Consider the following 144,179-nt stretch of genomic DNA (forward strand, 5'->3'; position numbering starts at 1 on the left):
CCTCTGACAGGCCACGAACCGGGACTAAAGAAAATTTTTATAACCGGGACTAAAAACAATTTTTAGTCCCGGTTCTTTTTGGATCCTTGACTATTGTGGAATTTGTCAGACCGACCAGAATGATGCATGCTCCCATCGACGGTGGTGATGTTGTTGTTCCGGTTGGAGGGGCGCGGTTCCGGATGTCTGTGAACAGAGGCGCGACCCACGGGATCGGAAGCGATGATGCGGGAGGGGGGCTGGTGGTTCGGTGCGAGTTGCTCTGAGGCGACCAGAGTGAGGCGGCGGCGACGACTGGTTGAGTACTGAGCAAGGACGTCTTTGACTGGGGATCGGCAGTGCCTGCACTGATACTTGGAACGACGATGATTCAGAACGCTTGAGGCGAGGCCACACGGCTAGTGTTAGGGAGGGTCAGATGGGGCGTGTGAATGCAGGGAGGGGGAGGGCGCGATTGTGCAGGAAGGAGAAGGGAGGTGGGGTGAGTCTGGTGCGTTGGATCGGAGTGGGATGATCCTAACCATTCCATGCTTAATGAGGTATATGTAAAGCATTGGCACTTAATGTAGTTATTGTCTAAAAATATATGTCATTATATTTTTCCCATGTTAAATTAAACAATCTGGTAAGCAGATCAGACCTTTAAAACGTAATCAAGGTTAGCAGTCACCTGATATAAAATAAAAATGAGCAAAACCTTGCTATGTCATTGTTACAGTTAGAAATCCTTCATTGATCTGGCAGCGGAGGATCACACGTATATGTCACTATATTTATCTATACACCTATCGGAATCATCTATCAACAGTAGACACCAGACCAATTGCAACGCTGTGATCATCATCGTGTCATTAGCAGAAAAGTGTCAACAGAGCAATCCACAATAGTCACCAAAGAAAAGATTAAAAAAAACCTCTCTGATTGGTCTAAAAAATGTACCAACAGTCTATGTGATGAGTGTTTTGAAGCTACCAAATAGAAAAAAAAACCAATCCAATCACATCACATGGTTGTCTACTGCGACCCGAACGGGGATGCTGCTCCTGTAGACGGTGGTGATGTTGCTGTTCTGGTAAGAGGGGTGCGGTCCGCGATGGCCGTGAACAGAGACGTGATCCGTGGGATTGGAAGCGACGATGGGGGAGGGTGCTACGAGTGACAGTGGTCCGGTGTAAGATGCTCTGAGGCGACCAGGGTGAGGAGGCAGGGTGTCGTGCCGTCAGTCTAGCGAGGGCAGACCGATGGTGGGCGAGGTGGCAGCGGAGACTGGTCGAGGACAGGGCGAGAACAGCTTTAACTGGGGATCGGCATCGCCTGCACTGACGCTTGCAACAACGACAATTCACGACGCTTTGAGGCGAGGCTGCGGGGTTAGGGTTAGGGAGGGCCAGATGAGGCGCGTGGATGTGGGGAGGGTGAGGGTGCAACTGTGCAGGATGGAGAAGGGAGGTAGGCTGAATCCGGAGCGGGATGATCAGGACCGTTTTATGAGGAATGAGCTATGTAAACATTAGCACTGAATGTAGTTATTGTGTAAATTATCTATCATGATATTCTCCCATGTTAAACTAAACAATCTGGTAGGCAAGATGAGACCTTTAAGACGTAACCAAAGTTAGCAGTCACCTGATAGAAAATAAAACTGAGCATAATCTGGCATAATTATTATTCTAAGCATATCTATGCTATATCATACATTCATATTTTAAATTACATTAATGTAATGCTAATTTCACCTTTATTGGAACAAAACATAAAATAAACTAATTGTCAAAGTATGATATTGAAAACCATGTAAAAAATATAAGTCTTAAAATTTAAAATTTAAGACATAAGGAGTAAATTGCATGGCTCGTGCACACGAATATTAGGGAGGCACTATTAGGGCAGTAGCAGTACAAGCACCTCATCTGAGTTACCTTGTACACCACGTAGGACAAATGCACATCAAATCCACTACTCCCACAGTGCAAAATACTTTCGCGGGAACCCCAACCCAACCACCCTGAACTTTCACTGGCCTTCTCTCTCCCACTTTCCCCTTTCTCCCGATTATCCCCTTTCCTGGCCACAGAAAGAGAATAGGCGGCCCAATCCAATCGACGACGACAAGGTCAATCGGCGGCCATCAATCGGCAGAGCCAACAGGGGGACACAGTGGTGGTCGAGGAGGCGGTGGACCCACCGACCGAGCTCCTTGGCACGCGAGCGGGGGACGACGACGACGAGGGACGACAGCGACGGTGATACGCGCGAGTGGGCGACGACTTGACGATGGCGGCATGGATCTGGAGGGTGACGAGCTGACGACTCGACGAGGGGAGCGCAAATCCGGAGGGCGACGAGCCGATGATGGCGGCGCCGATCTGGAGGGCGACGACGACGATTCGACGACGGTGGCGGCACGGCAGCGACCCCGGCTCTCCTCTCCCACTCCCATAGTAGCGGTGGCATCCTTGGGGCCGAGCGGCGCTGGCATCCTCGAGGCCTCGCGAAGAAGTGCCGGCGAGAGGACGTGGGCGGCGGCGCTGATCAGGAGCCGCTCGTGGTCGTCGTCCTCCTCGCTTCGTCTCCAATTCCCGCCGGCGACGAGGTTTTGGAGGGCGGCGGCACGAAGCGGAGCGCGTGGATGACGACGAGGTCGGCGACGCAGAGCGGAAGGGTGCGAGGGAACCGCGAGTCGGAGGCACACCCTCCACAGCGCAGGCTCCAGCCGTTCTCTCCGCCTCGCATGGTCTCGCGCGGGCGAGCGGCTCTTGAAGGACGTGGAAGGACGCGGTCGTGCTCGCCACGTCCGCAATTTTCCTAGCTAGCACAAGTTTTTAATTGTCGAAACAATATTTTGGCAGTATAAATGGGGTAGCGCACGAGACTTATAAGTGGATGGATGCGGAGACAAAAGATTTGAACAGGTTCAGGCCCTCTCAATGAGATGCAATATTCTACTTCTGATTGGGGATTTGAATACGCCAGGTGTTGTATTAATCTGATGATCTAGTTGTGAATCTCTTGCCCTATAGGGCCTCCTGCCGGCCTTATATAGGATGGGGGCAGAATTACAAGATAGAAACATTAACCAATACGGTATCGGTTTCCTAAATCTACTTTACAATATTATCAATCTAGAACTTTATGTCGTTCTGTAATATACAATGAAACATTATACCCAAGTCATGATGTGTACATATTTCATAGATACTTCCTCCGTTTCATACTATAAGACTTTCTAGTATTACTCACATTCATATATATGTTAACGAATCTAGACATATATGTGTAACTAGATTCACTAACATCTATATGAATGTGGACAATCCTAGAAAGTCTTATAACCTAAAACGGAGTTAATATAAGTTATCCTCTATAACTAGTCGGATAACCATATCATGTGGGTATCGGGTACCCATAATCCTCACTGTAACGCTCGATGGAGCACTGTGAAAGGCCTTACCCAGCAAGAACCAATGACACATGAGGTTCTTTTTTTTTCTTTTGTACTCTTCTCAATTGTTTATTACGACTGTTGTGACTGTGCTTTACACCCCGAGTAGTACGTGCCTTACTCGTGCATCACATACTCCCTCCGTCCCAAAAAAAGGTAAACCCTGAGTTTTCGTGTCCAACTTTTTGACTGTCCGTCTTATATGAAATTTTTTTATAATTTGCATTTTTATTGTTGTTAGATGATAAAACATGATTAATATTTTATGCGTGACTTGTCTTTTTAATTTTTTTTATAATTTTTTTAAATAAGACGGACGGTCAAATATTGGACACGAAAGCCAGAGTGTCTTTTTTTTTTTTTACGGAAGGAGTATACTGCACTATTGCATCCATCACTCCTATCAATAATTTACTATGGGTCCCGAGTATTAGCAACGAGACACACACAAGTTGTACTGTGTAACCTGCTACACTGCCCACTAGTGACGCTGTGACTTGTCCATTAGCCTGCCACCTCAGATCCATGGCCTTCTTGTCGGTCTCGGTGTTTTTTTTTTTTACTTTTTACACATATAAATTTAATGGCGGTTTGGTTGTCGTCACTTGCCAGGGCCACACCATGTAATCTATAAAAACGTATCCAAAGCTAAGCCCAACGAATGAAGAGAAAAAATAATAATGGCAGCTCCCACCTCCATGGCGAACGCGGATGGCGAGAGCACGCGCACCGGCTACTGCGCCGCGACCAAGTCGTTCCGCAGCCTCCGGCCGCCGGTGCCGCTGCCTCCGCCGGACGTCCCGCTCTCCTTCCCGGAGTTCGCGTTCTCGCTGCTGCCGCGGTCGTCGTCGTCGTCGTCGTCGTCTCTTCTCCCGGCGAACCCGGCGCTCGTCGACGCGGCCACTGGCGAGGCCGTCTCGTTCCAGGCGTTCCTGTCGCGGGTGCGCGCGCTCGCCGGAGCCCTCCGCTCGCGCGTCGGGCTGCGCGGCGGCGACGTCGCGTTCGTGCTCGCGCCCGCAGGGCTCGACGTGCCCGTGCTGTACTTCGCGCTCCTCTCCATCGGCGCCGTCGTGTCCCCCGCCAACCCGGCCCTCACCCCCGCCGAGGTTTCCCGCCTCGTCTCCCTCTCCGGCGCATCCGTCGCCTTCGCCGTCTCGTCCACAGCCACCAAGCTCCCCGCTGGCCTCACCACCGTCGTCCTCCTCGACTCGCCACACTTCCGCTCCCTCTTGATGGATTGCGGCCAAGCCCAAGGACAGGAGCCGCTGCCGGTGGTGGTGGTGCGGCAGTCGGAGACGGCGGCGATCCAGTACTCCTCGGGGACGACGGGGCGGGTGAAGGCGGCGGCGCTGCCTCACCGGAGCTTCATCGCCATGGTGGCAGGGTTCCACGCGCTGCGGGCCAAGGCTCGGGAGGTCAGGACGCTGCTCGGTGCCCCGATGTTCCACTCCATGGGGTTCTTGTTCGTGCTGCAGGGCGTCGCGCTGGGGGCGACGACGGTGGTGGTGACGGACGCGGTGGCGCGGGCCGGGATACGGGGGCTCGTGGAGGCGGCGGAGCGTTGGGCGGTCATGGACATGACGGCCTCGCCGCCGGTGGTGCTGGGGATGACCAAGCAGAGGTGCCGGCTGCCGGCGCTGGAGCGGATAACCTGCGGCGGCGCCCCGCTGCCGGCGCCGGCGATCGAACGGTTCCGCCGGCGATTCCCCCACGTCGATTTGTGCATGGTGAGTCACCGTCACGTACAGTCTGAAAACTTCTTTTCTGGTAAGCTGCCTGTTTCTACCTTCTTTTCTTGCTGCTGAAACTACGCTACCACCGAAACACCAAACACTAATGCAAACATGTAGGAGTAGTAATATTACGGCAAAAGTTGATGTATTTCAGTTAAATTAAATTTTTACTGTTAATTGGATAAAAAAATACTCGAAATTTATACTACCTTCATATTTTAATGTATACTTTTTTTTTAACATTTGACCATTCGTCTTTATCAAAAAATTTATGTAATTATCATTTATTTTACTGTGACTTGATTCATCATCAAATATCCTTTAAACATGACATAAATATTTTTATATTTGCACAAACATTTTGAATAAAATGAATGGTTAAACGTCAGTTGAAAAGTCAACGGCGTCATAAATTAAAATACGAAAGGAGTATGTCACCATGCTGACACGTTTTCAGCCCTTCTCCCCGCTCCCCTGTTTTTTATCTACTGGTCCAACCAGCACGTTGATGTAAATAATTAGGCGCGACAAGTTGTTTGTACGCTTGTAGAGCATCAGCGCGTTACATATTCTGTATATAATACCAGGTGAAACGCCGCACGTTGCTGTGAAAATTTACTATAATAATCATGAGTAAAAATAATATGTAAGATAATTTAAACAACATGAGCTTACATAAAACTAAGTTTACATAAGTTGATGTGATTAAATCTAAATAGTATGTAGAATGATTATTTAAATGTAAAAGTAAGATGACGTGGCTTTATGAAAGAATAAAAGATAAAAGATAATTTAGACCATATAATCTAAGGGCTAAAAAATTTGACATGATATGACTTAATAAGAGAAGAAAAAGAGAGATAATTTGATTCATAGATTGATCATCTAAGGACAAAAAAAAAATAGATGTGATATGACTTAACGAGAGAAAAGAAGAATAACATGAACTAAGTGAGGATGAACTATGTAGGATATTATAGAAAAAGATGAAGAGATATATTGAAATATTATGTGAATTATGTGGGGTGATTTAACATGCTTACATTTTAAATCTCTAAAAATTAATAAATTATTAAATTATAGATAATATAGTACGCTTGGATGATACTTAAATGTAATAATTGTTAGTGGATAATGATGTGACATCTTTGTATGCTAAGTTTTTAGAGAGAATAAGTAAACAACATGGTTATATCATATATGATTGAGGCAATTTAGTTGATACTAAATGGGAACATATCTTATGCACCTAAGTTTTTCGTACACACTCCATACACACAAAATAACAAATATCGCGAAAAATTCTTGAAAAAAATAATCGGAATTGAGTTCCTTATTAAATATATGACGTTGATCTTTTGATAATCTGAAGATCGGACTTGAGTCCCTCGTAAAAGGATTTAAATTGCAATAGTAGTTTTTTTATTCTAAACATGTGAAGTGTGATCTGTGTAAAATAATTAAGAGCCAATTAAAGATCGATGAGGTGTTAGAAAATCTTCCCTCTGATCTCAAGACGGACCAATAACCGATATTTAAAGGCCAGGGAGATTACAAAGCGAGCCGCTCTGAAGTCGCTTTTCTTGTTTGTCTGAAGTCGCTTTTATTTTTTGTCAATTCACGATGTCTTTGTACTTTGTAGTTCGTACTCACCTATTAAATCTGTACGACATGTAGCTTTAACAAAAGACAAAAACTACAAATGAGTAGTATGACCCTAAGTCTATATTTGATACTAGTTTGACCAGCATGCATCTGCACGTGAGATATATTTTAAATAGAACCCGGATTTTAAAATTATTAAATCATGGTAATATTATAATTCAGATTAATAACTCAGTATTTATTATTTTTGAATTTTTAGTTATCAGATTATAAAAAATTGATACTCCAGACCAAGCACAACTCAATGTTTATTAATTGATTATAGAAAAAACAGTATACTAAGCTCAACATAATCATGGAGATTACATTTCCACAAACCGTACAACATGGTATTTATTAACTTTTGAATTTATAAATTGTTAAATTTCAAAATCTATAATTCAGACTCCGTATGTACTTAAGTACAACTTAATATTCACAATTCCTTTGGAGGATCCAGTTCACACAACAAAGGGGGTGGTTGTGATGCTGCTACGTATATGCATCTCAACCGGCATGACTGACTAATACCGGGGAAGTATCCGGTGCAACCACCTAATTCGGTGCAATAATGCAACTTTCATCCTACACCGTTCGATCGAGAAATGGACGTCCAAGATTCGTCCACGTCACCATGAGTTAAAATTTAACTCTCGGTAAATTTTAACTCACGAGTGAATCTGCGAGTTAAATTTTAACTCAGGGTGACGTGGATGAATCTCGGACGTCCATTTCTTGATCCAACCGTGTAGCATAAGAGTTGTATTATTGCACCGAATTAGGTGATTGCACCCGATACTTCCCCGACTAATACCATCCCATTATATTATTCGTAACCCACTATAATATTATGAATCTAGATAGACACATGTCTAGATTCGTAATACTAGTATGTGCCATATCCCATACTAGCTAGGTTTTTTTTAAGGGACGGAGGGAGTAACACCCACCATCGTGCACCATGTTCTTCCTTACATATACCCCTCCATCCCAAAAAAAACCCAATCCAACCTACAAACTTGGACATATGCGTGTCCAGGTTCGTAGCTAGCTAGGGTTTGTTTTTTTTTTTAATGACGGAGTAGTAGAGCATAAGCAGGGTGCTCCTTTTGCTGCTATCAAGAAGTGATAAAGAGTTGATAGGCTCTGTTTGAATCTCCTAAAAATGAATATGAAGATGAAGATTAAGTTTTTATGTAAAACGAGGTGGTAATAACTTGTGATTAATTGAGTTTTAATTATTACAAACCTGAAAAATGGATTAATATGATATTTTAGAACAACTTTCATATAGAAAATTTTCGCACGAAACGCGCCGTTTAGTAATTTGAAAAGCGTGCCATGAAAATCCAAAACTTTTATCTCCCCTCAATTGGGTTCTCAAACAGGGCCATAGGCCTGGTGGTCTGGCACCAAAGCTGATGATAAAGTTTGGCCCACGAAATATTTGACGTACGATAATATCCCACCTGACAATGTCAAAAAAAAATAAATTCGTAGCTACGAGCTTGGACACATTTGTGTCCAGGTTTGTAGGTAGGATTGATTTTTTTGACGGAGGGGTATACCCGTAAATGATTGGTCCCGCGTGTCAAAGGACATATTTGTGTCCAGGTTTGTAGGTAGGATTGATTTTTTTGACGGAGGGGTATACCCGTAAATGATTGGTCCCGCGTGTCAAAGGACTGCGTTCCTCTGACGATCTCACCCCACTTAGCTCTCAGTAGTGATACTAGAAAAAAACATGTGGCGTCCAGATCCTCGTTGGTATATGGGGCACTCAATTTGTAACATTTTGGATTTGGAAGCGCAAGGTTTAATTAGAAAATCTACGGATTTTAATAGAAAGTTCGAGATTTTAAAGTACAAAAGTTCCTTGTTGATTAAATATAAAGTGATTTGGTGTCCTTTTTTTTCTCTAGCAGAATCGTCAAACAGGACATCAAAAGTGGGAAGTTGATAGGATTTCTATTCCTCACTGTCGTATAGGAGCGAGAAAATGGATGCGCGGAAACTTTGCTAGAAGAGGAAATTCAATAATTCCTCCTGCACGGAAAACGGAATAATTCATTAGCGTGTGATTAATTAAGTATTAGCTAATTCTTTTTTAAAAATGGATCAATATGATTTTTTTAACAATATTCGTATAGAAAATTCTTATAAAAAACATACCGTTTAGCAGTTTGAAAATCGTGCGTTGAAAAATGAGTGGAGTTGGGAACTCACTCAAACGAACTTAGCCTTAGATTCATTATGAAGGGGCTCAAGATTATTTTCTGTCCTCCTTGACTAAACTATTTTGGTCGATGTTAATTCAATCCAGGGTTATGGATCAACCGAGGCAGGTGGCATATCAAGGATGATCAGCCAGGAAGAGTGCAACCACATAGGCTCTGCTGGCCGTGTCACTGAGAATGTCGAGGTAAAGATTGTTGACCATGTAACAGGCAAGCCATTGCCTGCCGGGCAGCAAGGGGAGCTTTGGGTGAGAGGGCCTGCCGTCATGACAGGTGATCATAATACACAACACGAACCTCAGGACTACTACTATTATTGTGCAATAGGAATTTAACATTGAGAATGATGTGTCAGAGGAGACTTATATATATGGGATCCGGTGGGCGGTGGCTAGCAGTTTCGAATCCTCCCTTATACAAAAATATTTGGGGGACTGTCTATTCCTTCCAAATCTCGTATTTTTAGATTGATATGTCAACTGCCCCAATCTTTCAATGAGTATGAAAATATCAATTTGGTGGAGGTAGACTTTTCATTGATCAAGCTACCAACTAAGCGTGACTAGAAAGCCCCGGGTAATCGTCAGGTCGTCATAACCCTTCATGCACAGCGAGTAACCACGGCTGTTTGTAGCTGGATCTTCGAAGTTATCTGAACCAAATCAACGCTATCATAGACTTATATTGAGAGCTTGAGAATGCCTCGCTAGAGTTGACTTACACTTTTGTTTTCGCAGGTTACGTGGGTGACAACGAGGCCAATGCAACCACCTTTAATTCTGAAGGATGGCTGAAAACTGGTGACCTTTGCTATATTGATCAGGACGGGTTTCTTTTTGTAGTTGACAGGCTAAAGGAACTGATTAAATACAAGGCCTACCAGGTTTACTCGACATCCCTGAAAGAAGTGTCAAGTAGTACTACATTTGCAGTTATTCGTATTAATCATTTACTTGTAAATAAATGTTTCTCAGGTACCACCTGCAGAGCTGGAGCTTGTCCTGCATTCTTTGCCACAAATTGTTGATGCTGCAGTTATGCCGTGAGTGCACTAATCACTGGTCATCCTACCTGATCATTTCGAAACTAATTTACACATTGTCCAAATCAAACCAGTGGTTCTATTCTGTACATTCTGCAATAGAAAAACTAATAGATACAATGCATTTTTTCTTTCCTAGTAGTACATTACATGCGTAATTATATAGAAAAATATCAATGACCGAAAGATGGCTGGTGCGAAGAATTGGGTAACCATTATGATGGTGTTCAGGTATCCTCACGAAGAAGCAGGGCAGATACCAGTAGCACTTGTCGTAAAGCAACCAGGAAGCAAGCTTACTGAAGCAGAAGTCATGTACAATGTCGCCAAGCAGGTAGCTCCATACAAGAAGATCCGGAAAGTGCTGTTTGTTGACTCCATACCCAAATCGCCATCTGGGAAGATCTTGAGAAGGGAATTGGTAAATCATCTGCGGTTGTGTGAATTGTCGAGATTGTGACTGTGCGAGTGTTGTACCCTATAGTTCAATTCTTGTGTCAAAAAGGAAAAAGTAAAAAAGAAAATGTGCTGCAATTGTACCGGAAGAAGAATATTGGATAAACGGAAGGCTCATAACATATGTTTATGAGGGGCTGCACTATACTGTCGAACATGATGCTGGTGTACAAAGAAAAGTAAGTTTGTTGAGATTGTTTAGTGGGATTAGCTACTTGTATAAGAAGCAATAAACAAGTCTGTCTCAGTTTCTCTCCCTTCTGCGCCATTGCTTCATGTCACACCTGACGGTGTATCACTCGAAGGAAAAGCAGGGACGCATATGAAGGAGAAGCAGAGGTGACAACTGACAAGCTATGGGGCTTCGAAATTTCACGGAATTCGACCGGTTTTTGTCGGAATTGTGAACACTGCCAGTAGCCTCGTAAGGTCTGGTTTAGTTCCTAACTTTTTCTTCAAACTTCTAACTTTTCCATCATATAAAAACTGTACCACACACGTAAACTTCCAACTTTTCTGTCACATCGTTCCAATTTCAATCAAACTTATAACTTTAGCATGAACTAAACACACCCTAAATGTGAGAGGCCACCGATCACGTGGGACCATGTGTGTGTGAGAGAGACAAAGGGGTTAAAAGGAGCAGTGAGCGATGTAATCAGACATACAGGAATGAAATTAATAAACTATCTCTGTTCCTCCCCAAATTTCTTACTGCCATTTCCTCTGCCTGGTGGAGTGCGGCACGAGATATCATAGTTGGCAACTGGGACACTAGTAGGGATGGCAATGGGTATTCGTTCCCCGATTCCCCACGGTGAATCCTCCTATTAGGAGGCCAGGATGGTATGAATTGTGTCTCTATGGAGGATTAAATGGAGGGAAAAGAGCCTCCATCGGGTCTAACGGGGGCGGGTATGGTGCACCGTCCCCCGTCCCCGTTCTCCGTGGAGGCCTGATACAACTATGTATGTGCTCGATTTTATGTATATTTGGCCCAGCAGCCCATAGCAACCCAGCCCAAAACAAAGAGTATATAAATCATCTGAAAAGAAAAACCTAGCTTCAGATCCATCCCCACACAGATCCATCCCCGTCTTCTCTTCCCAAGCTCCTGGCGGCGACGGCGCCATCCCAGGCCACGCGCCCGCGCCCGTCGTGCCCGCGGCGCTTGCCGCGTCCGCGTCCGTCGCGCCTGCCGCATCCACGCCTGTGCAGGCTTGACGCACACCGCGCCGCCCAGCTCCCGGCTCCCGCGTCGTCCCATCGCCGGACCACCCAGGTCGCAGTGCCGCCGCCTCTCCTCGCCTCCTCCCTCAGACCGTCAGTGCGTCGGCACCGGGCGTCGGCCTCCTCTTCTACCCTCCGTCCATCACTCCATCCATTCGAATTTGTTATCCGTGCTTACTTGTTTGACTTGGGCAGTTTTGTTGCATCTGACTATGTGATGATATGCATCTGTGAACTTTGTGATCTGGTATTATTATTATGTTGTTGATGAAGTGCTGAAACTACATGGCTATTTTGAGTGATAATCTTTTGATTGAAAATTATTTTTTGATATGTGAAATATACATGCTGAGAACCTAAGAGCGGGGATGGAGGCTCCACGGGGATAAATTACCCGGACGGAGGCGGTGATGGTAAACAATTTTGCCCCATTGCATTTCACGGGGACGGGGATGGGTGAAATTCTCCTCCGCGGGGGCGGGTCTGGTTGTGTATCCTCCGACGGGGAATTCCCCGTTGCCATCCCTAGACACTACGGGTTGGTAGCAGAGTTTTCCGGCCCTTGAAAAGTAGCAAGTCCCTCGCACTGTCTCGATCCAGTTGGTAAAATTCCTACAGCTGAGTTGGAGATCCTCTTTTGGGTTGAATGTAGTAAATTCCGTGCTCGGTTCGACTAGGTTTGGAGGAGCTGTGGGCCCCTGGTTTTGTAGACTGAAAACCTCATGTGTTTTCTCGTACCAATGTCTATATCAACAGTTGCTGCACACATACAAAGTTGAGATATTATATAGTTCGTACTGAATAAAGGTTAAAAACTAATTAATATCTTTATTGGAGCCATTATGGCTATAAATTATCAAGAAAACAACAACGGAAAACCGAAATACCAAGGTATTAGCAACCGTTCAACATGCCCACAAGCAAGTTGAGTGTGTGTCATGACCTTAGTTGTAACCGGCACTCTGTTCATCATCCTTAGGACCCAAAGAAGGTCTTCCTCTTCCACCATACTAAAGCTGAAAAAAAATGGAGAGGCGTGAGTACAAACATTCTCAGCAAGGCACCGCAAGCCACTGAGAACAAGTGCATCATGTATAGGGGATTAGTCAAATTGTTGGGTATGCGGTATCCGGGTACCTCATAGTGGGCCTTCGAGTTGTAAGTGTAGGGTGGGCCGAATGACCTAGGCTCATCCGTTTAACTTTTAATCTAAGAAAGGGATTAAAGATAAGGCTATAAATCTTATCTCGTGTAAATAGATGGTGGGTACCCGGATAATAAGGGAAACTGTACCATCCTTAGTCGGTCTCCCGACATCTATATAAGGGGACCTAGATCCTTGAAACGAGTGATCGCTACGTGCTATTGCTTACGCCATATTGCAAAACCATCTACACAGATTTACACAACTGGACTAGGGTATTAGATCTTGCTGAGGGCCTAAACTAGTATAATCCCCATGTTACCATCTCTCCTTGATCTTGTGCACCCCATAAGTATTATTGCCGATCCATAGAACTGATAGTTGGCGTGCCAAGTAAGGGACGCTAGATTGTGTTCTCTAAGGAGGAGATGACATCCACCGTAATCAAGATCATGAACTGTGCTTGGCTCCCCATCGGAAGCAACATCACCTTCGGCTCTCTTCGGATCTTCATCGACAATTCTAGCTTCCTCACAGGTGCACCGACACCGTATGCTTCGCCTCGAAGCAGAATTCTGCTTTGGCCTCCTCAACTTCATCACCACCCTGGGTGGCCTCCTGAAGCCAATTACATCGCACGAGGAGACGACTCCATCATCCTCACCCGGTCTATTCCAAGAGCTCGATCATGGTTATCCTACTCCACTCGGCATGAAAAATGTTGTTGTCGTCACCACCGAGTACCTCACCGACATTGCTAAACTAGTCTCATCTTATTCGAGGACCACTTAGGCTCGCTGAGCTTCACGCCGTCAAATCCGAGTGCCTCGAGAACTTGGCCCTTGTTGGGTTGGCTTCCTCGATGAGGCCATTAGGCTCTCAGATTCCAACCTGGATAGTTCGGGGAGCATCTCCGAGGAAACCTCCCCTCCTCGTTGCACTATCTTCATCGTGTGAACGACAAAGGGAATTGAAGCCGAGACCCGAGAACGAGAGGCCGAGGAGCAACTCCTGAACTAACAGTAAGAAGAGCTCGACAAACATTGGGTAGACCTCTGCCTGAGAGGCGGAAAGGCAAATGACACCATCCTCTAGACCGAAATGGGGATCATGAAGTATCCAAGACACCCTAGCATAACATTGTGGCGGCCAAGCCGCTTTTGGAGACCGTCCAAGACAAGTTACGCGAAGACCACGCTATCAACTCACCTGTCGCCCAGGTGATGGCCATGGTGGAGGCACCTACCACAACCAACTCGGCAGCTCAGTCTTCCGAATGGCCCATGCATCACCCTAGCCCTAGGGCCTGACCTCCACATCATTGTCAACATTCTCAAGCTAGGAGCTCACGTTCGATTGTCCCGACTAGCGACCTATGCGAGAAGATTGAAACAATAAGAGGATGAACGCGGACCTCCGCAACATCATGAACGAATGATGACACAGGCGCGACACGGACCGTCTGTTGGTATTTCTTAACGTCATTACTAGAAACATTATTCCCAGCAATGGCACAGAAATACTTCTGGTATATTATGGTTACAGAATTCATCCGCAAGCGCACGGATATACCATTGTAGCATTTCACCCGAGAGTATTCCAAGGGTATCGTATTTATTTTATCCCATGGGAAGATCATGTGTATGAACGATCCTTCGGCGGTTATGTCTAGATAGAATGCAGACTCCTTATCCAAACCCGTATGGAAATGTTGCAGTAGCACATACTCGCGTAAGGACAGGGTTGGTCCGGACTGCACTAAATTAGTGAATCTAGACCAGGTTGCACCAATTGATTCGTTTTTTATCTGCTTAAAACTGAGAATTTCTACCCGAAGGGCAGTAATACGAGTAAATGGGAAGAAGGCAAGACAGAATCCGTCTCGCAACTTTTCCCAACTACCGCTTACACATCCAACGTCAGAGATGTACCATTGCTTTGCTCTCTCTTAAACAATTTCCACCACACAGTTTCTTGTCTCATGCCATGAATCTTAAGGCACGAGCAGACTTGTTCAAAGTCTCGCAGATGATGGTAGGGATTTTCTAGATCAAAGCCAGGAAAGGGATTTTTCCTAACCATACTGATTAGTTCAGGACGAATTTCATAGCCAGTTGTATAAATGGGCTTCGATGAAGGAGGTGGCTCATAAAATTCGCCCCGAGGAGTAGACAGCTCAAAAAGAGGTTGCTCCATGGTCGAGAAGAGTTTGACAGGAATACTTCTCTAGGATAGCGGGGGGAACGGTAGAAAAAAAAGTAAAAAGGATACGAGGATGAACTGGGTTCGGAACTGATCAGCAATCGTTCCCCAGCAACGGCGCCAGAAATGCTTGTTGGTATTTCTTACAATCACACATAAAATCTGCAAGCGCACGGATATACCGATGTAGCACTTCCCCTACAGAGTATTCCGAGGGTATCGAATCCAAGGGAACGTGTGTGGTCAGATCTTCCTCCGGTTTATCTAAGGACACCAAGCAAAAGATAGGCCAGGATAGAGAGGATTTTCTAGTGTGAAACAATGTCTAGGGAAAGCTTAACTTTAATCCTAATGCAATACTTCAGGCGCTGGCAACCCGCTATTCCCAGATGTCGTCCTATTACGTACCCGGACAAGGAGGATTTAAGTGATCTTGAGGGCTATCACCACCTCTACACCTACCTCAAACGTACTGTGGGATATGCAGCAATTACTGGATAACAATTGCCTAAACACCACATCTAAGCAATTAATATCTACTTTAGTATTTATAACCCACCAAAGCAATCACTATATTTTAATTGATTATAGTGTACAATAATCCCGTATGCTAATTAGGAACTAACCAAGAGATAATTCTCAAAAGATAAATCTAAATTACTCAGGAAGAATATTATATTGAATTCAGAGTAATAAATAGAATAAAAGAAATAAGAGAAGATTACTGACAACTCTAGAATTCTTCCGACTTCTTCTACTCTACTCTCTTCCTATTCTATATAGTATACAATATAGTACAATAGAGCGTCTTATAATTCAGCTCAAGCTTGGAAGTGTGTGTGTGAAGTGAGGGAGTGATGTCCTTTTATAGGGTAGTTATGACGGTTGTGAGAAGGGGAAATGTCCGAACTGCCTCGCAACCGTCATGAGGGAGTGATCTGGAGCGTCCATGCCAAACCCCAGGATCAACGGTGATCAGGGGGGTTCAGCCTCCTGGCTGGGCCCTCCTGGCCTGGCCTTCGGCTGGTAGACTCGCTGGACTCTCCTCTATCCATTTCTCAGAATTTTGGGCTGATCCACTGATGTTTTGATGAAATTCACAACCCATCCTTGTATGGATGCAGAATTCTCCTCACTTTAGTCTAGATTTCCTCCCAACATTGGGGTTTATCCTCTACATACAAATATATACAACACTTGTGGAATATGTGAGATTAAGCACCTATCACTATGTTGGATGTTTTATTATCTGAACTTTATGCAGATGTTGGCGGTATAGAATTGACATTTAACAGCCGCCAACAGTGGGGGGGGGGAAGAGATGTGCCCCCCCCGAAGCTTGGCTTTCGCTCAAGGTCCTTGATAAGGATTGAACCCCTGGAAGCGGAAGTACGCTTGAAGGTCATCGTGCTGTGCTGCATCATGTTGTTGATGTTGGCGAACTAAGCATTAGCAGATTGTTGCCATTCTTGCGTTTGTGCTATGTGTTCCGTGAAGTTGTACTGGATTTCTCCCGTCTGCACATCAAGGGTGTCCATTCTCCTAGTTATTTCACCCAAGTCCCAACGAGAGGAACTTGAGCACCATTCACTTGGAGATGGAGGCACACCACTTGATCTAAGAGGTTGGTTGTCTCCCCATTGTATGTCATGAGGTGCACGCCACCGGTCCTCATTGGCACTTGCCTAGCTTGAGACTCCGATGCTGTGGCGTGGAGCTTGGGTCCATCCGGGTGCATCCCGAGTTGGTTCCCAACCTGCCTCATACATCTGTACGGGTGTTGAGGATGATGAACTTTCTCGTTCATTTCTTGTCATGTTGCGCGTCTCCTGTATGCTCCACTTGCATGAGATTCTTCTATGGTCTGCAGCGGAATGGTTAGTTCATGGCAGTTGTACAAATGATACCCCACATTCGGCAACGGGATTTCATTTATACAACGGGGAAAAGGTATATCAAAGATCCATCTACTCTATGTTTCAGAATATGCCCTTGTACTAGATAATTCTGATCAATACACGGACGAGTGGCTGAGATAAAAGCAATTTGGTCACTAACGACCCCTAGCCCTTTTGCTCCGAATAATTAGAGAAGTGCACTCAACAGGAGCAGAGAATTTTATACTTTCTAACTATTGCATTATCATACATTTCACAGGAGAAATTTTGATCTTTCTAACAATGGCAAACATGATAATCAATTCACCCCCCCTAAGGGCAGTCCCAACCCTCCACCTAGGATGGTGTCTATGGCATTAACTACATTGCCATGTAGGACTTTTAGCTTATGTGGCACTATATTAATTAAGAGAGAGAGTGAAGAGAGGAAGAAACTGGGTCTCATGCAAGACACAGCTTCAACACGAGAACCTATACACTAGACACTATCAAGTTTTGCATTGGGAGAGAATAGTGTCTTCATAATAGATGAAGAATAAATATGATTGGTAGAGAAGAGAGATGATGTATTTATTAATGGCTCACTTTAAGAAACCATGGGTTGTAGAGTGTAGTTTCTATTGTGATGTATTATTGACATGGCACCATAGACACTGTTTATGGACACTATGAGTTGGGACTGCTCTAATGGGTCTAAGATCACCTCTAGGAAACAAAGTCATAGAAATCCATTATGCATGAGCCTAAGTGTAGGATTATGGATATCATTCGTCCTAGGTTTCTTGCAAATTGGAGCACCAGAAATATCTTCCCAAAACCAATTTTTCTTGAACCCAAAAATTCCTTTCTGCAGATTAATTTTACAGGAATCGTGAAAACCAAGAGATTTGCTCATCTACCACAGCAAATCTTTGCCAACCAACAGCTTTCCAAATAGCACGAAATTCAACATCAATACCTATCTTTTTTAGCAGCTCTGGAGAGTATTCTTGAGTGTGAGCATACTCCCGATCACTCAGCATGCAGTAGGCTTGTCTTTCCCGATCACCGACAAGGTCGAGGTCGGTGTCGTTCAGGAGTCGTCGCGGAACTTCGGCGTCTTCCATCGAGACATCGGCAGATGAACGAGCGCTAAACTCATCATGATGAAGAGCCAGACACCTTGAACAGACGAGACAATCGCCTCCTCATTCTGCACAATGGAGCAAGAACGGACTAACTCGGCGAGGGTTAGAAATGACAAAATTTTCACCCGCCGGCTTGTCTCACCAAAGCAACTTGTATGTATGCAACTAAGTATTTGAATTTGAGGGAAACTGTCAAAGCTTGAATGAACTTGAGAGAAAACTTTGGAGAGGGAATGAAAATGTGTTGAAATTTGGTGGATTTCCCACTCCCGGCCGGTTTGCTTAAGTAGTGCACCCACAACAGTCAAAACTGACCTGTGGGGCCCACTAGCCATTGCCTCAAAAAGGAGGCAGCCGACCGTTGGCCTGGCTGGTTCGGCTGTGACGGAGCGTGGGGCTCCTCACCGGGAGACCGCGCGGGCCCCCCTTTGCCGGTTCGGCCGGGGGCGCTAGGTGAGGTTCTAAGCCCTCGATTTGTGGAATGTTTCGCGAGAGAGCAAATGCGCAAGACACGGGCGATGTAGACAGGTTCGGGCCGCTGAGAAGCGTAATACCCTACTCCTGTGTTCTGGTGGATCTGTGTATGAAGGAGTTACAAAGAGCTGGAGAGCAAGAGAGTTCAAACTCTAGAGACCCTCTCACTCTTTCTCTCCTCTACGAGCTCCGCTCTTCCTTTTACGAGCTCCGCTCTTCCTTTTTCAAGCTCCCCCTCTTAAGTGGGCAAGGTCCTCCTTTTATATCTCAAGGGGATACCACATGCACCACTTCTACCTACTCTTCTTTTGGGTGGGGACTCACCCTATCTTCCAAAAAAGACTGGCTTGCGCCTTCGCCTGGAAGCTAAATCACAGCTTGTCTTTGAGTGAGGCCCAGCGTCATCACTCGCCTGACACCGGGGATCTCCCTGTTATTCTCTCATTTATGGGCGGAGATTTGCCATGACTGCTGTCCGAATGACCCTCCGATGGGATGGGCCATACCTACCTCCACTCCGCCGGAAGCAGGCGCAACGTGGGAGCACGGTTGTCTGCCGATGACGTGACCGGCGTCAGACCAGTCACAAACCGGTCATTCTTGTCTACCACGTGTCAGTTTAGCATGCCACACGTTAGCCCTTCTTCATAAAATGACTTCCTTGTAATGGTTGCGATGAAGCCTGGTATGAATCTAGCCGGGACTGACGTGCTAACTCCAGGAGTTCCCACGCCGGCTCCGGCTAGGGACGAGTGCCTAGAGGCTCTCATCATTCCGACGGGACGGGGCGAGGCGTGTGACAGGCCGCCTGTTGCCACCTAACCCACGATCTGACCGGTCTGTGACCGGTCACACACCGCGACTGGTCACGGGCCGGATAAGCGAGCGCTGCGCCGCATTGAATGCGGCGTGGTGCGCTTGTCCAACCCGCTATAAATGCGGTTAGGTGAGCCCCGCTGTGCTCACCTAACCCACACACGTGGCGCCAAAACCACAGGTGGTCGGGGCGCCCCAGCCCTCGGGGTCGAAACGGGAGCAGCCCGACCCCTCGGGGAGACAGAGGGAGGGGTGGCCACGTCACCCTCGGGCCCGACCCCCCCCCCCCCCCCCCCGAGGGGGACAGGCCACGTGGGTGACCGCGGCTACCCAAGCCTCTAGTCGCGATACCCCCGGCCCCATGTCACCGACAGGCTGAACCAGTGGGTTCGGCCGAACCCCTAGTGGGCCCAACCGGCCCCACTTTCGGCCGTTGGGTTTCAACGGTTAGTGCGGTCGTGGCACATTGAATTTTTGTTGAAAATTTGTTTTGGTTTGCTCTGAAATGTTTATTTGAAGAATTTCTTCAAAATTCAAAAAACCTAAATGCAATTTTGAAATTCAAACATGTGATGATGCAAAAATTCAAATGTTTGGAAATAAACATGCGGATACATACCAATTTACCTGTTGGCGAAGGTCGCGTCATTTAAAGTCCGATGTGCAAGACTGTACCTCCTTCCAGTTTAGTGCGCGGATTTTCCACCTATCTCCGGAGGTGATGGAGCGGGCGTCTTGGGCTTCTCCTTCCATACCTTCTTTGGCTTTGGTGCGGAAGGCGGCTTCCTCTGAGCTGTCTGCTCTGGCCTCTTGGCCGGTTACTTGATTTTACCGGCTTCTTCCAATAACGGTTCCTGGGCATCGTTGTTTCCTTCTCAAGGAAATTCTGCATGAACCTTACCAGGCTATCCGTCTTGGGTGGTTCCACTTCGACCACTTGAATATTCTGCGGGTTTGGCCCGTACTTTATTCTGACCATGGAGCATTGTTCCGTCCTCAGCTGGAACTCAAACTTTTCCTCCTTCCCGTTGATATGGAAATGGATACTCCCCGTTCCCACGTCAATATTGGCTCCCGCGGTGCTAAGGAACGGACGCCCCAAGATGAGCGGTGTCTCTTTTCCTGTGTCCATCTCCAACACCACGAAGTGAACCGGGATGAAGAAATCCCGTATCTTGAGTCGCACATCCTCCGCTATCCCTGCCAGGTAACGGACTGACGAGTCAGCTAGTTGTAGGCGCATCGGTGTTGGTGCCAACACCGTGAAGTTGAGCTTGTCAAAGACGTCCTTTGGCATGACGCTGACACTTGCTCCAAGATCACATAAAGCTTGGTCGAATTGCTGTGCCCCGATCGAGCAGGTGATCGTAGGACACCCCGGATCCTTCTTCTTTTCCAGGAGCTTGTGGAGTATTACTTTGCTGCACTGCTTCGTCAGCTTAACCACCTCTGTTGTTGGGAGCGGTCTCTTGTTGTTGAGGATATATTTAAGATAATGGACATATGTTCGTACTTGCATAGCATCCAACAACGGCACGTTGATGTGGATCTTCTGGATTACTTCAACAAAACGAGCAAATTGCTCATCCACTGACGGTTTCCTACCCCGTTGAGGAAACGACAGCAATTGTGTGTCGCAGTACTCCTGCAGTACGGTCTTTTCTGGCCGAACCTCTTTGTCAGCCGAGTTACTAGATGGCACTTCTCTTGCTATCCCGTTAGTTTCTGCAGGGTTAGGATATGGCGGATCACGAGTGGACTTATCTCCCCTCGTCGTGATCGCCTTAACATTTTCAACGGAGGAGTCAGGTTGCCCCGGAATCCTCCCGGTTTCATTTGCAGGGACATAGGATGTCAACTGAGCTAGTTGGGTTTCTATCATTTTATTAAAGCTCAGCTAGTTTTGGAAAGCAGAAGCGAAGCCATCTAGCTTAACATTAATGTTTTCGAGGATCTTGTCATTGGCAGCGAGCTTTTTGCTTAACGCATCAGTGGTTTTAGCTTGCGCAAAGACGAGATCCTTCAAGGAGGGCTTGTTAGAGAAGTTACCGTTGTTGTTACCTCCTTGATAGTATGGGCGTGGTTGGTTCCACCCCTGACCTCCTTGTGGATGGTACCCGTTGTTGTTGTTGCCCACGTTCATCGCCTCTTCACGGGTTTCTGGGCAGTCATTCCCAGAGTGACCCGTGTTGCCGTAGACCTCACACGTAACGTGTGAATCCAAGGCCATGACGGTGCCTTGAGGCCGTTTGTCGTGGTCGTCCAATCGCTTCATGAGGAGGTCTAGCTTGGCAACAAGTAATTCCATCTCCTTGACGGTGTGCATGCCTGGCTGACGGGTCTAGAGTTGTTCCTCGCTCCAACCCATATTGGAGACCATCTTCTCTATTAGATCAACGGCTTCTCGAACCGTTTTAGAGAAGAAAGCTCCTCCAGCTGCCGCGTTCAGGTGATCACGGGACATGGGCGTAAGTCCGTTGTAGAAGTTCTGCAGGATCAGCCAGTCGTCCATCCCATGATGAGGACAGGCGGCCACATACTCCTGCAGACGTTCCCATGCTTCAGGAATGTACTCATCCCTTTTCTGGTGGAAACTGGAAATTCTTCCACGAAGGGCATTGGTTTTGCCCTAGAGCATTTGTCCTAGGTGTTGACAGTAGCACGGTTGGCATAGAACCACTGCTTCGCTCTCCTAAGGAGGGAAAACGGGAACAGCTGTAGCCTGACAGCGTTTGGACTGACGCCCTTTATGGTGTACGTGCTACAGATCTCTAGGAACTGTTGCAAATGAGCATTGGCATCCTCGTTAGGCTTGCTGTAGAACGGGCTAGCCTGCGCCATTGTGACGAGGCTGGACTTCAAGTCGAAATCCACATCTCCCATGTTGCTCTGTGGCCCAATGGCCACATTGTAAGCGGAGGGAGCAGCGAACCCACGAAGGGTCTTGTCAGCCATAGTCTTGAAAGTCGGTTGCGCGGGTACGGCTGGTTTCTCTGTCGGTAGAGTTTTTCACGGAGCAACGACTCACGGCCTGACGCTCCGGAAGAAAGCTTCTGGATTTCCTTTCAAGTTTTCTGGCAAATTAAAACCAGTCATGCACTACCCTGTTTTCACAACAAAAGTAAAAACAACCAAGGTTAGCCTGCAAAGGAAAATGATTACACAGAGGTAAATATAAAGTATTAGTTCAGGTAATCTCTATTATGAATCTTTCCCGGCAACGGCGCCAGAAATGCTTGTTGGTATTTCTTAACGTCATTACTAGAAATATAATCCCCGGCAACGGTGCCAGAAATGCTTGTTGGTATTTCTTAATGTCATTACTAGAAAAATAATTCCCAGCAATGGCGCAGAAATACTTCTGGTATATTATGGTTACAGAATTCATCCGCAAGCGCACGAATATACCATTGTAGCATTTCACCCGAGAGTATTCCAAGGGTATCGTATTTATTTTATCCCGTGGGAAGATCATGTAGAGAGAACTTGAGTAATAATTTATATGTTACTTGTGATAATCATATCCTGAGCAGGGGTTAAGGTAATCCAAGAGTAGAGTGACACACAAGCATCAGCTACTCATCCTCATAATAATTTATCTAAGCTAAATGGAAAGAAAAGAGACAGAAAATATATTCCTATATAAAGTATACATACATTCTAGTCATCTGATATACTAGCTAATACCCTCTATCCAATGCCTTCCTGGTACTTCGAGAAGCCACCCCTGACTGCCGAGTTCCTTACGACAGCCCATCATGACCATACAACCGGGGCTAAATACGGAGGAGTACCCTACCCAGGGAATTAACTTAGGATTATATACACGCGCGGAGGAATACCCGTACTGAGTTGTCACCATTAGCGGCCCACCTCTCATCCACAACATATAACCCCAAATAATGATATCCCGTAATCTAGACACCACGTCTAAACTACCAGATACTACTCTAATATGATCGTCACGACATAGAGTAATTGCATAAGCAAACATTATACCCGCACCAAAGCATCTCCCAGATAACCTAGTAGTATATTCAGTATAACATGAACATAATGTAAAGTAGACATTCGTATACTCGAAAAGTATTTCAGTACCATACATGTATATAGAAGAGTATTCTAATAATATTAGAAAGCTTACAAAAGAGGAAAGGAAAGCTACTAGAGCCATACCCAAACTCTTCCGAAGGCTTCCAGACTCCCGATTTCTACTCTATTCCTATTCCACTAGCTTGATACTACTAAACTAACTTGAGAGAATATGAGAGAGCTCTTGCTTGTGGTGTGTGAGTGAAGTGAGAATGGCAACTCCTTTTATAGCCTCCCAATGACAGTTGTGACGGTTGGAATGGTCGGAAATACCCTCCAACCGTCATTGGGGGCTAATCCACACCATCCAGGCGAAGCCCTAGATCAGATGGCGCGGAGGAGGGTTCGGCCAAACCCCCTGGTTCGGCCGAACTTGGGGTCGGCCCAATCCAGCCCAATTTCGGCTGGCGGCCTCCTCCGTTGTTATTCTCTGCAGATTTGTGAATTTTGGCCCAGTTTGTCATTTCAGTTATGAGTTTTTGGCCCATTCATACATAAGTCTGGTTCTCGACATAGTCCGATTGATTTATCGTCTGTGTTGATGTCGATTCTCCTCCACTTTATGGTTATTCTCTGCAAAAGGTTAGTATACCTAATACTAGTGGAATATTATTATTCTAACATATATATGCGTTGCAAACATCACTAGTTCTCCTCAATTTCGGTAATATTGACGGTCGAAACTGATCGATAACGACCGTCAACATTGTTATGCCAAATACCTTCCCAATGGGCGTTTAGTGGTGCAACTACCCGTTCAAGATCATTCGGGTGGGGCTCTAGATTATCGACATCCCCATGTAGACCACACCAATGGGGTCCTAGCCTTCACCAACTCTTTCTGCGAATTGACTTGGCCCTCTAACTTCAAGCCAACAGGGATTGAGAAATATGATGGTAAATCGGATCAGCCTCTTGGCTGTCGGTATACTTGATCTCTGTGAGAGCCGCAAGAGGAGATCAGTCGGTTATGGAAAATTACTTGCCGATTATGTAGACATCAGTTACTCGGGCCTAGCTAACTACCCTCCCTGAGCGCACCGTCGGTTCTTAGGCTCATCCCAAAGCCCAGTTCATCACCAACTTTCAGGGTACCTTTCCTCGCTCTGAACGCCTTGGGACCTATAGTGGATAGTCCAACGCAAAAACAAATGCTTCATGGACTACATCAGGAGGTATACAGAGAAGCGCAACACCATCCCACACGTTAAGGATTCGGAAGTCATCGCAGTGTTTCATCAGGGCGCCAAGAATGAAGACTTCATCAAATGGTGGGCCCGAAAGACCCCGACAAGTGTGCGTGATATGTTTAATCGGGCCAACAAGGATGCTAACTCTGAGGCAGCGGTTACGGCCCACCTTGGCAAGCATGCTGCTCCTAACTCCTCCAGAAGAGACTACCCCAAGTCCTCCAAGAACAATGGAGTAAAACGGAAGGGTGAAGAAACTGTCAACATCGTCAAGCGCGGCAATTACAACAACCACCAGCCTCGACCGCCCAAGGCTGATGACTTCAATAGAATCATGGACGACCCATGCCTCTATCACCTGAGGTCGAATCACTTGGCGAAAGACGACTACCTCCTTGACGCCTACTCAGGATATCATCAAATTGCTCTAAATCCAAATGACTGCTTAAGACCTTGTTCATCACTCCGTTTGACGCTTACTGTTACATAACAATGCCCTTCAGACCCAAGAATATTGGTGCTAACTATCAGTGCACCTTGCAAAACTGCCTCCACACACAACTTGGCCGGAACATTGAGACCCACGTGGACAATGTCGTCATCAAGTCCCAAGTAAAAGAAGACCAATCGCTGATGTAAAGGACATTTTCGACAACCTATGTACATTAAAGATGAAACTCAATACAGAGAAATGTACCTTTGGCGTCCCCTCCGACAAGTTACTCGACTTCATGGTGTCTCATCGCGACATCGAGGCAAACCTAGGCAAAATAGCTCCATTATATGGAGCCTCCGGTGGTGAACTAGCAGTCAACCTCGAATTCCCTCACCTCAAGCAGTAGAATCAACACCTCAAGTTCACAAGAGCCAGATGTGGCGTCTACGGGCTTGTAGGCGCTAGATCTGGAGTCGGTGTTGATGAGTAGCTCGGCAGAGCTCAGCCAACCACTGTGGAGACCTCGCCTCATCGACTCCGCCACCCTTCCTAGCCATTGCCAGCGTTGCATCCCTTCTCTATGAGTGGCTAGGAGCAGCAAGTGCTGGTGAAGCAAACCGATGACGATATCTATGGGGGGATTTTTTTTTCTCTTTTTTCTTTTCTTTTGAGAGAAGAGTGGAGGAGGGCACATGGCAGGGCCGGATAGAGGCGAGTGGTGGAGGAGCGTGGTAGTGGCCAGCGGCAGACGTGCTGGGAACGGCCGGCAATGATGAGGAAAGGACAACTCCTCTCCTTGACGACAACGAGGAGGCGAAGCGCTCCTCTCCTTTTTTTTTCTTTATCTTTTGCTTTTCTTTTTGTTCATCGCTTTGCTATGAAAATGTGATGTGGGGGGATTTCAGTGTTTCTTTAGAATTCAAGAATTTTTGGTTCTGGTACTTGTTTGTGTAAAGAATGTTGGGTGATTTTTAACACTAATATTATTTATAGTATGTGATAAATTGTTCAAAGCTATTGCCTAGTTAAATATGATATTTTCATATTTGATATTATAGAGGTAATCTTACCTAACTAGATGAAGAGGTAACCATACTCAAATCGATCCAGCCAACCAAATAAAATCTCATCCAAACCGTATCTCTAATAAAAGGAACCAAACAAAATCTCATCTCAATGGAGCTAAACTGATGCAAACAACCAAACTGTTTAACGTGTATCTCCTCATCCAGGTTAAGTTTAGCCTAGATGAGGGAGATGAGCCTGGCTAAAGGAATGCAAGCAACCAAACTCACCCTAAAAGTACCCCAATAATTGAGGGGGAGCCAGTTGAGACCGGGTAAATGGTATGGAATCTCAGAACAGGTATGCCTCACCTTCCCATCAAGGAAGAAAACGAGCAGATGGAGTGCACACCAACGCCGGTACACTAAAAGGATCATACCCATGTCAAAGAATCAAACAACAAGAAGAAGCATACGAGAATTGCACACCCCCTTATATCTATGGATTCTTGCAAAGTGTTTCATGCAATCAATAGGAATTGGCAATGAGACCCATTATGGGCAATGTTCTTTTCATATAGCAAAACCTCATTGTAGTCAACCGGAAGTTGAAAAAACAATTAAAAAGATCAACCCGCAAGTTGAGTCGTAGTTGACAATAGATGGCTTAAGAAATTTTCGATTGGGCATTCGCATACTAGTATTAAAAGTCTCAAACCAAGATATGATCCGAATATCATCGCATAAAGAAAGAAAGCTCACTCTTTTGGAATGACTTTGTGATAATTTTGGTAGAAACCAATGCTGCTTAGGCCTGTAAGCCTACAAGTGAAGAATGAACCATAGTATATAATAATGTGAAAATACATAGGTTCCTCGCACATGGTTCCCCATTTTTAGTAACATGGTTCGAATATTGTCCAAACCCCAAAATCATTATCATGAAGATAATGATATGTACGTCGCACCAGTACTAACGGATTATACGAACTCTATAAGTCATGGAAAAATCGTGCAAGATTGGACCATTGGAACATCACTCGTATTATCTTTTGAAAAGATATAAGTAATGAGTTCAAATTTAAAGAATATGAAAAATTTAGGGGGAAAATTTTGCTAGCCTATTAACAAAACTTGATCCGAAGAATCAAGTATCCAAAATTGATTAAGAAAATCAAAGCAAAAATTTGGGTAGATTTTACTCATTTTCCCTTGGATAAGTATTCCTGCAGTTTCTTATCAAAGTTTTTAATGAGACAATCCGTGCGAGGTGCGACATACATGCATGTCAGCGTGTGCTATGTACTCTTTCTCCAATTTTTCCCACTGGGTTTTTATAGAGTTTTAGCGAGGCATAGACATCACACCGTGAGTGCCAAGGGAGAGTGTCAATGCAATTATTGGGCCCATCACCGAACTTTCCATATATGAGATTACATTGTATAAAGAGGGAAGGGGATGATCATTTGTACACTTGGATGAAGGAATTGGAATAAGAAAGGGAGTCCCACCCTAAACATTGTGTCTCCACTTTTATTCTTAGATTATACAACCCCGTTGTACTACTCTGCAGCGAGGCTATATAATATAAAGCATATGCGAATGCCTTGTCACAGTGGTAATTAAACCTAACCAAAATGTAATTAACTTTTTTATAAAACGGACTAAGGTTAAAGTTACTTTATTAAAATTTTCACCGGCCTTACTTTTTTTTAGCATACCATGTTAAATCAGTCGAAATTTCTATTTTTTGTATGAACATATGGTATGCATGTTTCAACATAAATAATTAATTAATGCATGCATGTATGTATCATGCCGTAATGAGCCTCCACGATTTGTATACTGGAAATAAAGTTATTGTTCATTTTTAGCCTCCCTGATTTGTTACGGAAATGATGTTAACTTTTTTCATATGATTTTCTATTTATAATATCTATGTATAGAAAGTTTATATGCATAAAGTTTATACGTAGAAAGTTTACATGTGCATTAAGTTTGTATATAGAAAGTTTATTTGTAGACTTTTTAAAAATATCGAAGGATTTTTAATCAAAATTTGTTATAATTATCTTGAAGAATTATTTTTTTATAATTTTTTTGTCTTATTTAGGATGAATTTATCTAGTGAAATTTATAGGGACAAATATTTTCTAGTAGATAGAGTTATTAGAAATAATAATAACGAAAAAAATATGCATAAAAATCGCACACATGGCGGCTTGGCCTATTCGACCACTTGCTTGCGACCGCTGCGACCACTCGCCGACTAGATTCACCCGACAAACAGCCTTAGTAGAATCTAGAAAAAAATTTAGAAATATAGTTTTTTTTAATAATTTGTGTTTATACACCTGTATGGGAGGGTTTATATACGATAGTTGCTTCGGTTCCGCGGAGCAAAAACGCGGAATAGGCCCGGTTCCACGGAGCAGAGGAGCAGGACCACCTTGCTCCCGCGGCCCTGCTCTGTGGCAGCATGGTGGAAAGCAGGATCTCCTCGCTCCCGCAAAACTGTGGCACACCACCAAAGCGGTTCCGCGTCCCAGATGCACGGCACCGATCCGGTCCCGCTGCTCGCGCACCTGTTGATGTAAAAACACGAGGCCTGGGAGATCTGCTTAACTCCAGTACAGGTCCAAAAGCTTGCCTTTAGGTTCGTGAGCGTGCCAGTTGATTTGATCCTGCAATCAACAAGAAATAAAGACAAAGAAACCACGGTTAAATCTATAAACGATAGTCGATCGGCTAGTGGCTGATGACATATCATTTATCTTTAAGCCGACGTCATATGTGAATCGATCGACAAACATGGATAAGTAAGAAAGAAATAAATCTACTCGATCGGCTGTAGATACTAACAATATATAATCCTTATGTCAGTATATACTTAAATCAAGTGATTGGGATAGATCGGTCGCCATGCCGAGACAGTATAAATCACTTAAATCGAAATATATATTAACAACAAGACTATATATGTTCATAGCATAGCCGATCAGATAGATCTAGCATGTATCGGCTAATACTCCGATACCACTCTATATTAAGATATTAAAGCAAGTGGAATATACCTAACAGAAGCCTAATATACTTAAATGCAACGAGATCTTAATATAAAGGATAGATTTAACATGTCAATCGAGCATATAAGATAAAAGTAGTTAAATCAGGTAAGATTGGCTGAAACCCCGATACTACCCTAATTGGCAACTAAAAAGCAGGCTAGAGATTATGATTCTAATCACGACTTATAAGGTCAAACCTAATTGATGCAGCTATAAGTATGAAAAGAAGGACAATATCTAGACAATCAAGCCGTTAGATATCTAGACAATATCTAGACAATCAAGATTTACCATAAAGATGGAAGCACAAATCCCGAGAACGCAAGCCGCCATAACAAGTTTTACCTCTAGTTGAAGATCGAAACCGGTGCAGCTCAACCCGAAAGCAAGAACTCGTTGAAACAAAACGAAAGTAAAAGGGTGGCGATGTGCCGAGATTGTATTGAACGTGTGTTGTTTGATTATATAGGGCTCGGGGTTTATTTATACCCGAGATTACAAAATATGTCCATATCGGACACGACTCTTATCTCTAACAAACTCTAAGATACTATAAGTCTTTGCGGCAGACTTTTACCCAAACATATCTCTAAGGAAATTACATGAAATATCCTAATTAATAGATACAATTGCCTTCTCAGGACTCTATCCATACATGGCAACCCTCATGAAGCACATCAACCCAACACAACAACGTATGCCATATCATATTGTCGGATTCGGCTCAATCGGCGAACCTTGTCCAACTCAGACTCTGCCGATCTTGGCCGCAGCCGATTCAGATTTCAGCCGATCCCTACTCTGTTTCCGGAGCGATCTCCATCTAGAACTCCGCTTCGATTCTATCTTCATCTTTGATACTTAGATTACCAAATTTGGTCGCTAACACATGCCCCCCAAGTACGGAATATTTGGTAATGTTTCGGATTTGCTTTATCTGAGACTCCGAGAGAATATCGCACTTGCCGTTCTTCCGACCGTTACCGCCTCGCTTTAAATACTAACCGTTGTCCCCGATGTTGTCCCTCAAGTACATCTTTACTTTATCAATTTTCCTTGAATACTTATTTAGTAGCCGACTTGAATCTTAACTAATCTCTCCCTTTACTTTGCAGACAACAGAATCTTCTACTCCACGCAAAAGCAATAGTGGCAGAGATATTGAGTATGCTCCAGGCCTCTTGCCAAATGGTGGTGGATTAACTCCTCCAGTCATCGGCTATCATGCCCCCAAGACCTCATGTCTGCTTCAAGGGTAGATAAGAGAACCAGCCGATGTTGGCAGGAAAAAAGATCAAGGCACCAGCAATCAATCCATCTGCTCTGGCTCCCAAGAAGAAAGCCAAGAAGCAAAAGCCCAAGCCAGCAGATGATTTGCCAGCCTTAGATCCATCCATCGAGCAAGCTCTGGATGAAGAAGATATTGAAGAGGATGTTGATCAAGCTGCAGCTGAAGTAAGTGACACAGAGAAAACTCCATCGGCTTCACCCAAGCAAACTCCTCCAACTCCTTCTGCCCCAGCTCATTTTTTAAGGGTAAACATCTCTCCCTGACCTCCTTTCGCAACTATTTACTCATAGCCAATTTCTTATAAATCTTGTACTTGCAGAAAAAGAAGACTGGTGTGAGGAAGAAATTGGCAGCAACAACCCTTAAACCAGCTCCTCCAGTAAGATTGTCGTATAAGTTCTCTCACTTATTTGATCATAGCCGATCTTTCATAACACTTTGTCTTTTGCAGCCCCCTCATCCTCCTTCACCTCCTGTGCAGCTCGAATCAAGTGATCATACTCCATCAGCCGCAGGCAGTCATAATGTTGAGGAAGAAGAACAACCCACTGCTCCTACCATCCCAGTAAGTTTTGTCTTCAAAGAATCTCAAATTGGCTATATAATTTGTCTTGATGCTTAACTATCCTCAACTTTCTTTCTTGCAGGTCTTAGCCGATCTGTTCTCGTTTGATATCAAAGACTATCTTGATGAAGAGACAGAAGATGATACCACCAGCAAGGCTCTAGCTCCCTTGTCCGATGACGTGAAGAAAACACTTGAAGACATTTCCCATCGGCTAGAGCAGTCATCACTAGACAGCTTGGTGGTAGGCTGTGGGTCGAATAGGACTCGGCTCCATGAAGTTCAAGCTCTGATCCCTGATGAACTAGCCAACGCCCTTACTCCAGCCGTTTATCTTGAGCAACATCAATTTAAGCTGGGGAAGGCCAAGCAAAGATTAGCCAATCACCGAGAGCGCAGGGATATTGAAGCTACAATCCAGGTCAATCGGCAGCTTGTGCATGAAGAAAAGCCCAAGCTTGATCGGCTGTCTGAGGGTCTGATCAAGTCCAACATTGATCGGCTTTGTCAGGGTTACGGGTAAGGTATACCCTCTACCCTTCGATATACGTCACATATCAATATGGTATACTTGCGCGTATACGGATGTTTTCGGCATAAGTTAAGGAAATCCATTATGGAGTTCACAGATGTAAGGAGTCCTACTCGGATAGAACTGGGTCGTCATTCTATCGTGTCGGGTCCGATGTCTCCGAGTCCTACTGGGAGACTAGTTGACCTGCGGTATAAAAGGGACCCCCCCGGGAGGACCTAAGGCATCGAATCTTACTGCCAACACATCCACCACAGCCTACAAAGCCGGAGCTTACAGGAGCCAAGTCGCCGGGAGATCTAGTCGAATCAACTCGACTACGATCTTGTCGGTATCGTCAAGTTCCACTAGTCCCTTTGTAATCTGTGGTTTCCATCATATAATCCCATATCAACTGGATTAGGGCTATTACCTATCAAGGGGCCTGAACCAGTATAATCTTTGTTTTCTGCCTGCTTGATGTCGTATTACATAGATCCTCGTACCAGCGTACCCCAATACCCTCTATATCCGGTCTACGGGTATCCACCGTCGACAGTGGCGCGCCAGGTAGGGACACTTGGTGCTCAAGGTTCTACTGCTATGACATCCAGCTTTGTCGACAACTGTCACGTCCCAAAACGACCCTAAAATATATCCTTTAAATTATGCCTAGAATAATTAAAATCCGTGTGAAAGCCTCCAAAAATTAAAATGTGCAAAGTAAAAGTCAAATAAGGCTTAGAGGATTTTTGTATATTTCCTAAAAGCCTAAAATGTGTAAATAAATTTTAGTGGAATTTTCAGGGCACAAATAATAATTGTGAAAAAATAAACAAAGTTAAAAAGGTTTTATAAAAAGAAAAACCCTAAAAAGTCCCCTTCCCTCTAATGGGCCGGCTCGGCCCATCTCCCTCCCACTCTCCCTTCTCTCCCTGCAGCCCACTCGGCCTCTCCCCGCGCGCGCGCCGCTGACGGGCGGGCCCGCCCGCCACCCTCGCTGACGGGTGGGGCCCACCTGTCATCCCCGTCCTCCCGCCGCTCCCTCCGCCCCGCCCGCGCCAAGCTCCGCCGCCGCCGCCGAATCTGCCGCATCCCGCCGTCCCCGCGTGCAATAAAGTGGGGGGAAATATTCCCCGTGATCCCCTCCCCCTTTCCCCCAATTTTTCCCTCTCTCTCTCGCATTCAAACGGGTGGATTTGCTCCCGCAAATCTCGCCGGCGCCATTGATGGCGGCCGGACCTCCCGGCCGTTTTCCTTCCTCTCCCGGCCGCCCTCTCCCCCTTCCAACCCTATTTAAACCCTCCACGCGCCTCCCTCGCCCGTTTCCGCCCCTTGCCGCACCGTCTCCCTGCCGGAATCGAGCTCGCGCCGTCGCCCTCTCTCTCCTCCGTCGCCGACGACCTCTGGCCGGCCTTCTCCGCTCGCCGGGACTGTTTCCCGCCCCGGCGTCGCCTCCTTCGGCTTCGCCGCACCGCCGTCGACCCCGTCCACCCCCTCGCCGAGCTCGCCGACCGCCGGAACGCCGCCGACCCCGTCGACCCGAGCCGCGCCGCCGCCTTCCTCCGCTCCAGCCGCCTTTTTCGTCGTCGCCGTCGACCTAGGGTGAGCCGTGGACCGCCGCGTCTTTTCCCCCTTCCCTTCCCCTCTCTCGGCCGCCGCTCCGCCGTGCCTATGGCCGCCGCCGGCGACCATAGGGGCGCGGATGCCGCCTCCCGCCGGCTGCCGCGTTGTCGCGTCCCAAAACGACTCTAAAATACATCCTCGAAATTGTGCATAGAATAATTAAAATCCATGTGAAAGCCTTCAACAATTAAAATGTGCAAATTTAAAAGTCAAATAAGGCTTGGAGGATTTTTGTATATTTCCTAAAAGCCTAAAATGCGTAAATAAATTTTAGTGGAATTTTCAGAGCACAAATAATAATTGAGAAGAAATAAACAAAGTTGAAAAGGTTTTATAAAAAGAAAATCCCTAAAAGTCTTCTTTCCCCCCCCTCCTCTCTTGGGCCGGCTCGGCCCAACTCTCCCTCCCTCTCTCTCCTCTCCCCCGCGGCCCATCGGCCTCCTCCCCCACGCGCGCGCCGCTGACAGGCGGGCCCGCCCGCCACCCTCGCTGACGGGTGGGGCCCACCTGTCATCCCCTACCTCGCGCCGCGCCCGCCGCCCGCCCGTGCCCTAGCGCCGTCGCCGCCGCCGAATCCGCCGCATCCCGCCGTCCCCGCGCGCCATAAAGAGGGGGAAATCACTCCCCGCGATTCCCTCTCCCTTTCCCCCCGTTTTTCCCTCTCTCTCTCCCTCGGATTCGTTCGGATTTACTCCCGCAATCCTCGCCGGCGCAATCAATGGAGCCGAGATCGCCGCGCCGGTTTCCCTCTCATCCGGCCGCCCTCTCTCACTCCCGACGCTATATAATCGCTCCTCGTGCTTCGCTCCTCCGTTTCCGCCACTCGCCGCTCACTCTCCCCGTCGGATTCGAGCTCGCGCCGTTGTCCTCTCTCTCCGCCGTCGCCGCCGAGCTCCGGTTCGCCGCCGTCGTCGCTCCGGACCTCCTCCCGACTCGGCGTCACCTCCTTCGGCTTCGCCGCGTCCTCGTCGACCTCGTCCGCTCCTCCGTTTCGCCCGCCGACTGTCGGAGCGCCGCCGTCCTCGTCGATCCGAACCGCGCCGCCGCCTTCCTCCGCTCCGGTTGTCGTTTCCGCCGTCCTCGTCGTCCCGGGGTGAGCCGTGGACCGCCTCCTTCGCTTCCCCCTTCCCTCCCCTCTCTCGGCCGCCGCTCCGCCGCGCCGTTTGAACTCGGAATTGGACCGTTCAAGTCTCTAATTTTTTCTTAAGAAGTCAAGAACCCATTTTTGTGCTTTGTTTCTGCTTGTTATATGGAGTTTAGTAGAGTAAAAGCCCTTTTCTTTTCCGTTGGTCGTGTAGACGCTGCAGCTTCGGAAGATCCGCTCTTCGTGGAAGTTGAAGCCGACGTTTGGGAAAGCGAGCAAGGCAAGTCACATCATCCTTGAACATATTGAATCCCAGTTTATAAAATTATGTTGATTTAAATTATTGCATTATCGCTTTATTTAAATTCCCGCGTTATCACTGTTTTATTTAGCCATGCCTATTTACCTTTGTTATGACCATATTATTATTGTTATTGTTATTATTACCTTGTTCACCCTAGAATAAACAAAACCCCAACTAGTGGACACTCTACTCATGGTATCACTAGTATGATTTTAGGTAGATGCTTCGCTGTTTAATTAGGTAACATTAGGTGGTTTTTCAACTCTAGACTTTGGGATATTCATATCACCTGGACACTTTGGAATTGTTGGTCTATTGTGGAATTGGCTTCACACCTCCCCCTCTATTCAAAATCCCCAAAAATGGTTTTAGGCTGGGCTCGGGGTGCATGGTTTTGATGGTAGCACCTCGGCCATATAAGGACCGGTCTTCGGGCCTCTGTTGCAAAGCACTACCGTACTTCCACATGTCTAGTGGGTAAGGCTTAGTTTGTGGCTCAGTCTAGTCATAAACAAAAGTACACGGATTGGAGATGGATGAAGTCGGGGGTCGATGGACATTCTCCAGAGCAAATGAAGGCTACACGAGCTGCGGCCCGGTAGTCGAGATGTCATGGCACAGGGCCGGTGTCCTGCTGCTAGGGGCTCAGTTCTGCCTGCCTGTCCCGGGTGTTCCGGCCGTAGGTGGGATTGGGTCGGTACTCTTGTCTATGGCTAGGATGGGTTGGAAACTATGTCACGTCTTCCGTCTGTATACCGTGGTGGTATGTGGCACATGGTTGCACGTGAGGAAGATGTGTCTTGTGGGTAAAGATGTACACCTCTGATCAGAGTATAATCTATTCGAATAGCCGCGCCCTCGGTTATGGGCAAGCCGAGCAATGTACCCAAGTTAGTGTTTTAATTCTTAAAACCTGCTTAACAACTAAAATGTGGAATGGTTGGCCTGGGTTGGCTTAGGACGAGCTGGGACCCAGGGTCGGGTTGCCAGTTCGGTCTGAATCATCATAGGCCTTGGGTTAAGGCAGGTTCGTGTGGGTTCACGGCCTTGATTAATAATATTGTATAGTTCTAGGATCGCGTTTACAAAATAGCTTTGAGCTACTAAATGTCTTTAAATGTTGTTTACTGCAACCCTAACCCTTTATATTATAATTCCCTTGTACACCCTTGCATTTACTCTGCACTTGTGGGTGTGTCTTGTTGAGTACGGTGGTTGTACTCAGTCTTGCTCAATTTTTCCCAAGCCCAGAAGAGGAGCTCCTTGAAGATGAAGGCTTTGGTGTCTAGCTCGTGCCTGCCGTCAAGCGCCTGTGGTCGTCGCCCTAGTCTTCCGCTGTTTCTCGTTTGTCTTTGTGTGTGCTGGGCCTTCGCTGCCCATGTAATAAGTTAACTATTTACGCTTCCGCTTGTTAAACTCTGAATTGTATCAACTTTTGGTGTACCTTGCCTCCTGGGACAAGGATTAATGCACGCACGTAAGGAACGCCCGTTGGGTTATTTCCGGTCGTGACACGCGTGGGGCCCGGCCGTCAGCCGCCCGCGCCCTCGGGTGTGGCTGACACGTGGGGCCCACGGCGCCGGCCGGTGCGAGCCGGGTGCGCCCGGTTCACCGTGGACCGTGAGGCTGCCGCGTGGGCCCCACACCCGTGGACCCGGTCCGCGCGCCCTCTCCCCTCGGCTGACGCAATAAATCCTTTTTAAATTAAAATTTAAATGAAGAAATTCGCAAATATTCACTTAAAGAGCATATAAACTTCAAAGGGCCATAACTTGGCCATTTGAAGTCGGAATTGGACCGCTCAAGTCTCTAATTTTTCCTTAAGAAGTCAAGAACCCATTTTTGTGCTTTGTTCCTACTTGTTATATGGAGTTTATTAGAGTAAAAGCCGTTTTCCTTTCCGTTGGTCGTGTAGACGCTGCAGCTTCGAAAGATCCGCTCTACGTGGAGGTTGAAGCCGACGTTTGGGAAAGCGAGCAAGGCAAGTCACATCATCCTTGAAATATTGAATCCCATTTTATAAAATTATTTTGATTTAAATTATTGCATTATCATTTTATTTAAATTCCCGCGTTATCACTGTTTTATTTAGCCATGCCTATTTACCTTTTTTATGGCCTTATTATTATTGCTATTGTTATTATTACCTTGTTCACCCTAGGAAAATAAAACCCCAACTAGTGGGTACTCTATTTATGGTTCCACTAGTATGAACTTAGGTAGATGCTTCGCTGGTTAATTAGGCAACATTAGGTGGTTTTAGAACTCTAGACTTTGGGAATATTCATATCACCTGGACAGTATGGAATGGTTGGATTATTGTGGAATTGGATTCACACCTCCCCCTCTATTCAAAATCCTCAAAATGGTTTTAGGCTGGGCTCGGGGTGCATGGTTTTGATAGTAGCACCTCGGCCACATAAGGACCGGTCTTCGGGCCTCTGTTGCAAAGCACTACCGTACTTCCACATGTCTAGTGAGTAAGGCTTAGTTTGTGGCTCAGTCTGGTTATAAACAAAAGTACACGGATGAAGATGGACGAAGTCGGGGGTCGATGGACATCTCTAGGGCAAATGAAGGCTACACGAGCTGCGGCCCGGTAGTCGAGATGTCATGGCACAGGGCTGGTGTCCTGCTGCTAGGGGCTCAGTCCTGCCTACCTGTCCTGGAGGTTCCGGCCGTAGGTGGGGTTGGGTCGGTACTCTTGTCTATGGCTGGGATGGGTTGGAAACTATGTCATGTCTTCCGTCCGTATGCCGTGGTGGTATGTGGCACTTGGTTACACGTGAGGAAGACATGTCTTGTGGGTAAAGATGTACACCTCTGATCAGAGTATAACCTATTCGAATAGCCGCGCCATCGGTTGTGGGCAAGCCTAGCAATGTACCCAAGTTAGTGTTTTAAATTCTTAAAACCTGCTTAACAACTAAAATGTGAAATGGTTGGCCTGGGTTGGCTTGGGACGAGCTGGGACCTAGGGTCGGGTTACCAGTTCGGTCTGAATCATCGTAGGCCTTGGGTTAAGGCAGGTTCGTGTGGGTTCACGGCCTTGATTAATAATCTTGTATAGCTCTAGGATCGTGTTTACCAAATAGCTTGAGCAACTAAGTGTCTTTTAATGCTGTTTACTGCAAACCCTAACCCCCTATATTATAACTTCCTTGTACTCCCTTGCATTTATTCTGCACTTGTGGGTGTGTCTTGTTGAGTACGGTGGTTGTACTCAGTCTTGCTCAATTTTTCCCAAACCCAGAAGAGGAGTTCCTGGAAGATGAAGGCTTTGGTGTCTAGCTCGTGCCTGCCGTCAAGCGCCTGTGGTCATCGCCCTAGTCTTTCGTTGTTTTTCGTTTGTCTTCGTGTGTGCTGGGCCTTCGCCGCCCATGTAATAAATTATCTATTTATTCTTCCGCTTGTTAAACTCTGTATTGTATCAACTTTTGGTGTACCTTGCCTCCTGGGACAAGGAATAATACATGCACGTAAGGAACGCCCGTTGGGTTATTTCCGGTCGTGACAATATGCAAACACTATACCCGCACCAAAGCATCTCCCAGATAAGCTAGTGGTATATTTAGTATAACATGAACATAATGTAAAGTAGACATTCATATACTCGGAAAGTATTTCAATACCACAAATGTATAAAGAAGAGTATTCTAAATAGAGTACAAAGCTTACAAAAGAGGAAAGGAAAGCTACTAGAGCCATACCCAAACTCTTCCGAAGACTCCTGATTTCTACTCTATTCCTATTCCACTAGCTTGATACTACTAAACTAAAATTAAGAGAATATGGGAGAACTCTTGCTTGAGGTGTGTGAGTGAAGTGAGAAGGTGAAGTCCTTATATAGAGGTAGTTATGACGGTTGTGGAAGGGGAATTGTCCGAAGTGCCCTCCAATCGTCATTGGGATGCAATCCTGGACGTCCACGCCGAACCCTTCATCCGACGACGCCAGGATGGGTTCGGCCGAACCACCAGGTTTGGCCGAACCATGGGCTGGGCCATCCCGGCCCATCTTCGGCTGGCGGCCTCCTCTACAGCTCCTTTATGCAGACTTGTGAATTTTGGCCCAATTCATCATGACAATTCTGAGTTCTTGGCCCATTCATGCATAAGTCTGATTCTCGACATTATCCGATTAATTTATCATCCGATTCAATGTCAATTCTCCTCCACTTTATAGTTATCCTCCGCAAAAGGTTAGTGAACCAAATACTAGTGGAATATTATTATTCTAACATGAATATGCATTGCAAGCATAACTAATTCTCCTCCATTTTGGTAATATTGACGGTCGAAACCGATTGATGGCGTGGGCAGCGGCCAGCTGGGCGAGGCGGTAGAGGGGGAGGTCCGGCGGCGGTTGTCCTCGTTGGCAGTGGTGGTGGCCGTAGGCTAGACCTACTGGCGCCATCACAGAGCACGACGCGAAGCCCATCGGCCCGGCGGTGGACAGGAGCCCGCCGAGCAGCGCCTGGACTTGGTCTCAGTGAAGACCATACGGAAGCTGTCATCGGCGAGCGCGCGATGAGGGAGGAGATGGGGAGGCCGGTGGCGAGCGCGCATGGAGAGCGAGGAGGCGGGGTCGACAGAGGGGGCGGGGAGGCCGATGTTGACGGTCGTTACCGATCAGTATATTATTATTCTAACATGTATATGCATTACAAGCATAACTAGTTCTCCTCTATTTTGGTAATATTGACGGTCGAAACTGATCGCCGAACCCACCGTGCCGCCGTTGGATCCAGGTTTTGGCCGGACGGTTGAGATGAAGCCCCAATGACGGTTGGAGGGTATTACTGACCATTTCAACCGTCACAACCATCATTACCTGCCTATAAAAGGAGCTTCTCTTCTCACTTCACTCACACACCTCAAGCAAGAGCTCTCTCATATTCTCCCAAGTTAGTTTAGTGTTTTTAAGCTAGTGGAAGAGGAATAGAGTAGAAATTGGGAGTCCGGAAGCCTTCGGAAGAGTTTAGGTATGGCTCTAGTAGCTCTCTTTTCCTCTTTTGTAAGCTTTCTATGAATTTTAGAAGATTCACTGTGTTTTTAAACGGAGCACGGCTAAGGGACGCGAGAGAGAGAGGAAAGGGAGGGGTTCCTCACCGATGACGATCGACGACAGTGAGTGGCGGAATGAAGATGGCGACGAGCGGCCGAGCCTTGGGATCACCTAAGGAATCAAAAGAGAGGGATTAGAAAGAGTGAGAGACCATGGATGGCTAGGACGCCGGCCGAAGGCAGCGGCCATGGCTAAGCTCACTGGTGTGCGGTGCGAACGGGGCTCCTGCAGCGGAAATCGGCGGCGGAGGGGCGGACGGCGTGGCCCTCGGGCTTGCGAACCCGACGGCGGCGATGGCACGGCTCGGCGCGGCGGCTAGCGGCGGCTAGTGGCGACCAGAGCGGCGGCGGCAGCGGCGGAGAGGAGGGCGACAGCGCTAGGGTGGAGGAGGGCACGGGGGAGTTCGGTGAAATGGGGAAAAAGATAGAGGGAGGGGCGGTGATGCTTAAATAGGGAGAGAGGGGGCCGGACGTGGCCGGGAGCGGCACGATTTTGCCAGCCGACGTGGGGGAGGTGGAGGTGGAGAGAGAGGCGGGATTCAAAAATTGAATCCCGGCCATCTCGTGGGCGCGGGCGAGCGGGAGAGGGGGTTGAGGGGCGTGGGGAAGGCGGGCGCACGCTCGGGCGTGGCCGACGTGGCGCGGGGAAGGCGGGAGAGGCGGGAGCGGCGGTTGGGGAGGCTGGCCTCCACCCCCGGCCGGAGGTTGGGGGAGGACCCGACAGGTGGGCCCCACCTATCGGCGACCCCGGGTCAGAGGGGAGGCGCGGGCGGCTGCTGGGCCGTGGCCTTCGGCCGGCCCAGCGGGGAGGGGAGGGGAGAAAAAGAATGGACCGGCGGCCCATTAGGAAAAAAAAAGAGGGGAAAAAGAAAAAGAAAAGGGGAAAATGAATTTCTAGGTATTAAATAATTGCTCGGGCTCATTTTTAATTGGTTAAAATTATTTCTAGAGCTCTAAAAATTCCACTAAAAATCCTGTTAGCATATTTTGACATGTAGAACCCAAGAAAAATTCCACATACCATTTCCGATTATCATGTGAATTCATTCAATTAGGGTTTCTCTCTTGCTTTTACACAGGTAATTTCTTGAGAACATTTATTAATTACTCTAGGCTTGGGAGAAGAACTTCAGGGTGTGACAAACGGCTAGTAGGCCCCACAGGTCAGTTTTGACCGTTGTGGGTGCACTACTTAAGCCAACCGGCCGGGAGAGGGAAATCCACCCCATTTCAACACATTTTCATTCCCTCTCCAAAGTTTGCTCTCAAGTTCATTCAAGCTTTGATAGTTTTCCTCAAATTCAAACACTTAGTGACAGGGAGTATGCTCACACGCGAGAATACTCACGGGAGCTGCAGAGATTTGCTGTGTTAGATGAGCCTGGTTCTCGTTTGCTTACTTTGCAATTTTTGTGCACTTTGAAAGAAATAGAAGATGGAATTTCCTTTCGCTTTTTCCATAAGGAATACACACTTACATGGAAAGGATTAAGTACACTTCTTGGTTTTCACGATTCCTGTAAAATCGATCTCTCGAGAAAAATATGTTTTGGGAAGATATTTTTGGTGCTCCAATCTGCAAGAAACCTAGGACGAATGATATCCATAATCCTACACTTAGGCTCATGCATAAGTGGATTGCTATGACTTTGTTTTCTAGAGGTGATCTTAGACCCATTAGGGGGATGAATTAATTATCATGTTTGCCATGGTTAGAAAGATCAAAATTTCTCCTATGAAATGTATGATAAGACAATGGTTAGAGAGTATAAGATTCTCTGCTCTTGTTGAGTGCACTTCTTTGATTACTCGGATAGCAAAAGGGCTAGGGGTTGTTAGTGACCAAATAGCCTTTATCTCAGCTGCTCGTCCGTGTATTGATGAGAATTTTTTAGTGCAAGGGCATATTCTGAAACATGTAGTAGATGGATCTTTGATATACTTTTTCCCCGGTTGTACAAATGAAATCCCGTTGCCAAATGCGGGGTATCATTTGCACAACTATCATGAACTAACCATTCCCCTGCAGACCATAAAAGAATCTTGTGCAGGTAGAGCATACAGGGAAACGCGCAACATAGCAAGTAATGAACGGGAAAGTTCATCATCCTCAATACTCGTGCAAATGTATGAGGCAGGTTAGGAGCCAACTGGGGATGCACCCGGATGGACCCAAGCTCCACGCCATAGCATCAGAGTCTCAAGCTGGGCAAGTGCCAGTGAGGACCGATGGCATGTGCCTCATGACATACAATGGGGGGACAACCAACCCCCCAGATCAAGCGGTGTGCCTCCATCTCCAACTTAATGGCGCTCAAGTTCCTCTCGTTGGGACTTAGGTGAAATCACTAGGAGAATGGATACGCTTGATGTGCAGACCGTAGACATCCAGTACAACCTCACGGAACACATAGGACAGACGCAAGAATGGCAACAGACTGCTGATGCTCAGTTCACCAACATCAACAACATGATACAGCAACAGCACGATGACCTTCAAGCGTACTTCCGCTTTTAGGGTTCAATCCTTATCAAGGACCCTGAGCGAAAGCCAAGCTTGGGGGGAGACATCTCCCCCCCCCCCCCACACACACTGAGGTAACTTGTATCACATTGCATATTTCCCTTTACAATTGCATATTTGATTTACAATTTGCATCTTATAAACCTAAAAACAATATAAAAATTTGCAAAATAGAAAATACCAAAAAGATAGGCTAGGTAAGACAAACTAGTTCTCTTTGTTGAAATGATGAATAGTTGCTTTGTTTTATATATCTTATATATGGGTTCATAGGTAAGTGCTCTCTTAAATGTTAAATATAAATAGCCAACAATTATCTGGGAACCTGAGGTAAATGAGCTGCACTTGCTGATCTGAGTCTAAGTTGTTGAAAGATATGAGATAGTAAATAAGAGTTGCTATGGTCCTGATCCTAGTTTGACTTGAATTCCAGATGTTTTGTTTTTTAAAATGATAAATTTGAAAGTTCCTCATTTGATGTAAATTCCTACCAGAGCAAAAAATGTGCCATCTTGATTAAACCATTTTGGTTACTTGCCATTCCATTAAATTTTGTCAAATTCTTGTGACTTGTGTAGATACTTCTCATGCTCTATGATCAAGATCATACACCCACATATATGCACATGCTAAACTCCTGCACTGGGAACTAAGCAATTATCCATTCCATTTCCATACTACCATCAAAATAAATTCTCCATGCTTTCATGTACTTTCTTCTCCTAAAAAGAAAGTCCTTTTGAAAAAAAAAGGAGGGAAAGGCATGGTTATGAAATTAAAAAAATAAAGTTATGCTCTATCAAGCATGAGCATGATAAAAAAGAAATGTAGTCATGCCCTCTCCTAATCAATAAAAGAAAGATTTTTGGGAGAAGGAAGTAAGTACAAAGGAGAAGCATTTTCTTTATTTCCTTCATATGCCATTTCCACCATATATCACACACACACTTTGCACAATCTTGATCTTAAGTATGTTTAGTTATCTGCTTTAGTCTGAGTTTTTAACTTAGTAATAAATGTGAATGCAAGTATGCCATGTTTGATCCCTACCAAGCTTCACATATCAAACCTTAGGGTAGGAATAAAAAAGGGCAAAAATGGTGAGGAATTCATATTGATACACTTAGAGAGACTGAGTGAATCATATGAGGAACTTGGCTTTCTTTTGCAAAATCATTTGAAAACTTCCGGAATAAAAGTTGAATAAAGGTTGGGTCATTGGTGCTCTGATTGTTGTTCTGTCTTTCAACCGCCCAATGCAAGGAGAAGCAGTGTCTCGTGGGAATCAGGGGTAAGGATGAGCCACCGTGCCAAAGATTATTTAATCTGAGAGAGCGTACATATACCTTGCACCTGTACCTTTAAGATATACAGCATAGTAGCAACTCCTGATGAACAACCAAGATTTTGTTTCCTTTCGTCCTTCACTCGGGACGAGCAAAGCTTCAAGCTTGGGGGGGTTTTGTTGACGGTCGTTAGCAATCAGTTTCGACCGTCAATATTACCAAAATAGAGGAGAACTAGTTATGCTTGCAATGCATATACATGTTAGAATAATAATATTCCACTAGTATTAGGTTCACTAATATTGAAGTGAAGACCATGGGGAAGCTGCTGTCGGCGAGCGTGCGATGAGGGAGGAGATGGGGAGGCCGGCGGCGAGCGCGCACGGAGAGGAAGGAGGCAGGGTCAGCAGAAGGGGCAGGGAGGCCGATGTTGACGGTCGTTAACGATCAGTATATTATTATTCTAACATGTATATGCATTGCAAGCATAACTAGTTCTCCTCTATTTTGGTAATATTGACTCTCGAAACTGATCGCCGAACCCACCGTGCCGCCGTTGGATCTAGGTTTTGGCTGGACGGTTGAGATGAAGCCCCAATGACGGTTGGAGGGTATTACCGACCATTCCAACCGTCACAACCGTCATTACCTGCCTATAAAAGGAGCTTCCCTTCTCACTTCACTCACACACCTCAAGCAAGAGCTCTCTCATATTCTCTCAAGTTAGTTTAGTGTTCTTAAGCTAGTGGAATAGGAATAGAGTAGAAATCGAGAGTCTGGAAGCCTTCGGAAGAGTTCAGGTATGGCTCTAGTAGCTTTCTTTTCCTCTTTTGTAAGCTTGGTACTTTATTTAGAATACTCCTCTTTATACATTTATGGTATTGAAATACTTTCCAAGTATATGAATGCCTACTTTACATTATGTTCATGTTATACTGAATATGCTGCTAGCTTATCTGGGAGATGCTTTGGTGCGGGTACAATATTTGCTTATGCAATTACTCTATGTCATAACGATGATATTAGAGTAGTATCTAGTAGTTTAGACGTGGTGTCTAGATTACAGGATATCATTATTTGGGGTTATATGCTGGGGATGAGAAGTGGGCCGCTGATGGTGACAGCTTAGTACGGGTATTCCTCCGCGCGTGTATATAGTCCTAAGTTAATTTCCTGGGGAGGGTACTCCTCCGTATTTAGTCCCGGTTGTATGGTCATGACGGGCTGTCGTAAGGAACTCGGCAGGGGTGGCTTCTCAAAGTACCAGGAGGGCATCGGATAGAGGGTATTAGCTAGTATATCAGATGACTGGAATGTATGTATACTATGTATACTAGAAGTATATGAATATATTATCTTTCTCTTTTCTTTCCACGTAGCTTAGATATTTTATTATGAGAATGAGTAACTTATAGCTTGTGTGTCATTCTACCCTTGGATTATCTTAAACCCTCCTTAGACTTTGATTATCACAAGTAACATATAAATTATTAGTCAAGTTCTCTCTACTATGATCTTTCCACGGGATAAAATAAATACGATACCCTTGAAATACTCTCAGGTGAAATGCTACAATGGTATATCCGTGCGCTTGCGGATGAACTCTGTAACCATAATATACTAGAAGTATTTCTGCGCCATTGCGGGGAATTATATTTCTAGTAATGACATTAAGAAATACCAACAGCCGACGAGCTCACCTACTCCGCTCGGCGTGCGCGAAGAGGGAGGCTGAGGGGATGCTAGCGGCGAGCACGCACGGAGATGGATCAAGGAGGTGAGGCTTGGGGAGGAGGGCGGGGAGACCGACGAGCTCGCTTGCTCCGCCCATCGCGCGTGAAAAGGTAGGAGGCGGGCGCATGGAGAGGGAGGAGGTTGGGCCGACGAGGGTGGGGCGGGGAGGCCGGCGAGCTTGCCCGCTTCACCCCGCGCGCGCGATGAGGAAGGATACGGGAATGCTGGCGGTGAGCACGCACAAAGGGGGAGGAGGCTGGGCCGACGAGGAGGCGGGGAGGCCAGCGAGCTTGCCTGCTTCGCCCAGCGACAAGATCGAAGTGAAGCGGCAACAAGGTGGTCGAGCTCGCCGCCCTCCGCCACGAGAACCTCGCATCGCTCCGTGCCTACTTCTACTTCGTCGGCGCCGGAGCTCTCTCCTCCCTCCTCCACGACAGCAACGGTGCCATGCGCCGCGCATGCCTCGGCTTCACGTCGCGGGTGCGCATCACGCAGGCGGACCCGAATGGTGTGGCGTTCATCCACGGCGACGGCGTGGTGCTCCTCAAGATGCTCACGGGGAAGCTGCCGGCAAACACGGTGCCGGGGTTCGACGGCGTCGACCTGTCGCAGTGGGTGCGCCGTGGTGCAGGAGTGGATGGGCGAGGTGTTAGACGCCAGCATCGCCGACTAGGCATGCGCAGATGAGGAACCGACGAAGAGAAGAGGGGGATAGAGATGACGTGGCAACATGACATATGGGGCCCACGTGGGTCCCACGCTGACTCAGCCGTCATGTAGGACAAAGCCAGGGTCAAAACCACTGAATGACCTATTGTGACCAGTTTTGAATAGTTAAGGGACGTCGGATATCTGGTTTTGCGGTTGGGGGATGATCTTGTAACTCAATGACAAATTGAGGGACCTTCTATGTACTTTTTCCTAATTCTTTTTGGAATAAGTTCACTATGAGTCCCTTCAGTAGTGCCTGAATCTGATTCTAATCCCTGAAACCGGTTTGTACTGTTCTTCGAACAAGGCAGTTCACTATCAAGTTAGCCAGTAATTAGCTGTTAGTTGGTTATTCAATATTGCATCTCGACGATAACAGCACGATAATGAGTAAGTTCCAATTCCCAGTTAACGGAACAAAATTTAATGGCTGGACAAGATCCAGCATGTTCCTCAGTTTTTGATTCAGATAAGCAATACTGGGTAGTTTTACTGCTAATCACAAATTAGAACATACAAAAACCGGTTACCAACAAGGGTTACAATCTCCCACAGAACAGATTCCAGGAATACAACATTACCAATAAAAGATTAAGTCATTCCGTTCTGGGTTGTCTGTTGCTGAGGGCCTTGACCCAGCTGCTGCGTTGCCGGTGCTGGTTGTTGCAATGAGCTAGCTTGCGACTGTGCTGGTGGTGCCAGCATAGGTTGATAAGCTGGGTACTGTGGTGGCTGCTGGTATGGCATGCGAGGTGGGGGCATGTAACCGCCATAAGGTGGATAGTAGGGGGGATACTGACCACCATGGTAATATGGTGGTGGCGGCTCAGGATAACTCTGTCCTGAGCTGCTTGATGCCTGACCTTGCCCAGCCTGCTGTGGACCTGGTTTGCCATCGCCCTCCTGTGACTCGACCAAGGCACCCATCCTCTGGGGATCCATCGAAGGGTACAGTGTCCGCTCTGCCGCTGGCGGTGCTGGAATGTTGAAGTAGTATGATGCCGAAGCAGGTTGCTGCTGGCCTTCCATCCCAGGAGGTTGAGGCTGGTCACCACTCTGCTGCTGAGATATTACAGCCCTAGGGAGCATTCCTCCATGTGCAACATGCCCTTGCCTCCCAGCTTCATCTTCCTCCGGTTTTGGTGCTTGAGGCTTGCCCCACATGAGCTTCAGACGCACACCCTTGATGACTAACTTGTTAGCGAGCTCCTCTGCAGCTTTCTCAGCACCTTCTCTTGTAGTGTAAGTCACAAATGCACAAGCACGCTGCAGAACCATTCTTATGGTCTCAATCTCACCATGGGCATAAAATTGATCCCTCAAATCCTGCTCAGTGACTCGACTATCAAGGCCACCAATGTAAAGTGTCCTTATACTCTCATCATCTGGGGGTGTCAGGGATGGCATCTCACCAGCCTTACTCAAAAGCTTCAAAGCAACTGGATCGTTAACTCTGCAAAGTGTAAGAAAATAATATGTCAGAGAACGCAGAAGAAATAATATATAGAGAGGACTAAGTGCAATATGAACCAATGAGTACAGAGGTTTAACCCCGCTTGTAACAGGGAGTAAGTCAGTTCATCTCATGAACATGATTTTATAGATCTGTGCTTGGTGTGCATCTAACAAGATACCCATGTGTTGTAACAGATCGTTTAACATAAAACATAATTATGAGCTCTCTTGATCATAAGAAGAACATCTGGCCTCTACTTGGCTGGGCAGTGTTCTTCATCTGAAAAGTGAAAAGGCAAAGATTTGAATGAAGCTTCTCATCTTGCACAAATTTCAGCTAGCAGGAACCACATTGACCTGATCGAGGAAGGTCATTAATGCCTATAATTTTCATTCATAGTTTTGCTCGGTGTCAGGAAATATTTTGGATCCTTCATGGACCCCATAAATCTAAGTTCATGAATATAGGACTTACGACCCAATCCGAATAAAAACATGTCACCAAAAGAATCCAAAATGGAGTATATGATACAAGATATAATACAGATAATCTCATATGGTATCTGCGTAAGAAAACCATTGCCTCGTACTGTAGATATATTTTGTGTTTGTGATTCTGTTTTATTTGATCGAGGCGATGAAAAGCAAAGCAATAAGAAAATTGACCACAGAAGTTCTTCCTCGCAAAAGCTGCACCAGCACTGCCTGCTTTTCTTCCTCCCTTCTCCATATTCTCCCTTCTAAATCCTTTCTCTTTCTTTGTCTCAACTCTGGACAACGTCTCCTGCACCTGCTGCTAGTGACGACATTCGAACTTGAGAGGATACAAGTCAGCTCACGTGAAGGCATTGACAGGTTCTTTCCCATTCCTCTTCCAATCCAAGTAGCACACCTGAGCTCTGCTAACTCACTCGTGGAGAGAGCAGCACACGGTGGATGCCTTCACCTCCAGCCTCCTCTCCCGTAGAGGGCCTCCACCTCCCATCACAGCATCAGCTCCCTCGCCTCCCCATCATGCCATCACTCCATCCATGGGACAGCGCCTTGGCTTGTCCGCTGAAAACAACTGCATGTGGTGGCCTGTATCAGTGACTCCAAGCGATGCCCTTGATTCTTCTGCCAACCAAGGCAGCCGCCGCTTCCTCGATCAGCCCAACTGGAACACTTGACCCTCACAAGGCTCCCACTGTAAGCAAGTCAAATGGCTAGGAAAGGGGAAAGGGGAACTGCAGAGTGCTCATGTGGGAGCCACCAATCTCATGCACCACATGTCAGTTGGTGGTGGTGGAGGCAGAACTACCGCCACCACTAGGAATGTTTGAAGGAGTATAGATATAGATAAGCCCAATTTTCATCCATGTTTGGATAGAGAAATTAATTGAAATATAGAAATATCTCTTTTACTTTATCAATCCATAGACATTTTTGATACAATTCATATCCAGAGGTACAAGTAACTGCATATGCTGGTTTGCATCCTGAGACACTACACAGGGATTTAATTCTGATGATACAATCTTAATATAAAAAATAGAAATAACAGGTCTAAAAGGTACAAAAAGAGATCAATATGCATCTTTGGAGTACAATGATGAAATAATCGTTAATTGAATAATCGTTGCCTCTGAATGAGATATAGAAATACAGCAATATCTATAGAGAACTACAAGAAACATGCAATTCGAAAAATTGTATGCACAATCACTACAAACATACCCGTAGTAACGATCTTTGATGTTCTGCTGAGATAACTCTCCAGTTTCAGGCATCTCATGTCGATAAGGGCATTCAGCACCTCTTGTACATTCACCACGCACATAGAAACTACAGACATGGGCTCGATTCCTCTTGTAATATGGCGCTGTTCTCTGGAGTTTCAGAATGGTGTCGTTGGCACGTGCCTTACCATTGGAAGAGTCATAATCAATTCCAGCTCTGGCCTACATTTTTGATAAACAATGCATACCATTAGCAAAGCAATGGAGAAAAATAAGTTGCTCATGAATGATGTAATCAGAAAACACGTGTAGGTAATCTGTCAGATCAGAGTACTTCAAAAAGTGAACAATTTTGTTATTGAGATCCATAAGCTTAAGGTGCATTCATTTTGCATTTCTCAGTGGATCATGGTAGACCATTGATTTCTGGTGTAAAGAAAGCCCATTCATTTCTTTAATGTGTTATCCTACTCCTACAGTAGAAGACAGTAAGAAACGAAGAACACTGGGGACACACCTGGTTGCAGGAGGAAAAAAAGTGAAAAAAGAACAGGGATATGGATGTAAACAATATTTAGTTGAGTATTGTAATTTCTGAATGTTGGTTTAGAATAATATAAATGATAAGTGATGAAAAAGGAGACATACCCTGCGATCATGCTCTTCTGCAAAGTACTCGCGGTTCACGTCACTCCTTGGGATTGCATCGTTTGAATTAGTAGAAAGTGCTGTATCCCTGACCTGGACCGGCAGACCATATTCAAGATCTAGAAGGCAGACCTGGCAGACATTTTTCAGTTTGCAACAAGTCTGGCAGATCTCTGTCTTCTTGTACCTTGCATCCCGGCCAGGTCGCCAACGGAAGACAGTAAAAGGACGTGCACATATTTTGCACTCTTTATCGTATTCTGCTCTTAACTGCCAAGAAAACAAGAAAGCCAGTAAATCTTGTGCCTACGTCAAGAAATGAAGGAAAGTAAAGATGAAAACAAGGATAATTTGATTAAGGCAGCCAATGTCTGACATCTAGGACACATTCTTGGACCCTAATTCAATGTCTTAGCTTGATAATTTCTCATTCTGTTAGCTACGCCAAATTACTTGAAACAACTTTTATAATCATGCTGACTTCATTGCAACACAAGCACACCAATTTCTCTAATTATACTAACTGACATGAAAATGAAGAAGTTAAATTCACCTCAGAGCTCTGATAGAACTATCAACAATCATTTTAGTTGGTCTCAACTAAAATTGCTACACACTGACTGTAACGCTCAGTCCGCCGAATCAAACACCTAGGTTTGCAGCCGATCTACCCGCAAGTCCCCAACACACACAACAGAAACCGCACCAAACCAGCCCAGATTACAAATCCCTCGGCCGCAACGCCAACCCACCCACGGCCACGCGGAGGAATCAAATCAACCAGAGAGGGTTAGGGTTTGGGGGCGAGGTTACGATACCATGCGAACGTAGGGGTTGTCGCCGAGGCAGGACTCGCAGATGATGGGGAAGTCGGAACGCTCCCACCCGTCCGCCTGCGCGTCCCGCAGCAGCCGGTGGGCCATCTCCGCCTCCGCCGCGCCGCCGAAGCCGCCGCTGCCGTCGAGAGGGAAAGAGAGAGAGAGAGAGAGAGAGAGGAGACAGCACGGAGCGTGACCAGGCTCGAATATAGAATTTTTTTTATTTATAATTTTTTTTATTAAAAGTTTTACAAAAATAATTTTCCATTTTGAAAATTGACGGAAATAGTCGCCTACCGCCCTCTGGGAGGGCGATTTTTAAAAATCGCCCTCCCAGAGGGCGGCGAAAATGACGTGGCAGACGGCCGTTCGCTCTCGGGCGACGGCCGTCAACGAAATTTGCAGGCGGCCCCCTTGCCGCCCTCCGCGAGGGCGATTTTGTACTGTGCGGGGGGCCGCCTGCAAATGGGCGGCGAGGGGGGGCATGGAAATTTGCAGGCGGCCCCCTTGCCGCCCTCCGCGAGGGCGATTTTGCACTGTGCGGGGGCCCGCCTGCAAATGGGCGGCGAGGGGGCATGGAATTTTGCAGGCGGCCCCCTTGCCGCCCTGGGGGAGGGCGATTTTGTACTGTGCTCTATATTTTTTTTATATAAATATCAATAGTTATCAAATCTTTTTATATTGAAAACTATACAAGATTAAAATCTCCAAGATTGGTAAAATACAATTTTATTATTTTTTAGGGCATATTTGGAATGTTACCGTACAAATATTTTGTTAATGCCAAAATATAAGCAAGTTTTGGCACTACCAAATATTTGGTAAGGTAAAATTGCATTTGATCATATTTGGTTTGCTGCCAAAATGTAAAATTGTAGTGAAGAATGTTGTACATAATCTCAATTCTAGATTACGTATTACCAATTAATAGGCTTCCATTTTCGTGTGTGGTGTGGTAGTGGGAAAGAAGATATGAAGAGGTTGCCTTCAGATTGTCAATTATATAGCGTCGTTTTCACTGCAATATATGTGAACTCAATGAGATACATTATTCATTAGATGTGACAAGACGATCACGCGTGGGCGTGATTCACTTTATGTCAACAGGCAGCGCCGAAAGTTGATAGTGATAACTCGAGCTGCCGCTTTTCATGTGTGCTGTTGTGGACTGTGCGCGCTACTGGATATGGCACTACCGTGAAGCGCCGAAAGTGTGTTGTTGTGAGCATAAGTTGTTCAAGCACCATACGAATGAAAAGAACTACGTAGACGAGACAAACACAAGTAGTACTGCAGTAGTAATAGCAAAAGTAGTACTGCTTTACAAGTTTGTAAGCCAAAAGAAACGGTCACATAAGGACTGAAGAGGTAGAACACTACTGACGAGGCCTCTTACCCCTGTCCCTCCTACCCTGCGCCCTAATGTGCCCCTGGGAGTACGTGAGTCGGTCCGGGGGTACGGCACGGCCAACCCGTCCTGCCTGTACAGGTGTGACCTCTGGCTGCTCCTGAGTGTGCGCCTCTGGAGCTCCTCCAAGCTGAGAGGAGCCTAGTACGTCCTGGTGGTCTGCACCGTGCAAGTCGTCGTCGTAGAACTGGCTAGTAGGACCAGTCCTACCGGCGTGAGACGAAGAGGCCCCAGTACCGAAGATCCCGGCTGCAAATCCTGCTGGACAAGGACCATCAGTTTCGTATAGGTATTTAACAGTATTAATAAAAAGTAAAGTACCGTGTGGGCGAGGGATCGACGCTCCGTGAGAGGAAGAGCTGGCGAACGCGCCTGAAGAGGTGGCGAACGCCCCTGCGGAGCTCGCGGAAGCGCCGGTCGTGCCTGCGAACGCGCTCGAAGGCATACGAGGTCCTGCGATGAGGAAACGTGCAGTTAAAACATGGTGACACATTCGTGCAAAAGCTGAAACAAAAATGAACTAATATCTGGGCTGAACTGTACCGTGCGAAACCGGTGCTGTAGGTCGCACTGCTCCGAAGCTAGGGGCGCTCGAAGACAAACGAGGTCCTGCTCCGACGGTAGGACCGCGAGGCCGTGGGTGTACCGGACCAGCTGGAGGTACGACGTCCACGGCGCTGCGACAGGAGAAGACGCGCATGACCGCACGCATCTTCTCCTGCATCCGGTCGAAGGTCGACCTCTGCTCAACGTCAGTCAAGTGCAAACCTCTGTTCAACCTCACCTGGACTGCGGTGATATCGGCACTGATATCCCGTGCCGCATCAGCCTATGCAAGATGGAAATAAAAAATTCAGTAGTTGTCCTATATTATGCAAGATAAATGACATAATTGTTGGAAGTAATACAAATTGGACGTACCGCCACGAAGTAGTCTCGGTCACGGTGCGTGGGATACGCGTCCGTGACAGCGGCAACGTGCGGCTCTGGGGCGTCTGGAGTGAAGGTCACACGCGCACGAGTGCGAGGAAGGTACCAGCGAAGGTAGTCACGGTAGTTCTCCTCCGTGTGTGGGAAGAGCTCGTTGATCACCTCCTCTGTAGCTAACACCCAGTCGTCAACGTACTGCTGTACACGTGGAGCCCAAAGTGCGCCTGCTAGCTGTCCCCGTCGAGTCAACCTGTGAAGAGAGGTAAATTGTATGGCTCGATGATGTAATTATCATAAAAATTTAGAAATGAACAATCCGAACTCACGAGTGGTCGGCAGGGGGGACGGTCGGCTGCACGTTGCCGGGAAACACCTGCCTAAGTCCGAACTGTCTCATCACACGCTGCGGCCAGTGAGGCTCAACGAAAATGTCGAACACCATCGGCAGGATGGTGAGCCAGTAAGCCTGGTCGCGTGTGCACAAGGACGAAAGTCCTAGTGGTGCTCTCGCAGCGACGGCCTCTTCTGTGTACGGCTCCCAGATGACGTCGCTCGGCTGGAGACGGTCAAACTCGAACACGAAGTCCGGGTAACCACGTCTCACCTGGACGTGAGCGTAACGACGCTGCAATAAACATGATCGGAATTAGACATGTTATGTGAAGGAAAAAAAAAGAAGAGGACTGATAAACTTATAACGCAGCGAAGTTGCACTAACCCCACGTCGACACCAGTAAGTCCCCATCGTGGGACCGTCCTCTGGCCACTGCGCGCTGCGACCAACCCCGTAGGGTGCGCTGTCCACCACTGGTCGCCCTATGGCAAACCTCTCGGCTGCCCAAAGCTGAAGCAACATAGGACAGCCAGCGATGATCGCTCCCGCGTCAGTCTTCGTGCACGCCTCACAGAGGGCACGGTACGTGGCTGCTAGCACGGCAGAACCCCAGCTCCACTGCGGCACGTCCTGTGGCTGAGCATCCGCGATGGACCGTGCGTAGTGGACCAGCCGGAAGTCCACAGCGTGCCCGTGGGTGCTAGTGAACATCACCCACCCGAACAACCACAACAGGTACGCCTCAAGGGAGCGTCGGACCGAGTAATCATCAGCGTCAGGGTGCAGAAGGTCCGCCTACAGTTAAGAATGAAATGTTAGTACAAAACACTGATCCGGTCGCAAATAAGCACGTATGATAATAACAACTTATTTACTTACAGTGAACTGGAGCAACCAAGCCTTGCTAGGCCCGACTGTAGAGTACGGAGGAAGGGTGGTGGTCGGTCCTAGGTGTGGAAGGCGCATCACCTGCTCGAAGCGCGCAGTGATATCCTCCTTCCACCCAAAAACACCGTCGATGGGACCAACTGGTGCTCCCGCCAGCGGTAGCCCGAGCAGGTACGACACGTCCTGCAGTGTCGGAGCCATCTCCCCACAGGGAAGGTGGAACGTGTGCGTCTCAGGTCTCCAGCGGTCTACAAGAGCGGCAAGGAGTGACCGGTCTGCATCCCACCGCTTCGCTGGGTCACGGTCGTCCGCCGCCGCCTCAACAAGCCTACAAAGTGGTAGAAGGCCTGCCGCACGCAACCTGTATAGAGCAAACTTCAAACATAAGTATAAAACAAAGCAAAGTTGAGTTGAAATGTGAACATACGCGTACCAAGGAACGTGACGGGGGTCGACACGCAACCACTCGCGCGACGTGCGTGGACGGAAGGTGCCGAGCTGTGCACCCTCGACTGCTGACAGGAACGAGCGGTGGTTCCTGTCAATCCCACGGTTCAACAGCGCCGGTGTGTCGTACGCCATACCTGCATCAAATAGGTTGATCAGAAACATATAAATAATTAGTTCAACATAAGTAATAAATGTTCATAAGCGAATTACTAACACATATTAAACAAGAGTACAAACAAACAAAAGTGTTTAGTCCGAACACTCATCACGATAACATTATGATACAACACCGAATAGTTCGCAATACTACTAGTACAACAATAGTCGGAGGTACTCATTACAACAAGATTGAATTGAAATTACACGATAGAAGTATTTAGTCCGAACACTCATTACATCATTTTATTTCCTAAATCGAAAGCATTGTTACACCATGGAATCGCCTGCTGCGCGACGACGCCTTGGCCTTGCGCGCCTGCTTGTTGTTCCTTCACCAGGTGGTCGCCTACCATCACTTGCCTGTCCAGATGGACTAGCATCTGCGCCGCTTGGAACTTCTGCATTCTTCGGGCATGTCTTGTAAGTATGGCCGCGCAGATCACACTTGCTGCAGCGTAAAGTCCTCCCACCTGCTTCTGACTCATCCATATCATTTCTGATGCGTCTAGTTTGGCGTCGACCCTTTTTCACCCTAAACTTAGATGGATCTGGAATATAAAAAACTTGGGCACTCAGCGTTGTGTAAGATCCTGAGATCCCGAACCCATATATCTCCTCACTCCATGTATGAAAGATTGCTTCTTTCCTGAAATAATTTGAGACGTACACATTGGGAGATATGCCACAATCACCGGCAGCAGCAAGAACGTGTGAGCAAGGAAGGTGATGAAGCTTCGGCTTCATACAACTGCAGGTACATCCACCATCCGCCTTCAAGACACATTCCTGCACGGCTTGCTTGCGATAGATACCACGCCTGCTCCTATCAACACACATTATTTCATACCGATGCACTTGTGTGCCTTGAGCAACAACTCTATGTCTCCGTGCCTTTTTGATTTTATCTTCCATGTACTTTGTCACTACGTTGCCAAACACTATGTTGTTATCGGCCATGGACGGACCAATTTTCTTGTATCGATCCCTAAAGTAGGCTTGCGTGCCGTGAAGGATGAATTCAACAATAGCAACCAATGGAAGTACCCGAACTCCTCGCATTACCCAGTTGTACACCTCTGCCAAATTGGTTGTCATTATGCCATACCGAGATCCATCGGTGTCGAACAATAGAGCCCACTTCTCCTTAGGCTCATTCTCAATCCACTGAGAGAAATTTCTGATGGCCGACCCTGACCTCCTTCTCATTGTTGGTGGGTCATCAAGTAATGCACCAAGAGGTATGGGAGGCTCGTCACCTTCAACTTGTGGTCTGCGAGATTGCTCATCTGTTTGCTTCGTTGTCAACTCATCCAACTTGTCCCACAACTCATTAAATTTCTTCTCTTGGTTCTGTGCACAGAGCCTCTTAAAGAGCTCCATAAGATGCTTGTTCTTGAATTGCTTGTAGAAATTTGCACCCATGTGACGCATGCACCACCGACTCCGAACATCAGGCCACTTAGCTGGAAGTCCCTTCTCATCCCAACCGTTCTGCAAGTAGTCAATAGCCCGCAACATACCCGCATGACGATCATGTATAAGGCAAACGTTGGGCCTCATACGCACCACTGCAATGTGCACTCTCTCTAGGAACCAGTACCAGCTTTCAGTGTTCTCACTCTCTACAAATGCAAAAGCCATAGGTAGAACCTGGTTGTTCCCATCACACCCAATTGCTGTCAATATCTGACCTCGGTATTTACCTGTCATAAAAGTTCCATCTATGCATAGAACAGGTCGACAATGCACAAAAGCATTGATGCAAGCACCCAATGAGAAAAAGGCTCTTTGCAGCACACTCTTTGTTCTATCTTCAACCGATGTAAATGTATGTAGGTCATAGTAAGTATTATTATTCCTCTGGGCAATGGTGGCTAACAAACGAGGCAAATTATCATAAGAAGCTTCAAATGTGCCATACCTCATCTCAATGATCTTTTGTTTGGCTCTCCAGGCCTTTGCATAGCTTATGGTGTACTTGAATTTGTTCTCGATGTGCCTAATAATTGATTTTGGTTCAAAGCCAATGTTACCAACAACACTGCTGTACATCTCACTTGCCACAAAAGCTGAAGTGATGTTTCGGTGATACTTCTCCACCCCTTGTAAGTAGCACTTGTGCTCGGTCACAATGCTAACTTTCCAATAATCATTCCATTTACCCTTATATGCATGGACACGCCACGGACAATCTTCCTTCATGCACCTCACTTCATACACATAATTTGTTGACTTGACCACCCTAAACTCTCTCTGCAATGAAACTGCCCAATGCTTCACCGCCTCCTTCATCTCATCCTTATGAGCATACCTTGCACCCTCAATTACCTCGTACTCCTTATACTCCCAGGGTACATGATCACCCTCTAATATAACAAGACCAGAGAAGTCCTCATTTGCCCAATCAGTGGCCATTACATCACCTTCCTCATCGGATGATGCGTCGTCCTCCGCTTGCTCATTATCCGAATCTTCCCTCTCCATTTCATCAACAATTATACCAACTCTCTCCCCCTCATCCGCCATGCCCATGGCCTGCTCCTCCCTTGGTTGATTTTCCTCATTTTGCATCGATGGTCCAACAACATCCCCTGCATTGCTAGGACCCTCCACATCTTCGGTTTGCATTGAAACATTTGTATCTTTCTCTTGTACCGACACAAATATAACGAGGGGCCATGACCATTCAAAAGCCATTTCCACATACCGTCTCCAAGCAGCAGTGCTGTCCATCGGCATTAGTTCCCAAAAATAACCTTCTATTGCACGACTCACTACAACAGATACTGACATTGTGTAGACTTCTTGGTCTATTCTAAATCCTCTCAACAACCAACTATAAATTGACTGAAATGTTCTCTCCGCAGGCCTATCGATGCCCTTAGATGTCATTACAAAATCTGACAGATCAACACCATCTGGACCAAATCTAATATTTCCTTCACCGTGAACTATCTGAAATGTGACCTTACTTGACATTGTGCCTGATGAAAACAATAACTGCGTTAACCTCGCATTTCTGTACTACGCCCTAAGTTACATTCTCTACAATATTGTTCTCTAAATTTCTAAAAGTAGGTTACATTCTCCAGATCAAACTAAACTACATCTTACAATTAACACTACTGTCTATGTCTCAATTCATACTATTATATTCTATGCTCTGGATCTACACATATGTGCTGTGTGCTACAGATCTGCTAAAATATATGGAACTAAAACTAAAACGCAACATATGTACTGAAACGTAATATATTAGTACAAATGCAAAAGATGTATGGGAGCATACGTGTGATGAAGTGAGCGAACCAGCAGGGCTTCGCCGCTCCCCTTCTGCTGCCCTCCCCTCTCTCTCTCTCTTTCGTTTTTTTTGGATTTTTAGTGAATATAATGAAATTTCATAGGGGAGGGGCTGGGCTTTATAGGGGGGAGGCAAAAATCGCCCTCCCCCAGGGCGGCAAGGGGGCCGCCTGCAAAATTCCATGCCCCCTCGCCGCCCATTTGCAGGCGGCCCCCCGCACAGTGCAAAATCGCCCTCGCGGAGGGCGGCAAGGGGACCGCCTGCAAATTTCCATGCCCCCCCTCGCCGCCCATTTGCAGGCGGCCCCCCGCACAGTACAAAATCGCCCTCGCGGAGGGCGGCAAGGGGGCCGCCTGCAAATTTCGTTGACGGCCGTCGCCCGAGAGCGAACGGCCGTCTGCCACGTCATTTTCGCCGCCCTCTGGGAGGGCGATTTTTAAAAATCGCCCTCCCAGAGGGCGGTAGGCGACTATTTCCGTCAATTTTCAAAATGGAAAATTATTTTTGTAAAACTTTTAATAAGAAAAATTATAAATAAAAAAAATTCCTCGAATATACACGCGCTAGTCGCTACGGCTTGCTCCATCTCCTCTTTCGGCCTGGATTTGCTGCCTCGTTTGGGCTTCATTAGGCCCGTTTGGTGAGTGGGCCAGGCCCACGCTATTTTTCAAGGTGCTTTTGCCAAGGTCACATTGTTTACTTCCTCTTTGTCTTAGAATTGAGGGTCCTTTGATTTGGAGAAAAAATATATGAATTTTGGAGAATTTCAATACTATAAGAAAATTTCCTATGAAGGCCTTTGAAATAGAGGATTGAAGCCTATGTAATCCTTTGAAATTCCTATGGAATGGACAATTTAGCAAGAGCTCCAACCTCTTGGAAATTTCCCTTTAAGTCTATCTCTCTTATTCAATTCCTGTGTTTTTCTTGTGGTCCAATCAAACGATCATTCATTTGTTTTTCCTGTATTTTATAATTCTCTGTTTTGTACTTTCATTTATATTAGAATCCTATGTTTTTCCTATTCCTCCATTTTTGTATTCCTGCCACTACTGGAGAATGCATCTTTTGATGGGTTGAGAAAAACCCACAATAGTCCCTGTTCCAATAAGAACTGAGACAAAAAATACTCTTTAGTCCGGGTTTAAAAGTGTAAGGGGACTTTATGATCTTTAGTCCCGGTTGGTATTATCGACTAGGACTAAAGATCATTGTTCAAAAAGCTGTCAGGCCCCCATTACCTACCAACCGGGACTAAATACCGGAACCGCCTCGATCTCCTATCACGCCTCGTCCTTATGTAGTACTACTAGTACACCAACACTCCTCCTCCTAACTATCCTCCACACACTCCTCCTCCCCCCCTCCCCTGCTCCCTTCCCCTCTCGATCTGAGCTAGGCAGCGGCGGTGGGTAGCGGGCGATGGTAGCGCACGAAGGGGAGGCGGCGGGCGGCGGCGGTGCCCTTCCCTCTGCCGGATCCGGCAGAGGAGAGGAGGCAGGCGGCGGGCGGTGGGCGGTAGGCAGCGGCGGGCGGGCGGGAGGCAGCGGCGGTGCCCTCCCTTCTGCCGGATCCAGTGGGAGGGGCGACGACAGGCGGCGGCGGGCAGCGATTGTGGGAGGCAGTGAGCGGCGGCGGCGATGCCTTCCCCAGCAATGAAGATTTTTCATGAATTTGTTTGATTTTTTTGTGAAATTGTTTAGTAAATAATCTGTGGATTTGTGATGTATGTGTGGATTTGTGGAGTATGTGTGAATTTGTGATGTTAATTATACGTAAATTTGTGATGTCAATGTTCGATTTTGTGACGTTGATTTATGTGATTTTGGTGTGAAATCAATATGCAAAGAATAATAAAAAAGAAAAGGAGTAGAATAGGGATTAGAGAGCCCGGCGTTATCCTCTTTTGTTCCAGTTGGTAACTTTCCTGGTTGGTAACACTAACCGGGAATAAAGATCCATCTTTACTCTCGGATATTTTAACTAGGAAGATGTGCATCTTTAGTCTTGGATTCGTGGTCCCGGTTGGGGATACCGACCGGGAGTGATGCCCCTTTCTCCAGCAGTGTGCGATTTGAAGGAGTCCGTAATCATTTTTTTCCCCAGCAGTTTGTCCCAAAATAAGCTCATTTCTGAGCAACCATTGAATCGGATTTTGTGTAACTAGAGGATAAATGCGTCTGGAGTAGACAAAGAGAGAATTATTTGCATTGGGACTTGATAAAGTGGAAACATTCTGGTCAGTGACGTAGTCAGGATTTTTTCGGTGGGTAGTCCTAGTTAGGGGTGTTAGTGACTAGCACCCGAATCTACTTATAGCATACTCTTAGTCCTAGTTCACCATAGCAAAATAACACTTAATTAAATTGTATATATAAGTACACCTTAAATTGTATATACAAGTACGAAGTTAGTGAAAATGTAGCAATAAATTCTTATATCATCCATAATCGACCAACTTAACAAGAAAGTTTCAGGATTGACAGGATTAGGATAGGAGTCTGCAATCTTCTTTGCTTGAGTTTCATGACTCCAGAAGAGTGAAGCAATATCCTTATTCATCTCCATGTTCTACAAATGCTACAAACTACAATAGCAGCAAACAAATAAAATTCCATTCACTGATTCACAAATCAAATTCATAGATTCACTCATTCATAGCTCACGACTCAATGATTTACTTACCTTAAAGGGGGCAAGGGGCAACCAACATGTAGATCAACTAGGGTCAGGGCCGCCACGCATCTCGTTCAAAAGCATGAGAGCAGAATAAAAAAGGGTGCAACAATGATAGAACATTGTTGGAAGACGAGTTTTACACATATATGTGTAATACTATTGAAATTACATGCAATTCTTTTTCCTAGAATTTTTTGTGACAGTTATCAGTTGGCGGGCACGATGTATTAGTCAAAACTTGCATGCACACATAATACATTCCCAGCACATCATGCATTCTTCAGCTAAGGTAACTAAAAAGGAAAAAAAAAACAGAGGACATGCATATAATAAAGCTACAGAAATGTCAGCATAAATTCGAATCCTTTTTAACCGCGCATGCACACTCACACTACGGTTTAATTTCCATTTAGATGCATGCCATCTCACGGACACACACACATTTAGAATGCAAAGACGCCGGCGACAGCGGCCATGACAGCGGCGGCAAGTAGGGTCGTGGGTGTAGAAGAAGCGGTGGCACCAGCGGAGCTAGGGGGCGCGTTGGCCGGGAGCTCCGGCTCAGGTTCGGTCATGGTGGTGCCGATGGGCGAGCCCAAGGGCGCAGCTTCCATGTCCTCCAGGGCGTCGTCGGCGATGGGCCCGTCGGCGCCCTCGTACGAGCCGAGCGGGGTGTCCGCCACGGGAATCAGGATGCTCGGCTTGGACGACGACTCCTCCGACGAGGAGGCGGACACGGCGGCCGCGAGCACGCTGGCGAGGAGGAGGACGAGGAGCAGGAGTGATCTCGCCATGGCGCGCGACGTCTCTCGCAGCGCGCGCGCCCAAGAGGATGTGTTTCCGTTCGGCGTGGGAGATGAAATTAGCTAGGAGCACGTGAGATCGAGATAAATTTGGGCAAGACTGATGGAGATATGCACGTCGCTAAGTATATATCTGCATGCATGCGTGAATGCGTGGACATGGTGGGGGTTTGAGAGGAAAATGGGTGGTGGCGAGATGACCCTAACCGCCTAACGTGAGTGGTGGAGGTATAAGGAGGCCGAGGTGTTATTGGCTCAGGTCCTAGGCATAACTATAAAAGTGTGATAAAGATGGCGAGCTTTTAAAAGTTGTATGTCGTAATCTTAAAACAATGGTTATGCAATTGTTTGCTAATTTTGGATGGAGATTTATAAATAGAATTCAATAATTGTGTACTCCTTATATTGGATTGGTAGTATTTAGTTTGTTTCTTCTTCATTATTGATGTCTTCTTTTATTTATTTGAACTACACTCGTTTTGAATGTTACGTTGTGATAATTGGTTGTAACTTGTTGAGCAAAGACCACGGGATGTTCTATTCCATTATAAAAAATGGAGGCTAAGGTGTTAAACATAGAGCTTATATATGTGTCTCTACGATACGGTTATTTATATAGTATGTGGTAAGTAGTACACCAAATGAAAATAGCACTCTTTTGTTGTCACGATGGATGTACTCCAAGGAATGAGCGGATCTTTCTTTTCTCTCGTCCTCTCCGGCCTCTAGCTACAACTCTAGCTAGTCATGGTGACAACTAAGAGCCCATGCACTTGTGGTTAATTAGTTATCTAGAGATGTCAGTAATGCATTTGTGGCTCCATTAGATCTGGCGATAATTAGCCATGCTTAGAATACTACATGACATGCAACCTTAGCCGACGAATAATGTAAGAGAATGTCAGCGACGAATGCCGAGGGATCTCTGTCAACGTGGGTGCGGTACGGTCGCCATCCCCATCTCACCGATATCCGCGCATGCCGCTGCCTGTTGTCACGCGAGTCGCTTCACTGGTGGAGAAACCATCTTTCGTCGGTCGGCCGATTTCCACAATAGTCCCGGATGCAATAAAAACCGGGGCTAAAGATGGCTAAAGATGATCTTTAGTCCCGGTTCAAAAGGGTAACGGGCATATTTGATCTTTAGTCCCGGTTTGTGTTACCAACCGGGACTAAAGATCATCTTTAGTCCCGGTTCGAATGCTGTCAGGACCTGTCAGGCCCCCCCGGGATCTTTAGTCCCGGTTGGTAACACCAACCGGGACTAAAGATCTTAACTTTAGTCCCGGTTGGTACTACCAACCGGGACTAAAGATCCCGGTGATCTTTAGCCCCGGTTGGTGCTACCAACCGGGACTAAAGATCTTACCAACCGGGACTAATGATCCCGGTGATCTTTAGCCCCGGTTGGTGCTACCAACCGGGACTAAAGTCCCACCCCTATATATATGTCTTCTTCCTCCTCCAGCTGCCCGATCAAGCTTCAAAATTTCTTCAAAAAAGAGGGGAGGTCATGCCAAAATTTCTATTGAATTTATTTTGGTGATTACATACAAATCGGAGGTGCCTAAAAGGTTTGCAACTTCATCCTCCAGTGTTTTTTTTGTCATACTACATTTGCACCTATGTTTTGCACACTTTTTTTGTCTCCAAAATTTAGTTGTAAGTTGATGAGAGAGAAAATGTGTGTGGGGAAGAAAGAATATATAGAAATTTAGTTCATTTGCTAAACAAGGTTTTATAAAATAGTTGAGAAGGAAAACTCTAGTGAAAGTTAATCTTAAATAATAGAAAACAAACTAAAGTGAAAATTAAAAGAAGTAAAACACATTAAAATTAGTTTAAAACTTTACAAATAGTTTTTAAGAATTATTTGGTGTAATATTTTATGATTTTTGTATGAATAAAGATATCTTATAATTATTGTATGACTGTCATTATTGTAAGAATAATTATTTGTGTGCGGTTTTTTTGACTCATGTAGATGGATCGGCAATGGATGTACGCTGACCGGCGGTCCAAAGAGTTTATTGACGGCGTGCACTATTTTTTGAGAGTGGCCGAAGCTAACAGGCAAAGGGGTTTTATTTGTTGTCCATGCAATAAGTGTAAGAATCAGAAGGAGTATTCTGCATCCAGGACTATTCATTTCCACTTGTTTGAGTCGGGGTTCATGCCAAGCTATAATTGTTGGACATCCCACGGAGAGCAAGGTGTTGAAATGGAAGAAGATGAAGTGGAAGACGACAATATTCCAGACTTTGCTCAGTATGTTGGATTTGAAGGAAATCAAACGGGCGAGGAGGAAATAGCTGCTGATGGTAACGACGTTGCGGATGATCTTGGTCAGATGTTGCAGGACGCCAGGGAAGACTGCGAAAGTGAAAAGGAGGCCCATAAATTGGACAAGATGTTGGAGGACCACAGAACTTCGTTGTACCCAGGTTGCGAGCAGGGGCACAAAAAGTTGGATACCACTCTGGAGTTGTTGCAATGGGAGGCAAAAAATGGGGTTAGTGACAAGGCATTTAGCGATTTATTGAAACTCGTCAAGAACATTCTTCCGGGGGGAAACAAATTGCCCGAGACAACGTACGAGGCTAAGAAGATAGTCTGCCCGTTAGGACTGGAAGTTCATAAGATTCACGCATGTCCGAACGATTGTATCCTATATCGCGGTGAGGAGTATGAGAACCTAGAAGCATGCCCTGTTTGCAAAGCACTACGATACAAGATTAGACGGGACGATCCAGGAGAAGTTGACGGGCAGCTAACAAAGAAGAGAATTCCTGCTAAGGTGATGTGGTATTTCCCTATAATACCACGGCTAAGGCGTTTGTTCAGGAACAAGGGGAATGCTAGAATGTTGCGATGGCACACTGAAGAGCGTCAACAGGACTGGATGCTGAGACACCCCGCCGATGGTTCGCAGTGGCGAAACATCGACAGAAATTTTAAAGAATTTGGAAAGGACGCACGAAACATACGGTTTGGTTTGAGTACGGATGGCATGAATCCTTTTGGAGAGATGAGCAGCGGCCATAGCACTTGGCCCGTTACGATGTGTATCTACAACCTCCCCCCCTGGCTATGCATGAAGAGGAAGTACATAATGATGCCGATTATTATTCAAGGCCCCAAGCAACCTGGTAACGACATCGACGTGTACCTAAGACCACTGGTCGAAGATCTTAAACAGTTGTGGAAGAAGGAAGGTGTCCCCGTGTGGGACGAGGACAAACAGGAGGAGTTTAACCTACGAGCGCTGCTGTTCGTAACCATCAACGATTGGCCTGCACTTAGCAACCTATCCGGACAGTCCAACAAGGGGTACAAGGCTTGCACTCACTGTATCGATGAAACAGAAAGTACGTATCTTAAGCACTGTAGGAAGGTTGTATACATGGGTCATCGTCGATTCCTTGCAGCAAACCACCCGGTACGGAAGAAAGGCAAGCACTTCGAACATAAGGCTGATCACCGTACGAAGCCTAAACATCGCAGCGGGAAAACAGTGTTTGATATGGTTAAAGATCTTAAAGTAGTGTTCGGAAAGGGGCCTGGAAGCCAGCATATAGAGAGCGAAGATGGTCACGTGGCGATGTGGAAAAAGAACTCTATATTTTGGGAGTTACCATATTGGGAATTCTTGGACGTACGCCACGCAATCGACGTGATGCACCTCACTAAGAACCTTTGCGTAAACCTTCTTGGCTTCCTAGGTGTATACGGAAAGTCGAAAGATATACTGGAAGCACGTAATGATCTGAAGCATATGGAACAACGCGGCGACCTTTACCCGGAACCAAAGGAGAAAGGAAGCCATTACTTGAGTCCAGCCAGCTACACTCTTAGCAAGGCAGAGAAGGAAAGTATGTTTGAATGCTTGGAGAGCATAAAGGTACCGTCTGGATACTCCACGAATATCAAGCGAATAATAAGCACGAAGGAGAAGAAGTTCACAAACCTAAAGTCTCATGACTGTCACGTGTTGATGACACAACTGCTACCAGTTGTAATAAGGGGTATCCTTCCAGACAATGTCCGGGCAACAATAACAAAGATATGTGCATTCATGAACGCAATTTCGCAGAAGGTCATCGATCCGGATAGATTAGAAGCCCTTCAGAATGAAGTGGTGCAATGTCTCGTCAGTTTTGAGTTGATATTTCCACCTTCATTTTTCAATATAATGACGCATCTGCTTTGTCACCTTGTGAAAGTGATCCGTATTCTCGGGCCTATGTACCTACACAACATGTTTCCTTTCGAGAGGTACATGGGCGTTCTGAAGAAGTATGTTCGTAACCGTGCTCGTCCAGAGGCAAGCATCGCCAAGGGTTATGGAACAGAGGAGGTCATCGAATTTTGCGTAGAATTTATCGAAGACCTTCGCCCAATCGGGGTACCTGAATCACGCCATGAAGGGAGACTACGGGGAAAGGGAACTCTCGGAAGGAAAGCAATAACGACGGTAGACAACAATTTATTCCGTAAAGCCCATTTCACTGTTCTGCAACACTCTTCATTGGTAGCTCCTTACATCGAGGAGCACTTGGCTTTAGTTCGCGCCAGGAACATCGGTAAGTCCGATGCATGGATTACACGGCATCACATTGATACTTTCCCCGCGTGGCTACGACAACATCTCATGGGTAACGAGTCGATCAACCAACAACTTGCCTTCCTGGCGAGGGGACCGTCTGGGTCGATCGCGACATTCCAGGGATATGAGATCAATGGGTACACATTCTACACGAGAGCCCAAGACATGAAGAGCACGAACCAAAACAGCGCTGTTCGTGTCGATGCCATGGGACACGATGGAACAACTGCCACGTATTACGGTGCCATCGAGGACATATGGGAACTTGACTATGGTCCTCTCAAGGTTCCTCTGTTCCGGTGCCAATGGGTTAGGTTGACTGGTGGAGGCGTAATGATTGATGACAGTGGGATGACAACTGTTGACCTTAACAAGGTTGGATACTCGGACGAACCTTTTGTCCTTGCCAATGATATAACGCAAGTCTTTTTCGTGAAGGACATGTCTAGCAAAGGAAAGAAGGGCAGAGGGCCTGATGAGCCTAAGCGTCAAGTGGTTCTCCCAGGCAAAAGAAAAATCGTCGGAGTTGAGGACAAGACTGACGAGGATTACGATCAGTTGGATGGGCAACCCCCTTTCACGGTGACGATTGACCCTAGCATCCTCCTATCAAATGAAGACACCCCTTACTCACGCAGCGATCACAAGGAGGGAACAATAGTGAGGAGAAAGTACGTGCCGTAATTATTGTGTACACGATGTAAACTATTTTGGATGTATTGATTATCCATATAAATCAATTGATGTATATGCTAGTTATATGTGATAGTTACAATTTTTAAAAGTTTTAAATCACACAGGTGGCAATTTCATATGTATGTTAATTAGAGTTTTTAACATTTAATTTACTAGCATTCATATGCTAATTATAATTGACTAGAGGATTTTTAAAAGTTTTAAATTACGCAAGTGGCAATTTCATATGTTAATTAGAGTTTTTAACATTTAATTTACTATCATTCATATGCTAATTATAATTGACTGGAGAATTTTTAAAAGTATTAAATTTAATATATTTTTAAAACTATCATTCATATATTAGAGTTTTTCACAATTTAATTTACTATCTTTCATATGCTACTTATATATGACTATTCGAATTTTTAAAAGGTTTAAATCATGCATGTGGCATTTACATATGTTAATTAGAGTTTTTAGCATTTAATTTAATATAATTCCTACGCTAAGTACATATGATGATTACAATTTTTATTAATTTTAAATCATGCAGTATGTACATACATATCTTAATTAGAGTTTTTACCAATATAATAATATCATTCATATATATGCTAAGTATATATGATTATTGGAATTTTTATTAATTTTATTTGCTTATTACGATTTATCCACTTAATTTATTACAGACAAAAATAATTTTTTGAAGTAATTGTCATTAATCTTTGTACTTTAAATAATGTTAATGCATTAACTTCTATTTTATAAACACATATGTAAGCGAAAATCATATGCAGTGCTATAATCTTTAGTCCCGGTTCTTAACCCTAACCGGGTTTAAAAAGAATTTCGAAATAGCGGGAAAAGATATTTACTCCCGGTTGTTGAGAACAACCGGGACTAAAGATATCTTTAGTCCCGGTTCTCAACAACCGGGAGTAAAGATCTTTTCTTTACTCCCGGTTGTTCTCAACAACCGGGACTAAAGATATCAAGATATCTTTAGTCCCGGTTGTTCTCAACAACCGGGAGTAAAGATCTTTTCTTTACTCCCGGTTGTTCTCAACAACCGGGACTAAAGATCTTTAGTCCCGGTTGTTGAGAACAACCGGGAGTAAAGATCCAGGGGTATATATATTCCCGGTGCGCCCTCGTCTTCTTCACCAACACTTAAACGTTTTCGGCCGATCGATCTCTCTCGGCCTCTCTCCTTTGCCGCCACTGCCTAGGGCAAATCCCCGCGCCGACGCCGCCGTATCTCGCCGTCGTCTCGAGCTCGTCGTCCTCGCCGCTGCCTCCGCCTCCTCCGCTGCCGCCGCATCTCTGGGGTGAGAGCCGCTGCCGCCAGATCTCCCTTCATGCATCTCGATCTCTCCGATCTCGATCTCTCTCCGTCGCGCCGCCCGCCACGAGACGCCGCGCCACGACGACGACGCGCCACGCCGCCGCCTTCGACGCCGCGCAACGCCGCCGCCGCATGCCAACGCCACGCCGCCGCCGCCGTCGCCACGCAGCCGCCGCCTTCGCCGCCGCGCGCGCAATGCCGCCGCCGCCACGCCACGCCGCCGCCGCCACGCCACGCCACGCCGCCGCCGCCACGGCCCCGCAACGCCACGCCGCCGCCGCCGTCGCCACGCCGCCGCGCCAACCGCCGCCCCGATGCCGCCACACCGCCGTTAACGAACGAGAACGAGAACGATCGAACGAACGAGAGCGAGAACGAACACGTCAACGTACGTTGCCGCGACAACGTGAACGAGAACGAGAACGATCGAACGAACGAGAGCGAGAACGAACACGTCAACGTACGTTGCCGCGAGAACGTGAACGAGAACGAGAACGATCGAACGAACGAGAGCGAGAACGAGAACGATCGAACGAAGACAAGCGAGAACGAGGGAACGAACGTGAATGAGAACAAGCGAACGAACGTGAATGAGAACGAGCGAACGAACGTGAACGAGCTAGGGAACGTGAACGAGCGAACGAACGAGGACGAACGTTAACGTGAAATGCAATATATATATATATATATATATATGTTACTTCGCATTTATCCTAATACATTTTTTTGTATCTTGCAGAAAAGACGTGTTATCGGAGTCGTCCGTCAAGCCTGAGTGGAAGAGCTAGCCCTAGAAGGAATTGGAGCAGGCAAGTGACATAATAATATAAATGATTGTTATATTTGTAATGCAATTAATTAAGATTATTAGACCTGTAATTAGACTTATCATATAAGATTGTGTAGTGTTCTAATATTATTTGAGTTTTAATATAAGATTATTTTATTGCAAATTAGACTTAGTATGACATTATTGACTACGGAATTGGTGCGACTCCTAGCAATTGACTATTGTAGTCTTAATTAGACTTAGCATATACGCACGAAACACTTAGCATATACATGACTATTTTAGTCTTAGCATGTAATATTATTTGAGTTTTAATATAAGATTATTTTATTTGTAATTAGACTTAGTATATAATTATTTACTAGCTAGGGTTGTATAATATACGTCACCTAGACTTAGCTTATATCACGATTTGTAATTAGACTTAGCACGTAAGGTTGTGTAGGGTTCTAATGTACGACATTTACACTTAGCATACATGACTTAGATTGTTAAAACATAAATGTCTCGTGACTTAGCATATACGCACGAAACACTTAGCATATACATGACTATTTTAGTCTTAGCATGTAATATTATTTGAGTTTTAATATAAGATTATTTTATTTGTAATTAGACTTAGTATATAATTATTTACTAGCTAGGGTTGTATAATATACGTCACCTAGACTTAGCTTATATCACGATTTGTAATTAGACTTAGCACGTAAGGTTGTGTAGGGTTCTAATGTACGACATTTACACTTAGCATACATGACTTAGATTGTTAAAACATAAATGTCTCGTGACTTAGCAGATGTTTCTTGTATCAACAGATGGCTGACCGCGATGAGGAACAGATATTGTATGATACAATCGCGGAGGGAAGCAGCCAGTACTGGAATGAAGAAGAGGGGAACGAGGATCCAAACCAGTACTTGAACGAGGAAGGGAACGTGGAGAGGGATGCGGAGGGGAACCAGCAGGGGCACGTGGAAAGGGATGTGGAGGGGAACCAGGAGGAGGAGGCTAGTGGTAGTCAACCCTCCGTTGGACAGAAGAGGGCACGCGGGCAACGAGGTGCAGCGAAGAAGCTTGAGGGTCGGCACATCATAACGGAAGTGGAAGAAGATGGACGTCCTAGTGCCCCGGCCGAAGCCGCCAAGAACTATGTACGTCACAGCGGTTGGGTTGTGCGGGATAACGTGCCTGTCAGTACGATGTACTGGCGAAGAACAAGGGCACGCGGAGATCATGAGAGCTTTGTCCCAGATTCGGAGAAAGAGATGCTGTGGACCACAATGCTCGAGACATTCACCCTTCCTGCGGGTACAGAGGACAAAGTGAAAAGGTGGACTCTAAAGAAAATGGCAGAACAGTTTCAGAGCTTGAAGGGAGATCTGTACCAGAAGTATATACTGAAGGGGCAGACACCGAACTTCGACACATTCCCAAAGCTAAGGGATCACTGGGACGAGTTCGTTGCATATAAGACAGGTGAACAAGGGCAGACGATGATGGAAAGAAACAAAGAAAATGCTGCCAAGAAGAAGTACCATCACCACTTGGGGTCAGGAGGCTATAGTGTCGCGATGCCGAAGTGGGAGCAGATGGAGGCTAGCTTGATTGAGAGGGGTATCGAACCGGCAACAGCCAATTGGCCGGAACGATCGAAGTTCTGGTACTATGCTCACGGTGGAACGCTCAACCCAGCTGATGGCTCACTGGTCTTCGGCTATCAGATATGAGAGGCTGCGCGACGACTAACAGATGCAGTGGAAGCCTCCTCTCAGGGCACGTTCCGACCAGACAGAGATAGGGACGAGCTGACACTCGCCCTGCAGACTCCAGAGCATCCAGGACGAACTCGAGGGAAAGGGGTGATTCCTTGGAAGATTGGTTTCAAGGAGGACATCCACACGTACAGGAGTCGGATGAGGAGCAAGAGAGATACCGAGGCGAAGATTGCAGACCTAGAGTTCCGGGTATCGAGCTACGAACTCAACATGCAAGAGGAGGTGGCAAGGAAGGTTGATGAACGCATGGCCGCACATCGGTCCCATGATCCCCAGCCGACCATTCCTCCTGCAATGGTGAGCCCGTCAGGAAACCGTAGCAGCTGCGCCTCAACGGGGCAGGTAGGATCACAGAGCATGGACGCCATGCAAACACAGGACGAATCGACCTGTCCCGTTGATGACATCACTCAGCGGACACCATGTGAGCTGCATATTCCTTTTAAGAACTTATCAATAAAGGTAAGATTTAGCCATTCCGCTAGTTGCTGCTTATATATGTTGATTACTAATATAAATAATCTCTCACAACATGAAGGTGGCGTCGGGCATGGCCATCCCAACGGACCCTTCAGGTACTTACCACTGCAGGCCGATTCCAGCAGGATACTCGAAGGTCGAAGTTGAGTTGGTCGAAGGCGCGTACGAGGACCTCGAGCTGGATTACCCTGGAGGAGACGGTGAGACGCATCTACGAGACACATGCCATGCCATTATTCTATGGCGCAGGCGGTACATCATCCTCCCTGGGCGACAAGCGGCGTCTCGTGCACCATCTCCTCCGGCTCCGCCATCTCCTCCTCAGGATCCTGCACCGTCTCCTCCTCATGCTCCGCCAGCACCGTCTCCACCTCAGGCTCCAGCATCGACTCCTCCTCAGGATCCTGCACCGACTCCTCCTCGTGCTCCTACACCTACTCCCCCGCAAGCTCCTCTTCCGGCACCTTTAAAGTCAAGGGCCCCCCCAGCTCCACCGCCTGCCCACACAAGGGCAACGAAGAAGGCGAAAGTTGACGCCGCCAAGAACAAGGACCCGGGGTACGATTGCACGCAAGAGGAGCTTGACGCTTACGTTGCATCAGAAGTCAAGAGACAATTCAAGCCTCGAAGTCTAGAAAAGAAGATTCCTATAGACCCCAGTGTCAGGAACTTCTTCAGGGGTATGTCTGCATCTGTCAAGGAGGCCATCAAGCTATCGGACTATGAGCGAACGCTGAAGAAAGCATCTTCTGGAAAGTCCAAACCAGTCCCTCAGCTTGGAGAGCAACCAAACCAGGAGATCGAGCCGTTGGTGACCGGTAAAGAAATGACGATAGAACAATTTATTACTGACACCGGTCTAACTACGGATCAATTGCTAGGAGTCGCACCAATCGAAAAGGCGGAAGTGAAATACATGTACGAACTCGGTAAACCGCTTGTCAAGCCTGAGCTGCTGCAGTCCCTACCCACACAAATGTACAAGTTCCATCAGCTGTACATGGAGATGAGCGCCACCGGTAGAGAGATGATCGGAGCGAGGATCAGGGACACGGACTTCTTGCAAGGAGATGACATTCTCTGGATCAATTTCAGGGGAATATACGAACTATACCAGCTGGACGCCCTCGACGTCTCTATTATGAGTTGCTGGATTTTGTAAGTATATCGTTCAGTTAGATTTCTTACTATACGTCTCCTTTAATTAATTAGGTCCTTGTATATAAGTAGACCATAGAAAATAATATACTCCCTTTTATCGTTGTAGAATGGAGATTCAAAGGGCCCAACGGCGGAGGGTTTTCGATACTGGATTCATCGACCCTCGGAAAGTAAACGTCGCAATGCTCGACCAATATCCACAAGAAACAGAGGACAATCTCGTCCATCTCCTGAAGGCGCAGCATTACAAGACGTTCATACTGTTGCCATACAACACAGAGTTAGTTTAATTTTACTGTCTTCCTACATACCAAATTTCATTCCCGTATGAACTTGCTAAGTGTTTCATATGTAATGCATCCCACGCACATTGCAGATTCCACTGGGTGCTTTTACTCATCGACCTGGAGGCCTGCACCGTCAACGTATATGACTCAATGGATAAAAAAGAGTCTACGTTTGACAAGGTTTTCGAACTTATAGACAGGTACCGTCATAAGTTCCTTTGTTAATTAAGAAAATCTTGTTATGTTAATTGCTACTACGAATCATAGCTTTAAACTCCATGTAGGGCTTGGTATCGGTTCCGTCATTTGGTCCGCGGCAAATGGAGAGAAAGACTTAGGCGGAAGTTCAAATTTCCTGTGAGTACACATGCTCTACATTTATATTTCTCCGATTCAAATACATAAAAGTGTATATTAATTAGATATCTCGTTGTTTGTCATTTATTTGTAGTGCGCAAAGCAAAAGCAGGGAACTAACTTGTGCGGCTATTACGTGTGCGAGTATTGCCACTGCCTTGCAGACCAAATCATCACCACAAGAGAGCTCGATGTACGTACAAATAAATTCAAAATTTCATTACGTAGCGATTTCTTGTTTAATTACTAATCAATTTCATACATTCATATAGTTTATTCGTATGAGGGATAACCTGACCACACACAAGGAATTTATCGCGGCGGTTCAAGAACAACTCATGGGATTCATCAACGAAGAAATCCTTGATCCCAAGGGTGAATTCTACTACGACGGAAACACAATTCACCGGTCCTTAGCTTCTGAGCTAGCAGCGAGTACTACTACGTCGAAATCGTAGCTAGCTAGGACATATAATGGATTGTAATTAATACATGACTACATATGTTTCTATATGCATGTGTACACATTTTCTATAATGTAAATATATTTTGTTCATATATATATCTATATACATATGCATTTGCATAACATATATATGTATAAATACATATATATTATGCATGTATATACATATAATATAATATAATATATATATATATACATATATATATGCATATATATATACATATATATATATATATATACATACATATATATATATATATATATATATACATATATATATATGCATGGTTTATATATATATATATATATATATATATATATATATATATATATATATATATATATATATATATATATATATATATATATATATATATATATAAACCATGCAGCAACAGGGGCATGAAAAAAAAAAAGGTCAGCTCGATCTCCAACCGGGACTAAAGATGGCTCAGCCGGCCACGTGGCTGAGCCATCTTTAGTCCCGGTTGGTGTTACCAACCGGGACTAAAGATCGATCTTTAGTCCCGGTTATTTCACCCGGGACTAAAGATAGCGATCTTTAGTCCCGGATTGGTACTCCCGGTTTGGAAACCGGGACTAAAGGGGGGTTACGAATCGGGACTACAAAGGGTTTCTCCACCAGTGCTTGGACGCCATTGTCGACCGCGTGACCACCTGCTGCCGTGAGGGTTGTCTCCGATTTATGATTGTTTCTCATGTGCTCTCTCAATCCTTCTATTGTTTCTTTCAGATTTGTAGCATGTATTCTTGAATGATTGAATCCCTTTTTCCCAGATCAAGATTTCTGTCCTTAATAGCAATAGTTACAAGTATATGCTTGTGATTTTTCAGTACACTACTGGAAAACTGATCTTTTATCGTGGTACCTAAAAACACAAATATGTTGGCGGATAGATTAAGAACCGGTACTAAAGATGTTTTTAGTATCGGTTCTAAATCTAAGTCCCAAAAACATCTTTAGTTCCGGTTGGTGTTACCAACCGGTACTAAAATGATAACACCAATCGAGATTAATGCTGGAGAATCTTTAGTCTCGGTTGATGTTAACAACTGGTACTAAAAATGTATTTGTAGTATCGGTTGGTAACACCAACCAGATCAGATGTGTGGAGTTGGTGGGATGGCAACGTGCGTGAGGCTTAAGTGAGAGATTTTGAGTTGGAATCCTACATCTCCTGTAATTTTTGACTTAATATGCATCTTTAGAACTAAAGGTCATGATCTTTAGTAGCGGTTGAAGCTAGCTTACTAACCGGTAGTAAAGATCACTTCTGTACTAGTGGTAGCCTATTCTGACAAGCATCTCATACCATCCTCATCTGCAACTGCAAGTTTGGCCATCCGCAGTCTAGTGCGGCAAAGGAGGGTTCAGTCTGGTAGGTTAGACCGAAGATCGAGACTGATATATCGGTTAACCGAATTGTCGGTTCACAAGTTTCTCCAGACAACTCTGGTTTCCAATTTTTAAAGACAGAACATGTTTAAGACTAAGAAATCAGACCGAATTATCGGTCTTGACCTGAATACCCACCCCTACGGATCCAGCTTTGATGTACTAGGTCTAGATTGGGTCCTGACATCATTATGACATCTATCCTATATATTCCCATCCAATAGACGAGGATTACGTCCTACAGCAGCCATCGACTCAAATACGGAAATTAGCTTGGCCTATGAAATAAGACATGCTAAATAATTATTATAATATTATATTAAAAATATTTAATTAATAAAAACATGTCCCAATGAGCCCCCTACTTTATAAGTGGACCAACCTAGCTTCAAGCCTACTTCCTAATTGATTCAGAAATGAATTTTTGTACTCACCGAGATGAGAGAAGTAATTTCCTCAGCTAGAGCAAATTCAGTAATACAGCTAATGGTTAGCAATAAAAATGACACATCATCTAGAACCAATACTAATATAATCTACTTATATATACTTATATAATAGTTAGCTATAAATATATAATACTACATCACTAGCTAATATCTAGTCCATCTTTTCCTATCGCAAAGGTTATTGGAATACGCAGTTCTAAAATTTCTCTTCTGTCTTCTCTTATATTTTCTTTGAACTCTCGTCACAAATCTAATGTACGACTCCTACAGGCCACTTAATTTACTTGCTAACGTGCGGTGGAATTTCTCTCCGAGCAGGCCAGCTAGGACGTGCAGAACGTACATAATGAGCGACCTCCTCCATCCTCCGTGCCTCCTTGTAATTTGTAATATCTCACTACGCCAGATCAACCTATCTGTGACGGACCAAAGTGCCTCGTCAGAGATAAATTCATTTGTGACGGGTTACAATAAATCACGTCATAGATAGGGCTCAAGAAAATAACCCGTCACAGGTAAGTACTCATCTGTGACGGATCTATATAAGGACCCTGTTGGAGTTCTAATTATAGGATCTTAAACTTTAGTCTACAAACAATCACCTCTTACTTATGCGGAAAAATAATTGATCTACTGACCTGCGTTTGAAGCCATTGCTGTTCTTCTTTCTTCTTCTTCTAGAGATGCCTCACGAACCCCTTCCAGTGCCTATATCGATCGGGCGATTAATTTAGGGTTTGAGATTAGAGAGAGAGTTCGGTCATCTGCCTCCTTCCTTCTCTTTCTTTATATAGGCGACACTGGTGGGGCTCGGGGGTTATCTCAATTAGTTTAGGATTCTGTTTTCTGTACCGATCACACAAAAAATGAATTTATCTCTTAGTTTGTTTCTTGTTAGGATAAGGAAACCGGTGGTTTAGATCCTCTCCTAACCCTTATCGACACAAGTCGACCAAATCAACCAACATTTTCTCCTTGATTTTGAGACTTACTTACGAGTCTATTAAATAAAATAGCTCCCCAAGACAATGTGTCTTCAATAACATTATGCGTCACTGAGACAACAAGACCTATAGCTCACTATAGCACTCAAATAAACTCAAGCTTAACTTAGTGGGTGTTGATTGAAAATTTTAGTCCCCCTTATCCAGGATCTTAGTAAGGCTCTAATTTACATATGTCCTGGCCAGAACATAATCTTAATTAATCTTAATTTTATGAGCCTTTAGAGTATGGATCCATTAGCAAATGCTTAGCTTAATAATTCGATCCTAGGACATATCTTTCACAACTATATCAATGTGTTAGGCAGAAAACACACAACATGTTGCTACTAGAATAGAAAACTGTGTTCAATTAGTGCACAACTTATAACACAGTATATTTTGGGTGGTTTACACCTTTTGAGTGGTTTATGAGCGCTATTTACCACTCTTAGTTCTGGGAAATATTCTTATGATTAATCATAATATGCTTTAAAATCTAACTGCATCGTCGACTATGCAGTAAAAGATTATCTTGGAGCTTTTCCATGGTTATTGCTCCCCTATGTGTGGACATAGCTTAATCTTAGTAATCTTTATAAATATCCACACATCTCAGAAAAATAAGTGTCCAAATGTCTCTAAATTTCTGAGATCATTGGACTTTAGAAAAATGAGCATGTTACTTAAGATTGTTTTGCAAATAATACAGAACATTCTTAATACCAGTGGTCTAGTCTGGATTTAATTAAATACTGCCAAGATTCCCAGTAAAAAATATATGTGCCAAATCTGTATGCATCCAGATTTGAACTAATCTCAAGCTTCTGTCGGCTGAGTCTAATTTTAGTATTTAATCTTAGCTTGACTAACTTTAACTGAATTCTCTCAAATTATTTCTTTAATTTATGTCAATGTATGACTTACTAATATAAACACAGTACTCCTTCAGACCAAAATAATTCATGGAAAAATTTCCTTAGTTTCTAACAGCAATATGGATTGCTTGACAATAAAATGTCATTAGTATAGAGTACCGGTGAATGAAATTCCCACCTTTAATTTTCATGCAGCTGTCCACCTCACTTGAATTGTTCGAAATTTCCATTAGAGTCAGGCTTAATTTTATTAACCCACTTAAATGGCCTGGTTTTGACTCATTTAGAAACTTCTACTGAATTCTTTATTACATGGTTCGAAAACCATTTAGATGAACACTTTAATGTCTTATTTTGTTCATCAATCTCAATTTATTCTTACATGGTTCGAAAACCATTTGGATGAATGCTTATTTTTAATGTCTTCATCGGGTGAACAAGCTTTATTTAGTGTTTACCACCATAATCCGATCTCATAACTTCATTTGATTTTAGCATTAGTATCTTCAATCTTAAATTTCTTAAAGGAAATTGGAGGTTGCTTATGAGTAAACATAGCCTTATGGGTAGACATAGCTAAAAGTAATTTATTGGCTAAATTCTTAACTTAGTGAATCTTCCCTTAAAGCTTAAATAACATTACTAAAATCAATCCAAGGGAAAGAATATCTCCAACTTATGAGACGTTCTAACCTCCCCTAGAAATGTGACATCAATTACAATGTCACAATTTCAATGACGTCTCATCTCTTGTCATTACAGGCAATTATTATAATAGTCACATGATCATCCAAAAGAACAAATATGACTGCCGTGCACAAGGACAAGACCAATCACTTTATTATCACCCTTAATATATCATGTTCTATTTGGAAAAATAACAGACATGACCTGTTTCTCACATGACTTTAAATAATTAAACTAGTAGAGTTTCTCTTAATAGAGTGAACAAATGAGACATTATTGCAACAGCTGGAGAAACTAAGTGTGAGGTCTCCAACAACCCTTCACTTTCATCTTTACTCCATCAATTACTCTGAGTGTTCACTCCCCTCTTTGCTACCGTTTAGACGGTGCGAGTTTCCTGTAATGAGTTAGAAACATGCACAGCGGCATTGAGTCAAACTCACTAAGTATTAAGGGAAAATTCATCACAAGGGATTTATTTAATTTCATACCTTTCTTGACTAACCACGCTGTGAAGCGTGTGCAATTTCTCTGCTAATGTCCATCTGACGCACAGAAGTGGCAGTAGGGACTTGTACTTAAAGGAACAGCTGAAGTGGAGGCCTTGATCCCTTCTTGCTTCTGCTCACCCTCTGGCTCGCTATTCTTATTAGAGGATTCCCCTTGATAGACCTTTTTGCCTTTATCAAAGGCATTAGTGAGGTTGAGCCGGTCTTTAATCTTCTGCTTTTTAGCTTTCTGGCGCTCTTCCTCTTCCACGGAGTGTAAGATCACTTCTTGTATGGTCCACTCCTCTTTCTGAGTGTTATATTTTATTTTGAATGGATCATAGTTAGGACCAAAAGATCTCATGATGATGTGCACTAAAAATCCATCAGATATTTTCCTATCCATGGATATTTATATAGGCGACACTTGTGGGGCTCGGGGGTTACCTCAATTAGTTTAGGATTCTGTTTTCTGTACCGATCACACAAAAAAACGAATTTATCTCTTAGTTTGTTTCTTGTTAGGATAAGGAAACCGGTGGTTTAGATTCTCTCCTAACCCTTATCGACACAAGTCGACAAAATCAACCAACAGACCCGACACACAACATCTTTGACGTGTCCACATATAGACCCGTCACTGATGACCTCTTACCTGTGACGGGTTTTAAGTTTGTAACCCGTCACAGGTGAGATACCTCACCTCAAACGTGTTGGATTTCTATACCCGTCGCTGGCGACTTAAAAAAAATTGAAACCCCCACCCCCACCCAGGGGGCCCACCACCAACCCACTAGTCGGTCTTATCTCCTCTTCTCTTCTCTTCTCTCTTCCTCCTCCCCACCACTCTCTCCTCTTCCTCAACTCTCTCCCTCACTTTTGCCTCCCGACCTCCCGCCTCCACCTCTCTCTCTTCTTCCTCAACCGCCTCCACCTCCCACGTCTCGCCACCTACCGACCACCGGCCGCCTCCACCTCCCACACCTCGCCGTGTCCCGGCCATCGGAAGCCGGATCTGGCCTCTAGGAAGCTGGATCCAGCTGCCAATGCCTCCCCCGCCTCCCGGCTGCTAGGGCATCAACTGCCGGATGCCTCTCCCACTGAATCCAGCCGCCACGAGGTCGGGGGACGTGGATCCGCGTCCTGGCCGCCGGACGCTACCGCCTCCCGACCGTCGGACGCTGGATCTAGCCTCCGGGAAGCTGGATCCGACCGCCAGCGCCTCCCACACCGACTGCCGGATGCCTCCCCCGCCTCCCCCACCTAGGGGTGAAAATGGTACGAAAACGGACGTAAACCATCTTTATCGTTTTCGTTTTCATATTTTTTTCGGAATCGGAAACCCCGAATACGAAAACGGAATCGAATATTATCGAAACCGAAAACGGAGCGAAAACGAACCGGTGCAAATACGGTAACGAAAATTTATTGGAATAAAAAACCCCTCAAACTGATAAATCCAATTGAATAAATTATCTATGTTTAAAAGAGTAATGTTGTTGATAAATCCCAATGTAGGACAAAAAATATTCTTATGTAATTTTAGATTTGCATAACAAATACTTTTTTAAAAAATAACAGCCAAACACCATGGTATTCACTATTTACTGCTTAAAAAAAGAATCCAGGGTATTTCAATCACAAAATTTCTGGTAATTCCGAGAAAATTTTCGGAAATTCCGAGAAAATTCCCGTAAAGTTTCCGACCGATTCCGAGTTCCGATGGAAACTGCCCTTATCATTTCCGATTCTGTTTCCGAGAAAATATTTCCAAATTTGTTTCCGTTTCCGAAAAATTCTGACCGACAGATTCTGTTTTCGAAAATATGTCCAGAATCCAGAAAGTTTCCGTACCGTTTGCACACCTACCCCCACCAGATCCCGCCTCCACAAGGTCGGGGGATGTGGATCCACGTCCCGGCCGTCGGACGCTGCCGCCTCCCGACCATCAGACGCCAGATCTGGCCTCTGGGAAGCCGGATCCGGCCGCCAGCACCTCTCCCGCCTCCCGGCCGCCAGTGCCTGCAGTGGTCGATGTGGATGCACCTCCGGCCGACGAGTACCGCCTCTAACCGCCTGGCCTCATCTCCGGTGGCCGGATGCGCCTCCCATTAGAGGGCGGTGCCGCCTCCACCTCCTGACCGTCCCTCGCCATGGCCGCCATCCTCTCGTTTTGCATTGATATGATATTGTTGTATGTGGATTGAGAAATTCTTGCTATCCCCTTTATGTGAATGTGTGCTACATGACTTCTATGAATGAGATCTATCGGTTTGAATTTTTTGTGTGAGCAAAGCAGCTGTGACAACGAGCACTACCATGGCAGCGTGCGTCATTTTTTTTTTTGCTAGGTTTTTCACACCAATGACGGGTTGCACACTATGTCTTTTATTTTTTTGGGGTTAAAGACATCACTGACGGGTCACAAACTAATAGATCGTTTGAGATAATAGTCATCTGTGACGGGTTTTATATGTGGTCCGTCACAGGTGTTGGTCACCACTGACGGACCTTCATCCGTCAAAGGTGAGGAGAGTCATCAGTGACCCCTAATCTCTGACCAGGGCCAAATCCGTCAGAGGTGACAGTTTGAGCCTGTCACAGGTAGCCTTGTCCGGCGTAGTGTCTCCAGCTAGACCGTTCCCTACGTTATTTTATAGTACTAACCATTGATGATCAAGCTAAAAAAAAACAGTGATGATCGATGAACAGTAGATTAAAATGCTACTCAAAGCGTGGAATTAATCACAGTCAATATTTTTATTAGTTTCAAACTTCAAAGCGTGGAATTAATCACGGTACTAGCTTCCGTGTAGGAGAAGTACGTCAATGATGCATGCATGATTGCTTATATTTTCTTGATATATTTTTTTTTAATTATAGAAAATCATTTGTGCACCAATGCAAGTTATTTACCAATATACTCCGTATATATATATGCGAAAGATATGCACGCATCGAATCGGTCATGCCAATTAATGATCCTTCTGTCTATTTGACTCCAAGCTGGACAGATTTCTTTTTGCTATAACATATATTTATTCTGATCGTGTGGTTGGAAGAGATTTTTAGTCAAGGACGGATGGGACATATATATGTGTACTGATTTTTCTTCTCAACGCAAGCAACAATAATATAGGGTTGCAAACATGTGCAACGCTTGTTTTGTTAATAATATCCACACGTACATCAACTAATTAATGACAAATAGCAACACATGCATGATTCATCAAGATAAAAGAAGCAAGCAATTAAAGGAGCTATACTACATAGCTAGCTAGAGTGAGACGTATATCTTCCACTAAAGTTTCCTTGGTTCTTTTCAATTGTTTCACTCTAAGCTACTCCTCCATCCCATTTTAAGTGCAATTATTAGTTTTCGTATTCATTCTTCGTTTTATTTAAAAAATTTAAAAACATAAGTCGGCATAAATTACTATTCATGTTTTATCATCTAATAACTGTAGGATCGAATCACAAGAACTAAGCCAACCAGAGGGGGGTGAATGGTTGGTATACCCAAAAACCGAAAACTTTTAGCGGAAATAAAAGTTACCCTCGAAGTCGATGGATTGCGGTCTGACCGAAGGTGTTGCGCCGGTCTGATCGCCTGTAGAACGTCGGTCTGACCGATGTAGATCGATCGATGGAACCGTCGAGAAGCCTGCCGCGCCTGTCGCCGCCGCCGGTCGGACCGCCTGTATGCCACCGGTCTGACCGCCGCGTGCCGCCGGTCTGAGCGCCGGTATATCACCGGTTAGACCACCGAAACTCGGTAAACACAAATCGAAGAACTCTTAAAGTGGATAACGACTTTATTGATTCTCTTTGTGTTTACAAAGTGCACCAACAGCACTCCTTACAAAAATTTCGACTAAACTCGAAACCCTAACTCAAAACTCAACTTAACTGCTCTCTAAAACGATACCAGGAAGCCTCACACTCCCCCTCTATTTATACCCGAGGTAGGCAGCCTAAAGCCACGAACCAAACTCATACTAGGAGTCCTAAACACCTTATGAAACCCTCTAGTACAAAAAACAGACTTTACATAACCAATCACATCAAATTTGGACTCCTTCCAAATTCGACTCCGCATCCCATATGCACACAATACCTCCATCGTATGCCATATGGAATCTCCATCAACCACGTGCATCAACTCTAGCTTAAGTATCCCGCATGATCTCTGACCACCACGGACGTCGTCTTATCCCCAAGCCGACTCCCGGTCCATCACCACAAATACTCTCCCGAGGCATCGAGTCACCTACACATAGAACAAACAAAGAAACCATATTCCGAGACCAAGCTATCTCCAACTTGACTCATTAGTAGCAAACAACAGTATTACATACGTATAGTATCCATCTAGAAGCCATAATCATGAAATAATCACGTATATCCAAACAAATAACCCGAAACCGAAACCGACACAGAGTCGGCCGGTCAGACCGTGGGCTGCGCCGGCCTGACCGCGCATATACCACCGGTATGACCGGCTACCAGAGCCCGGTCTGACCGGTCACATAAAATGACAGCACATGTAATTCCAATCATCTCCAAAACCACTTTATGAATAAATTCCAAATAACAAAACCAATAATCTCCAATGCCAATTGTTCATCACAGAATAATAATCAAAAACACATTTGATTTTACAATAACAATAAAAATACTAATTATAAAAAAATTTCAAATAAGACGAACGATTAAAGTTCGAAGTACATTTATCAAATAATACGAACGATTAAAGTTGAAAGTACACAAAAATTTATGGCTACATTTAAAATAGGACGAAGTAAGTACTATATAGCTAGTACATAGCTAGCTAGAGCCAAGGTTTGCAAAACTGCCGGTAACCGCGCTGTTACCGTGGTTACCGGGCTTACCGCAGGGATACAGTAAAAGAAAAACCATGGTAACCTCCTTAAAATCAAATAAATTTAAAATATAATTTAAAATTTTGATAAATTTTACACGGTTTCGTACGGTTTGCCACGGTTATCATGGTTACCGTGCTTACCCACCGGGGCACGGTAACCCCGGCCTCGGTGGTTTGGGAAACCCTGGCTAGAGCAAGGAATTAAAGGCTCATTGTTGTGTTTCTTATTAAGATTTAGATTTTATCTTAATTTTTATAATCATTTTTTAAACTACTAAACAGAGCTTTTTCTAAAAAAAAACTTCTATTCATAAGTTACTTTAAAATATCAGATAAATCTATTTTTTAAATTTATAATAATTAAAATTAAATTAATCATGTGCCTAATGATTTTGTTGTTTTCCGTGCTCTAACTTTTATCTATATCATGAAGAAACGAACAGTGAGGATCTTTTTAGAGAAAATTCCTTGTATACCCATGAAAACTCACCCAATCCCTTTCATACACTCCAATTTTGCACGATCCCTTCTATACCCTTCAGTTTTACCGTTGATCCCTTCTCTACCCCTAACGTTAGGTTTCCTTCAGTTTACACGTTAGTTTGCTTGCAAATGTCCATGTTGCCCTTGAGAATGGATGCAGGAGCAGTATGTGTGGGTTATGCTTGTGTGCACAGTACATGTGTTCTATGAGATTAATTAGAGTAAATAATTAGTGCATAGAAAATTTAACATAAATTTTGAAAAACAAATGCAATACATTGAACTCCTACTATATCATTCGATACATGCACGATTGAGCACCCATACTAAAATAGTATCCAAACACAGAAATGTGAGAAGCACAAGTATAGCACAAATTGGCAGGAAGAGATGGACAAGCCTTGAGGAGCATCTACACAAAACTTTGCTGTACATAATTAACGATCCAGTTCATAGTAATCCTTACAGTAGTAAAATATGTGTCAATTGCACAAATCAACCTAGGGAAAAAGAAGAGAAATGGTAACGAGCTTGGTGGCAGGGATCTGCCAGGAAAGGGAGCTCGGAGGCCTGTACAGTAACCAGAGTGGAAAGGGGCTAGAGGATGTCCGAGCTCTTGTATTGGCGGCGATCGGGCGGTCGGCACAGGTGATAGGAAACGCCGACGTGGGGGCTCAGGGGCCGACGGGAGCCGCCGCCGTCGCCATTGCGTCGCTCGGGCCGAGGGGACGAGCCGCTGAGGGGAGCGTCGCCGGGGACAGGAAACGCGGACGCGGGGGCTCAGCGGCCGATGGGAGCAGCTGCCGCCGCCGTCGTCATCGCGTCGCTTGGGCCGAGGGGACGAGCCGTCGAGGGGAGCGCCGCCGGGGACAACGGAAGAGCGGAGCCAGCGGCAACGTACAGCCGCCGCACGCGTGGGGAGTGAAATGGGGAAAGTGTTGCATTGATTTTATGGGCATTTCAGTCTTTCTTGAAAATACTGACAAGCTAATAGCCGCTTGTACTCACAGACTACACAGAAACCTAATGTTAGGGGCATGGAAGGGATCAACGGTAAAACTGAGAGGTATAGAAGGGAGCGTGCAAAATTGGAGGGTATGCAAGGGATTGGGTGAGTTTTCATGGGTATACAAGAAATTTTCTCTTTTTACTTTCGGGCTACATTCCTGAAAGTGTGTCCCCTAGCTCTCGATCCAATGGTGAGAGCCAGAGAAATCTCACACCTATGGCTGAGATAACGGGGACTTAATTATTTTCACAATTAAATTGCAAAGTATTTTCATATGGTTTTAATGGCATTATAGAGCTAGGCCTAGAGATCCAAGCCCGACAGATCCAAGTCCGACCTGATTCCGCGCCCTTGCATGGTGAGAATAATGGCAATGGTTTTGGTTGTGAGTCAGAAACAATGGCCAGGCTGGCACTATGTGAGTCAGCTCTCTGCCGAACAAAGACGAAGCTACGGGAGTAAGTGGGTTAACCGTGAACTTATTTACAAGTTAATTAAGTAGGTGTTGGTATTTCTTAATGATATTATTAGAAATATAATTCTCAGCAATGACGCCGAAATCCTCATGGTATATTATGGTTAAAAAGTTTATCCGCAAGCACACGGATATACCATTGTAGCATTTCACCCGAGAGTATTCCAAGGGGTATCGCATTTATTTAATCCCGTGGAAAGATCATAGTAGAGAGAACCTGACTAATAATTTATATGTTACCTATAATAATCATAGTCTAAGCAGGGGTAAGATAATCCAAAGAGTAGAGTGACACACAAGCAGAAAGTTACTCATTCTCATACTAAAATATATAAGCTAAGTGAAGAGAAAATAGAAAGAGAATCTATTCCTATACTTCTAATATACATAGTATACATACATCCTAGTCATCTGATATACTAGCTAATACCCTCTATGCGATGCCCTCCTGGTACTTCGAGAAGCCACCCCTAACTGCTGAGTTCCTTACGACAGCCCGTCATGACCATACAACCGGGACTAAATACGGAGGAGTACCCTCCCCAGGAAATTAACTTAGAACTATATACATGCGCGGAGGAATACCCGTACTGAGCCGTCACCATTAGCGGCCCACCTCTCATCCGCAGCATATAACCCCAAATAATGATATCCCGTAATCTAGAGACCACGCCTAAACTACCAGATACTACTCTAATATCATCGTTATGACATAGAGTAATTGCATAAGCAAACATTATATCCGTACCAAAGCATCTCACAGATAAGCTAGCAGTATAATCAGTATAACATGAATATAATGTGAAGTTGGCATTCATATACTCGGAAAGTATTTCAATACCATAAATGTATAAAGAAGAATATTCTGATAATAGTACAAAGCTTACAAAAGATAAGAGAAGAGCTACTGGAGCCATACCCGAACTCTTCCGAAGGCTTCCGAACTCTGGTTTCTACTCTATTCCTATTCTACTAGCTTAAGAACACTAAACTAACTTGAGAGAATATAAAGAGCTCTTGCTTGAGGTGTGTGAGTAAAGTGAGATGACAGCTCCTTTAATTTTATAGCTTGAGAATGACAGTTGTGACGGTTGGAAAGGTCGGTATTACCCACCAACTGCCATTGGGGAATCATCTCAGCCGTCCAGGAGAAACCTGGATCGAACGACGCTGCGGATGGTTCGGCCGAACCCAATGGTTCAGCCGAACCATGGGTAGGGCCGGCCTGGCCCAAAATCGGTAGGTGGCCTCCTCCGTTGCTCTCTTTCGCAGACTTATGAATTCTGGCCCAATTCATCGCGTCAATTTTGAGTTCTTGGCCCATTCATACATAAGTTTGATTCTCGACATCGTCCGATTGATTTATCGTCTGATTCGATGTCGATTCTCCTCCATTTCATGGTTATTCTCTGAAAAAAGTTAGTAGACCAAATACTAGTGGAAATATTATTATTCTAACATGAATATGCATTGCAAGCATAACTAGTTCTCCTATATTTTGGTTGTATTATGATCGAAACTAATCGCTAACGACCGTCAACAGTGGGTTATATTATAATGATTTATAAGTGGATTAGCGGGTTAAACCTAAGCGACGCGGTCCTTGCTTATTGATCATCCGTGCGAAAACTTATTAAAGTGTCTGCTTTATGTCAAAGATTGAGGCTATGTTAATAGGGTACATATCATGCACACACAAGTTTTATGCACGTGCACACCAACTAATAAATGTCACCAAAAAAAATCTAGAAAAAAGTATATTCAATAGTATTACACTTACATTTAAAATCTTGACCTCAATTTTATAATATTTTAGCTATAAAATAACAAAAATTCTAACAGTTCTAAGACTATAAGCCCGTCGGAATTTTGTTTTTTTATGTGGGATGAATTTAAAGTTAGGACTTTACATGTAGATATAGTATTTTTCTAAAATTTTTTAATAATATTTGTTAGTTGATGTGCACGGTGTGTAGAAGTAAATATTTATGTATATAGGATACGTTCCCATATTGATTGGAAATGGTTCTTTTAAATATCTGTGTAAGAATTAAATTATAATCCCTTACCTAGGGGCCACCGTAATCCCTCGGTAACCTTCACGCTTTCACCCTTTACGGTCGAACAACCACTTGAAACCAAACCGTTTTATATTATAAATCGTCTAATTAAACTTTTAAGTTTTTAAGTTTATAAAAAACACAGTGATATTTTCAATTTAAAATAAGCGTATTATCAAAATATATTAATGTTACATTAAATAAAAATAACTAGTGTTGTAGATGTTACTATATTTTTTTCTGTAAATATGGTCAAATTTGATCTGTAAATATGGTCAAATCTAATGATGTTTGCCTTAAAAAATCAAAATGACTTACAATATTATTATAAAATGGATCCGGAGGGAGTAGTAAGGAGATAGCTATATCTAGACTAGAAATATATTGATAATGATATCATAATAATCCATTGTACTACCTTTGATCTCTATCTCGAAGCAGTCCATTTGACTTTCTAATTTTCTGTAGAGTTAGCTTCCGGTTGCAGAATAATTAACCCTCCATTTAAAAAAAATGAGAGGACGAACACTTATAATAAAAGTGGATCATCATCATCACAGGAACTGTGCTATATACGGGCGGCACCCTAATTAACATGACACCATCACAACACCCCCCCCCCCCCCCCTAAAAAAAAAAGGAAAAAAAACTCTTTGGATAGCTATGGCAGATCAGCTAGCCACGTACCCACAGTTGCATTATATCCTCCATCAGTTTTAGTTTCGCACGCCCACGAGCAGCACCGGTACACGTCGTCGCGTACACCCTCTGACGGGCACCGGCCGCGCCACGCGCGTCGTCATCACCACGTGCATCACGCACGTACCAGTTCATGTTTAAATTTATAATACTCTTTCCACTGCTGCAAAACACCTCGTATATATCGGCTCATAGCACTGGTGGAGAAGGAAACCATCTTTACTCCCGGTTTATAACCCTGTAGTCCCAATACTACGAATCCGGAACTAAATATCTCCCGAATAAAATAACATGGATCACTAAAGAAAGGGATCTAAAGAGATAATAGGGGCAGTCGCGGTTGGTCTATTTTCTTTTTATTTTCTTCAAAATCGAGTGGGATGTATATACCCAAATCAAACACCAAATCCCCAAACTGAGTGCCATGCATATACTCAAATCAAACCCCAAACCCCCTACATCCCAAATCATTGACATCACAAATACAAATCCTAAGTTAGTTACACACAAATCAACTACATCACAAATTTTAAAAAAATTACACACAAATTAAATGCATCACAAATCGATTACACATCTCAGATCCATCCAATGAATCACAAATTGTAATAAAAGAAATTATACATCTCTCAATCACAAATTATTAAAAAAAAGGAGAGGAGAACCGGTGCACTGCCGCCCGCCTGCCGCCACTCACCATGGTTGGCGCGCTGCCGCCCTATGCGCAGCCCCGCCGCCCGCCGCGCGTGCTGCCCCGCCGCCCGCTGGCCACCTGCCCGCAGACGCCGGCCGTCGGATGTGAGGAGGAGAGGGGAGGAGGAGGAACGAGAGGAGGGGGAGGGGAGGAAGGAGATATGAGGGATAGGAGGAGGATCTGATCTTATCTAAATATATCTCGGTAGGGGCGGAGGGGGAAGGAAGGAAGGAGATCTGAGGGATAGGAGGAGGATCTGATCTTATCTAAATATATCTTGGTGAGGAGGAAGTATCGTCTCGGACTTAACCGATCAGATATGGGAGAGAAATATTTATGGGTTGTTTGGTTCACTACCACAATTTGCCTTACTATGCCACAACTCAAGTTAGCCGGATTTGATTAAATTAGGCATCTGTTTGGTTCGTGCCACACTTATGACAAGATTCTTTCACCATAATGTGGGTCCCGTATGTCATTGGCACATAAAAGTGTAGCAAGCTTGCTCTTCTATGGTTAAAGTGTGGCTTCATTTTTGTTGGCCACATGTTAGGCATGTTAGCTAAATGAAGTATGGCAAGCTTTGACAATGTGGGTATGCCAATCAAACAACCCCTTACTCCCGGTTGGAATTTCCAACTGGGACTAAAGATAGATTTTTAGTCCCGGTTGGTATTATCAACCGGGATTAAAGATCTAAATAATCTTTACTAAAGTGGGATCTAACACCAATCGGGACTAAAGTAGTAATCTTTAGTCCTACTTTAGTCCCGATTGATATTATCACCGGGACTAATGATCCTCGACCTCCCTGACATGCCTCTGACAGGCCATGAACCGAGACTAAAGATGATCTATTGTGGAAAACAGTTGACCCAGCAAAGATAATTTTTCTAGTAGTGAAAGTAGTGTAGGTTTTCAGATCATAAGTCGTTTCACTACTACAGTTTCACTACTACATAACACCTCATAGGTGTCGCTTTGCTGATTTATTTAAAACCGGTATTTATTACTGTTTCCCACATTTATAGATTAAAAATATAGATAAAAACCGACACCTACATTACAGGTGCTAGTTTTAAAAAAACCAGTAACTACATTTATATTATATATAGGTGCTGATTTTAGATAAAATAGGTTCCTATGGTGCCAGTTTATTTAAAAAACCAACACATATAACTTAAAAAATCGTAGACCAAGTCCGGCTAGTGCCTTATCTGTGCTCGAGCCGACACCTGCATCCCCATCTACTCATTCTTCCCCACCCCTCCTCCTCCCATTGTTCACCACTCCTCTTCCTCCTCCTCCTCCTCCTCCTTAGCTGGCCTCGGCGCCCCCTCCTTCCTCCTTCCTCCTCTCTCCTGTTCCTCCCATTCTTCCCCGCCGCCATCGCCCGTTCTTACTCCTCCTCATCCTCCTCCTTAGCCGACGCTAGTGCCCTTCCATCCTCCTCGTTGCCTCCGAGCTACACCGCGCTGAATCTAGCCGCCTAGAGGTCAGGGGCCACTAGATCTGGCCCCCTGTAGGTCGGGGCTCGCCAGGTCCAGTGGCCTATGACCTCACCGTCGTCTCCGATGCCGCAGCTGAGTGGTGGGTGGTGGGGGTCAGATCCGGTGGCCCCAAGCTCGGGACTACCACATCGGCAAGAAGGATGGTGAGGACAGTGATGTCGGGGTGGTGGTTTTCTTGATTTTGTGTTGGGTCTTCTTGGATTTTGGGGGAAAGGAAAATATGCAGGAGTTCATGTTCTAGGCAGATCCAAACGTTATTTGCAAAATGATGAATATTCTTAATTCGTGTTTGAGTGAAATGTGATGGATGTTCTTGATTTTCTTTCTTCCATATGGCTTCTCCATGTATGCAAGCTTGAAGCATCGGCTCGATTCATCGAGTCGACTCCTTTTTGTTCCTCGTGAGCCTCATAGGTGCCGGTGGCGTGACTCATTAGTGCCGCCTTAGGAGTGTTGGTTGGGAAATCCGGCACCTAAGGCTCGTTCCCAACCGACACTAATAGCTATTACGTAGTACTCCCTCTATCCCATAACATAAGACATACATGGTCAAACTTGACACGGTCTTCAAAACTAATATTTGTCTTATAATTTTTCATATATTATAAGGTTTGTAGAAGTAAATTCAAATGTCAATCCAATGATATAATTTTTAGCAAGTAAAATTCAATTCATATTGTACTAAATATTGGTTAAAATGTTTTGAAAGTAGAATCTTGAAATGTGTGGGCGCATTATATTAAGGGATGGAGGGAGCAGTGTTTTAATTTTGGTCAAAGGGGATCACCTATACATTTGTCGACAAATTTTCTCCTAAAAATTTGACAGATATAATTATAGTACAATCGTAGTGTAATTATACTATAACTTGCATGTAACTACAGTGTAACTTGTATGTATGTTTTACGTAATTTTGAATAGTTAGATCTATTGCAAGATTTGTTCTTGTGAGGAAGAAAAAAAATCACAGCACACATATATGAAAGAATTTGTTCCCGCGGCCTCAATTTTACCGAAATAACATGTTACGGAGAGATTTTTGAAAGTTACATATAAGTTACATGTAAGTTACAATGTAATTACACTACGATTGTACTATAATTACATCTGTCAAATTTTTGGAATAAAATTTGTCAACAAATATATAGCAAAATTGTTATGAAAATATATTTAACTATTTATTTAAGGAAACTAATTTAGTATTATAAATATTAGTATATATTTATCTATAAACTTAGTTAAATTTAAAGTAGTTATGACTTTGATTAAAGTCAAAACGACTTATAATCTAAAACAGATATATAACAGATATATGGAGTAGGTTATTACACTACTAGAAAAGACATTTTTGTAGGCTGCCAAAACTCATTTTTGCAGGTGAGAGAGAGGTCCGCCTGCACCACAACGACTGCGAAAATCGATGATTTTCATAGTCGTGGCAACGGCCTACCTGCGAAAATGGAAGGGACGAAAAAAAAATCGCGCCGGGAGCCGCTGCCGCCGCCCGGCCTGCGCCGTCGCCGCCGGCCTCCCCCCTCCCTCCTCCGGCCAGATCTGGGAGCGAGGGGGGAGGGGGAGCTGCCGCAGCCGCTCCACGCCCTCCGCCGCCGCCGCCGGGAGCACACGCCACCGCGCCGCCGGGAGCACACGCCACCGCGCCGCCTCACCTCCTCCTTCACCGCACGCCGCCGCCGCCGGGAGCACACGCCGCCGGGAGCCGCCGCCGCCTCCGGCCGGCGGCCGGGGAGATGGGAGGGGAGGGGAGAGGAGGAGAGGTGAGGGGAGGGGAGAGGAGGAAAGGTGAGGGGACTTGGAAAAAATTTAGGCCCACAAGTCTATTTATATTAAGTCTATTTTCACAGGCGGACCACTTAAGCGGCGCCTGCGTCCGCCTGCGAAACATTAAATTTCACCCCGATTTATATTTTTATAGACGGTTATTTGGCTCTAAGAGTCATGTCTGCCTGCGAAAATAAGACTCCTACGTTGGAAAAAATGGTTTTTCAGTGTTATATTTTAAGCCTCACGCCCATATCCTTGGCCATCGCGCGCGTGTTCGTCGTGCTCGTCGCGCGGAGTAGTGCACACGTCCATCCGTCGGGGTCGCGGAATGGGACGCGTCCGCCGTGGAGCGGCACTCGCCGTACGTACGTCACGCAACCCAACACATTAGCTCAGCTAGCTGCCTCTCCATCGCATTTAAACTCCTCCCCTATAGGCAGCGATCGATCGGTCACCCGCCCCCGCGCGCGCGCGCTGACAAACGCACGCACGCCGCTGGTTGTTGGCAATCGAGCGTGCGAGCGAGAGAGAAACGGAGGAGGAGGGGACGGCCGGAGAAGACGACGACGACGAGGTGGAGAGATCGGATCATGATGATGATGAAGAAGAAGGTGGTGGCGCCGGTGGAGCGGGTGGTGTTCGCGCTGAACGGTGAGCGTCAGGAGGTGGCCGCCGCCGACGTGGACCCGTCGACGACGCTGCTGGAGTTCATCCGCACCAGGACGCCGTTCAAGGGCCCCAAGCTCGGCTGCGGAGAAGGTACGGTACCATGTATTACTAGTACAGTAGTACTACCACCTGTGTTATTATACGTTGTTACTACGTATCTGTGTTTAGTTGCATGTGCTTCATTATGTGCAATTAATTAAGCTGTGCAACCTGACTGTGTGGCTTGCTCGATCGATCGATCTCTACGTCCTCTCTAGCTCTGCTGCTATACAAAATCTCTCTGATGACTTTGTGTCTATCTGGTTCTTCTTTAATTACCTATCAAGACGCACCCCGCAAATGGATCAAACAGATGAAGCCGAGAGACAAATTAATCTGGTGAACTTAATTTAATTTATCATTAAGAGTTAAATTGGTGAAAGTGCAAATCTAGCTTCATTTACCGCTGTATCGAAGAGATACTTCCTCAGCAAAACCAGCTAACTTCTTTAACTGATTACGTAGGCCTTGTTTACTTCCTAAAAAAAATTATCTAAATACATCACATCGAATCTTTAGACACATACATAAAGCATTAAATATATATTAAAAAAACTAATTGCACAATTTGTATGGAAATCACTAGACGAATCTTTTGACTCTAATTAGTACATGATTAGTCATAAATGCTACAATAACTCAAATGTGTTAATGATAAATTAATTAGGCTTAATAAATTCGTCTCGCGGTTTTCGGGCGAGTTATGAAATTAGTTTTTTTATTCTTGTCCGAAAATCTGGTCAAACGTCCGATTTGACCCCTAAAAATTTTTTTTCGCGAACTAAACACACCCTTAGAGCAGGTACAATAATAGACTATTAGCCAGCTATAAACATATTTTAATGAGATAAAAGATGAGAGAGAAGAGCAGCGGGCTACAGATCTGTAGCCAGCTGCAGCACGGACTCCAAGACGTAATGTGGGTATGACAGGTGAGACCATATATTAATAGTATTGTAAGCAACTATTGTATGAATTGGCTATTAGATTGACTATAGGTGAATTGAAGCTAGTAGTGGGCTGTACTATTGAACTTGCTAAGAGGTACAATAGCAGACTATAAGACAGCTATAAACATATTTTAAATAGATAAAAAAAAGAGAGAATAGCAGCGGGCTACAGATCTGTAGCCAGTTGCAGCACGGACTCCAAGACGTAATGTGTGTATGACAGGTGGATCAGATATTAATAGTACAGTATGCAAGTATTGTATGAATTGATTATCACATTGGCTATAAAAAATTTGGAGCTAGTAGTTGGCTATACTATTAAACTTGCTCTTAGCTTCTCGTTCCGTACGCTTGTGTTCATCATCTCAGGACCCATTTCATTTATGTAACTCGATCGTGATGCCACTCGATCCTAACAACAACAGAAATGGGTCCTCATCCCAATTAACATGCGCATATGGGCATTCTTAATTATTTGCATTATATATGCACTTAAAAATCTGTATCAACCCGTAATATCTAATTATTTACGTGTCAAATTGAACTTGTTTGTTGGAACTCATGCCACCCTATATTTGTAAAATTTGAGATATGCCACCCGTATCTCAATGACATGTAGGACCCACATGAGTCAATGACATATGGGTCAGGGTGGCATATCACAAATTTTGCAAAATTTGTGTGGCATAGTTCAAATTTTCCAAGATAGGTATTATGGTCTCATTTCTATTAAGATTTTCGTGGCACGCTTTTCAAACTGCTAAATGGTACGTTTCGTGTGAAAATTTTCTATATGAAAGTTGCTCTAAAATATCATACTCCCTCCGTTTCACAATGTAAGTCATTCTAGCATTTCCCACATTCATATTGATGTTAATGAATATAGACATATATCTTTATCTAGATTCATTAACAACAATATAAATGTGAGAAATGTTAGAATGACTTAAATCGTGAAACGGAGGAAGTATTAATCTATTTTTTAGGTTTGTAATAATTAAAACACAATCAATCATACGTTAATACCACCTTGTTTTACGTAAAAAACTTCATCTTCATTTTCAGAAGAAAAGGACACCACCAATAATTAGGAAAAAAAAAGTTCTGGCTGATCTAAAGCTGATTGTATTTTGTCGCACAAGGGGCAAACAAAAGCAAATTCGATCAGTTGGGACAGCTTGAGATTGGTCATCAGATGCAATTTTTTCTTTGCAAACGGATCCAGAGGTAACGTATCATTTGTGATCGTGCATGTGACATGCTCCTGTGCCATGTGTGTGATGTGTCGATAATGGCCCTTTTTCCGTTGGACTTTCAGTGCATGTCCAGTCAAACAGAGCAGGTGTTCAGCTTCCTTGTAAAACATATACTCCTAGTTTACACTTGGTTGATATCCTTGGTCGTACATGTCTAGGGGTGGAAAAAAAGCTCGGGCTCGTGAGCTCAGCTCGGGCTTGGCTCGAGCTCGGTTGGCTTGGCTCGGCTCGTAAGCCAAACGAGCTAAGCCCAAGCCTCCTTTTTAGCTTGTTGCTGAAATGAGCCAAGTCGAGCTAGCTCGCGAGCCGCTTGTTTTGGCTCGCGAGCCTAGGCCATCGTATATTTATATCAATTATTTTACTTTATATGGTATTATTATTTTTCAACTTGAAATTTATCATTAAGAGTTTGAAGAATTGAATATATAAACTTATTTAAATTTTATAGGTTGATGATTTGTTTTTACTTTTTTTAATAATTATAAAATATATATGAAGAGGTATTTCAACAGGAAGGCTTGCAAGCCAGCTCGAGCTGGCTCGAGCCAGGAAACAAGCCGAGCCGAGCTCAAGTTTTAGCTTGTTTCCCTAACCAAGCCGAGCCAAGCCAAGCCTAGTTTTTTGCGAGCCACTGCGAGCCGAGCCGAGCTGGCTTGGCTCGTTTCCACCCCTATACATGTCGCCGTTAATCTGGAGGTCCCTTTCAATATTACTTTCAAAAGCTGCAACTTTAACCCGTTTCTCTTGCGTCCATGTGTCTCTGAGTCAGTTACAGAATTGGGCACAAGTTTTTCCACTTGCGCAAAAGCGAACTACACTGATCTATTTCTATTTCAGGTCCTGTTCTTTTTCCAGCTTATTTACAATATTAACAAAACGAATTATTTAATTTCTTGAAGTCAACATCCAGACTTAGTGACCCCTCTCTGATAAGGTTTGAAAGTTTCCAAAATGAAAAAAAAAGATATATGTTTCCAATTAATTTTTGTTTCATTGATTAGACCCACTTATTTTAAACAATTTGTTGTCGGTGGAGTGTTAGTGTGTACAAGCTATCAACGTGTGGTGGCGTGTTAATTAATTTGTAATTTATTTTTCTGATTATAGCTTCTTACTTATGGTTGTAGTCTTCCAGTTTTTTTCTACTATATGAATATGATATATCACACGATTGTTCATAAAACCCAATTTTTAAGTATATTTTCTAAAATATGTAATTCATCTAGATAGCGATAATAATCCACAAAATAATCTAAGATCAAACCGGGCCAAATGTAATGGCCATTAAAAATTTAAAAATATATACTACTCCATACTCATAAAGGAAATCACTTAGGACAATGTTTAAGTCAAACCTTAGAAATATAAATCATGAATAACTCTCAAGTTGTTAAGTTTGAAAATGTAAAAATTATATGTATAGATTTGTCTTGAAAAGTACTTTCATAAAAGTATACATATATCACTTTTCAATAAATATTTTTGTAGAAATAAGAAGTTAAAGTTGTGTTTTGGAGACCGTGTCGCTGTCCTAAACGACTTCCTTTACGAATATGGAGGGAGTATCTATCAGACGCGCACACGCACGCGCAAGCACCGTACTCTTAGAAAAAGTATGACAGATCTGAATTGATTAAGTGTGCAATTTGCCATACATATACATGAAGGTTATAAATAACGCTCAAAGGGGAAACTAGCTACGTATGTTGTGATGCTACTCTCTGGACAACTCCAAACACAAAAGGTCGATCGTCGCCGTAAACACAGAGGTAGCTAGCAGATGTGACAGGCTCCTATGTTTGTGCGTGGTGAACTGGTGCGTGGTAGGCTCCTATATTTGTGTCATTGTGTGTCGTGGTCGGTATGATCCTTTAATTCAACTTTTGTGGCTGTATCCCCACCTTTCCCATCTCATCTCTCTCGTTTTCCATACACACACTTTCTAAAATACTAAACAGTATGTGTTTACTATTCTATATGAAAGTTGCTTTAAAAATCATATTAATCTATTTTTAAAGATTATTTTAGCCACCAAATCATGCACTAACCGCTGCTCTGTTTTACGTGTGGGGAGTGAGGGTTCTCCCGAACTCAGCCACATGTATGTATAGATGTAGATCAGCCTCCTTTCTTGATTACACACGATTCCGATCCGTCGGTTATCTAGCCTCCCCACCATGTGACCCAGGTAATATGGGTCACATAGGTCAAATGTGTGTCCGTTTATCCGATGTGACACGCCAAAACTTTTCACCCGTAGATCTAAACATGTTTGGATGGTTTACTACAGTGATGCTACAGTAATCATCCGCTAACCATGAATTAATATATCTCGTTAGAATCGTCTCGCAAAATAGCCTAGGGGTTATGAAATGGGTTTTGTCAGTAATTTACGTTTAATACTCTTAAATAGTAAGATTCTGAAGAGCTATTTAATAGTCCGGAGGATCCAAATGCCATATAGCCTAAATCGCATTTGGGTTATCTGAAACGTGCCAATGTTTCATCCATCAGTCAGAGAGAAAACTCGAACATAATGATTAGAGAACTGCCGAAGATTTGAAATAGACACAATAATGACGGCTCGTCTCTTCCCGGACAAAGTCACATTGACATTCATGAGAACCGTCGAAGATTTCTTTTTGTTTTTGTTTTTAGCGGGGGGAAGATTTAACTAGTACTATATCAAATTAGCTATTAGCTGGTGACATGTCCATTTCACTTTAATAAAACGGAAGTACAATGTACTACGGATATATCACCCTACATGTGTGCTAAACAGCTGGACCTGTTCATATAGAAAGGATAAAGAAATATATATAGTTTTCGAATTGTTTGTTTCAAGGGTAGTTTGAGGGAGAGAGATATGCTCTGAAATTATGCATAGTAGTACTCAGTCATAAATATTTATCATTTAGAAAATTTTAAAACTTTGACCCATAGTTTTATATTAAACCATCAATTTATATCAGACGAATAAATTTATGACATATAATTGGTTTGCGATATTATGCACAAGCTTTCAAGCAAATACCACATATATCATTTTTTTTCGTTTAAACTTATAAAAACTATTGACGATCAAATTTTAAAAATACAACTAATTAAATTTTATTCGAAACGTCAAATGCTTATGCCGAAAGGGACTAGTAGTAAATTAGTAATAGGGATTCTTTTATGCACCAAAGTGCATGTGCAATTCAAATTCAAATAGACCAAAAAAAAAAAAACGTCAACAGCCCAACTACAGCTGCTTCCTTTAAGCAACAGGCCCATATTGGCCTTTCAAGGGAAAAGGCCCAGCAAAAATGTCCGACTGCAACTCCGGTGGCGGGGAACGGCGGCCGAACGCACGGGCGACGGACGCGCCGCCGGTGAGGGCGCCCTCGGGCGGCGCCTTCCGCTGCCGTCTGCTGCTCCGCTCCCTCCTTCCCTGCTCCCAACATTCGCGAGTTCAGTGAGGTAATCGACGAGACCATTTCGCTTGGTAACCAGGCCGGAATTCTACATGCAGTTTGGGGGCGGTTTTTTGCTTGGATTTTGGGGGTGTTGCTTAGAGGAAATAGAAATTGAGGGCCTATCAGAATAGAAATTGCTGTTTGCAGCCTTATCAAATTTTGGAATTGTTGATTTCTTAGTTTGCTGCTTTAACAAATTTTTTTTTAAAACCCCGGCGGGGTGTATTTATATTAAAGTAGGGGGAAAAACTGTACAATAGCCCAGGGGTTAGGAGATTATAATAAGAAAGGAAAAAGAAAGCGGGTGGAGGGGGGTGCAGCTACAAAGGAGGGGTGCAGCTGATGAGTCTAATTTATGTAATGTCGGTTATGCTTCCATGGTGCTTTAACAAAATTTAGGCTGTGTTAAATCTGGGTTGTTCAGAATATGTGCTTAGTTTGTTGTCTTGCCAAACTTTGATAGTGCCAAAATTTAGTAACTTTACAAATGACAATTAGCCAAACACACATTTTGAGAAATGTAATATTTGGTGGAAAATGTCAGTTTGAGGGGCCTATTTTAATTTTTAATAGCCAGGGAGAGGATTGAGACTTGAGGGGAGCTCCCTGTGTAGAGAAATCGCAGTTTTTATTTGTTCTGCGGGGGAAATTTGCTGTTGTTCATCGTTACTTCCTCCGTTTCACAATGTAAGTCATTCTAGCATTTCCCATATTCATATTGATGTTAATGAAACTAAATAGATATATATGTCTAGATTCATTAACATTAATATTAATGTGAGAAATGCTAAAATGACCTACATTGTGAAACGGAGGGAGTACTTAAAAAATGTCTGTTTATATATTCCAATATTTTCATTTTCTCCAGCTAAATAGTGGATTGGTAACAACTATTAATTTCCATGATTAACCCCATCGGCACCGCAGAATTTGAAGTGAGAATACATCCATGGTTTGTGAGATGCTAACGGCCGTGGCTATTGTTTTCTTTTGTACAATTATTTTATTCTTTTGTGAGCTTTTCTTTTGGTTATCTTGGTTGATTGAAGTATTCAAATAGAAACGAGTGTTATTGTTCTAGTTCAGTGTTCTTCTGATTCATTTGTGCAATTTCCTGGACACCTGAGATGAATGGCAGTTTATAACATGTCATGGATTATTCATAGTTTCATAGTTGTGCCTTATTGCAGGTGGATGTGGGGCTTGTGTAATCCTTATAGCCAAGTATAATCCAAAGACAGATGAAGTGACTGAATTCAATGCAAGCTCATGCCTAACACTTCTTTACAGTATACATTTCTGTTCAATTATCACCACCGAGGGTCTGGGGAATACTAAAGATGGCTTCCATGCTATTCAGAAAAGAATGTCCGGGTTTCATGCCTCCCAGTGTGGTTTTTGCACCCCTGGCATGTGCATGTCTATTTTCTCCTCTCTTGTCAATGCTGACAAATCCAAGAAGCCTGATCCACCAAAAGGATTCTCAAAGCTATCTGTATCAGAAGCAGAAAGGTCTTTCTCAGGCAACATGTGTCGATGCACTGGTTACCGACCAATTGTTGATGCCTGCAAAAGTTTTGCATCAGATGTTGACCTAGAGGATTTGGGCCTTAATATATTCTGGAAAAAGGGTGACAAACACCCAGATCCTACCAAATTGCCAAGCTACACTCTTGGTGGTGGGATCTGTACCTTCCCAGACTTCCTTAAATCTGAGATCAAATCTTCGATAGACTTCAATGATGCTAGTATTTCAAGCCCCAGGGAGGGATGGTATTGTCCCAAAAATATCAAACAGTACTATAAGTTAGTAAATTCTGGCTTATTTAGTGAAAGCTCTGTGAAAGTGGTGGTTGGGAACACAAGTACTGGTGTTTATAAGGATCAGGACCTTTATGACAAGTATATTGACATTGCAGGCATTCCAGAACTTTCTGCTATTGTAAGGAAAGATAAGGGCATTGAAATTGGAGCAGCTACGTCAATTTCCAGGACCATTGAGATACTTAACCAAGAAAGTGAATCAACATCCTCTCCAAATGGGAGTGTGGTTTTCAGAAAACTTGCTGAGCACATGAGCAAAGTGGCTTCGCCATTTGTTCGTAACACAGCAAGCATTGGAGGAAACATAATTTTGGCACACAAATACCCTTTTCGCTCAGACATTGCAACCATACTTCTTGGTGCTGCCGCAACTGTCAATCTTCAGGTTTCTTCGAAAACACTACATGTTACTTTGGAGCAGTTCCTTGAGCAACCTCCTCTGGGTCACAATACTTTACTTCTGAGCATATTTATTCCACATTGGGCTTCAGACTGTAAGAAAGAGCATACTTTGGTATTTGAAACTTATAGAGCAGCTCCACGTCCTCTTGGCAATGCTGTTTCATATGTTAATTCTGCTTTCCTAGGACATGTTTCCTTGGATAAATCATCAGGTGACAATATATTGAGTAACCTGCACTTGGCTTTTGGTGCCTATGGAACTGAACATGCTATTAGAGCAAGGAAGGTTGAGGAATACCTGACAGGAAAAATACTTTCTGCATCTGTTGTGCTTGAAGCAATTCGATTGCTGAGAGAAACAATTGTACCAGTGGAAGGAACAACTCATCCTGAATACAGAGTCAGTGTGGCTGTTGGATTTCTCTTCAGTTTCTTGTCTCCACTTTGTAAAGGTGTGATAGAGCCTGGAAAAACTCTGAGTATTTCTGAAGATTTGGTACATACTGATAATGTCCATAACATGCCATTGTCTTCACGACGAGAAACACTTTCTGGTGATGAATATAAACCTGTTGGAGATCCAATCAAGAAGTATAAAGTTGAGCTTCAAGCATCCGGTATGTGGTAATGCAATTACGTGGCATCATCACAATTACGAAAATAATCAAGCTGATATTTCCCAGTGAGTCCTTCTTTAAGAATTACATATATACTCTTCTCTTGTCTAATGCAGGGGAGGCAATATATGTAGATGATATTCCTGCTCCAAAGAATTGCCTATATGGAGAATTTATTTACAGCACACAACCTCTTGCTAATGTGAAGAGTATTAAATTCAAACCTTCTTTGGCATCAAAGAAGATCCTTACAGTTGTTTCTGCCAAGGATATTCCAACTGGAGGGCGAAATATTGGATCAACATTCTTGTTTGGGGATGAAGAACCACTATTTGGTGATCCAATTGCTGAATTTGCTGGACAAGCTCTCGGTGTTGTGGTACTTATCTTCTCATACTTTTACTATTTTATACAACGTTTCAAGCACTTAACAGAAGACTGTTCTATAATGAAACAATTTTATGAAATTTATTTGTGGGTTTGTTGTTCTTCCATTATCCATATTCACGTAAATAAAACATGTTCTTTAACTCAGATTGCAGAAACACAGCGATATGCTGACATGGCAGCAAAACAAGCAGTTGTTGAATATACCACAGATGGTTTAAAGGCACCAATCTTAACAGTGGAACAAGCTGTGCAAAACAATAGCTATTTCCAGGTTCCCCCTGAAAGGGCTCCCAAGCAAGTTGGTGATTTTTCCAAGGGAATGGCAGAAGCTGATCACAAGATCATGTCAGAAGAAGTATGTTTTTTTACATTCTCTGTGATTCCTGAAAGTATCATCTCAGTTGCTTTATTAAAAGATGCAGGAGTTATGAGATACTCTTCTACTTCTACCAATCACCTGCTTAGTTTTGATATTTGTTGGTTGAAACTATAACATTCGTAGTATTCAACAAAGAAAAATTGTTAGACCAGTGAACAAACAGCAACTACAACATTCTCCTTGTGGTTGGAGTTCATGATACTTTTGCTTTTCAGATATAACTATATTGTCATAATAATTTTCTTAAGAGGTTATGAACTGTTAACTATATACCCACAATATTTCTCTTCAAATTTATGAATGTTACCTTGTTTGTACTTAAATTGATCCTTGAAACTATTTACAATCGGTACCAGTTAATTTGCAAACTGTAATCACCATTATATACTTGCAATTGGAATGTTATTACATGTTACAGTTTGTAATTGGAGTGACCAATTTTTCTCAAGCTATCAGTAAGGCTCATCTAAGGGGCAACATAGTATAACATTTTCTCATGTAATAATGCGTGATATTGATTATTACAGGTCAAACTTGCTTCTCAGTACTACTTCTACATGGAAACACAGACAGCACTAGCAATTCCAGATGAAGATAACACCATGACAGTATACAGTTCATCACAATTCCCTGAACTTGCACAGAATGTCATTTCCAAGTGCCTCGGCATTCCATTCAACAATGTACGTGTCATTACAAGAAGGGCTGGAGGTGGCTTTGGTGGAAAGGCAGTCAGATCACTCCATGTGAGTATCTAATTTATTATATCACAGTAGTCTAGTAATTGCTATGCTTTACTATGAAGGGAAATCTATATTGTTTTTACATTTTCCATGTGGTTCGCATTCATGAACAATTGCCTAGCCGCCGCCACCCCCCCCCCCCCCCCCCGCCAACACCCCGGTGTTGAATTAAGAAACATTAGATTTATATTGTGCTGTGTACAGGTTTGATGACCCTATTTTGCACCGTTATATATATATAGGTAGTATTGATGTTCTTACCATAAAAGTAACTCCATGAAAGAAAAAATAACTGACAGTGACAGTGTCACCTGTTGATTCTGACTGATCCATATGCTTTTGTAGATTGCAACAGCAGCTGCACTCTGTGCACACACGCTACGTCGTCCCGTGCGCATGTATCTCAATCGCAATACTGACATGATCATGGTTGGGGGTCGCCACCCGATGAAAGCTCGTTACTCCGTTGGTTTCAAGTCTGATGGGAAAATTACAGCCTTGCACCTGGATTTACTAATAAATGCTGGGATATCTGCTGATGCAAGCCCCGTAATCCCTGGCACTATTATATCAGGTCTGAAGAAGTACAACTGGGGTGCTCTTTCATTTGACGTCAAGCTCTGCAAAACAAACAACACATCCAAATCAGTGATGCGAGCTCCTGGAGATACACAAGGGTCTTTCATTGCTGAAGCCATCATTGAACATGTTGCTGCAATACTCTCCCTTGATGCCAACACTGTCAGGCAAAAGAATTTCCACACCTATGATAGCCTTGTTTTGTTCTACCCAGACAGCGCAGGAGAATCTTCTACATACACGCTTCATTCCATTTTTGATAGATTAGCTTCGACTTCAAGATACCTGCAACGTGTTGAATCCATCAAGAAGTTTAACAGTACCAATAAGTGGCGAAAGCGGGGCATTTCTTCTGTGCCCCTCATTTTTAAGGTAGAACCGAGACCGGCACCAGGAAGAGTTTCTGTGCTCAATGATGGCTCCATTGTTGTTGAGGTTGGAGGAGTCGAACTTGGGCAAGGACTGTGGACGAAAGTACAGCAGATGACAGCTTTTGCTTTGGGACAGTTGTGGCCTAAGGGGTGTGAAGGTCTTCTTGACAGAATCCGTGTTCTTCAATCTGATACATTGAACTTAATTCAAGGTGGCCTTACTGCTGGCAGCACTACGTCTGAATCTAGTTGTGCAGCAACCCTTCAGGCGTGCAACATGCTGATTGAGAGATTAAAGCCGGTCATGGAGAGGCTGCAATTACAGTCAGACACAGTCTCATGGGATACATTGATTTCCCAGGTGAAATTAGTTTTCTACAATTTCTATTTATGCAGAGTAAAGTACCCAGTGTGTTCATGTAAGTGAATGGTGTCTCCGCTAGTAAATTCACCATGTTGCAATGTTTTAAGAACCCTAGAAAAATAAATCATTGATTGCAGTAGAGAGTTGTGAATTCCTGCTAACTATTCAAATGCTAGTCTGTTTATATGCTACACTTGACTATTATGTAATTACAATTTCACACGCAGGCCTCTCAGGAAAATATTAATTTGTCAGCGAGCGCGTACTGGGTACCTGAGCAAGACTCGAACTTTTATTTGAACTATGGAGCTGGTACAAGTGAGGTGCGTAAATTTGCGTACTGAATGTCAGCAAAGCTCAGCTCAGTTACGGTATAATTTCTATATGCAGTCCCCTTTTATGTTGAAAATCTCCTGGAATGCAGGTTGAGGTTGATCTTCTTACTGGAGCAATTACCATAATAAGGAGTGATCTTATCTACGACTGTGGCAAAAGCTTGAATCCTGCTGTAGACTTGGGGCAGGTTTGCCAATATTTCCCATTCAAATTATCTTTCCTGTGTTTGAGTATAAACATAAGAGTTTTGGTTACACAAGTGTGTATCAAGTATCAGATGGCTTATGGATATGCTCCCTTTTTATAAATTATCTGTTCTACTCTGTGATGAAAAATAGACCACACATTTCCCTCAAAAGCTTTTCACTGGCAAATATATATAGAATTAATCACCAAAATTACGAGCAGGCATAATGCGCTTGCAGAGCAAACCGATCAACCATGCACTCGGATTGGATCATTTATCTTGATATGAAACCACGGTTTGTTACATTGTTAGTTACATAGTTTACAATTTAGCCTAATACTAAACCTTAATTTGAACTGAACATCCATTTGACTACAGACCGTTTTTTGATTCCACCAATTATTTTTTCTGTCCAACAAGTAGTTCTAGTTTACTGCATGTCGCATGTCATATATGTTTTGGACTCTCTATCTTGCAGATTGAAGGTTCATTTATACAAGGAATTGGTTTCTTCATCTATGAAGAACACCAGACGAACAGTGACGGTCTGGTTATTAGCAACAGCACCTGGGACTACAAGATTCCAAGCGTCGACACCATCCCGAAGCAATTCAACGCAGAGGTGCTGAACACTGGATATCATAAGCACCGTGTGCTTTCTTCAAAAGGTAACAATGTGGTCTCATCAATTTAATATGATTCTTTTGCGGCATGAATTCAACATTAAGTAATTTACCTATTGCTTGTCTTAGCTTCTGGTGAACCTGCCGTGGTTCTTGGAGCATCTGTCCATTGTGCGGTGAGAGAAGCAATCCGAGCAGCAAGGATAGAGTTTGCAGGCAACAATGGATCTGGAAGTTCATTACTCACATTTCAGCTTGATGTCCCTGCACCAATGACGGTGGTGAAGGAACTGTGTGGCTTGGATATTGTGGAGAAGTACTTGGAAGATTTATCTAACCGTGGAGCTGCAAGTGGCAACTAGAACAAAATCTGCAAATCTGCGATTCAGTAACTTTGAGTTATTGAAAGGACTGGCATGATCTGATGATCCTACCTTTTGCTGCTCCAGTGGGTCTTGGTAAAACAGTAAAAATCAAATGTTTGCCATATATTTAGTGTTTTTATTTAAAACATTTTGAATAATGAGTTGTGCTTATTGAACCTGAATGGAGGTGTGTACCTGTGGTGCAAAAGACGTTCAAGTTTATCGAGAATTTGATGGAACTGAACCACCAACTTTTTTGTAACATGACAACTATTGATGATATAAAAGTTTTTCCTTGATTGATAGTTTGATCAAGCCCAATATGTGCCAAAACTCATGAAATATGTACGCTCTCCTTCCATTCAGAATAATATGACAGTACTCTTTAACTTCCGCATTTGCTGGGCCTATTTTAACTCATTTATAAATTACCAGAATGCTTGTATACATCAGTTGACAAGAAACAAAAACAACTGAATTAGCCTCCATTAAAAATTCAGTTATTTACTATATTTATCTTACATCGAGCATTAATTTTGCCAATTTTAGAATAAAGTGTAATGGTGTATTGAAAAGTGATGCATGATAACACACTAATTTTGAACTTAATGCGAAAACATAAAGCCGGAGCAGGTTGGATATTCCTATTATATGTGTCGGATATTCTAGTCACTATCAGAAATTCCTATACTACTTAGAGGGCTGCTACCCCACGGGATACTGTGGAAATAGTGCACTCACGGGATAATTAAAAAAGCAACGACAACTGTTGGACTTCCTGGTTATCACGAGCACCAGGCTGGCAGCCGATCGGCACATAAAGGAGCACCCCACAGAACTCGTGATTTGTCTCGACACCTAGCCACTGCCTGCTCAGTATCGTCACCGGAGCAGTGGCTACCTTACCTCGCCGGCGTCATTGCTGAAGTAGCAGCTACCTCACCGCCAAAAATTCTCCTCGGTATCGCGTGCTCGGGTGATACCTCGTCGGCGTCGTCACCCCTGAGCACCCAAAGTAGCAGCTACCTCACCGCCAAATCCTCCTGGTATCTTGGGTAAGGTACCGAGGTGGTACCTGGTACACTGGTATCGGCTGGTAGCTGGTACCCCTGGTACGTTGGTATCGACTGATACCTGGTACCCTGGGTATCAAGCTAGTACCTAGGTATTAGACCTTGGTACCTGGGTATCAGCGTGATACCCCAAGAAAGAGGAGGAGGAGGAGGAGTCGCGGGGTCGAGAGGTCCTGGTACCCTGGTATCGACTGATACCTGGTACCCTGGGTATCAAGCTAGTACCTAGGTATTAGACCTTGGTACCTGGGTATCAGCGTGATACCCCAAGAGAGAGGAGGAGGAGGAGGAGGAGTCGCGGGGTCGAGGAGGTCGAGCAGTGGGGCGGCGGCGGAGGAAGAGGAGGCGACAGATCTGGTGCCTACCTTGTACCATGCCTCCCCAGCCTCCTCAGCCGGCTGTGGACGACGACGTGCTCGGCGCACCCCTACCGCCAGCCGTGGAGGTCTTCATCACCGACGCTGTAGCAGATCCGCTTGCTGCCGGCCATGGAGGATGTCGCCGCAACCGCACCCCGTTCCGGCTCCACTGCACCCCGCTCCCGCTCTCCCTCTCACTCACCGCGCTCGCCGCCGAGCTCCTCGTCGTCGCGGCCTCCCCCGCGGCGGCGGCCGCCGGCTCCGGTGAGCAGTGGGCGACGGCGACGGGGAGGGCTACAACGCCGTCTAATTTGGGGGAGGAGACTGAGGTAAGAGGAGGCGACGGGGAGGGCTGTAGTGCCGTGTGATTTGGGGGAGGAGAGTGAGGTAGGAGGAGAGGATTCGGATGATTTTGGGGAGAGGAGTGAGGTAGGAGGAGGGGATCCCGTCTCCACGGGATGCCGTGGTGTAGGTTTTCTGTACTACTTAACGCAAACAAGCAAATCAGGGATTCACACAATTCACACTATATAAGCTAAAAAAGACAACTAGCAACACTTTCATATCGAAAACACTAATTGGAGCACGCGCGCTACATGCATAACCAGCGCACGTGGAGCCCACGCTAGCCATTTTCCTTTTTTTTTCTGTAGCATGTTGTTTCTCTATCAAGAACTTTTTTCTCACCCTTTGTTCTTAGCACGTGGAGCCCATGTGCGGTTTCGCGCCGCAGGCCAACTCCTTCTTCCACGACGCGGCAAGGGTCTCCACCTGCGATCAGTGGTGAATCCAGCATAAAAATTAAGGGTGGGCTTAAAGTCGAAGTCGACAAGACTAAAAATCAACCACGCACCCTTATACAACTCGAATTCAACAAATATGCTACCCCATCTCTAATTTCAAAGCATAATTCTCTATGGTATTCGTTGGGTTGGATTGGCAAAGATTTCATTGGGATAAAATTCTAGCATTTTTAATAATATATAGCCTCATCAGTGGGGGAGAGTTAGTAAAGTAATCAAGCAATGTTGTTTTCTTCTCCATTTCAAATCCACCAAATAATAAAGAAACTACAAAACTTAAGTCTTAATTTCTCATAAATGATAAATCCCCTGATTCAATATACAAATAGGATAGGACTCACTGTAGGTAGCAGCAGCACAATAGACTAGATGAGCAGCGAGAAGCGATATGGATGCCAATTCAGTCACGTGTGCCTGTGCTTGTCGCGGGCTCACGGCTCACAGCCAAGCGCCCAAGTGCCCAACACCCCTTCGCCCGTCGTAGCCGTGGGCACTCAGGTCTTGGGCTGCCGTCGTGGCACCGTGCGCTCGCTGCACCTCGTGCCCACTGGCGCCACGCCGCCGCCGCCGCAAGCCCTCAATCGCAGTGAGCCATCCCCATCGCATTGTGTCCAATCCAACCCTAAAGCTGAATACCCAAAGAGCTGGTGCCTAATGGGCCATGCAGAATTGGCCAATTGGGCTTTTAATGCATACCGCTTCACCCTCTCCCCAATCAGATCGCTTCCATGGGGCTCCTGTTCATCTTCCTCCTGACGCCCGACCTCTTCTCGTCTTCCTCCAACAACAGCTATGAAAGATATCCTATGTAGTTGATATTTTTTTTTGTAAAAATTGGAGGGTAGGCTAGAGCCTGATGAAGCCTACCTGGTGGATCCGCCCCTGCCTGCGATGCCTCTTCCAAACCTCTTATAGCACATGCAACACCTAAAAGATCATAATCTATTGCAGGATAAAGAGCAATGCGGAGAGCATTCGCCGGCGGCGAGCGCTGAAAAGCCGGCGACGAGAACGAAACAAGCCCTTAAAGTGCAACATGCCATGATTTTCATTCACCCATTGCTGCCGCATGCTAGTGATTCGAGGAAAATGGTAAAATGGAGTCAATAGAAAAAAAACAATCACAGCCATTCCCTCTCAAATGGATGGCCAGTATTCGACCTAATGCCAAAAAGTAGTTGTCTGCTACGGCAGAGGATCCGCGTCCCCTTGGCTCCTGCGCCAACAATCAAGCGAGCTCTGCCTAAAGTCTGATCATCAATCTACATCATCGTAGATTCGTCTTTCACCTAGATTGAGCTCGATCTGGTAGAATTCGACATCTTCTTCAGTACCGTGGAAGCTCACCGAAGTTACTGGTGGAGATTTTTTTTGGTTTGGAAGCCTCTCGATCCATTTCATTGTTCTCTCAGCTATATATATATCTACACATGAGTACATGGGCCTAGCGGGCCTGAATACACACACACTCTCAGCCCAACACTCACAAGCAGCGGCCAGTTCTCGGTTTCCTCAGCACATGATCTCTTCTTTATGGCAACTGTAAAATTCCAATATGGTGAGATGATGTAGAAAACCAGAGCTCCAGCTAGAATACAATTTTTCATGTGGCTGGCAGTTAAAAGGGTCGGTGCTTAACGGCGGATGGCATCATGAACCGACCTGCTCGCTTTGTCACCGTCGTCGAGATGGCGTCTCGTCGGAGCATCAGCTCCTCCAACTCCACGATTGCGCCGTCGATTACATGCCCAAGACCATGATTTTGTTGATTTATCTGTGAATTATCTGTGAATATGTTGATTTGTGACGTCTTTGGATCTATAAATTTATTATGTGAATTGTGAATGTCGATGTGGATGATTTTGTGATGTTTTTGTGAATGTGGATGATTTTATTGCTGAGTTTGGTTAGAAATCAATATGAAAACATCAAAAACAATGAAAAAAAAAACTTTAGTCCTGGTTGATAAGCCACGTGGCGCTACCATCTTTAGTCCCAATTGTTTCAACCGGGATACTAAAAATCGGGATCTTTAATCCCAAATTCGTGGTCCCAGTTTGCAACCCGGGATAAAAGGGGTTGCAAACCAGGACTATAGATTCATTCTCCAGTTTGGTTTATTTGGAAAGAACAGAATGGAAGAGTTTTTTAGCACAAATTCAAAGTAGCTGAGCAGCTGGTCGGTGATGCGAAGGAAGAAATCTCCATTTGGAAGTCAGCGGGCATTTTTCAAGCTAGAGGAGTAGCTTTTCTCTCTTTGTTTAGTTTCTTGTGTTGCTTATTTGAGGGTGTTCAGCCACCCCTAACTCGACAGTCTAATATCGTGAATGAAACCATGTAATAAACTCTCTAAATCTCGACAGTCTAATATCGTGAATAAACCATGTAATAAACTCCCTAAATCTTAATGAAATTTGGTCTTTCGACCGACCCGGCAAAAGTTTGACATCTTCGTGGAGTCAGGCGACCAGCGAGCTGCTGTCTAGCTAGGCGCAGTAGAGGGCAGGAGCATGGCCAAGCGAGCTTGATTTCAACGGATGATGATGGGGTTGTCGAGGCTAGCAAATTGCGAACAGACGAACACGATGTGGATATGGGCACGACATCACAAATCGAGGGCGAATTATATTTGAAAATACGCTGTTCTTTTTTTTAAGAAATATTCGAGATACAATTTTTTTTAAAAAAATATACCATCAACCTTACATAACCATTTTACGAAAATAACGAGCGCATGACGAAGTGAGTAGCGATCTTGCATTACTAGCGAGCGTGACCGAACAGGCTTGCCGATTCAAATAGATTAACTATCATAATTAGCGAGTAGTTAATTATTAATTACTCACTAATTAAGCGGCACCGTTGGATAATACGTTCGGTCTCGCTGTTTAGTTATGCGAGACTGTTCGGTCTTGTTGTTTCAATCTGTGAGACCGCGCTGGTCTCACGCTAACCCCGTACGAGACCGTCGTTACACCTACGTTATTTTTCAGAATGGTTTAGCGAGATAAACAGAATATTTGTGTAAAAAAAATACATTCCGAATATTTCTAAGAGAAAAACAAATGAACGGTATATTTTCCAATTTAATTCAGCTAGTGGTGATGGCATCGACGGCGATGACAAGCAGCTACGACAAGCAGTAATAGCGACGAGTTCACGGGCGTGGGCGCGGCGGCCCACGAGGAAGACGACGACAGCAGCATAGCAGCAGCTATGTCAACGGGTTCAACGGCTTACGCACAATCCAACCCAGCCGAACCCAAACTGCTCTCGCCGGTTTGGGTTGGGTTGGTGCTGTGTTGATATTTCTTTGGAAAAAGTACCAATTTGCCCCCGAACTATTGCGGTCGATCGAATTACCCCCTGAATCCGAAAACTAGACATTGCTCACCGTGAACTTTTAATACCGGACGAATTACCCCCTCGACCCAATTCAGAGCGGTTTTTGTCCTATGTGACATACATGTGGCAATCCAGTCAGCATTTTCTTTTTTTAAAAAAATTATAGGACCCACCTATCATACCACCCCTTCCTCTCTTCCTCTCTCTCCACTTTCTCTCTCTCTCTCTCACAGGGCGGAGCAGGGGCGGGAAGAGGGCGGCGGCGTGAGTGGCGGCGGCGGGCGCAGCTGGGTCGCGAGTGGCTGGCAGTGAGAAGCGGCAGGCGCGACCCACATGTGCTGCTGTTCCCGACCTACGCGGCGGAGGTGGAGCTCCTAGGGTGGCGGGAGGTTGAGGCGGAGCGGGCAGCCGACAGCGAAGACGGAGCTCCTGGGGCAATGGGCGGTGGAGGCGGAGGCAGAGCGGGCGGCCGGTGGGCGATTGAGGTGGGGACAAAGGCGGAGCAGGCGGCTGAGGTAGAGGCGGAGGCGGAGCTCCTCGGGCGGCGGATACGGAGGCAGAGCGGGCGGCTGAGGTGGAGGCGGAGCAGCGGCCGACAGCGGAGGCTGAGCTCCCCGTGCGGCAGGCGGTAGGCAATTGAGGCTGAGGCGGAGGCGGAGCGGGCGGCCAGTGGTGGAGGCGGAGCTTCTTAGGCAGCGGGTGAAGGTCGGGCGCGCGTGCATGGACGCCTACGCGCTTCGCGTTGCCGCCACTGACGATGACCGACGCGCCGCACTTCGGGCACTCGGGTGGTATCTGACCGTAGCCGTGGCGGCGGTGGCGACGGCGCGGGAGAGACCTCCGCCGCCGCGCCGCCGCCTCTACATCCCGCTCCGCAGCCTGCTTCCACCCACCGCCCGCCTGTTGCCGTGCGCGAGAGAGAGAGTAAGAGTGAGAGAGAGAGGAAGAGGAGAAAGAGGAGGTAAGAGTGAGTGTCAGGTGGGCCCCACCATTTAAAAAATGTAAATGTTGATTAGATTGCCTCGCGTACGCCACGTAGGATAAAACCGCTCTGGATTGGGTCGAGGGGGTAATTTGTCCGGTATTGAATGTTCAGGGTGAACGATATCTGGTTTTTGAATTTAGGGGGTAATTCGGTTGACTGCAATAGTTCAGGGGGTAATTCATACTTTTTCCTATTTCTTAACGACATTACTAAAAATATAATTCCCAGCAATGGCGCTCGAAATATTACTCGGTATTCTTTACGGTTACAGATATAATCCGCAAGCACACGAATATAACGCTATAGCATTTCACCCGGAAGTATTTCCAAGGTATCGTATTTATTTAATCCTAAGGAAAGATATGATAAGAGAGTATTATGCTAAAATTTTACATTACTTATGTAGATCAAAGTCTAATGCATGGGTTAATCGATTCAAGGGTAGGATAGGTTGACACATAGAAGTAACTAACTTGAATACTCTCATTAAAATAATAATCTATGCTAAGTGGAGAAAGAATAAGAAAACCATCATTTTTGTACTTCTAGTATATAGTCATTTTAGTCTACAGTTGCTATTGTACAATTATGCAGCCAATACCTCCTAACTATACCCTCCTGGTATATTGAGAAACTACCCCTGATTGCCGAGTTCCTTACGACAATCCGTCATGGCCATCCAACCGGTAATAGATACGGAGAAGTACCCACACTAGGAAAATCTCTTAGCCCTATATACGCACATGGAGGAATACCTGTACTAAGTTGTCACCATCAGCGGCCTAATGTCTACAAATCCATGGCATATAGCACCATTTAATGGTATCTAATAATCTAAGCACCGCGTTTATATGATTAAATACTACCCTACATCTCTGCAGATGACAGAGCAATCAAATAATCAAACACTAACCAATACCATTGCATATCTCCAGTTTGCTAGCTACATAATTATTTCGAGACAAGTATGAACTAAAGTTGGCAATCAAATAATTATATAATTGAAGTAAAGGACCAAAACTATATAAAGAAGAATACTTTATTATTGAATTAAGTCTTACAAGAGAGAGAAAAGCTACTAGAGCCATACCCGAATTCTGCATAAGACTTGAAGAACTAAGAAACTATTCTAATTCTACTCCACTAGAACTAGAACAAAGTAAATAACTAGAGAGCTTCTTGCTTGATCCTCCTTGCCGTGTGTTGAAATGTAGAGGGAGATGTCCTTAAATAGCCTTCTAATAATGGTTGTGGCAATCGGAATTGTCGGAAACACCCTTTCACCATCATTGAGAAAGCAATCCTGCACGTCCACGTGGAAGCCCAGGATCAGGGTGCTCTATGGCGGTTCAGCCGAACCCCCTGTTCGGCCACACCCTGGGTCCCACCTCCTAGCCGCACCTTTGGCTAGGAGACTGACTGGTGGGCCCTTATGGTGGTTAGCACGATTATGACCCATTTAAGACGGTTTCACCTGACTTGTCAGCCCTCCAATCCTTGTATTCGCATCTGATTGGCCAGAGTTGTGTCTTTGACTGTTATTTTCCATTATTCCTCCTTCGATTATGTGAAGTTCTCTCGTAAACAAATATTTTGCCAAGTAGAAGTGGAAATAAATTATTTTTAAACAAATATGTACTAGTTCTCCTTTATTTCCGAATGTATTAACGGTCCAAATTGGTCTATAATGACCATCAACATCCTGGGGGTTCACGGGTTTGAACCAAACTGTGAACACCCTAAATTTGGACCATAATAGGTGAGGTTAGATAAAATCTACTCAAAATAAAATATTAATGGTACAGTGGTACACACACTTTATACCACAACTACAAAACCCCTAATACCACAACTACAAAACCTCTAATAAGGAACGGTTTTAGATGTGTCGGTTCATCTAAAATTAATCGACACATACAAGGTTTTTTTTTCCTCCTGATCCCTTAAGCGGGTTTAAAATTTAAAACTGGTACCGATAATATCTTATAGGTGCCGATTTATTAAAAAACCAACACCTATAATAAGAGTGTCGGTTTTTTAAATAAACCGGCATCTATACTTGAGATAAAAGTGCCATTTCAGTAAAACTAACACTTTTAGTGGGAACTGAGCCAAGCCTATGGAGTGGGCATTCTTAAACTGGTACTCCCTCCGTTTCATATTATAATACTTTCTAGCATTGCCCACATTCATATAGATATTAATGAATCTAAACACATATATATGTCTAGATTCATTAACATCTATATGAATGTGGGCAATGCTAGAAAGTCTTGTAATAAAAAGCGGAGGAAGTAGCATCTATATCCCCTCCATCAGTCTATCCCCTATGCCCTCCATCTCCCATCTCTCTTCCTCTCTTGGAATGGCGTGGCGCGAAAAACACACACTGGCCTAGGAGATCTGCTTAGCTCTAGTGCAGGTTCAAATCTTGGTGAGGTGCGGGCGTGCTAGTCAGTTTGATCCTACAACTAACAAGATTTGTAAACAACAGATCAAACAACCGATCGGCTGTCAAGCCGATGGAGTAATTCCAGCCAATGCCAATTCCAACCGATAGCGATAGGGTTTTGAGCTATCGGCAATATGTCCAATGTAAATAATGATATAAAGGCAGTCGGCTAACGATGATGGAATATAACAGTAATATAATCCAGTAGAAACCAATCGGCTAACAATATGACATGATGATAGAACAAGTACTGATCCGATGGTTAAAGCATACATCGGCTGGAGGTCCGATGTCATAAAATCCTCAAGATTAGATAAAACAGTGAAACCTTTGTTGTCATTGGCTAAATCCAACTTATATGTATATGCAATCCTTATAAGCCGATGCTACGTCCAGATAACTTATCGGCTAGCACCCCGATAAAACACTAGCATGAACCTATCGGCTTAACAAGATTTATATTATCAACAACGTCGAACCTGACTGATGCAGCACGAGATTGTATATGATAATCTAATACTTAATGAGCCGATAGATCTATCTAATGTGATGGATATAACAAATCTATCTAGAACAACATTTGATTGTAGAGATATATCGGCTAAGATAGAAGATCAGACCTAAACGAGACAGTCCCAACTAAACCGATGCGTCTCTATACACAGTGCAATTAGAGATAGAATTAAGATATCAGGTAGGCAAATATATCAACCAAACCGGAGCAATCCAAGAGATCGAAGCAATGCAGCCTTGAACAACACCAACGTAGCCGATAGATTCACCAGGGCCGGCAGAACGTAGGATTTACCCCTTCGCCGGAGATCGAACTGAACCGATGCAGCCCCGTGTCAGGTGCCAAATTCCGCCGGATGATAAGTAAAAACCTCGGTAAAGAGAGTGGTGATGCGCCGAGAGTAGTTGTATTGATCCAGAAAGAGATTTTACAATGACCCCGGGTGTACATATTTATACCCATGGGGAGATACTAGTCCTTGTCGGACAAGAAAGAAACTTTTCTAAAGATAAAATGAAAACATGAAGTCCTTATTGGATACTAAACACACTTTCTTAAAGATAAAAGGAAACTAACAAACTATTCCTAATTAATAGATAACTTGCCATGTCGCATCCTACTTGAACTCGGACTCTTCTGAATAAATTTCCTTTAATTGATCCGACTCCACTAAGGACACAACTGCTGGTGATTTGGCAACTCCCATCGGTCGATTCCAAGACTCTGAAATCGATACTAATTCTAGGCCGATGATGACTTCGGGCCTACCAAATTTTGGCGTTAACACCGGCGCTACGACGCAACGGTGATGGCCTATTCCAATCCTCTCGTGGCACGATGGGGGCGGTGACAGCTTCCTCTTCCTCTCCCCAGCCCAGCGCGGTGGCCACCAAGTCTGACCAGGACGACGGTGAGTGCAGGTTACTTCACGGTAGAGAGTGGGGAACTTTTAATTGGAGTGATGGAATTATTCATCCCTGCCAAATTTTGTGAATGAATTTGTGTGGGGGATATTGTTGGATGGATTGAGGGCAGTATGTGGATGAATCATGCTTTTGGATGTGGGATAGTTTAGGGGTGATGGGAAGTTACTCGATGCATCGGCCCAAAACCTTTTTTTTTTCATTCATGGGATAAAAAGGTACCGATTTATGAACCGGCCCATCTGATTCCTCCTCATTAGTACCGTCTGAAGGGTCGTTGAGAAATCCGACATCTATATGGGGTTGGCAATCCCCAATCGTTACATATATTATGATTTCTGTAGTAGCGTACACACCTTATAGAGTGGTCACTAAAGTCACATATAATTTATGGTCCAACAACTCCATGAAGTTAAACACTGGCTATCTTCGTGGAAAAAAGAAGAGAGATAGCTGGAGAAGAAAATGAAATGGATAATAACAGCGTAACAATCCTTTGTACTATCAACTACTCCTATCTCGAAACAGTGTACTGATTAAGCAATGAACTAGAGCATTTAACTCCCCCAGCGCCACAGTCCAACAGATCAGCTAGCCAACGCCCGCGCCTAGGCATCACCGCATCACGCATGGGCGAGCACGCTACGTACGCCGCTGCTAGTGCTAAGTGCAAGGTAGCAGCTGGCTAGCTAGCAGCGGCGACGAGCCGTCGTTTGGGTGCGCGCGATAGACCAATCGATGGAGGGGGAGAAGACGACGATGACGAAGGTGGTGGCGCCGGTCGAGCGGGTGGTGTTCGAGCTGAACGGTGAGCGGCAGGAGGTAGCGGCGGCGGACGTGGAGCCGTCGACGACGCTGCTGGAGTTCATCCGCACCAGGACGCCATTCAGGGGGCCCAAGCTTGGCTGTGGAGAAGGTATACCCTATGTATATGTTATTATGTACTACATCATCTATCTTGGATGAAAACAGTCACGAAAATTTCCAATTGGTTGAGCATCGTGATTCCGTATAAGTGGTACCGTTTTAGTGCCGTATGTTTTAGATGCCACGAAATAGTTAACCCGACGAATATGATTAACTTTTGACCGACTGAAGAATCGTTTCCGTAGGGATATTACCGTTTCTAACCGTCTTCACAGTGACATATGCCTATTTGTTGCAAGCTGCATAACCAAGCAAACTAGTTCGATTGATCTCTTCAGCTCTTCTACGTGCTCGATCAAGCTAGCTAGTTCTACTTCTAAAATTTTTCACTTAAGTTTACTAACGGATACACGCAAGTCTTTTTATGCTAAAACTTTTACTGGTCGATCCTATTGTTCCATGTCTTCTATGTGGTTCTATTTATGATCCTACGAAAAGGATAAGCAATCAATACTATTGGTTTTCTTTTACTGCTAACTTGAAATATTATATATCGTTCAGGCATCAGGTGAGACATATCTCCTGAATTCCTGATGCCATCCTACATGCTTATTTGCTTCAATTTGTTAATTTGGCTGTAAATTTATTAACCCAAACTAACTGATTAATGATGTGTCATATTGAACATGTTAATTTGCAGCTAGAGATATGCAATACTATATGTTTACACGGAATAAATTAAAAAATAAGAGCTATTCTGATTTTTTTTGGCACTCTGTCTCAAACTGACGACCGACCATTTTAATACATATTTTTTGGTTGATAAAAAAGACTTTTGTTGCTCTGTGTGTTGTTTGGGAAAAAAGAAGATATACAGCACTATGTCACTATGCCTCATTAGTACCGGTTTGTAACAAGCATCAATGCTAGTTTTGAAAATGATACTGCTGAGGGTTAGCCCGAGACCTCTCCCTATCAAACCCAGGACCTCTCACCTGCGTACTCATTTATACATATTAATTCTACTAAAATATAAATATTTTTCTTTTTTATCTTACCAGTTTTAAATCATAGATTTAGACATTTAAATGACTTGAAATAAAAAATATTATCAACTAAAAAATTGATCTCATCGGCAGCTACAATTTTCGTATAAATTAAAGTTTGCGTCAAACTGATTTCATATGAAAGAGTTGTACAATATGGTTGGAATGATAAATACGGTTTGTACCTTGAATGACACTGATAACCCAACCGAAATTTATTCTGATTTCATATGAAAGAGTTGTACAATATGGTTGAAATGATAAATACGGTTTGTACCTTGAGTGACACTGATAACCCAACCGAAATTTATTCTGATTTCATATGAAAGAGTTGTACAATATGGTTGGAATGATAAATACGGTTTGTACCTTGAATGACACTGATAACCCAACCGAAATTTATTCTTGCCGTAAACATGTGACATCAGTGCTGCTTTCGAAGTTTTAAATTCTAATTAATTTAGGCCCTATTTGGCATAGCTCTGAATCAAAGATTTCTAGAGCTGGATATTCCTAACTTCATAAATCCATGATTGTGAATATGTTGATAATATATGGATGAATCATTTTATTCCTATTTTAGATGGAATATAAAGTTTTTAATATAATGTAATACACAAACTCTAAATCCCGTGAGTGTTTGCAATATGGGGCTGTGCCAAACATAGCCTCAAATAATTGAGAGTAGGTCTGAAGTATTTCTGTCGACGGGATGTACCCGACAACGGTATTTTAGTAGTATAGGGGATGTTGGTAACAGGGCATAAGCAAGATTGTGGTAAAGAGACGGGACATATAGATGTTGGTAAGAGGGTATAAGCGATATTTTGTAAAGAGACGGGAAGACAGCTATTTTATCTATGCTAGTTTAGGCCCACGAGGTGGGTAATAGGCATAATCCAGTTTATATAAATTGCTTTGAGATGTATCATACCGATTACAAAGGAGGAGCAAGCTAGCTATCTAGCCCACCAACTAGTATTTGCCGAGAACTAATTCAACGACTTGAAATCGACGGCTAGCTAATGACTACCTTCCAGCTATGGTCTTTGCTATGGCTTGTGATTTGATATTTTCCCTTCCTAGGTGCTATTTATTTACTATATGAGTAGGTGACTTCTTGTCCAAGTATAACTCTAGGGGTTAATGTGAGATACGAGCAAATAAGATCTTGCTTTTCTCGGATCTGATATAAAAGGTATACCTAATACGTATAATACAGATAATTTTATTTTGAGAAAACATTATACTAGTAAAAAACAGTTTTTCCATACGGCCAAAATGGTATTTTTTTTTTCATGTGGGTGGCGCACCCACACGCGAAAATCGATTTTCGCGTGCGGGCGCTTAAGCCGTCCACACGCAAAAATAATAAAATCGCAACAAAAAAAAAGAAAATCAAAACCCTAGCCTTGGAACCCTAATCCAGTAGCAGCCGCTGCTGCCATCCTGCCCAAGGCCCGCCGCTGTCGTCCTCGCAGTTCCCGGTGATGGATCCAGCCGCCCGAGCCCTGGGTGGCAGCGGATCCAACGCTGCCGTTGCTGGGAGACCGCCGCCGCCACCGCCACCGCCGTCGTTGTCCCCGTGATCACCGGCAACAGATCCGCCCTCCCCGCGGTTGCCGGGAGACCGCCGCCGCCACCCTCGCCAATGTCGCCGCCACCGCCGCCCTAGTCGATGCTACCGCCGTCGCCGGGAATGGGTAGAGGAGGAGATGAAGTGGGAGGAGTGGGAAGAGAAGAATATATATGTAGGAAAAAGAGAAGTGGGAGAAAAGAAAAAGGAGTGGGGAGAGATGCGCGCTATTTTCACGTGCAGGTCACTTAATAAGCCCGCATGTAAACATACGCTTATTTTTGCATGCGGATTTATTAAGAGGTCCATCTACGAAAATCAATTTACGCGTGCAGCCCATAAACCTATCACAGCGAAACGATTTTTGTAGATGAAAGCACTTATGATCCGTCTCTAATCTAAGGAGGGTCTCGTAAAAAAATCAATTTTGTATTAGTGTTAGAGGCTGACAAGTGGGTTCATTGATTTTTTTTTTGACATTTTGTATTACTAGAAAAAATGCCCGTGCGTTGCAACGGGTAAAGATGTTTTTTCACTGATATATTAAGAGCTAAGCAATAAATTAAAATATTGGGATCGCTATATACATTATAATTGAAAAAGTTGATGAAATTTTTTCTTAGGTTTAGGGTCAATAGCCTTCCTTCCATTTTAGCCTTAGGCCAGTGTCGAAGATAGTCCCATGGCAGTACGGTTGCTAGTCCCGTGGCCGTACGGTTGCCGGAGCAAATCTCCCCATCAAATCTGGTCGAATCTTTCTCGATCACCCAAAATTGGTTGAGGGTTTTTAATCCACATGATCTTCTCTTCCCGTTTTTTCCAAAATCAGAGTGTAAAACTCTTTGTTTCCCCATGAAATCTGGAAATCCAGCCTAATCTTTCTAGATTACCCAAAATTGGTTGAGGTTTTTTGATCCACGGTATCCTCTTTTCATTTTTTTTCTAAAATCAGAGTGTAAAACTCGAGATAAAAACGATCGGGGAAGATCACCGTCATCATCAGCAATTGTTAAAGGAGATTAAATCCAACAAATTAAAACCGAATCGAAAGGAAAAATAATGGAGAAAATGATGAGGGAGGAATGAGGAATCGCAATTGTTAAAGGAGATTAAATCCAACAAATTAAAACCAAATTGAAAGGGAAAATAATGGAGAAAATGATGAGGGAGGAACGAGGAATCGATTTTTGCAATCAAATTGGAGGAGAAAACGGACAATCGATATGGTGGCGGCACGGCGCCAGGGTTCAACTCGGGAGACGGCGAATGGATCGGATTAAAAAACCAGATGAGAAAAACCAAAATCGCATGGGAGAATAAACCGGCACAAAAAATTTGACAAAAAAAAACAAAAGCGCCCGGGAGATGTGATCGGATTAAAAAAACGGACAAAAAACCAAGAGCCTAACTGCGTGGGAAAAAAAAACTCTTTCGCATGAAAAAGTCGGAAAAAGTACCCGTGGCTGACTTTTTACGGAAGTCGGTCTCTAGATGTTTTTTTTCTATTTTTACTGACGAGCGACGACAGAAGCTTTTTTTAATCGCTTTTGAGTCGGACACATTTTTTTTCTTTTTTTACCTCTTTGAGTCGGACTGTTTTTTCTTTTTAACAGACAACGGAAATTTTAGTACAGAACATAAAATTAAAAAATCGACTTAAACACGGATGACGTACTAAAGTACCGGCAAAAACATTTTCAATTTTTATAATAGTAAAGATTTTTATAATAGTAAAGATTAGTACAAGGAAAAAGGTCGCATCTCACTGACAGGTGGGCCCTTGTCCATGTTGATCGATTCAACGGGCCTTTAGAACCCGTCGGGGTGCACTTGTCAGTGACACATACCCTTAAATCAATTGTAATTATAGAAAATTTAATAAGCTGAAGCCACATGTCATTCTCAATATAATAGATGAAGATTAGTTTAGATTAATCAAAACCATTCAGTTAACTAAAGATGGATTACTCCGTATTAATCAACCGGGCCCCATGTGCCACTTCCACACTTTCTTCTTCCTCTCCTCTCTCCTGCAGCACCACGCGCCGCCTGGCTGAATCTTACGGCGGCCGGCGATGGGAGGGCGAGGAGACTCTGGGCTACGTGTTGGGGAGGCGGTGGAAAGCCCGCGGCTGTGCAGAGCGGCTTGGTGTGGCAGAGGGTTGGCTCGGGGTGAATGACAGAATGAGGCGTCGGCGGTGCCCAGGGAGTTTTCCGGAGAGAGACGAGGTGCGCGCGCCGGAGCTCCGCATCGTCGGGGGGTGGGGGGACGTTAGGAAGGGGCTAAGGTGGTCTTGCCACTATGGCCATCTGCGGCGGGGAGGTGGCGCGGGCGGCGGCCGCTGGTCTCCAAAGGAGGAAGGCACCGATGTAGCGTGGGCACAAGTCGCGCGACGTGACTTTGGCATGGCGCTTCGATGGCAGGTCAGGTCGGCTCTGGCGCGGCGAGGCGGTGGGTTGGCTAGTTGAGGCCTCGGTCGGTGGGAGGGGAAGGCTTTGGCGGGGTGGGCTGTGGCAGCTGGGGTGCTCGGTAGGGATACAAGTAGGCTGACCCGCAAACCCATTTAACGTATTGTTCGGTTTGGAGTGGATTGAAAAGGATTGGAGCGGATTGAGGGGGAATAATTTCACATCACAATAGATGGGAATTAACTGAACAAGGCATTATAGATAAAGTTAGCGGATAAACCACTTATTTAATTTATAAGTGGGTTTACGAGTCTACCCACTTACAAAAATCTCCTTAAAAATAATCTGTTCATCTTCAAGCTCCTTAAAAATAATATTTTTATGTATTCCAATGTTTACTGTCTCTCTTGCCCAATATGGGATTGGCAGCAAAAATCAACTTCATGATTAAGCTCGTCGTGACCACAGAAATGCTTTCTTTTGTGTGCAAATACATCCACAGTGTGCAAGGGATGGAAATGCTTTCTTCTATCCAAGCTTTCTTCTATCCAATTCTTCCGAAGTCCCAACCTTGTGGTATGCTAAAGGCTATGACTATTCTTTTCTTTCGTACAGCTCTTCCATTTAGGGCTGAAATAGTAATTGTGCTTTACATGGCCATTTCAGTTATCACATCCCTTTCCTATGTTTTTCTTCTGGTATTCGACTAATTCAAGTTTTGAATTACATGTACAACATGAATTAGAATGATAGGTGAGATTGATCTAGTTCAGTTAATGTTCTGTTGTGCAAATCTTTTTTTTAGATAAAAGGCTTGACGCCCTGCTTTTATAGAAAGCAATAGATTGTTTTTGCTGGGGAGACCAGCTTTACAGGATTCATTCTAGGAACATGATAATAGGCACGCAGGCCAAAGGGAAAGCAAAAACTCAAAGAAGAAAAATCAAACATCCAGGGCTCTCAAAGTTTATGGGCCAAAACAGAACTCTAGAGGACTAACAGCTAAATACTTAAAAGAGAAACAGGAACCACATCACGCTCAACCTATTCCTGCCTGCAGGTGGAATCTTCTAGTTTCCTCAAGCAGTGACGAGGTCACAAACTCCAAGCCTGAGACGTCCTTTGCTCTCACCAGTATCTTCCAGTGCTGCAAAAGGGAAATCACACGATAGATAATCGTGAGCGGTGACCCAATCAATTTATCACGAAAAATCATGTCATTCCTAGTTAGCCAGAGTTGCCAGCTCACAGTTGCCAAAAACATCCAACTCAGAGTATTATGAGAATTGTTATCAGGTTTCAACATTGATGCAAAAAAGTGATCGAAAGAAGAAGGAACAAAGTTCCAGCTGAACGCATCTCTAGCAAAACACCATATAAAAGATGCCATGGGACAAGTAAAAATGACATGTTTGGCATTTTCAGTGACACCACAAAGCTCACAAGCCTCTGAACCTTCCCAGTTTTTCTGTCACAATTATTCAGTGGTTTGGATCCGGTCTTTCATCGCTAGCCAGAGAAAGTGTTTTCGCTTAAGAGGAATCGGTAGTCTCCACAGTATATTCATTTGGGGGTCAAGTACACCTCTAAAAGTTAACAACTGATATAACGATTTCGAGGTATAAACACCATTTTTTCCATGAACCCATTTGAGCACATCATCCTCATCAGTACAAGCAATCTCTTGTATTAGTTCAGATAACTCTCTCCACTCAGTTAGCTCTGCATTACCAAAAAGTCTTCTGAAAGTAAGACATTCTAACCCCTCATGAGCCACCTCTTTCACATTTATTCTTTGTTGGTTGCAAATCTCATAGAGACTCAGGAACCTAATTCTCAGGGGGCAATTACCTATCCAAACGTCATCCCAGAATAAGATATGGTCCCCTTTTCCTAGAACCCATTGTCCCCCAAGAACAAACCACTTTCTGATATTTAGTAAACCTCTCCAGAATTGGGAGATCCCTACCTCTGAACCATAGAAAAAGCCTCTATCTCTCATATACTTGTTTCTTAAAAGATCAAGACACAAACTCTTTTCTTTTGATTCAAGTTTGAAGATCCATTTGGCCAGGAGGGCTATATTGAAAGCTCTAGTTTCAGTGAAGCCCAGGCCACCAAACTCTTTAGGGAAAGCTAAATTCCTCCATCTTTTGCAACTCTCTCTCTTTCCTCCAACTCTAACCCCACAGTAAACACCTCACTTTTGTGGTAATTTATTTTCATCCCAGAAAGCTCTTCAAAACAATAAAGAAGGAACTTTGTTATCACAATCTCTTTGTCAATGAAAGGAATAAAGATCACAGTGTCGTCTGCATACTGCAGGTGTGTTAGTCCTCCAGGGATGAGATGGGGAATGAGCCCAGACAGAAGGTTAGCAGCTTTTGCATTCTCAAAGATCTTCGCAAGTGCATCACTTACTAAATTGAATAGCAGGGGAGAGAGGGGGTCACCCTATCTAAGCCCTCTGTAAGTACTAAAGAATTCACTTCTCTCCCCATTGATATTAACACACACTCTCCCTCCTTGGACACAAGCTTTGATCCAATTAATCCAGGATGGAGGAAATTTTTTCCTATCTAACACCTCAAAAAGGAAATCCCAACTAACTCTATTATAAGCCTTCTCAAAATCAATCTTAAACACCACTCCCTTCAGATTATGTTTATGTAATTCATGAAGAGTTTCATGCAAAGTAATACAACCCTCTAAGATGAATCTACCAGGAATAAAAGCAGTCTGAGTATGAGAAATCTCATTGTTAGCTACAACAGTAAGTCTATTAGTAACTACCTTAGCCAAGAACTTAAAGCAGTCATTTAGAACACAAATAGGCCTGTATTGTTTAATGTTAGCAGCTTCCTTAATTTTGTGGATCAGAGAAATAATGCCATAATTTAGTCTTTTTAGATTTAACTCATTGTTATGTAAAAGGATTAGCATTTCAAAAAGGTCACCTCTTAACTCTTGCCAGAAAGTTTTATAAAATTGTACATGGAAACCATCAGGGCCAGGGGCAGTGTTAAGCTTGGCCTCTTTAATGACGTTATCCAGCTCTTCTAGGGTAAATGGTCTTATGATCCAAGCACTCTCTTCCTCAGTAAGGTGATGTGAGTCAGTCCAGAAATCTTGGCTCAAGTGTGTTTTGGAAGGGGGCTTAGCCCAAAATAACTCTTTGTAAAAAGCAATGATGTGTTCCTTTAACTCCCCTTCTTCAGAGATCAACTCACCCTCATGCTCCAAGCTAAAGATCTATTCTGCAAATTCCTCACCACCTAAAGTAAACTGAGGGTTATAACATTTTGTGAATTTATTCATAGTTTTATAATATTTTGTGTTATTCCAGGTGGATGTGGGGCTTGTGTAATCCTTATAGCCAAGTATAATCCAAAGACAGATGAAGTGACTGAATTCAATGTAAACTCATGCCTAACACTTCTTTACAGTATACATTTCTGTTCAATTATTACCACTGAGGGTCTGGGGAATACCAAAGATGGCTTCCATTCTATACAGAAAAGAATGTCCGGGTTTCATGCCTCCCAGTGTGGTTTTTGCACCCCTGGCATGTGCATGTCTATTTTCTCCTCTCTTGTCAATGCTGACAAATCCAAGAAGCCTGCACCACCAAAAGGGTTCTCAAAGCTATCTATATCAGAAGCAGAAAGGTCTTTCTCGGGTAACATGTGTCGATGCACCGGTTACCGACCGATTGTTGATGCCTGTAAAAGTTTTGAATCGGATGTTGACCTAGAGGATTTGGGCCTTAATATATTCTGGAAAAAGGGTGACAAACACCCAGATCCTACCAAATTGCCAAGCTACACTCTTGGTGGTGGGATCTGTACCTTCCCAGACTTCCTTAAATCTGAGATCAAATCTTCGCTAGACTTCAATGATGCTAGTATTTCAGGCCCCAGGGAGGGATGGTATTGTCCCAAAAGTATCAAACAGTACTATAAGTTAGTAAATTCTGGCTTATTTAGTGAAAGCTCTGTGAAAGTGGTGGTTGGGAACACAAGTACTGGTGTTTATAAGGATCAGGACCTTTATGACAAGTATATTGACATTGCAGGCATTCCAGAACTTTCTGCTATTGTAAGGAAAGATAAGGGCATTGAAATTGGAGCAGCTACGTCAATTTCCAGGACCATTGAGATACTTAACCAAGAAAGTGAATTAACATCCTCTCCAAATGGGAGTGTGGTTTTCAGAAAACTTGCTGAGCACATGAGCAAAGTGGCTTCGCCATTTGTTCGTAACACAGCAAGCATTGGAGGAAACATAATTTTGGCACACAAATACCCTTTTCGCTCAGACATTGCAACCATACTTCTTGGTGCTGCCGCAACTGTCAATCTTCAGGTTTCTTCGAAAACACTACATGTTAATTTGGAGCAGTTCCTTGAGCAACCTCCTCTGGATCACAGTACTTTACTTCTGAGCATATTTATTCCACATTGGGCTTCAGACTGTAAGAAAGAGCATACTTTGGTATTTGAAACTTATAGAGCAGCTCCACGTCCTCTTGGCAATGCTGTTTCATATGTTAATTCTGCTTTCCTAGGACATGTTTCCTTGGATAAATCATCAGGTGACAATATATTGAGTAACCTGCACTTGGCTTTTGGTGCCTATGGAACTAAACATGCTATTAGAGCAAGGAAGGTTGAGGAATACCTGACAGGAAAAATACTTTCTGCATCTGTTGTGCTTGAAGCAATTCGATTGCTGAGAGAAACAATTGTACCGGTGGAAGGAACAACTCATCCTGAATACAGAGTCAGTGTGGCTGTTGGATTTCTCTTCAGTTTCTTATCTCCACTTTGTAAAGGTGTGATAGAGTCTGGAAAAACTCTCAGTATTTCTGAAGATTTGGTAGATACTGATAATGTCCATAACAAGCCATTGTCTTCACGACGAGAAACACTTTCTGATGATGAATATACACCTGTTGGAGATCCAATCAAGAAGTATAAAGTTGAGGTTCAAGCATCCGGTATGTGGTAACGTAATTACGTGGCATCATCACAATTACAAAAATAATCAAGCTGATATTTCCCAATGAATCCTCCTTGGAGAATTACATATATACTCTTCTCTTGTCGAATGCAGGGGAGGCAATATATGTAGATGATATTCCTGCTCCAAAGAATTGCCTATATGGAGAATTTATTTACAGCACACAACCTCTTGCTAATGTGAAGAGTATTAAATTCAAACCTTCTTTGGCATCGAAGAAGATCATTACAGTTGTTTCTGCCAAGGATATTCCAACTGGAGGGCGAAATATTGGATCAACATTCTGGTTTGGGGATGAAGAACCACTATTTGGTGATCCAATTGCTGAGTTTGCTGGACAAGTTCTCGGTGTTGTGGTACTTATCTTCTCATACTTTTAATATTTTATACAAAGTTTCAAGCACTTAACAGAAGACTGTTCTATAATGAGACAATGTTATGAAATTTATTTGTGGGTTTGTTGTTTTTCCATGATCCATATTCACGTAAATAAAACATGTTCTTTAACTCAGATTGCAGAAACACAGCCATATGCTGACATGGCAGCAAAACAGGCAGTTGTTGAATATACCACAGATGGTTTAAAGGCACCAATCTTAACAGTGGAACAAGCTGTGCAAAGCAATAGCTATTTCCAGGTTCCCCCTGAAAGGGCTCCCAAGCAAGTTGGTGATTTTTCCAACGGAATGGCAGAAGCTGATCACAAGATCATGTCGGAAGAAGTATGTTTTTAACATTCTCTGTGATTCCTCAAAGTATCATCTCAGTTGCTTTATTAAAAGACGCAGGAGTTATAAGATACTCTTCTACTTCTACCAATCACCTGCTTAGTTTTGATATTTGTTGGTTGAAACTATGACATTCGTAGTATTCAACAAAGAAAAATTGTTAGACCAGTGAACAAACAGCAACTACAACATTCTCCTTGTGGTTGGAGTTCATGATACTTTTGCTTTTCAGATATAATAACTATATTGTCATAATGATTTTCTTAAGAGATTATGAACTGTTAACTATATACCCATAATAATTCTCATAAAATTTATGAATGTTACCTTGTTTGTACTTAAATTGATCTTGAAACTATTTATAATCGGTACCAGTTAATTTGCAAACTGTAATCGCCATTACATACTTGCAATTGGAATGTTATTACATGTTACAGTTTGTAATTGGAGTGACCAATTTTCCTCAAGCTATAAGTAAGGCTCATCTAAGGCAACATAGTATAACATCTTCTCATGTAATAATGCGTGATATTGATTATTACAGGTCAAACTTTCTTCTCAGTACTACTTCTACATGGAAACACAGACAGCACTAGCAATTCCAGATGAAGATAACACCATGACAGTATACAGTTCATCACAATTCTCTGAACTTGCACAGAATGTCATTTCCAAGTGCCTCGGCATTCCATTCAACAATGTACGTGTCATTACAAGAAGGGCTGGAGGTGGCTTTGGTGGAAAGGTAGTCAGATCACTCCATGTGAGAATCTAATTTATTATCACACTAGTCTTTTTTTTTTATAGAGAAGGGTATTTTTTTACCCAGCCTCTACATCCAACCAGATATATACGGCCATTGAAATAGGGAACTTAGCCTCACAAACAACCCAATCTAAAATTCGCTCCATAGGAGATTTGAACTCAGGACCTTGGGGTACTACTCAGGTCACTGTAACCACTAGGCTACATGCCCTTTTGTATTATCACACTAGTCTAGTAATTGCTATGCCTTACTATGAAGGGAAATCTATACTGTTTTTACATTTTCCATGTGGTTCGCATTCATGAACGCCTAGCACCCCCCAGGCCCCCACCCCGGTGTTGAATTAAGAAACATTAGATTTATACTGTGCTGTGTACAGGTTTGATGACCCTATTTTGCACTGTTATATATATATATATATATATATATATATATATATATATATATATATATATATATATATATATATATATATATATATATATATATATATATATATATATATATATATATATCAAATCTATTCTACACCCCTCCTCTAGAATAACTATTCTACACCCCCTCCCTCCCATGGGCAAACCCACCTCACACACCCTCCCTAGGGCCCAAAACACCTCTCCCACCTCGGTGAAAGCGTCCTCCCGCCGGTCAAACCCGCCCACTAACTCGCCCCCACGCCCACCACTTTGCTGTCCTCGTCTCTCAGAGATTGTGCAGTAACAGGGCGGTTATCGTGCAGTAACAGGACAACTTTCTCGCAGTAACGATATCAAAAAGTAGTCATGATGGATCTAATTTTGTTAAGCACTTTTTTACGAACATCATGGTATAAACGGATTAGAAAAATAATATATGGCATGAGAGATATTGTTCTCTAAAGATTGAGATTTACCTCTTTTCAGTCCTCGTCTCACTGGAACGGCATAGTAACGCGACGGTCAATGTGTAGTAACACAGCTGCTTTTCGCAGTAATGATGTTAAAAAATAGTTATGATGATTCTAGTTTCGTTAAGAATTTCTTTTACGAACGCCATGATGCAAACGGATTAGAAAAATAAGACGTGACATGTACGTTGCTGCTCTCTAAAGGTTGAGATTTAAAATATATTAGCTCTACAAGAACATTACTAATATAGTGCCACCCGTTACTATAGTTTACGATGGTTCTAGTTTCGTTAAGAACTTCTTTTACGAACGCCGTGATGCAAACGGGTTAGAAAAATAAGACATGATATATACATTACTGCTATCTAAAGATTGAGATTTAAAATATTTTAGCTTTACAAAAACATTACTACTATAGCGCCACCCGTTACTATGCATGTTTTCTGTTACTGCAAATTTCGTCATGTTGTTACTGCCAAAACAACAGTAACAACCTATAATTTTTGTAGTAACAACCGACAATTTTTGTAGTAAGGTATCATGTTACTACCCTTCTAGGATATGTTACTGCGAAATCATAGGACCAATGTATGATTAACTGGTTCTCACGCAATTTGAACAGACATACAAAGCATGTAAACAATATTTATTATTTCCATAACATCATACGGTGAATTGGTTAGGATAGCTTGCCATGAACTATGAAATCATGGGTTCAAGTCTTAATTTCATCAATTTATTTTTAATTTTTTTTAAAAAAGAGAAAAGAATGGAGAAAAAAAACGAGAGATGGGAAGGAGAGAGAAAAAACGAAGAGGAGGGCACGGGAGGAGAAAAAAAACGAAAAAAAGGAAAGGAGGGAGAGGGAGAGGGAGGTGGAAAAAACGAAAAAAAAAAGAAAAAAGAGAGGGATCGGGAGGAGGAAAAAACGAAAAAAAATAAAAAAAGAGAGGGATCGGGAGGAGGAAAAAACGAAAAAAAATAAAAAAAGAGAGGGATCGGGAGGAGGAAAAAACGAAAAAAAAGAAAAAAGAAAAGGAGGGAGAGAGGACGAGGAGAGGAATCGGGACTGATTGAGAAAAATAGTGGGGGAGAGAGGGTATCAGGAGGAAGGAGAGAAGAGGGAGGGTAGTTGTTCTTACCATAAAAGTAACTCCATGAAAGAAAAAATAACTGACAATGACAGTGTCACCTGTTGATTCTGACTGATCCATATGCTTTTGTAGATTGCAACAGCAGCTGCACTCTGTGCACACATGCTACGTCGTCCAGTGCGCATGTATCTCAATCGCAATACTGACATGATCATGGTTGGGGGTCGCCACCCGATGAAAGCTCGTTACTCCGTTGGTTTCAAGCCTGATGGGAAAATTACAGCCTTGCACCTGGATTTACTAATAAATGCTGGGATATCTGCTGATGCAAGCCCCATAATCCCTGGCACTATTATATCAGGTCTGAAGAAGTACAACTGGGGTGCTCTTTCATTTGATGTCAAGCTCTGCAAAACAAACAACACATCCAAATCAGTGATGCGAGCTCCTGGAGAAACACAAGGGTCTTTGATTGCTGAAGCCATCATTGAACATGTCGCTGCAGTACTCTCCCTTGACGCCAACACTGTCAGGCAGAAGAATTTCCACTCCTATGATAGCCTTGTTTTGTTCTACCCGGAAAGCGCAGGCGAATCGTCTACGTACACATTACATTCTATTTTTGACAGATTAGCTTCAACTTCTAGCTACCTAAAACGTGCTGAATCCATCAAGAAGTTTAACAGTTGCAATAAGTGGCGAAAGCGGGGCATTTCTTCTGTGCCCCTCATTCTGAAGGTAAGAGTGAGACCAGCACCTGGAAGAGTTTCTGTACTCAGTGATGGCTCCATTGTTATCGAGGTTGGTGGGATCGAACTTGGGCAAGGACTTTGGACAAAAGTACAGCAGATGGCGGTTTATGCTTTGGGACAATTGTGGCCTAACGGGTGTGAAGGTCTTCTTGACAGAATCCGTGTTCTTCAGTCTGATACATTGAACTTAATTCAAGGTGGCGTTACTGCTGGCAGCACTACATCTGAATCTAGTTGTGCAGCAACCCTTCAGGCGTGCAACATGCTGGTTGAGAGATTAAAGCCAGTCTTGGATAGGCTGCAGTTGCAGTCAGGCATAGTATCATGGGATACATTGATTTCGCAGGTGATTCCAGTTTTCTATAATGTCAGTTTATGCACAGTAAAGTAGAATACCCTTTTTTGTTTATGTAATGGAACGGCGTCCCACTAGCAAATTCTGGATTTTTCACATTTTGGTCCTTTTAAAAAACTTATTTCGCAAATAGACCCCTAGAAAAACTTATCCCAGAAATGGTCCTTTTTGGGGCGCCAGAGTGGCTGGCGCCGTCCTCCTGCCACCGTGGCACACGCAAACCGACGTGGCAAGAGGAGGGCGCCAAAATGGTTGGCGCCGCCCTAGGGAGGAGGGCGCCAGCCATTCTGGCGCCGCCCCCCTCCCCCTCCCCCACCACCCCTCGTCTCCATTCCTGTTTCTCTATATTGCAACCTTTTTATTTTTGTTTTATTTTTTTGGATGTTTTTTCGCACTTAGGATACGATACAACCAGCTAAAAAAAAATTAAACTTGAACGGAATATACCACTTAGCTAGATATCCGAAAATAGCATACCGCTTAGCCTATTTTGCACCTTCATCGGAATTAGACCATAACTTCTTTAGTAAATACCTTTGATCAGCATGTTAAATATAATGCACTCTACCACTATATGAAATTACTTAATCTCTAATTCAAAATATAACCACATGAAATGATAGCCATAAGTTAAATAGTACAGAGAGATGCAGTTTTTTTTATTTTATTTTATTTTTTTGATATTTTTTTCACACTTAGGAGAATACAGGAACCAACCATAGAAAAAATAAACTCGAAACGGACAAAATATGTGACTTATAGAATTTTCCAAAGCTCTACCGAAACGGACAAAATATGTCATTTATTAAAATAGGCGTAACTTTCTCATACAGACTCGGAATCAGGCAAATAATATATCCACGGATATCTGCAAAAAAAGTTACATCCGATTCTTCCTGCTTTGCCGGATTCGGCGATATTAGAACCTCCAAATTCCGCTTGCAAGATTGTGTTTTCGAGGAGAGAAGTTTTTCGGTAGAGCTTTGGAAAATTTCACAGGCCACATATTTCGTCCGTTTGAGTTTATTTTTTATATGGTTAGTTCTTGTGAGTTCCTAAGTGTGAAAAAAATATCAAAAAATAAAATAAAAATAAAAAAGTTGCACATCTCTCTCCTCTGCACTAGTTCGGAGAGAGAGGAGAGGAGAGGAAAAATTCTATAGGTCACATATTACGTCCATTTGAGTTCATTTTTTCTATGGTTGATTCTTGTGTGTCTCTAAGCGTGAAAAAAATATCAAACAAATAAAAAAAAAATAAAAAATTACTGGGGGGAGGGGCGCCAGCCACTCTGGCGCGCTCCCCCTAGCCACCTCAGCATCGCCCCGCCACGTCGGCAGGGGGACGGAGCCAGAGAGGCTGGCGCCGTCTAGTTGGACAACGGCGCCAGCCACTCTGGCGCCCCAAAAAGGACCATTTTTGGGATAAGTTTTTTCAGGGGTCTATTTGCGAAATAAGTTTTTCAAAAGGACCAAAATGTGAAAAATCCAGCTAGCAAATTCACCATTTTAGTATTTTACCATGTTTTAAGAACTCCAAATAAAAAAAAATGATTGCAGTACAGAGTTGTGAATTCCTGCTAACAATTCAAATGCAAATCCATTCCCAGACCAAGAAAAGAGGAAAGGAGACCTACTCATCGTCTGCTAGCAGTATCGCTGGTCATTGTCCTACTCCTATCATGATACCGGAGAAAAAAAAATAAATTGATTTTCTGTGGATTTAGATAACTGTTTGTTTGCTACATTTATGATTATTTTAGAATTTTCAAAATCATGGAATATAATGTTGTCTCTCCGTCCCAAAATAAGTACAGTTTTGTACTGTTCATATCCGACGTTTGACCGTTCATCTTATTTGAAAATTTTTTATGATTAATATTTTTATTATTATTATAAGATAAAACATGAATAGTATTTTATGTATGACTAATTTTTTTTATTTTTTTCATAAATTTTTCAAATAAGACGGACGGTCAAACGTTGGACACAGATACCCATGATTGCACTTATTTTGTGACGGGTGTAGTATTTTCATAATAGAAAAGCCGGTTCCCCTAGGCTACACTTGGCCGTTAGGTAATTACAACTTCATACGCAGGCCTCTCAGGAAAATGTTAATTTGTCAGCAAGTGCATACTGGGTGCCTGACCAAGACTCGAAGTTTTACTTGAACTATGGAGCTGGTACAAGTGAGGTGCGTAGTTCTGTTATGGTAGAATTTTCTATACCATTCTATGTTGAAAATTTCCTGGAATGCAGGTTGAGATTGATCTTCTTACTTGAGCAATTACCATACTAAGGAGTGATCTTATTTATGACTCTGGCAAAAGTTTGAATCCTGCTGTAGACTTGGGCCAGGTTTGATATATTTTGCATTCAAATCTTCTTCCATGTATCTGAGTATAAACAGATGAGTTTTGGTCGTCACACAAGTGTGTATCAAGTATCAGATGGATCTGCTCCCTTTTTTTATGTAATTGTTTGTTCGACTCTGTGATGACAAATAGACAACACATTTCTCTCATAAAGCTTTCACTGGCATATAAAATAACGAGCAGACATAATTAGACATACTTGCCCCACCGGAATGAAAAAAAAAATTAACCGCCTCTAGAAGGGGCTCGAAAAACAGGTTAAATTACATAATTCAAGTTCTGAAGGGATTGTGAGAAAATTAAATGCATGTCGAACGTCATATATGATCTGTACTCTCTTATCATGCAGATTGAAGGTTCCTTTATACAAGGAATTGGTTTCTTCATCTATGAAGAACACCAAACAAACAGTGATGGCTTGGTTATTAGCAACAGCACCTGGGACTACAAGATCCCAAGTGTGGACACCATCCCGAAGCAATTCAACTTAGAGGTGCTCAACACTGGATACCATAGAACCGTGTGCTTTCTTCAAAAGGTAATTAACAGTCTGGTCTCGTCAATTCAATATGATTCTTTTGCAGCTTGAATTTAACATTGACTTTAAGTAATTTACCTATTGATTTTCCTAGCTTCTGGGGAACCTGCCGTGGTTCTTGGAGCATCTGTGCATTGTGCGGTGAGAGAAGCAATCCAAGCAGCGAGGATAGAGTTTGCAGGTGGCAGCGAATCTACCTGCAAATTTCAGCTTGATGTCCCTGCTCCAATGACGCTGGTGAAGGAACTGTGCGGCTTGGATATTGTGGAGAAGTACTTGGAAGATCTATCTAGCCATGGAGTTGGAAATTGCAACTAGAGCATTATCTGCAATTCTGAAATTCAGTAACATTCAGTTATTGAAAGGAGTGGTATGATCCATTCGGTGGGGCTTGATAAAACAGTGAAATTCAAATGTTTGCGATATTCAGTGTTTTTCTTCAACCATTTTATCGACAATTTGATGGTACTGAACCACCGATATTTTTTATGTTTATTAAAACATGACAACTGTTGATGATATAGGAGTTTTTCCTTGTTTTGAAGGTATGGTCAATCGAAACATATGTGCCAAAAATCATGGATTATGTATGTACTGTATATAAGCTAAACAAAAATAAAGTGCACAATGGTCTATATTGTGTGTCTACATAGTTTGTATATGTATGCAAGATCACTTATGATGGCTGGAGTCATATAGGAAAACACAGTATAGACGAATAGGTAAACAAGAAAGCTTATACCTTGCATTCTGATCAATGGTTTTATCTTCTTGACAAAGTATAAAAAAGGAATCGTTATTAGTACATAAAACAAACGTGTGTTTACATTGTCGACATAAGATAAGAGCATTTGAGGTGACTATAATCACCATCAAACACTTAAAAAAGAGAAAATCCCTTGTATGTTACTGAAATTTGATTTTGATCCTTCCATACCTCTCCCGTCAATTGATAGTCTAATTTCTATAAAAATAACCATTTTACCCTTTGGATGAACATAGTTACGAGTTTGTTGTGCGATACATTATTTATGAAAAAAATTAATTTTAGATAATAAAATAAAAAATTTGTATGATATTATTTTAAAAAAGTTATAAAAAATGAGGAGCATTCATAAAAGAGACTAACAATGCTCGTGATATTTTTTTTTATAAATACTCCCGATAAAAAAAATCTATTGTCCTATGAAAATGTTAAAGAAAAAAAATTAATTTATTACATTTGTTTTATTTTCAAAATTTATGTCAAAATTTTCTGCACTAATTATTAAGTCTCATTAGTTTCATAAAATGCACATATTGTGCACTCAAACAAAATTTTCATTCGTTTTTCAAGCTTATATTCAAATCTAAATCATCAAGGGCATAAAATACATTTGCAACCAAACATAATAGTGAAATGAAGGAAAATGTAACGGCAGGGGTATGAAAGGGATCAAGTTAAAATTTTAGGGATATACAAGGGATTGAGTAAATTTCAGGGGAATGAAAAGGATTGGGCAAGTTTTCAAGGGTATATAGGGAATTTACTCTTAACAAAACCAAGAAAAATAACCTTGTTCTAGCTAAATATTGGAGGAAGGGATGTGAAACTTAATAAAAATAGAATGAGAATATACTAAAACATATTAGAAGTTTAGAATGTATTTCATTGGATTGAATTGAAAGCTAAAAATTTTAGAGTCCTTAATTTTTGGGAGCCCTGCGCGGTGCCTATGTACAGGCTTTGTCTATTTTGCCTATGTACAGGCCTTGTTTATTTTGCAGTATCTATTTGCAGGCCTTCTCAGCGATATCGCTAAACTCTAGTGGCGCGGAGCTGGCTGGTCTGATTGCTGATAGAGTCACTTGCGGATGAACGACATGGGGTTGGCTTTACCTCACTAGTGACTCCAGATATGAAAGTGGTCGGTAGATCAGAACCAGTCCTATACTACCCTGTTTTCACATAAAAGAGAAAATAATAAGGTTTACCTACAAAGGACAGTGACTATACAGAGATAAATATAAAATTATTAGCAAGTAGTAAACTCTTAAATCATTAATCTTCCCCGGCAAACGGCTCCAGAAATGCTTGTTGATATTTCTTAGTGATATTACTAGAAATATAATTCCCAGCAATGACGTAAAAATATTCATGGTTTATTTATGGTCATAGATATGATCCGCAAGCGCACGGATATATCATTGTAGCATTTCACCCGGGAGTATTCCAAGGTATCGTATTTATTTAATACCAAGGGAGGATATGATAAGAGAGTACTATGCTAATAGTTTATATATTACTTCTATACATTAAAGTCTATGTAGAGGTTAAATGATTCAAAGGGTAGGTGACATTCAGAAGAAAGAAAGTAAGATACTCTCACTAAAATAAATACTAAGCTAAGTGGAGAAAGAATAAGAAAAGAATTCATTCCTATACCTCTAGTATACATACACATTTAGTCTACACTTGCTAGTATACAGTCATGCAACCAATACTCCCTAATAGTGTCCTCCTGGTGTTTCAAGAGACCACCCCTGATTACCGAGTTACTTACGATAACCTGTCATGGCCATATATAGAAGAGTACCCTCCCCAGGAAATTGCACTTAGGATTATATACACGTGTGGAGGAATACCCATACTGAGCTGTCACCATCAGCGGCCCACCTTGACGTATCCGCAGCATATAACCCCAATTAATGATACTTAATAATCTAGACACCACATCTACATTATTAAATACTACTCTACATCCATGCATCCGACATAGAGTAACCGAATACTCGGACATTAAACCCACACCATTAGACCTCTCTGGTAAGCTAGTTATACAACTATATTGGCACAAGTATAAAGTAAAGTCGGTACTTAGATAATATAAATGGAATAAAATACCGAAGATGTATAAAGAAGAATATTCTATTAATTCAATAAGTTTTACAAAAGAAGAGAGGAAAGCTACTAGAGCCATACCCAAATTCTCCTAAAGACCCGAGGACTAAGAATACTATTCTAATTCCTACTCCACTAGCACTAGTGTACAACTAAACTTGAGAGAGGGAGAGAGCTCTTCTTCTTAAGTGTGTGCTTGGAATGAAGGAAGTGAAGGGGTATTTATAGGTGGAGATGACTTGAGAGGGTGGAGATCCTCCATGGCATCCAAGGAGCATCTTTCTTCTCCTCATGCCATCTGTCCTCCTGAAGTCGGTAATAGTGCGGGAACCGGTCATAACGACCTTGGGTAGTCGGTAAGTAACTGTCTGTGAAAGATGAGGCCAATTGGGCCAGTTTGTGGGTCAGCCGAACCAAGGGGTCGGCCGACCCCTTGCTGGCTCTTCTGGCCCTCAATTTTCTCCAGTAGACTACTATGTGGGCCTCTAAATCAGTGATATACATTTTGGGCCCATTTGTGATTGTTAAATTGGACTTTTGGGCCTTCTCATGCAATTGCAGGTCACCGACAGACTTTCGACTGATTGATCGATATATTTCCACCTTCTTCTCTTCATTTATGAGTGCTTCTCTTGCATACATGTTAGTAGCATAGCATATAGTGGAAGTAGTTATTTTATTTGTAAATTATGCATTGCAAGCATAGCTAGTCTTCATACATTGGGTAATATTGACGGTCAAAACTAGTCGATAACGATGGTCAACAGTGCATCAAACAATAATTTTGCCAAATATAGAACAAAAGAATGTATCATGATAAGAAACACACGTTAGATGTGTTAGCATGTTGTTTGTAAACAAATATGCATATGAAAATCTTTGCAACATATAAGATTTTTCATGCATAGGTAAAAGTCACTGAAAAATATTATTTGTGATCAAGGAATTTGATTACAAAGAGAAAAGAAAGCTTTCTTTGCCCAGTTTTAAATTATACTATCAAAACATGTATAGTTGGGAGGGAGCGTATTGTTGTATCCTGTGCACACAGGGAACAATATCATGTGCACACCAACTAACAAATTTTCTAAAAAAATATAGAAAAAAATGTACATATAGTTTCAACATCATTACACTAATTTGTAAAGTCTTCAGCTCAAATTTATTATATTTTGGCCGTAACAAAAAAAATATAAAATTCCAGACAGCTTTAAGAGTATCAAAATTTTGTTTCTTTTTTTCTTCCTATATGTAACGAATTTTGAGATAGGACTTTACATATAAATATAAATGTAATACTACTTAAAAATAAATTAAAAATACATGTACATATTTTTTTAGTCTTTTTTTTTAAAGTTGATGTGCACAGTTTGTATATAAGAAGGCTTGTGTGCATGGTAACGTATCCTATGCACACAAGACTTTTAGTTCGAAAGCATCCAATATATGGTGCTACATTCATCTACTCCCTCCATCACTAAATATTTCACGCCGTTGACTTTTTTAAACATGTTTAACCGTTTGTCTTGTTCAAAAATTTAAGTAATTATTAATTCTTTTCATATCATTTGATTAATTGTTAAATATACTACTACTACTCAAGTTTCTGAATAATGTTCACAAAATTTTTTGAATAAAACGAACGGTCAAACATGTTTCAAAAAGTCAACGACATCAAATATTTTTAGGGATGGATGGAGTATATATAAATATATTCGGGAAAAATAAAACCATTGTATCCAGGTAGGGCATTGGATCCGCCGTTTTCTGGAGCATGTGTGTGTGGGGTGAAATAAAGCAGAAGTTCAATGATTGTCGCTAAAAGTAAAAGAAAGTCAGTGACTACTTCCTCACAAATATTTTAAACCAGATTATTTCACCTCAAACTGCTGAAAGTATCATTTGTTCATCTATGATTACAGTACAACTTCTTAAAATCTGGATAAAAAAACTAAACTGTTTAAAAGAGCTTTATTGCCAGAATTAACAAGAACTTCCTTAAATAGATCCATATATAGGTTGTGTTTAGTTTTTGAAATTGGGGAGAAGTTTGGGGAAAGTTGATAGTTTGGAAAAAAAGTTTGGAGTTTATGTGTGTAGGAAAGTTTTAGATGTGATGTGATATGATAGAAAGTTGGGAGTTGGGAGGAAGTTTGGTATGAACTAATCAGGACCATACACATACATGTAGGATTCTCCTAGGTTGTTTTATGCTTAGTTTTTTAGTACTCCTATGCCTGTTAATAGGACATCCGGCCCATGAGCTATGTGGGTCAAAAGTACGACAAGCGATATCTATCTATCTATCTATTATATACTAAAAGTCCATAAAACTTGCTACAAACAGTCTCAAGCCGTCACGTGGCGCTCTAACAAAATAGAGAAAATCCTAGATGTTCTAAGAAAAAAGCAAAACATCTATCCCTTAATTTTCACGTAAATTGGTGTGTCCAATATTATACACCGTTAGATAAAATTGATCTTAAAACAAACTAAATACCATGGGTCCCACCTATCCTCCTCCTGTGCATTGGCAGGTGGAGTATATACGTACGTAGGTACACTACGCTAGTTCACGTCATCTCTGACGGGCCCATACTCTTACCTGTGACGGATAAAGCGTGTGGTCACAGACCAATGGTCACTGATGACATAAGTCACCTGTGACGGGTAAAGACCCGTCAAAGGTAAAAGTCACCTTTGACGGAGTTCAACTAAAATCCGTCACTGGTGACCTTCACCTGTGACGGGTAAACATATTAACTCGTTAATTGTCACGACCGGAAATAACCCAACGGGCGTTCCTTACGTGCGTGCATTAATCCTTGTCCCAGGAGGCAAGGTACACCAAAAGTTGATACAATTCAGAGTTTAACAAGCGGAAGCGTAAATAGTTAACTTATTACATGGGCAGCGAAGGCCCAGCACACACAAAGACAAACGAGAAACAGCGGAAGACTAGGGCGACGACCACAGGCACTTGACGGCAGGCACGAGCTAGACACCAAATCCTTCATCTTCCAGGAACTCCTCTTCTGGGTTTGGGAAAAATTGAGCAAGACTGAGTACAACCACCGTACTCAACAAGACACACCCACAAGTGCAGAATAAATGCAAGGGAGTACAAAGGAGTTATACTATAAAGGGTTAGGGTTGCAGTAAACAGCATTTAAAGATATTTAGTTGCTCAAAGCTATTTTGTAAACACGATTCTAGAACTAAACAATATTATTCAACAAGGCCGTGAACCCACACGAACCTGCCTTAACCCAAGGCCTACGATGATTCAGACCGAACTGGCAACCCGACCCTGGGTCCCAGCTCGTCCCAAGCCAACCCAGGCCAACCATTCCACATTTTAGTTGTTAAGCAGGTTTCAAGAATTAAAACACTAACTTGGGTACATTGCTCGGCTTGCCCATAACCGAGGGCGCGGCTATTCGAATAGATTTTACTCTGATCAGAGGTGTACATCTTTACCCACAAGACACATCTTCCTCACGTGTAACCACGTGCCACATACCACCACGGTATACAGACGGAAGACGTGACATAGTTTCCAACCCATCCTAGCCATAGACAAGAGTACCGACCCAATCCCACCTACAGCCGGAACCTCCGGGACAGGTAGGCAGGACTGAGCCCCTAGCAGCAGGACACCAGCCCTGTGCAATGACATCTCGACTACCGGGCCGCAGCTCGTGTAGCCTTCATTTGTCCTAGAGATGTCCATCGACCCCCGACTTCTTCCATCTCCATCCGTGTACTTTTGTTTATAACTAGACTGAGCCACAAACTAAGCCTTACCCACTAGACATGTGGAAGTACGGTAGTGCTTTGCAACAGAGGCCCGAAGACCGGTCCTTATATGGCCGAGGTGCTACTATCAAAACCATGCACCCCGAGCCCAGCCTAAAACCATTTTTGGGGATTTTGAATAGAAGGAGCGGTGTGAAGCCAATTCCACAATAACCAAACCATTCCATAGTGTCCAGGTGATATGAATATCCCAAAGTCTAGAGTTGTAAAATCGCCTAATGTTGCCTAATTAATCAGCGAAGCATCTACCTGAATTCATACTAGTGGAACCATGAATAGAGTACCCACTAGTTGGGGTTTTATTTATTCTAGGGTGAACAAGGTAATAATAACAATAACAATAATAAGGTCATAACAAAGGTAAATAGGCATGGCTAAATAAAACAGTGATAACGCGGGAATTTAAATAAAGCGATAATGCAATAATTTAAATCAACATAATTTTACAAACTGGGATTCAATATGTTCAAAGATGATGTGACTTGCCTTGCTCGCTTTCCCAAACGTCGGCTTCAACTTCCACGAAGAGCGGATCTTCCGAAGCTGCAGCGTCTACACGACCAACGGAAAAGAAACGGCTTTTACTCTAATAAACTCCATATAACAAGCAGAAACAAAGCACAAAAATGGGTTCTTGACTTCTTAAGGAAAAATTAGAGACTTGAACGGTCCAATTCCGAGTTCAAATGGCCAAGTTATGGCTATTTGAAGTTTATATGCTCTTTAATTGAATATTTACGAATTTCTTCATTTAAATTTTTAATTTAAAATCAGATTTATTGCGTCAGCCGAGGGGAGGAGCGCGCGGACCGGGTCCACGGGAGTGGGGCCCACGCGGCAGCCTCACGGTCCACGGTGGACCGGGTGCACGCGGCTTACGCCGGCCGGCGCCGTGGGTCCCACGCGTCAGCCGTACCCGCGGGCGCGGGCGGCTGACGGCCGGGCCCCACATGGCAGCCGCGGGGCGCGCCCGAAAGCGGCCTCGCCGGCACGGCCGACGGGAGGCGGCGCGCCCGCGCCCCTATGGTCGCCGGCGGCGGCCATAGGCACGGCGGAGCGGCGGCCGAGAGAGGGGAGGGAAGGGGGAAACGAAACGGCGGTCCACGGCTCACCCCGGGTCGACGGCGACGACGGGAACGGCGACCGGAGCGGAAAAAGGCGGCGGCGCGGCTCGGGTCGACGAGGACGGCGGCGTTCCGGCGGTCGGCGGGCGAAACGAAGGGGTGGACGAGATCGGCGAGGACGCGGCGATGCCGAAGCAGGCGATGCCGAAGCGGGAGGAGGTCCGGGGCGACGACGGCGGCGGACCGGAGCTCGGCGGCGACGGCGGAGAGAGAGGACGACGGCGCGAGCTCGATTCCGACGGGGAGAGAGAGCGGCGAGTGGCGGAAACGGAGGAGGGAGGCACGGGGAGTGTTTATGTAGGGTTGGGAGGGGGAGAGAGCGGCCGGATGAGGGGGAATCGACCGCGGAAGATCCGGCCGCCATTGATGCGCCGGCGAAGTTTGCGGGAGAGTTTCCAAACGAATCCGAGGGAGAGAGAGAGAGAAAAGTGGGGGGAAAGGGAGAGGGAATCACGGGGAGTGATTTCCCCCTCTTTATTGCGCGCGGGGGCGGCGGGATGCGGCGGAATCCGCGGCGGCGACGGCGCTAGAGCACGCACGAGGCGGCGGGTGCGGCGCGAGGTAGGGGATGACGGGTGGGCCCCACCCGTCAGCGAGGGTGGCGGGCGGGCCCGCCCGTCAGCGGCGCGCGCGCGGGGGAAGGCCGGATGGGCCGCGGGGGAGAGGAGAGAGAGGGAGGGAGCTGGGCCGAGCCGGCCCAAGAGGGGGAGGGGGGGAAAAAGACTTTTTAGGGTTTTTCTTTTTATAAAACCTTTTTAACTTTGTTTATTTCTTCTTAATTATTATTTGTGCTCTGAAAATTCCACTAAAATTTATTTACGCATTTTAGGCTTTTAGGAAATATACAAAAATCCTCCAAGCCTTATTTGACTTTTAAATTTGCACATTTTAATTGTTGGAGGCTTTCACATGGATTTTAATTATTCTATGCATAATTTTGAGGATGTATTTTAGAGTCGTTTTGGGACGCGACATTAATGGTGATCCTTACCTGTGAGGGGTCTGAATTGAGACCCTTCACAGACCTAAAAAATCGGCAAAAAAAATAAAATATTGTAAGCATAGCTAGTCGCAGACTTTCATTAGGGATTCACAAATCACAAAAATAATCACATTCACAATCATTTGGACACAAAACAGAATCACAAGAAACATCACAATCATATTCATCTGGCCAAAGAACAAAATCACTTCACATTCACAATCATTTGGGCACAAAACAAAATCAAAAAAATCATCACCAAAGCCAGATCTGGCGGTTGGGGCCCGGATCCGCCTAGGAGCTCCAGATCCGGCTGGCGCCTGCAAGCTTGGGCCGGTGGAGGTGTAGGCGGAGGTGCGGGCGGTAGTAGAGGCGGCGGAGGCGGTGTCGCCCGCGGTCGGAGGCGGAGGCGGCGTCGCCCGCGGTCGGAGGCGGAGTCGGCGGAGCCCGCGGTCGGAGGCACAGGCGGCGGAGCCCGCGGTCGGAGTCGGAGGCGGCGTCGCCCGCGGTCGGAGGCGGAGTCGGCGGAGCCCGCGGTCCGAGTCGGAGGCGGCGTCGCCCGCCGTCGGAGGCGGAGTCGGCGTCGCCCGCGGGTGGGGGCGTAGGCGGCGGCCGGCTCTCGAGCCGGCGGAGGTGGAGGGCGCCGCCATCGGGCCGCCACCACCTCCCCTCCCTCCGTCGGCCGCTACCGCGCCATGCCTCCAGATCCGTCCGGTGCCACCGCGCCTCCCCTCTCGCCCCTGCCGGATCTGGCGGAGGGGAGGGCGCCACCGCCCCTGCCAGACCAGCACGCCGCCCGTCCCACCCTTGCCTAGCTGCCACTCACGCACAGAGAGAGAGAGGGGGAGAGATAGAGAAATGGGGAACAGGAGAGAGAACCGAGATAAATGGGGGAATGGGAGAGGGAACCGAGAGAAATGGCCGGCCTTATCTCCTCCTGTTGTGGGCCCAGCTGGGAGGAAAAAAATCTCCTTCCTC

At 43.9% G+C, this 144,179-nt stretch overlaps 8 protein-coding genes and 1 non-coding gene across 17 annotated transcripts; 5 read left to right on the plus strand and 4 right to left on the minus strand.

Annotated features, from left to right (window-relative positions):
• The first annotated feature begins 4,105 nt into the window (after nt 1-4,105).
• Nucleotides 4,106-10,875, plus strand: LOC4342925 (4-coumarate--CoA ligase-like 7). The gene is made up of 5 exons (NM_001422102.1): nt 4,106-5,169; nt 9,143-9,329; nt 9,794-9,939; nt 10,031-10,098; nt 10,330-10,875. The coding sequence occupies exons 1-5, from the start codon at nt 4,123-4,125 to the stop codon at nt 10,556-10,558; spliced, it is 1,677 nt and encodes a 558-aa protein (NP_001409031.1). The 5' UTR covers nt 4,106-4,122; the 3' UTR covers nt 10,559-10,875.
• An 11,080-nt stretch (nt 10,876-21,955) lies between these two features.
• Nucleotides 21,956-22,062, plus strand: LOC112939756 (small nucleolar RNA R71). The gene has a single exon (XR_003243626.1). It is a non-coding gene; the product is annotated as a small nucleolar RNA R71 (small nucleolar RNA).
• A 24,259-nt stretch (nt 22,063-46,321) lies between these two features.
• Nucleotides 46,322-50,774, minus strand: LOC4342926 (zinc finger CCCH domain-containing protein 49-like). Its single transcript, NM_001422103.1, has 4 exons — nt 50,577-50,774; nt 49,759-50,028; nt 49,109-49,332; nt 46,322-47,390 (listed from the first exon to the last, which is right to left on the minus strand). Exons 1-4 carry the CDS (start codon nt 50,679-50,681, stop codon nt 46,529-46,531), a joined length of 1,461 nt encoding a protein of 486 aa, NP_001409032.1. The 5' UTR covers nt 50,682-50,774; the 3' UTR covers nt 46,322-46,528.
• Nucleotides 50,775-51,360: 586 nt separating this feature from the next.
• On the minus strand, nt 51,361-54,257 carry LOC136357221 (uncharacterized). Its single transcript, XM_066312183.1, has 7 exons — nt 54,128-54,257; nt 53,633-54,043; nt 53,241-53,539; nt 52,906-53,164; nt 52,528-52,813; nt 52,306-52,437; nt 51,361-52,242 (listed from the first exon to the last, which is right to left on the minus strand). The coding sequence occupies exons 1-7, from the start codon at nt 54,212-54,214 to the stop codon at nt 51,953-51,955; spliced, it is 1,764 nt and encodes a 587-aa protein (XP_066168280.1). The 5' UTR covers nt 54,215-54,257; the 3' UTR covers nt 51,361-51,952.
• Nucleotides 54,258-54,264: 7 nt separating this feature from the next.
• Nucleotides 54,265-57,077, minus strand: LOC136357220 (uncharacterized). Its single transcript, XM_066312182.1, has 2 exons — nt 54,570-57,077; nt 54,265-54,497 (listed from the first exon to the last, which is right to left on the minus strand). Exon 1 carries the CDS (start codon nt 57,035-57,037, stop codon nt 55,013-55,015), a length of 2,025 nt encoding a protein of 674 aa, XP_066168279.1. The 5' UTR covers nt 57,038-57,077; the 3' UTR covers nt 54,265-54,497; nt 54,570-55,012.
• A 3,858-nt stretch (nt 57,078-60,935) lies between these two features.
• Nucleotides 60,936-61,653, minus strand: LOC4342927 (uncharacterized). The gene has a single exon (XM_015790904.3). It carries the CDS (start codon nt 61,517-61,519, stop codon nt 61,169-61,171), a length of 351 nt encoding a protein of 116 aa, XP_015646390.1. The 5' UTR covers nt 61,520-61,653; the 3' UTR covers nt 60,936-61,168.
• A 1,874-nt stretch (nt 61,654-63,527) lies between these two features.
• Nucleotides 63,528-78,655, plus strand: LOC107281749 (uncharacterized). The gene is made up of 4 exons (XM_015791021.2): nt 63,528-65,201; nt 65,343-65,570; nt 65,826-66,805; nt 78,622-78,655. Exons 1-4 carry the CDS (start codon nt 63,528-63,530, stop codon nt 78,653-78,655), a joined length of 2,916 nt encoding a protein of 971 aa, XP_015646507.2.
• A 13,603-nt stretch (nt 78,656-92,258) lies between these two features.
• LOC4342930 (putative aldehyde oxidase-like protein) lies at nt 92,259-105,843 on the plus strand. Of its 2 annotated transcripts, none has more exons than NM_001422104.1 (10): nt 92,259-92,732; nt 99,536-101,188; nt 101,305-101,567; nt 101,724-101,933; nt 102,485-102,703; nt 103,046-104,011; nt 104,242-104,337; nt 104,439-104,537; nt 105,016-105,205; nt 105,290-105,843. In NM_001422104.1, exons 1-10 carry the CDS (start codon nt 92,564-92,566, stop codon nt 105,520-105,522), a joined length of 4,098 nt encoding a protein of 1,365 aa, NP_001409033.1. In that variant the 5' UTR covers nt 92,259-92,563; the 3' UTR covers nt 105,523-105,843. The 2 variants fall into 2 exon arrangements, with proteins under 2 accessions (NP_001409033.1, XP_015647743.1); XM_015792257.3 differs by lacking the exon at nt 92,259-92,732 and adding an exon at nt 98,175-98,349 and having other exon boundaries at nt 105,290-105,840.
• A 10,659-nt stretch (nt 105,844-116,502) lies between these two features.
• On the plus strand, nt 116,503-135,042 carry LOC4342932 (probable aldehyde oxidase 4). Of its 8 annotated transcripts, XM_066311969.1 has the most exons (11): nt 116,581-116,895; nt 124,203-124,250; nt 125,224-126,876; nt 126,993-127,255; nt 127,412-127,621; nt 128,172-128,372; nt 130,506-131,471; nt 133,581-133,676; nt 133,742-133,840; nt 134,207-134,395; nt 134,490-135,030. In XM_066311969.1, exons 3-9 carry the CDS (start codon nt 125,400-125,402, stop codon nt 133,763-133,765), a joined length of 3,237 nt encoding a protein of 1,078 aa, XP_066168066.1. In that variant the 5' UTR covers nt 116,581-116,895; nt 124,203-124,250; nt 125,224-125,399; the 3' UTR covers nt 133,766-133,840; nt 134,207-134,395; nt 134,490-135,030. The 8 variants fall into 8 exon arrangements, with proteins under 8 accessions (XP_066168065.1, XP_066168064.1, XP_015644601.1 ...); XM_066311968.1 differs by lacking the exon at nt 124,203-124,250 and having other exon boundaries at nt 116,503-116,895; XM_015789115.3 differs by lacking the exon at nt 124,203-124,250 and having other exon boundaries at nt 116,570-116,895; nt 128,172-128,390.
• Nucleotides 135,043-144,179: the final 9,137 nt, after the last annotated feature.

This window comes from Oryza sativa, chromosome 7 (genome assembly GCF_034140825.1).
Source record: "Oryza sativa Japonica Group chromosome 7, ASM3414082v1".
NCBI classification, from domain to species: domain Eukaryota; kingdom Viridiplantae; phylum Streptophyta; class Magnoliopsida; order Poales; family Poaceae; genus Oryza; species Oryza sativa.

Coding starts and splice junctions, on each gene's coding strand:
- LOC4342926 (NM_001422103.1), bottom strand. CDS start 50,681: ATGGCCCACCGGCTGCTGCGGGACGCGCAGGCGGACGGGTGGGAGCGT. Junction 50,029..50,576: donor ACAACCCCTACGTTCGCATG/GTATCGTAACCT, acceptor TTTTCTTGGCAG/TTAAGAGCAGAATACGATAA. Junction 49,333..49,758: donor CAGAAGAGCATGATCGCAGG/GTATGTCTCCTT, acceptor TCAAAAATGTAG/GCCAGAGCTGGAATTGATTA.
- LOC136357221 (XM_066312183.1), bottom strand. CDS start 54,214: ATGCGCCTTCCACACCTAGGACCGACCACCACCCTTCCTCCGTACTCT. Junction 54,044..54,127: donor CTTGGTTGCTCCAGTTCACT/GTAAGTAAATAA, acceptor TCTTAACTGTAG/GCGGACCTTCTGCACCCTGA. Junction 52,814..52,905: donor ACCGAGACTACTTCGTGGCG/GTACGTCCAATT, acceptor CATCTTGCATAG/GCTGATGCGGCACGGGATAT.
- LOC107281749 (XM_015791021.2), top strand. CDS start 63,528: ATGTACGCTGACCGGCGGTCCAAAGAGTTTATTGACGGCGTGCACTAT. Junction 65,202..65,342: donor ACGTACGCCACGCAATCGAC/GTGATGCACCTC, acceptor GAACCAAAGGAG/AAAGGAAGCCATTACTTGAG. Junction 65,571..65,825: donor GGGGTATCCTTCCAGACAAT/GTCCGGGCAACA, acceptor GTTCTGAAGAAG/TATGTTCGTAACCGTGCTCG.
- LOC4342927 (XM_015790904.3), bottom strand. CDS start 61,519: ATGGCGAGATCACTCCTGCTCCTCGTCCTCCTCCTCGCCAGCGTGCTC.
- LOC136357220 (XM_066312182.1), bottom strand. CDS start 57,037: ATGAAGGAGGCGGTGAAGCATTGGGCAGTTTCATTGCAGAGAGAGTTT.
- LOC4342925 (NM_001422102.1), top strand. CDS start 4,123: ATGGCAGCTCCCACCTCCATGGCGAACGCGGATGGCGAGAGCACGCGC. Junction 5,170..9,142: donor CCCACGTCGATTTGTGCATG/GTGAGTCACCGT, acceptor AATTCAATCCAG/GGTTATGGATCAACCGAGGC. Junction 9,330..9,793: donor AGGGCCTGCCGTCATGACAG/GTGATCATAATA, acceptor TTGTTTTCGCAG/GTTACGTGGGTGACAACGAG.
- LOC4342932 (XM_066311966.1), top strand. CDS start 116,718: ATGGAGGGGGAGAAGACGACGATGACGAAGGTGGTGGCGCCGGTCGAG. Junction 131,472..133,580: donor GGGATACATTGATTTCGCAG/GTGATTCCAGTT, acceptor CTTCATACGCAG/GCCTCTCAGGAAAATGTTAA. Junction 134,396..134,489: donor CCGTGTGCTTTCTTCAAAAG/GTAATTAACAGT, acceptor TGATTTTCCTAG/CTTCTGGGGAACCTGCCGTG.
- LOC4342930 (NM_001422104.1), top strand. CDS start 92,564: ATGATGATGATGAAGAAGAAGGTGGTGGCGCCGGTGGAGCGGGTGGTG. Junction 92,733..99,535: donor CAAGCTCGGCTGCGGAGAAG/GTACGGTACCAT, acceptor GCCTTATTGCAG/GTGGATGTGGGGCTTGTGTA. Junction 101,189..101,304: donor AGTTGAGCTTCAAGCATCCG/GTATGTGGTAAT, acceptor TGTCTAATGCAG/GGGAGGCAATATATGTAGAT.